This window comes from Delphinapterus leucas, chromosome 10 (genome assembly GCF_059928025.1).
Source record: "Delphinapterus leucas isolate spDelLeu-1000000601 "Yukka" chromosome 10, BTC_Dleu_Yukka2, whole genome shotgun sequence".
Lineage (NCBI taxonomy): Eukaryota > Metazoa > Chordata > Mammalia > Artiodactyla > Monodontidae > Delphinapterus > Delphinapterus leucas.
Genome location: NC_143138.1, coordinates 95,879,314 through 96,023,492, shown reverse-complemented (window position 1 = coordinate 96,023,492; position 144,179 = coordinate 95,879,314). Strand labels below are relative to the sequence as shown.

The 144,179-nt window shown below is 42.1% G+C and overlaps 1 protein-coding gene across 1 annotated transcript; it reads right to left on the bottom strand.

Moving 5' to 3' along the window:
- Positions 1-58,632: 58,632 nt before the first annotated feature.
- Positions 58,633-129,950, bottom strand: GRM7 (glutamate metabotropic receptor 7). Its single transcript, XM_089919892.1, has 4 exons — positions 129,024-129,950; positions 59,730-59,900; positions 59,402-59,582; positions 58,633-58,748 (listed from the first exon to the last, which is right to left on the bottom strand). Exons 1-4 carry the CDS (start codon positions 129,948-129,950, stop codon positions 58,633-58,635), a joined length of 1,395 nt encoding a protein of 464 aa, XP_089776018.1.
- Positions 129,951-144,179: the final 14,229 nt, after the last annotated feature.

Sequence of the window (144,179 nt, the reverse complement as noted above, 5' to 3'; positions counted from 1 at the left end):
CTCATGTATCGGGAGGTAGGAGCCTAGCTGTCCTAGAGCAGCCTTGCAGAGTGAATGATAGCCTTCTCTGTCAATTTCACCAAGCCCAAGACTGTTAATGACACATCGGAGACCACAGTGACCCATCTCAGAAACAGAGCTTGTTGTACTTAGAGAAGAGGTTCCTGACTTCACAGGCAAACTAGATGTCATTCCTTCTAACTCTGATGGTTCACAGTAGGTAAAAAAAAAAAAAAAAAAAAAGTAACCATGAAAGAAGAGGAAAAAGGAAAGCCAATTACGATAGAACAGAGAGATGATCAGGGACTAACAGTGCTACCGTATCTATGCACAGCCCTTTACAAAAGAAGGCTTTCACGTACATGACGCCATGCAATGTCCACGGTATCTCATCAAGGAAAGCTTCCTCCTGTTTTACACAAGAGGAAACTGAAGGTTAGATAGGACTTGACTTATTCAAGATCACAGAAGTCCATGAGGCGATAAGGCTTATGCTCTCCGGGGTATCAGAGCCAGGGTTAGGACCTTGGTCCAGTTTTTCTTATTCTTGGCCGGACGGAAAAAAACAGCATGCACACGGTCAGAAACAATACTTGGACCACAACTTACAGAATGTGAGATGGCTGACTGCTGCCATGTCGTCTAAGTGTTTGGGTCAGCTCAGCAAGAACAGGCTTTGGAGTCATTTTCTCAATCCTTTTTGAGCAAGCTGGGGTCTCCAGAGGTTACTCTGAAAGAGGGTAGAGATATAAGAGGAATTCAAAACTAATCTTAAACTTGAAAAGAAAAAAATAATGAGAATATTCATGTGGATTATAAAGAGAAATAATGATTACCTTTGATTCCTAGAGAAAGCTAATTTAAAATGCATCCGAGTTCCACTGTACAGCCAAAAAGAAAAGAAAAGAAAAGAAAAATCTGCGGAGCTGAGACATGTCTTTAGTAGCAGAAACCAGAGTCACCATCACTTGAGTCCTGAGAAGATGCTCATTCACAGTAGTTGGGAGGAAGAAGGATTGTAGAGATTAACTGACCTTGGTTTAGGACACATGCTGTTTTCTTTTCAAATGCAAATGAAACTGGGGGCCTAAAACACAACATCTGTCCTTAACGCCAGTGTCTGAGAAAATGCGCTTGATCAATGTAATGTTTTTTTCTGATTATTATGTTTCTGTTTTTACCAAATTAGAAGTGCTTAGGATTCATTTCCAAAGGTAACTGAAAACTGGTTTCTGCAGTCCATGAAAGGAAATAAATAGGCAAAAAACTTTGCTGGTTTCATCCATGGGGTTAGCTCCTCAAAAGAGTTGTTATTTACGCAAGTGCAGATGTAGCGCTGACCATCCGTTTTAAGAGTTATCCATAAAAGATAGTTTAGAAACCTGTGACATCAGGATCAAACATTGCCTTTTTTGTGACTTTAGAGATTTTATCTGGAAGACTACACTTCCGCTTGCTGAGGCTGTAGACTTGATACTTTCTTATTATTAATAAATAATTACTCAGTAGATATTTACTGTTACCTGTGACGTCCTAGGTGAGGCTAGGAGCCTCTGGTACGTGAAGTATTACACTCCATTCATGCCACGGACATTTTCTGAGACCCATTTGCAGGCCCTGCGCTCACGGCACAGAGATAAAGGCAACTTGGTCCCTCGTACACAGGCACGTGTCATCCCCCGAAACCATCTGCCTCCGGATACAATTCTCCAGCCTCACAGAACTGCTTTCCAGTCCCGGGACAGACCACATTCGTCTGAATACAAAAGCTTCCTTGCTCTTACTTGTTTCCTGCCTCCGGTCTTTTCTTTACCACTGCCTGGAGTCCTTCATCTTTTAAGAGCAGCTCAAACAAAACCCCCTGGGCGATGCTCTCCACATGGAACTCACTGCTACTACCTCTCCTAAGAGCCCCTGTCCCTCTGAATTAAAATTGCTTACCTGTGAGTCCTCCATTAGATCTGGGGTCCCCTGAGGGTACTGTCCACTTCTGTCCCCCTACTCCTAGGCAGTTCAGGGCTGACCCAGGGGAGCGGTGCTTGACAAACGTTTCTTTGATGGACCCAACTTAAAATACTCTTGTGTTTCATAGATCCTGGCCAGATGGTGCAGTGCCAGGCTTAAATGTAAAAGCTGACATAGTTTTCAGGACTCTGGAGAATGATGTGTTTGTTCCTTTGATGCTAAGAACCAGTAGACATCCCAGCCATGTGAACTTTCATCCCATTCTTTAAGTCGAACCAAAGTTGCAGAACAGAGAGGGCAAATATTAATTGGGTTTTGAGGGTGCTGAGGTCCAACCGTGATGAGAGACATGTTGGTGCTTCACAGAGCTCTCAGGCAGAAAGACATATGCCTGCAAGATTTATAGCTGCATTTATTTCTGAGGTGATTCTGTGTCAAGGTCAGGGAACATATATTCTTTGCTAAGTTGTACTTACAGAGTGTTTTAAAATGGAATTTAAACTGAGGGAGTCTCCAGTTAACTCAGGGTTATTGCCTTGAACGTCGAGGAAGAGGGGGAGTCGCAACACATTACCAAAACTTAGATTGCACAGTTCCGAAAAGATTAAACATGTGCGATAACCCTGTTATAGAAATTATAAGAAACAAGAGATTATTATTTTTTTTTTTACAACACCATGTAATATGTTAGTGAAATGTCCATAATATCGTAATGAATGTACTTGCTTAGAACAATATACGTGGACAAAATAAGACTACGGACTGCCCGTATTTGCAAGGCTGAATTCAACTCAGAGTTCTCCAATCTGAAAAATCATCCCGTGGTCTGAAAATTTACCTCCTAACCTAACCTGTTTCCTGATCTGGTGATGATGCCAGACTAGTTGAGGTTTCTGTGTGTGGTGAGTTTTTGTTCGTTTGTTTTTTGCTTAATTGCAGTTTAAAATAAATATCATTAGATTGATAACACTGCAGGATTTCAAAATTTAGAACTGTTCAGACGAAAGATGCAGGCAGTGCTGAGCCAGTTAATGTCTGACGTCCTGTGTCTGTCAAAGGAGAGGGCATTCTATGGAATGCGTTTTCGAACCAGGTCAAGTTCTGTTCTGTCTGAATCTGAACCTGCTTCCTCTAAACAGCCCAGATCAGATATTTGATTTGCTCACTATTGTCTGCCATTGTTGGGGCACGGTGGCCTTTTTTTTTTTACTAGCACAGCAGTACAAAAATTCACTCTGGAATTTATAGATTTTTCTTTACTGTTTCATGGCCCTGAAAACAACCACACAGAAATGGATTTGAATGAACAACGTGAAATGTCTTCTGTCACTGTTCGCCCAAGCTTTCCAGTGTCACTGTAACCTGAACGTGGTGATACACTCCCCTCTTTGGATACCTGTAACTTCGACAAACTTCCGGTCCCAGTTATTTTTAAGTAGCTATATAAGATGCTTATCGTTAATTTATGAAGCCACTTTTAAATTGACAGAAAAGGAGAGCACCGAATCAAACTCTTTGAAACAAGACAATCCTAGCAAAAAGTTTATTTCTAAGCAGCACATCCTAAAAGTACTTTTTAACCGGAAGGTTGACTTAAAACATTTTCATCTTGCACTCTTTAAACCAAAAGGCACCAACTGAGAATGGAGCTAGGGAGAATTTTTTAATGGATTGAGATTAAATCTATCATTTTTACCCAGGGAAACTTCCTTCTCATTTATTCTCAGGCAGCTTCATGTAAAAGGACTATTAAAGTGATGAGCTGCAGTGTTTTGACAAGCACTTGTCCTGCAAAAACTTGAAATCTCACTGGAATACAGTTATATATTCACTGGGACAAAAGAATGCCCTATTTAAAAACTAGGACAGATCGCATTGATATGGAAAAAGGAAATAGCTATGTGAACAGTACATCTGAAATTAAAGACTGAGTTGCTGGCATCCATGTAAAATCAACAGGAAATGTAATTACTCTTTGGAAGTACCCCTGTCCTGTCTTACAGTTCTTAAATGGATTAAAAAGAAAAAAAAAAAAGAGATATTATTTGTACTCAGAATACCATTATAAAAACAAAGATGGAAAGAAACATAGAAATGATCTGGTAAAAAGTTCCATGTTAGGAAAGAGGAAGACTAGCCCACATTACGAAGCGATATTTCTCCCCTCCCATGATAGGACCTCTCTGCTACCTTTCATGGAATCTCTCTAGAGAGAAGTCTCGCTATTGATTTTATAAGTATAGTAGGAGGTTTAGAGGAAAACAAAAGGGGGCCTTTTCTTCAAAGCCACCCCATGATTTTAATAACTCTACTCCATGTTTTCTACTGTTTGTTTTCCCACAGTTTGAAATGCACTGACTCCAGCTGGACAAGGACGTTTGCCAAAGCAAGTGTTATTTTTCACTATACTGTCATATCACTTAGGCTGAAACAGGGAGGTGCTACTATTACTACTACTGCTGCTATTATTATTTCATAGCATATATCCTTTAGTTGAGAGCTCAAAGTGATATATAAGCATCAATGGTGAGTCAGTAACAACTCTTATGGCAGCCCACTCCCATGCCCCCGTTCACACGTCACACGAGTCACCATTTCTTCTAAGGTGTTAGTTTGAATACCCTTGGTATTTATTGGTAATTCTTGGGTTTGACTAATGTTGAAATTTATCTTTAGACTCTTCAGGTCTTTCACTGAACCTTTCCCTGCTTTCTCAAATCAGTGAAGTTGGTCCACTGTTTCTCTAAGGCAGAATTATGAGTCCCAAATCATCTTCAACACAATATCGAGCCCAGCCAGCAAACCTTTAGTATTTCTTTGCCACAAAGAAGGAACCATGACCATTTTGGGTTTACGATGGTAGGGTCATTCATTGCTTTTTGAATGAATATATTTCTGGGGATGTATTTAATTTAAAAATAAACCAGAACAAACATATTTACTAAGCTTATGAAACACCCTCCTTCTCTCCCTTCAAGTTTTCCACATTGCCTTCTCAAATCATAGTCTGAACACATGCATTTAAAAATAATCTGTCACCATTGAGAGTTTTAAAGTAGGCTGACCAGCACCACTTTTGCCATTATCGGCTACTTGTTCAGGAAAGACAGATGTGCACGCGCCCAGTCCAGTCACATGTTCTCCAGGGAATAAACCAGGCCCGTGACCCACACTATGCTTAGCAAGTATCATCTTCAAAAACGCGTTTCTTCATATACATGGATTTCTAGGTAATCATGCACAGTTTTCATGGAAACATTTCTAATTCTCAGTGGAGACAAGAACACACAAATAAATAAAAAGTAGATTGTTTCTTACCTTTTGGAAAGCAGGCAAAAGCTACACTGTTGGTGGGATAGTGTACCAAGTAACAGACTTTTGTACACTCTTTCTTACTGGTGGTATACAGTCTACAGGAAAAGTAAATATATAGGTATGTATAAAATAAAAGTGCACACAACATTCCTTTTCATTCTTTTTTCTTTCCTTTTGGAGAAGAGGCTGCGATAGAGACCATAGACATTATGCCCACTCTTTCACTGGGTTCAGTAGCCTTTGGAAGACCAGTTGACCACAATTCAGGTACCTCTGAACATGGGAGTACGGGTGCCTCTTGGTTTAAGGCAGTTGGGTTTTACTTGTTTGAACTGGAGCAGGTGAGGGAACCAGCCCCAAAATAATGTATCTGTCTGCTCAGGGCATTTTTTTCTTCCTGTTGCCATCCTAGTTTTTCTCAGCCTAGTCCACTCATGCTGACCTGCACGATTAGTCCAGAAAGATGAAACAAGTAACATAATAATGTAGAGGATGTCAGGGATCCAAACAAATGAAGAAGCAAAACAAAACAAAATGAAAACCAAAAAACCATAACAAAGTGACACAGCATAGGAGCGTGTTCCAGCATTTTCTAGGCATTGTTACTTGTGTAGGGTTTGGTACCCTCGTCCATTTTCTAGCAGTTGGGGGGTTTAATTGAACAGCACAAGTTTTTATTTATATATTTTCTTTACAGTATATGCAAACTGGTGATTAAAAAACAGCACCAGAATACAAACATATACTTTAAAAATCTTATTTTTGATTGTTTATTTTAGGTATAAATGGTCATTCTTTTAAAACGTGCTTCGTTGCAATATGCTCATTGTCTTAAGCTCGTCTTTTTGCACAGTGTGTATCCAGCCTCTCTCTCAGGGTCAGTTTATCAGTCATATGGCCCCATATCCAAAAAGGCGGTGAATCCCACGCTGTCCACCTGCCTGCCATCTCTAATTGCTAGGCAGCTCCAGAGTAAATTATCTGTAACCGGTCAGGGTACTTGAGCAGTTTCTCTGCACTGCCTGGGGGCATTGGCTCCGAAAATGGATGGTAGTTTAGAACCTGGTAGCTTAGGGCTGCTCATCCTCCGTGCACTGCAATCCTTTACAGGTCAGGAAAGCATCTGACCAGAGGATAATTCACAGAGCATCTTCTGGTTGTGACTAGTCCAGGTGAGGAAGGGAACAGTCCTTACCCACCATCCCAATAAAGCTGTGCTGACTCGGTTAATACTATTCATCCAACGGGGAAAAGGTCTTGGTGGCCACGGATAAGCCAAGAACCACGTCCTCCTGTTGATCTGGCATCTTCAAGTTTGCCTTGAACATACATCTGCCAAGTCAACAATAGAAAGTTGGGGGAAACACGCCAAATTCAGGACACAGCTGCGAGAACCAGAGCTTGAGGTGCCTTTCTTCTTAGAGAAGGAATGTGGAGAAGGCATCATGGTGGCCAGATCTAAAGCTATCCACATTAGGTCAGGCACTTGTGATCCTCTAGCAGCAGAAATATTGTTTCTATACATAAAAATACAGTAAGTAGCTGAGCTACACGCTTAGGGCCCCTGCGGTTTTTCAGTCTGAGTGTAGAAACCAACAAGCATTGGCCCAACTCTGACTATCCAATATGGTGGCAGTTCACAGATACATTAAAATTTTTGAGCAGATTTACTTTTTTGTTGAATCCATGCAGAAAGAAGTTTTTCTTTCAGACAATGGAATTTGAAGTGAAGAGGCAAGCTAAGAGGAAAACTGAACTTCTTGGGGAAAAATCAAGCAGTGCAGGGGCAGTTTTAATTTCTGCCCGTATTAAGCCAACAAGCAAATTCGTCTTTACGTGGACATGTAGTTGCTGTGTGCCATTGGATGAGCAGAAGCGAGCATGCACCAGATAGCAAACTGCAGTGATGGAGCAGAGCTGTGAAAAATGAAAACACTGAAGACTGAAATAGGTTGAGACTGAGTGTGTAGAGAAACAATAAGGCACGTTTCTGTTCCATTATTAACTTCGTAGCTCAGTCTATAAATTCAGCGTTCTCCCAGATACACTCCCCCAGAGAACAGAAGACAGAATTTCCCCTTTGGAGACACATTCCTTTCTTAAGTACGTGGTCTGTACTTCTATTTGTTTCTTTTTAACCAGACAGTTTAATTTCAGCCAATAATTTGTCTCTGTTACCAAAGTGCAGAAATCTGACATACTTTGAGCTATATTTGGTATTAAATAGAATAGAAAAATAATGTTCTCTCTCATCAAAACAGTCATGTCTATTTTGATTAATTGAATTTTCACTACTGTCCTTTTTATACATTCACTTTTGCATTACTAAGGACTGGTTTTCCAGATATAATTGCTATCTATGATGTCACTATTTCCGTATTAGTGGCTCCTTAGGGGTCGTTTAAAATAGCTGTAGGTTTGCATTTTTGTCTCACCTCAGATATTTCATTCCATTCAGTTGACTTTGTCCCAGATCAGCATCACTGCTAAAACCTTGGGAGGTATTTCAAATATAGGCTCAGACTGAGCATCCCAGAGTGAAATCCTTGCTCTTAAGATCTCTGGCTGTGCTCTCCAATGGAATAGTCACAGCCATGGATGGCTATTTATATTTATTTAAAATGAACTAAAAGTTTCAAGTGTATTTCATCAGTTAAGTAGCCATGGTTCAAGTTCTGAATTGCCACAGGTGACTAGCGGTTTCTATACTGGACAGCACAACTGGGCAGAGAACATTTCCATCATTGCAGAAAATTCTACTGGACAGATTTTGTGCAGAGAAGGTCTTTTGATTCCTCTCAGGGACCTTTGGGAGCTGGGTCGTCAGAAACCCCCATGTTTGGAGGTACATGAATCTCCTCCTATAATTCAGCAAATATCTGGGCAAATTATTGACGATTAGTTTTAGGGAGTGTCTACACAAAACCAAAATAACTAAAATAATTTTTAAAAATCTTCTGGATTGGCTATAAGACAAAGGCTCTTTTTGGTTTCATTTTTTCCCCCTGAACTATTTATTCTTTGTTCTGTGTAGACACCAACACATCAACAGTGACAAAACCCAACAAAACTTTTTCAAGAGAAAGGCAGCAAATGAATTCCAAATGGAATAATTGTCGTGACTGACACAGGTCATAAGATACTTGGATTTTTGAGTTAGTAAGATGAGGCCTCTACCTGGGCAGCCTTCTTTGAGCTCAGGTTACTCCTGTCTTTGCAGACAACACAGCAAGCAGGAATGCATTTCACAGCACATTTAACCAAAGAGTCCACCGCCACACATCATTTTATTCTGTATATGCAAGCTGTATTACCAAATGAAGAAGCCAAAAGAGTAGTTTCTGCATTAGAACTACGACATGTCACCGATGTTCTGAGAAACAGAGCAGCAAAGAGCAACAAGCATGGGTTTGGGAGTCAGACCTGGGTTTCAGACCAAGCTCTGCTGCTATCTAGTGTGGGACTTTGGTAATATCCCTTGATCTCCCTACGCCTAGGATGCTTCAGTAAAAGGAGAATAATGATCACCAGCCTACAGAGTTACCGTGAGGAGTAAGAGATCTTCCACCCAAAGCATTCTGTTTACTGCCTATTTCAAAGGGTAGCTGATGGGCTTTTGTTATTATTAGTGTCAGTGTTAGTATTGGCATTTTAACAGCCACGATCATACCCCACATAGCCTCCACAAGGATAGAACCTCATCATTAAAGGTTAACAACAGTTACAATGTTGTTTAAAAAGCTAGTTATTTCTAAGTAGCATAGTGTTAGGTTAATTATCCAACGTCAAAACTCCTAGTTTGGTCATTAATTTTCAATACATGTAGACTTTTGACCATATTTTCTGCTTATTGATTTTGGACATGTGTGTGTGTGTGTGTGTGTGTGTGTGTATACAAATATAAATGTAAAACTGCTGTTGGAACATCTTCAGGGTGAGGGTTTTATGAAAAATCTGGCAAGGGGTCCTAGAATAAAATGCTACAAAAGTATAACTGTGCGGGTATATTTATCAATACAGGATACATATAAATAGATGCATAAAAATGTTCATGGAAATATTTTTATTGGCCAGTTCCATCTACCTTGTGGTGTTTGGTATGCCTTTAACGTCACCATCACGTCTATGTAACCAGTCACACTGAAATGTGGGCTTTTTCACCTTTACAGAAATGGAAGAACATTAACATGTAATTGATATACTGTTTTTTTAGATGTATGAGATTTGATGACGCACTTGTGACATAGATATTATCATCTCCATTTCATCCATGAGAATGCTGAACTTTAGAAAACCTCAGTAATTCTCAAAGCCACACCGCTGGTAAGTGGAGTGGCTTGGATTTGAACCCAGGTCTGTCTCAACCCGAAGCCTCTTCCTACACCACATTGAATATCACAGCAATTCTCTATCTATTCCCTTTCCTTGGAATTGACCATTTTTTTCTGAAGACACAAGAACAGAGCCTGACCATCCATTGTTTCTCCCTCCTCTCACCTGTCCCAGGATCTCTCCTATTGAAACGTCAACGTGAAGCCCATGATGTTGTTAATGGGCCTTTGTTTCCTTGTCCACAGACTCTCAAGCATTCACCGTAGTCATTCAGCCAACTATTTAGAAATGGACTGGGCCAAGGTCATGGGTCGTTGTACAATAGTTGTCAGGGTTAAACTCAGTTGTCTCCTGGTTTTTAAAGATCTCAGTTGTAGAGCATAAAGAATTACGTCAGAGTATTTAGAATAGGAACTGCTTTCTGCTTGGCAGTAAACCTTTGGCTACAACAAAATCAGCTCATAACTGAACAATAAGTCTTGAACGACTTAATGGCCAACCTGAAACCTCCTCTAGTTTAAAACAGGAAGTATCGTGAACACGCTAAACTGCCTCATTCTATATGGAACTAGTCAAAATGTCCTGGAAAACAAATCCTAGGAGTGATATGTTTAATCTGAAATGCACTCTTACCACCATAGTATTAGTAAAATTAGCAAGTGGGGATTTTAAGAATTTAACTCTGGTTAAATGGTCTTTCTTTCCTTTCCTTTTTTTCTTTTTTTCTTTTTTAGCAAACTAGTGTCTGTATGTCCGTCGTCTTTGTGGTCATTTCCAGGGATGAATAAAGGCTACCCAGGCATTGCAGACAGGCCATGTAGGTATCAAATCTGGCATTTCATCCTTAATCCCACCTCTAATATTTGTCTTTCATGGGGTGAAACTCCTCTGGAATTGTCTGGTAGGTGTTTTCCCCACGTGGGGATGCCATTAGCGTGGTAGTGTCTGGGCCTGTATACTTGCATGAATGTTTACCGGCTTTATTCAATATGCGATGTGTTTTTTGTTTCTGCAAGGCTTGGTTAGTAAAGAATCATAACTTTCTCCACATTCATGTTCCAGTGCAAGGAAGTTATGCGTCCAAAATTCTTAAATATTCCAATTTCTTTCCTACTGCTGCAGTTCAGTGGGATGTCGAAGGTTCCCTAGCAGGAAGCTGATCCCCTAAGAGGAAGGGAACAAGGAAGGTGGCTTAACAGCTGTGCTTATGTCAGTTGGAGGGTTTGGGACCAAAGATTAAGAAGCCAGGGAAGGGGGAGATTTCACACTTCTGAAGCAGAGCCTCTGAAAGCTGCTTTCCCACAGGGAGCAAAAAGAAAATGGTGGCAAGAATGAGCACACTCTTAAGAGCAGACGTGAGCATGTGCCAAGGCAACCCAGCCCGTAAGACAAGAACGGTCACAGTCTTTCTCCAAAGAAAGGCAAGCACACACCACGTTTGCCAGAGCTTCCTGACGCAGGCTGGGGAGATGGAAGGAAAGGAGAGATACTTACTGTTTGGGTCTACGTTCTCACAGAGTTCTGTCTTGGCCTCACCGTTGGGTCTGTCACTGGGCTTGTGTGACAGCCGCGATGACATGGTGGCTGCCGTGACTACGGCCTTGAAGCTTCGCTTGCGTTTCTGGACATTGAGTTCAGGGTGGAAAATGATGATGTACACTTTCGGCATGTATAACATCCCCAGCGCCACTGATGCACTTAGGTTCATGGAGATGGTAAGCGTGGTAGTTTGTATGTAGAGCTAGGAGACACAACACACAAGACACTATTACAAATAAAATGACCGCAGAGGGAGGCTGAGCACTTAACAACGATGTCGAGCATGGCTGTGTCTGGGAGAGAAAGCATAGCAATCCCCGGGGAGACAGAATGGCTCTGCACATTTCTTGGAGAGTTTATACATACATACATACATACATACATATATATATATATATTTTTTTTTTTTTCATTGATTGAAAATCATTGGGGGAATCCATGTGCAGGCCTGTCCTGGAGAAGTATCCTTCATTCAAGTTCAGGGTCAACCTTGAATCAGACTTGAAGTCCCTTTACTCGGAATGGCAGCTGGATAGGAAACCATGAAGATCATATTTGCAACCTTGAGTAAGGGGTAGTTGTTTCTTTACCCCTCATACATTCACAAAACAATTAACATTGCATGATCTCTTGCTACATAGATAACTCTGGGACCTTATTTGAAAAGTCATTATGTCAATATTTGTATCTTTCTGCATGTTTTTGAGAAAGGGTTCACCTTCACCATACCTACATAGTAGCGAGTTGAGTTTCCCTGGAAAGTAAGCCCTTCTCGCTTCATGCTGATTTACAAAACACCAATGGCAAGGGCCAAGATGTAGTGATGTTGGCTTGTCCGGTCTCCATACATTGACAGTTGCTAAAAGGCTACAAAGCCTCATTCTGACATGCGTTACGTGTAGTTCGATGGTGCCCCCAGAGCTGTCCTTGTATCCTTTTGCTTCCTTGAGAAATCAGTAGAGCAACCCATTCACTTACTGTTCAGTGTGTTAAATCATTGTCTTGCCTAAATTGGAAAAGATGAAGGTTGAAGGGGGTGGGGAATGGTAAGATCAGTAGCTACAGACAACTTGCCTTGGTCCAGTTGCATTTATGATGTGCCCTGTCATGATCCATAGCCCGTCATTCATTTAGACATGTTTGTGTTTTGCATGACTCCTAAAGCCTAGATTCAATGTGAGGTGATGGATGTGTTCATTAACTTGATTGTGGGGTCATCATTTCACAATTGTACACGTTGTCTACATTGTACACCTTAGAAAATAATGTTGTATAACCTAAATATATGCAATTTGTAGTCATCAATCATACCTGAATAAAGCTGAAAGTAAATGAATAAACAAACAGGTAGATAGATGAATGAATAAATAAATTTCAAGTACATTAAAAAAAAAGAAAGCCCACGTGACTAGCTCCCATGGCCTTTTACATCAGTGGAAAACCTAGCCTCTTGACAATGTATTTGATCATGGTTTTCCACAACTATGTCTTCCCTTGTATCTGAGGATAAAATCCCCATCCTTAATCGATTCTGCAAGGTCGCACGTGGTCTTCCCCCTGCCTCATTTTTCAGACTAATTGCCCACCACTCTCCCCCACCTCTCTCCCTAGGACACCATCCATGTGGCACTCCTTCAGGTCTTGAAGATGCTGGGTTCATGCAACCACAGACCTTTCTACATGCACGCATGTGATTTTCCTTTATTCTTGTCTCCTTCTGTATGGAATGTTCCTCCTCTGCTTCTTAGCACATCCATCCCAGTCTGCCCTCTACCCCCACAGCCTCAAGTCTCGGCCAGCTTCTTTACCTACAGGCACTCGAAACACTTGTTTTTTTCCTTTTGGTTTTTGGGGGTTTTTTGATTATGGCTCTCCATTTGTAGTCATCTGCCCACTACCCTGATTGTTTGACTGCCCAACTCCCCAACTAAGCCACGGGTTCCACAAAGGCAGGAATCTCGCGTATGTAGTGTGTCATTGTGTCTGCAGTGCTGGCAAAGAGTCGGCACTTAACGGTCATGCAGTGGAGGAGCTCGTGTGTTTATACAAGGGGCACGTTCTTCCTACTGATGAGTCTGTGGTCGAACAGCCTTTCTCTAAATACACAAGAATTGGCATCAGACCTATTAGCTGCCTGGCCATTTCTGACCTTATTTTTTCAATCTGAGGCTCTGGAGAAGAAATTAAAAGAGACTTTGCCATCTCTTCTGGAAGGAATACTGTTATCCAGCAAACGTTAATTTGAATGGGCATGTCTCTGAACGCTTTAAGGGAGCTGCCAGCCGCTAACTGTATAATACATAGTAAATGTAAAATATAAAGACAAGACAATATTGAATTAATGATCCTTTTTTTTTTAACATCTTTATTGGAGTATAATGGCTTTACAGTCGTGTGTTAGTTTCTGCTGTGTAACAAAGTGAATCAGCTATACATATACATATATCCCCATATCTCCTCCCTCTTGCGTCTCCCTCCCACCCTCCCCATCCCACCTCTCTAGGTGGTCACAAAGCACCGAGCTGATCTCCCTGTGCTATGCGGCTGCTTTGGTTGTGAATTAGACCGTGTTTTACAGTTCATCTTTCCTGTGAGAGTACCTTTAGACCTTCAGCTCCATTCTGCTCTGCTGCCTACCCTGTCCAAGAAAGTCTTACCATAGAACAGAGTGTTATGAACCTAGGCAATGTCACTTCCTTCCCTCATGGTCATTGCCGTCATCCTACTAACGAGGGCCTTGCAAACCATGAATTAGCCAGTCCAAGAAAAAAAGGGCTGTAAACTAACCCATGGGATCTTAAGCTTTGTTTCTCTTTCTCCACTCAAAAGCAAATTTTGCAGTTGAAGAAATCATCCATAGCTTGTTTGTGTTGAGTTTATGATTTATATATAACTGTAACTTACATATGCTTATGTACATGTGTAAGTGTTTGTGCCTGCATGTGTATACATACAAGCTTTTTCTCAACAAAGACTGCTTAGCAATTTAAGACTTCAAAAGCGATGCTGTTTATTTTATGGAGGGTTTAATTTCGTTATTTTCAGGCTAGAGTCCGTCAAGACTTTGATACTTGTTTTGAAATTTTTATAATTTCTGGTGACACTTCCGAAATCTAGGAAAACCAAAAGGAACGTCATTGACCAAATTCCTGTGCCCCCAAACCCTCTATACATTGCAGAGTGGTTAAGAATGAGGAATCTAAAGCTAGTCTGAGTTCAATTCCCGTTTACTTGTTTTGTGACCTTGGACGAATTACTTCACCTCTCTCTGCCTTAGCTTCCACATCTGTAAATGGGGATAACATTAGTCCCTACCTCATGATGTTATCTTGGTGACTGAATGAGTTACTATTTGTAAAGTGCTTAGGACAGGACCTAGCGTGTAGTAAGTACTATGAAAGTATTTTTAAATAAGTTATATGGGTAGATAGGAAGGCTACAGTCTGCAGAGAACCCAGAGGTATTGATTCACAGGGATACAACCCCACTCAGCCCCAGGAAGGGAGCTAAGTCACTCTTTTTCTTGGCCTTTGGTGGGACGCTCACCTTTTGACTCTGAGTTTTCATCCCAGCAGCCCCTTTAGTACAATGTTTTTAGCAAATTGCAACATATTTATTTTTAGTCTGAAGGCTATTCCTGTTTTACCCAGTGCTTATTGTAAAATGAACATTGTGTATTGTAAAATTACCCTGTTTGATTTGGGGTACTGTACACCATTTTACTTTATCCTCCTCATAATTTCTTCAGAGATGGGAAGGTGTTGGTGAGCATTATTGATCCCTTTTATCAGAGCACAGGGGTTCTGGCACTCATAGCTGAGATCAAGCCTCTCCCTAGGACTGACCTCATCCTGTCCGGCTGTCTGAGGCTCATCCACAGTGGAGAAAAGTCTCCCCGACCACGGTCAATCCTCGATGGCTTAGGCTTGTGGGAAGGATGCTGACTGCCTTGCGATGTCCACGTGTTTGGACACTTAAGCCTTAATTTTATCATCAAGTTAAATGAATTTCCAGAATCCAGTTTCTATTCCTTGGTTGAATGTGGCTTTTCTACCAAGCCCCATGTGTAATCCAACATACATAACTAAGGAACATCTAGGCAAGGGATTCAGAGTCAAGCCGGCAAAGTGTTTTTTAAATTATTATTATTTATTTTTTTAAATTTTTGGCTGTGTTGGATCTTTGTTGCTGTGCATGGGCTTTTCTCTGGTTGCGGCGAGCGGGGGCTACTCTGTCGTGGTGTGCAGGCTTCTCACTGTGGTGGCTTCTGTTGTTGAGCATGGGCCGTAGGCGCGGGCTTCAGTAGTTGTGGCACACGGGCTCAGTAGTTGTGGCTCGTGGGCTCTAGAGCTCAGACTCAGTAGTTGTGGTGCACGGGTTTAGTTGCTCCACGGCACGTGGGATCCTCTCGGACCAGGGGTCGAACCCGTGTCCCCTTCACTGGCAGGCAAATTCTTAACCACCGCGCCACCAGGGAAGTCCCCAGCGAAGTGTTCTACACGATACTCTAGAACAGCAGTTTTCTTAAAATCTGATGCACGGAATCCTTGGCTGTAACCATTCTGTCTCTCAGTTTCCTTACTTGTAAAAGGAAGATAATCATAGTTCAGTTTTCAAACGGTGGCTTTGAAGATCTAATTCATTAATATATGAAAAGTGCTGAGACTTCCCTGGTGGCACAGTGATTAAGAATCCTCTTGACAATGCAGGGGACACGGGTTCGAGCCCTGGTCTGGGGAAGATCCCACATGCCGCGGAGCAACTAAGCCCGTGCACCACAACTACTGAGCCTGTGCTCTAGAGCCCGCGAGCCACAGCCACTGAGCCCTCATGCCACAACTACTGAAGCCCAGGCGCCTAGAGCCCGTGCTCCGCAACAAGAGAAGCCACCGCAATGAGAAACCCGCGCACCGCAGTGAAGAGTAGCCCCCGCTCGCTGCAACTAGAGACAGCCCGCGTGCAGCAATGAAGACCCAACACAGCCAAAAATAAATAAATAAAATAAATAAATGAATTTATTTTTTTAAAAAAGTGCTTAGCAGAATGCCTGTGAAACAAGCACCCATGAAATGTGAGCTGCTAATATTTATATTCTGCCTAATGTTTATATTAGGAGGCTGGGGTATAGATCTCCAGATAAGTCTTCCTTAGTAACTTCTGCCATATATTTTAAACTTTTAATATAGGTCTTATTTATTAACTAGAAAGTAGTTTCTGAAAATCCAGGCCTATTCATGTCTTGTCTGATTGACATGTACCAGCACGTATATACTGTTAAAGACACAGCTTTCTGCTTAAGGCAGCGTCAGGCGAAGCCCAGCTGAATCTGCCCTGCGCACTTTCTCACCTTGGCCTAACAGTTCACTGTCAGATAAATGTGAGTGCGTATCATGAGATGCCGCTGTTGCTTTAGAAATCGGTATAGCGTTTAGCGTTAGTTGAGTTCTTCTGTAAGTCTCGATTGCTAAGATACTGAGAAAGTTGAAAACTCTGTAGTGCTCTTGAGCGAACTTTGAAACTTGCCATCTCTTCTGTGTAAGTTTCAGAATCAGTTTAACTGAAGACTGTTTTGATAGATTCCGGGGCAAGCTGTTAATGACCACATGCTGTAAATTCACTGTGACCTCTATTTGCCAGATAGGCTATGTGAGAGAGACCTTACTGTTCCACTATTGGTGCATTCGTCCACTTATCAGGTTGCCATTTTCAGTGAGATACAGTCATCCATCAGTATCCATGAGGGATTGGTTCCAGGACCCCCTGAGGATACCAAAACCTAAGGATGCTCAAGTCCCTTATATAAAATGATGTAGTATATGCATATAACCTATGCACATCTTCATATACTTTAAATCATCTCTAGATTAATTATGATACCTAATGCAATGTAAATTCTATGTAAATAGTTGTAAATGCCATGTAAATGTTGTGTAAATAGTTGGCAGCATGCTGAAAATTCAAGTTTGCCTTTTTGGAACTTTATGGAACAATTTTCTTCCAAATATTTTTCATCCTCAGTTGGTTGAACCCATGGTTGTGGAACCCGTGGGTATAGAGGGCTCACTGTACTACCACGTGGCCTCACAGACCATTGTGATGGTGATAGGGCCTTCTCCCTGCCATCAGGGAGCCACACTGTAGTGGCAGAAGGAACACAATCTAGAATCAAGTAATACGTAATGTAGTAACTGCACGTCGCATCCTTTTTCTCACAGTGTCTACTGGCCCCTGCTTTCTTCTCCCCTTGGCATGTCCTCTGCTCACCTGTTCTGCCTCTGATCGCCTGTTTGCATTTGATGTTCAATCCAAAGATTCCTTCTACATGAAGCATCCCCACGTCCCCAGTCAGGACGATTGCCCTGTTGGCCCCTTTGAGGAGGTACAGCTCCAAATAGCACTTAACCTGGTCTGAAGAATACAGTCAGTTGTGCTGTAACGCGTGCTTTGAAATGCAAATTCATCCTGATGAGATCGATATATTAGGGAACGATTTGAGGATAACACGAAGTTCACGCAGTTTACAAATGTGTGATTTCTTCTGCGAGAAACACCAGGTGAGCGCAGCAAACTGCACCCGGCCAAACCCAGCCTTGTGGGCTACACAAAACACACGCACGCCCCGCCCTCAAACATCTGTGCAAGTCCCCCTCCACAGTTTCACGATAGATCACGAGCAGCAACACTTCTGGCACTCGCTTCCAGGTGCAAACTTTAGGTCCTTTCTTTATAAAGGTAGAGTGACATACGTATTACAATATTTACGCATTTCTTAGCCGTTGAACGGGTGTAGAAACCATGCCACCATTTTTATTAGATTCCTTTCTTTTCTAATGTCACTGATGACGTTTTTGCGTGTTACATCCTTAACCCAATTTCCCCCATAAGTCTCGTTCTTTTTATTGCACCATTTTGCTTAGCATGGTGAGTTTTAAGAACATACATGTCACATTATCGCAGAACTGACTGGATAATAGATCCGATGTCTGCCACAAAGTGTGCACTTATTAAATTCTGCTTGCACAAGAAGTTCTACCCTTGAAGCACGTATTAGATGTGAGAAATAGCCTTGGCATTCACAGTTGTTTTAAGAAAAGCTGTTATTTGTAGCCTGTTAGTTACCATCATCATCATTATTATTTTGCTATTATTTGTGTGCCTCTGTTTCCTCATTTCTAGAGTGGAGATTATAACGATAGACATCTTGTAAGGGTGCTGGGATCAAATTGGACCATAGTAAAATACACAGGAGGGTGCCCAGCATGTAGAAACCACTCAACCCAGGGTGTTATTATCACTGATTGATCTACTGGCTGTAACATAAAATGCCTTATTCACTCTGCTGTTCTTTTTCCTATAATTTTAATACATTTTGAAATGATCGTCTTTCTTATGGAATCCACCGAATAACAACCTGCTTTAGGGAAGGCCATCTCGCTGAGGTTTTTTTCTGTTTTGTTTAAAAGTATACTCAAACCCCTGTTTTATCTGTCATTGACTGTTTTATGAGAAGTAACCTATTATGTGCATTCCCAAGTGACCACTGACAAGTGGGACAGGAAAGCTTGAGCGGAGTCTTTTGGTAAGATGGGAGAAGTTTCATAGTTCTCATGACATTCCAAAGTCTGTACAATAAAAATGAAAAATGTGTCTGATGTAGTCAGAGTAAAGAGGAAGGGTACAGCATTATCTGACAAATGTTTGAAACATTCATGTGTCTAAGTTGAAATGGAAGCTCTTGGCAGGTAAGACCAGTGTTTTCGATCCTTACCACCTGCACCCCTTGCTTCCTAATTAGAGTCACCATATTTTTGAGAAATAATAATGATACATGGCTGGAAATGAGGCAGGGTGTTTGCAATGGGACTTCTTCAATCGTCCAGAGGTTCAACATACTGAAGGCTTTTGCTTAGTTATGAAATAATGCATGATGGTGAAAGGATTCGGTGTAATGATGAGGAAAAATACTGGGGTTTTTTTTTGGGGGGGGAGGATACTTGGATCTTCTAGAAGGATGGTATTGGAAAAACAAGGTGTTTCTTGTTAGAAGTGGTTTCAAACTTGGCCTTGGATTGTTGGTTGGTAACGTTGTGCGAGCTACTTCACTTCTGGCACGCGACAGAGTCAGAATTCAAACCCTAGGAATTTGTTACCAGAGTGTCTGATATAAAACCCTTCTCATTCTACCCCTACCACAGAGACCTTCTCACCGTTTTGAAAATTAAAAGATAGCACAGTGCCCGGTGGCATGCTCAGAAAATGTGAGTCTTTATTAGAGTAGATGGCCCCATTTCTGTAGAGAGTTTTCATGCTATTCTATTTAAAACCTGTTTTCTTTGAATAGGTAATATATAGATAGATGATAGACAGTATACATAAAGAAATACACACACACCAAATATTATGGGACACAACTCTGTGGACAGGCGTCTGGCATGGAATTATAAATAATGAAGGCAACTAGATAATTATTGGACAAGACCTAGTTTGACTGTGTTTCATTTTTCTCATTTAGTATCTCCAGGCAGACATGATGTTAAGTCTACACACAATTACATTATGTATTTGGAGGGACATAAGACACGCACTCCAGGTGAATGCAAGTCAGTTTCTGGAGCGTGAGATAAGTGATCATGTCAAGCTTGAAATCACCTACATCTCAGTTCTTTGCTCTCCTGACCAGAAACCTGATGCTGTGTCTATTCCCACATAGCATCATCAGAGAGATGCTGTGACTCCAACTGACCACGTCCTTGGGGAAGTTCAGGGTTTTGCTCCCGACGCCATCCTAACAAGCTGCGTGCCATCCTAATAGCTAATTCTTCCAGGCAGTCACTTCTGAGTTTTCTGGATACATACTAGCCCTGTGATCCCTCAATTTTGATTTTAAGAGTTTTTCCTCTCCCAACTACAAGGTAGGGGTTTTACTCTTTTATGTAGCCAATGCTGGCACTATTTGTTCTCTTGTATTATCTGAAAGGTTATTTACCATTCCTCCTGGTTCAAGAGCCCCAATGTTAGGTCTCTGTCTTGCAGTGATTTAGCATACAAAGGCAAAGCATTTTCCCCACTGTTAGCCTGGAGAGGCACACTTCCGCCAGATCCCATTGGATCCCCTGGAATCCTTGGCCGTATTCTTCAAGACTGAACCTAACAGCATTTTGTAGGAGGCAATGTCAGATTCTGTTTTATAATGTGAAAATACTGGCTTGTACCTCACTGGGGAATACATTAGGTAATAAACGATGATGTTCTCTATTACTTTGCAAGTAAACCAGGGCATTGAAAGAACAGTCTGAACTTAACGTATTCCATTTCGAAAGTTGTCATTTGAAATATTCCACTTATACAAATGCAAAGCCGTCTAATCTTGCCAACATTTAAGGTCACCTTTATAGTTCTTGTGAACAGAAAAAGACAGAAATCAAATGAAAATACTGATGTCAAATTAACGGCTGAAAGAAAGAGACAGTCTTGGCATTTCTTGGGAATAGTCAATGTGTTTCAAGTAGGGCTTGTAAAGTGTTCATTGAAACTGGACCCAAGAGTGTCATTGACCCGAAGACAATGTCAGATTCTTATAAAAAGACAAAGTGTTCTTTTTTTTTTTTTTTTTTTTTTTGCGGTACGCGGGCTTCTCACTGTTGCGGCCTCTCCCGTTGCGGAGCACAGGCTCCGGACGCGCAGGCTCAGCGGCCATGGCTCACGGGCCCAGCCGCTCCGCGGCATGTGGGATCCTCCCGGACCGGGGCACGAACCCGTGTCCCCCTCATCGGCAGGCGGACTCTCAACCACTGCGCCACCAGGGAAGCCCTGACAGCGTGTTCTTAATCTCAGTTTTCAAAGCCATTGACGATGACTTCCTGATGAATTTTGACAGGTTTTGATCATGGCGGTTAGTTTTGTGAGTCTTCCTCAGTTCCTTTTGGACTGTATCTTTCCCACCTTGCCTCTGAGCTATGGTAGCTCCCTTCCTGCCCTTCAATTCTTCCTTTCCCCTTGCATTAGCTCACATGTGTCGCCTTTGCTTCCCTGCTTTTCCACTGCCACCGGTGCAGCACTGTAGGTGTGGATGGAGACAGGCCCCCTAACTGCTGTCCTGACGCTGTAGTGTGCTGTGGTACCCACTCAGCCAATGGTGTCCCTGGCCGATGGGCACAGCAGCCAACGTCGGGGACCTAGGAGCTGAATTGCCCACCCAGGGGTAACTTGTGCTCTGAGTTCCTCAGCAGCGATCTTAGTTATGTAATGGATTAAATCCAGAAGGAGAAAATAATTGCAATCAGACTGCCCAGAAAATTGTAGATAAACAGTTGCTCAGCCTATGCCCCTAATTGGAACGGTGAGGGCTCTGAGATGGGGCAGAGAAATAACACTCACCCTTGTAAGAGAAATAGAACAAGAGGAGTGAGCCTGGCCGAGGAGTAGTGGCTACACGGTTTTGATCTTACTTTCACAAGATCCATTTTCCTTTCCTTTTGTTTCCAAGGTCCTGGATCATGGATCTCAAAAGTACCGTTTCCTACCCACTTACACCCGAGGGCCTGCAGTCTGGCCTCTATCACTGCCTCCTCTGTATCTGCCCTCTAAACCTTCTCAGACTTCCTATCAGACCCGAGAGGTTGTTTTCCAGGTTGCATTCCACTTTAAAACTCAATGCTGGGCTTCCCTGGTGGCGCAGTGGTTGAGAGTCTGCCTGCCGATGCAGGGGACACGGGTTCGTGCCCCGGTTTGGGAAGATCCCACATGCCGCAGAGCGGCTGGGTCCGTGAGCCATGGCCGCTGAGCCTGAGCGTCCGGAGCCTGTGCTCCGCAACGGGAGAGACCACAACAGTGAGAGGCCCACGTACCACAAAAAAGACAAAACAGAACAAAACTCAATGCTGAGGACAATAGTATAGGGGGCTCCAGCTGTCTTGATGCTTTAACTCAACTTCCCATCACACTTTGAATGAAGAGCAAAATCCTTAACCTGGCCTCAGGAACTCTGCAGCGTCCCCCTTCCGCCTTCCCTCACCTTCTCTAAGTCCTTCAAATATGCAGTGCTCTGTCCAGCCTCAAGACTTCTGCACATGCTGTTCCCTCTGCCTTAGATGCTGTTCCTACTCATCGTTTCCTGGCTACCTCCTACCTGCCTTTCAGGTCTCAGTCTCACTTCCTCGAGGAGGGCTTCTCTGACCCTCACATATAAACTATGCCCTTCCTCTCTTGTTTGCTCATAGAACATGCTATTTCCCTTCATTACATCAATCACAAGTTGTGATTATTCACTTGCATGTTTATTTAATAATTATCCCCTCAATAGAATATTCTCATGAGAGCACAGACCATCTATTTCAACCTACCGTACATAACTCCTGGAACATAAAAGTATTCAGTTCATAACAGTTGAACAAATGAATGAGTACAATCTAGGAAATATATGTTGTGCAGCCAAGAGCCATCAAACGTACGACAAATGTACTGGCATTGGAGTCCAGAGTTCTGGGTCTGGAGGTAGGATATGCCACCTACTAGCTACTGTGGGATCTTAAGAAGCTCACTTAGCCTTTCCAAGCCTGGATATTGACACACCATGAGGTGACTAATGGCGTCTACCTCCCAGAGATGTGGCAGAGGAGATGGCTTGTTAGTGGTCCTACTTCTTAAACTCTGAACCCATGGTCAAAGTGCAGCCCTGCTACAATATATGTGTATGTAGCATCGGATAATGTAACCATGTCCAGAGGCTCTTGGGCTTTGAAGAACCATCATTTCTTCCCATTTTTCCAGATACTTTTTCCTCTAGCCATTTCATTGGCTTCCTTTTTTCCCCCGGTCCTTTAACTGGGGCACTCCTCTGGCCCAGTCAAGGCATTCAGAACTAACAAACAGAGGAGGTAAAACACAGAGATAAATTATCCCCTGTAATCAGAACAGAACCAGAATATTTTGTGGAAGTCAGGGAAGGAGAGAGCACTCAGAAGTGAGGAAATCAAGGCAGGGACCATGTTTAATTTATCTTGGCATCCTTGTGCCTGGCAAAGGGAACACGTTGAATGTATATTTGATGAATGAGATGGTCTTCACTCATTTGACGAACCCAAGCCTAATCTCCATGTCACAGCTCATCAGGTCCCCCCAGCCACACTGACCTCTTTCATTTCCCTGAATATGCCCTGCTCTCTTCTGCCACAGGGCCTTTGCATATGCTTTCCCCTCTCCCTGGAATGCTCCCCACCCCATCTACCTCATTCTTTTCATTCTTCAGCTCTCTACTCGAGCATCACTTTCCTCAGCCAAGACTAGGTCTTACCACCTGTTATAAGCTCACAAAGCAATCTTAATAATTCACATTTAAACATTTGCGTGTATGTGTGAGATTAGCATCTGTCTCCCACACCAGGAAGCATCTGCTTAGCTCACTGTAGTGTCCTCAATGCCTAGCACTGTGGGTGGCAAAATCAAGGAGCTTCATTGATATTGTTAAGGAAGGAAGTTTTGGGGACATAAAGATAAGAGGTTACATTTGCGGTCTTTGGCTTTGTCTCTGGGTTATCCCAGAGAACAGAGTCAGAAGGGTACCCGACAGGGAGGAGAAAAAGTGTGATGTTCCCATGGATTCCCTGTAAGGGGTACTTCCCACTTGGCCCAAGTCGGGAATGGACTCTGCTGTCCTGGGAGCTGCCACCTACGTCTCTTTAACCCCCTGTCATGTGTTCACTAGACAATAAAGCAGAATTATCAAGAGTGACTCCTTTGGAGCCTGAAGCAACATTGAAAATCAACAACCCTGCCCCTTTCGGAAGGATGGGAGCTTTTCTTTCAAAAAGCTTGGGCTAACACTCAGGTTAGCACCCAGTTGTCTCCTCACTAGAGAAAATGAAATGGTTGCCATGACAACTCGATGAAGAGTTCAGGCATTGAGTTTGTTTGTTTGTTTGTTCTTGACAAAAAGCTGCTGACACAGACTTAACTGGTAACGTATATGCGTTTGTTTTTTTCAATTCTGATCCCTCCTGGAGTTTTTCTGAATCATCAATTAATATCACTTAAAAAACTCCACCTTTAGAAAGTGCGATGGCTCAGACTAGGATAATAGTAATCAAGAGGGCTGAAGGGGACAAATGAGAGAGGTACTGGGAGGACAAAAATGAAAGGACATGTGGATGGACTGGATGGGAAGAAGAGTAAGAGTAAGAGAGAAACCAAGGGATCACTTTTTAACATTCTGCCTCCTTTTATGCAAACCCTAGGACAGTATCATCGTAAATCACATCAACACTGTACAAACCCCAGAGTAGGTTTGAGCTCCCCTAAAAGCAATACAACGTGTCTGCCCCTCCCCAGGCAAGGGTGGACTGGCGAAAAATATTTGCAAGGGATTTGAATCGATACCAGCACATTTGGATCCTAGGCCCTCTTCCAGGGTGTAAGGCTCCAGAAATCTATACCAGCTTCATCTCCTTCAACCCCAGTGAGCTCTTATCCTAATCTAGTCACAAGCACCCAGAGCTAGTCCTTCCCCGTCATTTACATGTACAGTTAAGATTTTCTTTCCAAGCCTCTACCCAGCATTTATTCCTACTTGGAATTCTCAACCCTCACTTAAGAAAAAAAAAAAAAAAAATCTACTTTCTCTAGAAAGTGCAGAAGAGATCCTCAAAATGGTTAAATAACGAGCATGCGAGTAGATTACTGTCTCTCAACAGAAAATACCTAGGCTCATGTATAGAGCCCTTAAATAACTTAAGAAAAAAAATTCTTAGACAGAGGTCTGTTGTTTCTTCAGACTCTTGAAATGAAACCATGTCAACCTTTGATAGAAACTAAGAAAAATGCATGAATGAGTCTTAAAAAACAATTTTAAAGGCAAATTTTCTATTCAGTCTTGGGTTATGGAATCACCATACATTATTTATGGGGGGAAGACAAAGCATGAAAGGTCTTCTTCGTAGTGTACTCAATGATGTCTACAGAGATCTCAGGCCCGCACATCACAGTGCCCTGCAGAAGAAGTTTCTGAAAAGGTTATTCTCATTTATGTGCGACGACATGTTTATCATCTTTAACACAGGGATCAGCAGCTTCACAGGGCTGCTGAAACAATCCAACAGGCATCGCAAATCATGTTGAAAACAGAGCTGTCCCTGTAAAATCTGGCTTTGTGCTAATACTCTTTTTTAAAAAAAATTATTTTATTGTAGTACGGTTGACTTACAATGTTGTGTTAATGTCTGCTGTACGGCAAAGTGATTCAGTTATACATATATATGTACACACACACACACACACACACATTCTTTGTCATATTCCTTTCCATTATGGTTGGTAACAGGATATTGAATATAGTTCCCTGTGCTACATAGTAGGACCTTGTTGTTTATCCATTCTGTATATAATAGTTTGCACCTGTTAATCCCGAATTCCCAGTCCTTCCCTCCCCCGTCCCCCTCCCCCTCGGCAACCACAAGTCTGTTCTCTAGGTCTGTGCGTTTGTTTCTTTTTCATAGATAAGTTCATTAGTGTCATATTTTAGATTCCATATATAAGTGATATCATATGGTATCTGTATCTTTCTGCCGTACTTTACTCGGTAAGATAATCTCTGGGTTCATCCATGTTACTACAGATGTCATTATTTCATTCTTTTTAATGTCTGAGTAGTATTCCATTGTATATATTGTACTAATGTTCTTTATCTCAGGACTATTACCTCCATCTACTTGGTTGCACAAATTGGAACTTTTAAGGGTCTTTCTTTAAAACCTGCTCTTCCCTCACATTTTACCCTTTTTTTTTTTTTTTTTTGGCAGTACGCGGGCCTCTCACTGCCGTGGCGTCTCCCGTTGCGGAGCACAGGCTCCGGACGCGCAGGCTCAGCGGCCATGGCTCACGGGCCCAGCCGCTCTGCGGCATGTGGGATCTTCCCAGACCGGGGCACCAACCCGTGTCCCCTGCACCGGCAGGCGGACTCTCAACCACTGCGCCACCAGGGAAGCCCACATTTTACCCTTTATATCTAGTCTGTTACTCGGTTAGCTAGTATTATCTGTAACATACTTCTGGAATCTGTTCTCTTCCCACTGCCCCAGCCCTCATCTTAAATAAGATTAACCAGTTAATACACTTAAGCACAGAGAACAGTGGGTACCACTTGTAAATTCTCAAGTTTTAGTTGTGACGGTGGTGGTGGTGATGAAGACGATGATGCACTTTCACACTGTTCCTAGGATGCTACTGTAGCATCCTGACTGGTTTTACTGCATCCATTTTTCCCTCCCTCTAAATAATACTGTCCAGAGTAAACAAAATGATCTCTATAAAAACTGCAAATCAGACCACATGGTCCCCTCTAAAACATCTTTCAAAGGTTTCCTGTTGCCCTACAGTATCCAGCCTAGCTGCATTTCCAACTTCTTAGCTAGTCTCTTGACTATGATTTATCCATGCTGGCTTCTTGGGTGCTCCAAGCTTATTTCCAGCAAAGGGACTTAGCACGCACCACGCATGGCATTCTCTCTGCCCGCAATGTTATTTTGCCTGAGTTCTCCACCCAGGTAACTCCTAACTCATCTTTGAGGTTCACCTTCATGCATTTTCTTGCACAGTCTTTCTGTGACCGCCTGCTGCCCCACCAACTTGAATTTTCTCCTTCCACGATGCTCTCACATAGCAGCCTGTGTGTTTTTTATGCATAGTGCATGCTACAGTCAGTAATCATTGACATAATCATGGATTCATTTACCTCAGCACTTGCTCTCCTCCTAGAATTTAAGGTCTGTGATGGCAGGAGCAGACCTATAACCAATGAGGACCTCAAAAAGTATCTTTTTAATTAATAAATAAGGATAACAGTCCAAAAATCATTTTAAAGTAAGGTACAAATATAAGCATGCTAATGAGCAGAGCTTTCTCTCTGAGCTATAATAAATACACTTTGAGTAGAAGTCGGTTCTTAGAGTGAACACGTCCAGAGAATGTTCAGTTAAAATCCTGAGTTTCCCGAGAGCTCATATGGCTTGTGCAGGGTCACGGTAATCAGGAACAAAGCTAAGATGTAACTTGAAGTCTTTTGACTTTAAAGCTCATTCTACTACACTGATTTTCACATTCAACTAAAAAGCCTATTTAATAAAAGAGTAAACCACAGAAGTGTTTAATTTTTCATTCGCCAAGGCTTTAATTGCCAATGCTTAGAAAAACAAACAGCTCTAAGTATTTCTAAAGGGAACTGACAGGAAAGTCCCCTTCTTGACCACAGATTACGTATTTGTGTAAGTGTGTTTCCTATTTCAGTCCATATTCCCTACTAAGAATAACGAGCAAACGTCCTCTGCGTGCGATTGAAATTGTGTCCAGTTTCCTTGCCAAATCCAGCAAGGCTTCAGCGTTGCTATCTTTTTCCCAATTGTGCACACGCTTACACTCAGGCAGGTGCCCCAACTGATAAAAGGTGTGCTTGAGCAGGCAGGAAAAAAGGTCAAAAATAAGCAATACACAAGTGGAATGTAGATATTGTCTGAAGCATGAACAGGCTGCAGGGTCTGATGGTTCTGTCCACATGTGTTTATGAGACGATGACTGACTGACTGGAGAAGGTCAAGGGTAGACCAAGGAAAGCAGGTGTAGGGGAGGAGGGGGAATTAAGCCACGTCAGGAACGTAAATCGAAATTCTTTGATTTGCAAGTAAACACTGAGTATCCCAGTGTCTTGTTCTTTGTGTGGTGGGACAGGACTCCATCTCCCTCTATCCACCTTCTAGCTGTTTAGCTTATGCAGAAGATGGGATAAGTGAGGGCCCTTGGCAATTCCTCTCCAGGAAGAGACTCTTTGTGCATAATAATACGTAAAGAGATACGCTGAAGGGAGATCCAGCCCTTTAGTGGGAAAGGTCGTGGACTACACAGACCAAGCACTGGCACCCTGGGGAAAGTGAGCCAGGGACATTAGGAAGAGGACCAAAGGGGGTTGTTCCCCAATGACCGTAAGAGAGAGACAGCCTTGGGGGTGGCCTCATATGCAAAGACCTCTGCCTGTCAAGGAGTTGGGGGATCAGTTGGCTAGCGGAGAGGAAACTCTACTCGGGCTGGGAAATGTAGCTGTAACTGTAAGGAACTGGACATTTATACATCTTTCTGGACCCTGGGAGGCTTGGCTGGCATATAAGGTGTTATAGGTTGAACTATCCCATCCGTTCCTTCCACTACAAAGCAGTCATAGGGACCTAACACCCATTAGTGATGTTTCCGGATAAGCTTCCCTTGTGGTCGGAAAAGTGATGCTCTTTGTGTTAAAACTTAGGACTAACCAACACATGAATGGTGTAGAGATGAGGTCACTGGACTCAGGTATCAGGAAACCTGAATTCTAACATCTGCTCTGTTGCTTCATAGCTGTGGGCTTTGGACAAGGCCATTTGTCAAGACATTTGTGACAGTGTATTGCTACCTTCACCTTTGAACCCCAGAAACATGTGTCTACCTTCTCAAACTAACAACAGTTAAAGAAAATAAGAGCTATATTTTCCATTTTATGCCATGAATTGAGGAAAGTTAAGCCACAATATGAATAAAATTTGATTTTTGAAATAATTGGTATACAACGTAGAAAAGTGATGAATAATTATATGCCAGTAATCTGATAAGCATTGTAAACAATTAGGCATGCACAACTTGTACAGGACGTATTAACAACGTGTAAAATACCAGGAGGAGGAGAGTGTCGCGGATGTCATGCGGTCCCACGCAGCGGGATCCCCTTTCAAAACTGAGGGATTTATTCCCCCAGAGGCCAGCGATGCAGCTCTCAGCTGGCGGCCCTCTTTGGGAACTGCCTTGTCTGAAGAGACTCCTACTGTCTAAGATTCTGCCCCTTCCTCCTGGGCAACCTTCAGATAATCGCTGGGAGGTGCTGGGGCATGAAGGCTCAGCCCCTTTTCCGGGAGGGCGCAGCTTTGAGGGTGGCTTCAGCTGAGACCCTGTTGAGTCTGCATCATGGCACAACCTCTTCCTTGGCCCAATCCTTTTTCTTTCCTTCTACCTGTTCGTGTTGATACCCCCGAATAAACACGTACTTGTGCCCCTAGGGAGGCCAGCCCGAGACTCGGCATATGACTTAGAACTCTAAGGCCCAGCTCAGTTTCAATCGCAATCAAGCACTTCCTTAATACAACTCGTTCTGTAGCTCCTTTTCCAGCATACACCCCAAAGATCCACTGAAGACCCTACAGCATTTCCAGCATGTGCTAATGAGTAAGGTAAGTCAGCATATTGCAGACAGAGCCTAGCTCTCTCCCCAGAGCAAATTTCTCCAGATTCTCTATTGACTACCTATTAACTGACCTTTTTCTCTCTCTCTCATCCTTATACAATGTAAGCACATACACTACATATATTTTCCCCAAAATTTGATTTTAAAAGCTTACAAATGTTCAGAAACTTGGACACAGGATGAAGTACACCTGGACAGTCCTCGCTGAGATCCCACCACGCTGTTGCTTTTCTTTCTCTGTCTCTTTTTGCTACACAATTGTAAAGTCGTATACCTTATGACATTTCACCTTTTTATGTCTATATGCGTCACCTAAAGAAATGGACGTTCTCCTATATCACCACAATACTGTTACCACACCTAAGAAATGTGACAATGATTCCATAATGCCGTCTAACATATGAAGTCAGGTTCCCCCATTTTTACAAAAACGTCTCATAGGATTTTTCTCCAATTCAAAATTCAGCCAAGGTTCACGCAGTGCATTTGGTTATATCTCTTTAGATTCTTACAGAGTGGTCTCCATGCCTTTGGTTTTTAAATACCTTTACTGATATAAATAATAAACGGCATATATTTAAAGAGTAAAATGTGATGTTTCGACCCATATACACCAGTGAAATCATCACTACAATCAAGACAGTGAACACACACCTCGTCTCCACAAGCTTCCTCGTGCCCATTTGTAACCTGTTCCCTTAACCCTACCCCACCCAATCCCATCTGCAAACAACCACTGGTCTGCTTTTAGCCACTGTGAATTAATTTGTATTTTCTAGAGCCTTAAAGAAATAGGATCATAAGATGTACCCTTTTCTGTGGAGCTTCTTTATTAATTCAGCATCATTATTTTGAGATTCAGCCATATTGTTGAATGTTCAATAGTCTATTCCTTTTTAATCCTGAGTAGTATCCATCGTATGGAAGTATCACATTTATTTAGCCATTCATCTGTCAGTGGACACTTGGGTTGTTTCCAGTTCGGGGCTATTACAAATAAGGCTGTTGTGAACATCATACCGAAGACTTTGTATGGACGTGCATTCATTTTATTTTGAGTAAATGCCTAGGAGAGAAATGGCTGGACCATATAGTAGGTACTGGATTAACTTTAGAAGAAACTGGCCAAGTATATTCCAAAGGGGCAGTGTTATTTTAGATTCTTATCAGCAGAGTATGAGACTTTCGGTTCCTCTAAATCCTCTCTGACGCTCGGTATGGTCAGTCTTTTTAAATTTTAGCCTTTCTAGTAGGTGTGTAGTAAAATCTCACTGTCGTTTTAATTTGCAGTTTCCTAATAACGAGTGATACTCAGCAGGTTTCATGGGTTGTTTGCCATCTATATATCTTCCGTGGTGACATATCTGTGCATACCTTTTACCCATTTTTTTTATTGGCTTGTTTTCCTATTGCTAATATTTGTAAGTTTTGGATTCTAGATCTAAGACCTTTATCAGATACATGCTTTGCAAAGATTTTTCTCCTACTCTATGGCTTGTCTTTTCATTCTCGATACTGTCTCTTGAAGAGAAGTTTTTAATGTTGGTGAAGTCCAAACTGTTACTTTATTCTTTTATAGATTGTGCTTTCATGTGATATTTAAGAAATCTCTGCCTAGCCTAAGGCCGCAGAGATTTTCTCCTATGTATTTTAGAAGTTTTATGGTTTTCGATTTTATGTTTGCATCTATAATGTACTTTGCATTCTCTTTTCTTTTTTTTTGGGTATGGCCAGCATTCTAGCACAGTTTGTTAAAAAGGCTGTCCTTTCTCCACTGCATTACCTATGTAAACATCGGTTGCCCATACATGTGTGGGTTTATTTATGGACTCTCTGTTCAGTTCCATTGATCTATTTGTCTTCCTTTATACCAATATCATCCTTTAGTTTTGTAACAATTCTTAAAATTTTATTTATTTTATTTTTGGCTGCGTTGGGTCTTCGTTGCTGCACGCAGGCTCTCTCTAGTTGCGGCGAGCGGGGGCTACTCTTTGTTGCGGTGTGCGGGTTTCTCATTGCGGTGGCTTCTCTTGTTGCGGGGCATGGGCTGTAGGTGCGCGGGCTTCAGTAGGTGTGGCACGAGGGCTCAGTAGTTGTGGCGCACGGGCTTAGTTGCTCTGCGGCATGTGGGATCCTCCCGGACCAGGGCTCGAACCCGTGTCCCCTGCATTGGCAGGTGGATTCTTAACCACTGCGCCACCAGGGAAGCCCATAGTTTTATAACGGTTTTTAAAATCAGATGGAGCACTAACACACCACCATAAAGCAGTTATACTCCAATAAAGATGTTAAAAAAAAAAAATCAGTTGGAGCTACCTCTCCAACTTTGTTCTTTTTCAGAGTCGTTTTAGCTGTTCTAAGTTCTTTGTGTTTCCATGGGAATTTTAGAGTCAGCCTGTCAATTTTTATAAGAAGCCTTTTGAGATTTTGATTGGAATTGGAGTGAATTTATACAGTAATTCAGGGAGAATTGACAACAATATTGAGTCTTCCATCCCATCAACAATGTATATCTCCCAATTATTTAGGTCTCCTTTAATTTCTTTCAGCAATATTTTATAGTTTTCAGTATACAGGTCTGTCATATTTTGTTGTTTTTCAAGACAGTGACTTTTTGGAAGATACCAGGCCCACCCCAATATTTTATCAAACGCCCCGCATTTTGCTTTGTCTGTTTTGGTACCATTAAATTCAGGTCAAGTAACCGTGAGGAGTACTTCAAGGTGCTGTTGTAGGCAAGTGTGAGCACCCTGTCAGGAGGCCACAATGTCAGGCTGTCCTGCTACTGGTGATGCTCTTTGATCACATATTTCAGGTGGTGATCACCTGATATCACCATTATAAAGGTACAGTTTACCTTTGTAAACTGGAAAATTTGGAAAATAATCTAGGAGTGGTACAGTGGGACACATGTTTGTTTGTTTGTTTTTTAAAGTTCAGCCATGAAGTTTTATACTCATCCCTCGGTATCTGCGGGAAGTTGGTTTAAGGACCCCCGTGGATACCAAAATCTATGGACGATCAAATTTCTTATATAAAATGACATCGTACCGTTGGGCCTCTGCCTCTCACGGGTAGGGAGCCTGCTGCACCGCAGAGGGCAGATTGTATCTAATAGTTCTGCGCTGACACGTGACTGTTGTTATCTATACTCTTTCTTGGTGAACAGAATTCCAGTTTTCTCTTTAGATTAGAAAGAAGATGCTAATACTTCCCTTACCTTTATTCCCTAAAATAATATACCACTAGGAATACTACGCCACCAGGAAATGTTTCCCTCATTCCAGCACCAAATGCCTAATGATTGATTAGGGGTGTGGGTTAGTTCAGAGGAAACCTGGGACGAGCCTACAAGACATCAGGATATTGGAAATGAAACCCTTACTCTGTCTCACAGCCCCTCTCAGGGTTGACAATATATATGCAATTCTGATCTCAGCCAGATGGCGTCACTGTGGAGCTGGGTGCTGATCAGTTTTATAAGTTTATGAGCTATGACCCAATCTGTTTTATTGGCCCTCAGTCCTCATTAAACAAAAGCAAGTGCATCACGTATATAATGCTGTGGACTGCCTGTGAGTAGATAGGGCTTCCAACAGGTGACCACTTTCTCTCCAGACAGGATGAAATTTACACTCTGTGAGGACAATTCCTGTCTCATACTCTACGCCAGGCTTGATGCTATGGGACATTACGTATGTGATTGTGTTAAAAACAGTCACAAACTGGCTATTACTGGAGACACAGAGGATTCCTTTAACTGGATATTTAATGGATCCCTCTTTCTTCCTCCTAAGGCATCACATTCCATAGCTGAAAAGTTTATTTCTGCAAAATAATATGTTCTCCAAACTGCCTGCTACGCAGTGGCCCCCAGCACGCAATGTTTCTTCCTTCCTCTGTGTCCGTGAAAACCTGAGTCGATAGGTATACTGAAAATTGTAGGCAAGCTGCAATATTTATTTTTGCTCATGGGGAAAATTGCCAAGATTCAGCAAGTGACAGCAATTGTTCACCTCATTTGGCTTGAATCAGGGCAGGTCTTGAAGGGAGATAGCTAGACGTAATGATCAACAGTTCAGACAAGGAAGGGGTATTCAGTTACCGGGTTGAAGAATAGGAATTACTTTGACTATTTAAGAATTTCGGTTTGCAGAAATTTAAAAATCTTTGCTAAAAACGCAAAGAAATGTTTGCCATCAAATACTCACCAACATTGTATTTACAGACAGCGTGAGTTTAAACCTTTAAAAAACTTGTATGCCTTATTATCTTTTCATATATTAAAAAAACAGCACAGGGAAAAAGCTGAAGTGGATGTAAACAGAAAATGGATGGGTAGTGCTGGAAGAATTGAAAGACCCAAACAGAATCTAGGTCATATATTTTAGAGTAACAGTTTGATGATTTCATTTTATTTGCTGTTTGTAGTTCTGTGGACTATAGGATAAACAATGATACGGACTTTCCTAAGATATCTTACTGCTGTTTACAGAATCCTTTTCACCCCAAAATATTCCTCTTAAACTGTCTAGGCAGCATTTATCACGGAAGGCATCATTAACTTTCTTTACATCAGCTCTTTCTCCAAAAATTGACTGTGAGTCAATTTCACCACATTTCATACATTCCTGCTGCTGGGAACTCTCCCTGTGGCTGGCTGTTACTGAATGTCACAGATTGAATAAGTCGACAAGATAAGATGCAGCAAGCCGAAATTACTGCCAACTTCTGTCTAGGCAAAAGGCTACCAAATAATGGCAATGAGCCAATCTTTCATTTCCAAAAACTGAATAGTTCTAGTGCCTCAGAATCAAATGTTTTCCCTCTCCTACTCTTTAGAATACTGTCTGTTCAGAAGGTGTATAGTGAGCATGGATTGGGGGCTCTTAATACCAAACTGTCTAAACTCATTAGGAATTGATTGAACTAGGTTTATAAAATTCACTATGAGACGCAGCAAGACTTAATACCCCAGAGAGTCATTTTTAAATGTCAGGGTGCTTTGTATGGATGGGTACACACATGCCCATTCTTCCTTCATGCAGTCATAAGGAATGACTTTTGATACACATGAACTTGGGAATGATAGAGAAACATATAAATGCTATTCATCCGGAACAACTCTGGCTTAGTCGTCATTCTGTGATTAAAGTCCTTGGAGATCTAGCAGGTGGGGAAACACATAGCTGGGAACAGAATGGTTTCCCCCAAGCCCCCCTTAGTTGTTGAGTTGGAGAGATGCCTGGAAAACGAGTGTGTATTTTACCTGCCAGCCTGGCCTGTGTATTGAGACCACTGCTCCTCCCGTCCGTGGTCAGGGGTGTCCCTCAAGGACCAGCTAGTGTCAAGATTCCCTGACTTTCCCAGCAGAGCAAGGTGTTACCTCTCCTAGAGTTACTAGAACTAAGTTGATGTGTCTGTTTCCCCTCCTCTCTCCATCACCACCCCCATGGACTTTGAGGCTTTCTGAAGCATAAGTTATCCGTTCTGAAACTCCATCCCCTTGCATTAGCGACTAGCAAGAGTAGTGGACGCTCGCTAAATATTCATTTGAGAAAAAAAGGGAGGAAATTCTTACTTGTTTTCTTTGCCTTGATATTTCACAACTCTGCCCTTCCTCAGTGGAAATTAACATCGAGTGAAACCCTTTTTTCCTCTTCCAAAAGCATGTTCTAGCTACTTTAAAACTTTTCTTCTTCTATCGACTTGGCAAACAGCAACGCATGACATCACAAATGAACCCTGCCCAGGTATTTATGCCTGGGTTTATATATGATGATAGATTTAGCATCTCCATTAGTTTCTACCCAGGGTGTTCTGGTGCTGCAAAGGCATGACCCAAAGAGTCACTATTTTTGGAATATCTTATTTTTTTCCCCAATTCTGCCCCTTTTCATTTCTACTTTCGTAACATGTTTCTCGTTGGTGGGAGTCTGATGACACGAGGATGGGAGAACTCCAGCGTAACACGACCCCTGCAAGGGAATTGTGGCTTCTACAATAACACTTTCTGTTGACATAGCAGGAAGCACGGAAAACAGGGTTTTTACTTTCCTGAACACACACGTGCCATTCACTTGGCAGTCATTACCTGGTTAACTGCATTAGTTCACATGAAAACACTGTAGATTTTCCTCTGTCGATTTCAAAATATCCTTGTACTTCACCCAAAGTAAATACTTATTATGTTTTCAGTAGCACAGGTGTTCAAGGGGCATTAGTCATTGTGAATTCACTTACCAGCTCAATTGCTATGGAATTATGCCCATTTTAGGTGGTCTGTTACTTCACTTGCCATCCTGATATTTTAAGGGACAGTCTGAAAGCCCCCGGTTATCTTGTTTGTGTCTCTAGGACCTCTTCTTGACCGTTATTTTTTATGCTTCACTTTTCAAGTGATATTCCTGAGCTTAAGGTAGTAATTTACACAATTTTAAGTGGAGGCGTTAAGCTTGACTCCGACATAAATGAATACTGATGTTCAGAGAGCTGGGGTTGAACCTGCCTGCCATGGGGGTGCGTAAAACACTACGCACTTTTTCTTCGTCTGCCAGCACACACATTGTACGTGTCATTTTGAATTTTCTAGGAAACACACATTTAATCACACACTCATATTTTAATTTACGGACAGGATCGAAAGAAAGTCTAAGGTAAAGACACATACCCATGCTACATTATTATCACTTTTAATCATCTGAAAAAATGGTGTTATTATAACTTAATTTTATATGTATCACATGCGTTGAAATCTCTGGCAGACAGATGAGAAACTGGATTTTTTTTTTAAAAAGGCTGATTGTGGAGAGGGGAACTAGTTGCATGAGCACGATGGAATAGGAAAGAAACTAATTTTATTCTTCTGACTCTCAAATTATGTACTCTGGCATGGGTCATCAATGAAAAACTTTACTTTGCCTTAAAACATGGTATTATCCTCATGTTACGGGTTGTAAGTTGACGTTTTTGATACAACACATATATGGTTACGTAGTATGTATGTGGTGGAACCCAGATCTGTCTTACACGTGGTTCCTTTATAAAGAAACCGTGCAAACGGATGCATTTATTTTTGGACTTTCCCACATGTCCAAAATGTCTCAGATGGGCAAGGATGAGCCTATTTCTATTCAGGGTGAGAAGTTGTTACTCCACGTAGAACCCATATGGCGCTTTGGGAAAGCAGAAGTTCTTTCCTAGAATCTTTTCTGTTGTGAAGTCCTTAGTGTCTGACAGCCAGGACATTTGGCAAACCTAAACTGAGGTATAACGAGGGGGAAGTCTTACCCCTAAATCCCACCCGGTGAGCGCCGCCCTTTTTCAGTGAGGCCACAAGGCATAAAGGTGCCTTTTTCAACCAGCCAAAAACCCATCCGGAAGTTGGCCAGTGCAGTGGGTTGAATTGTGTCCCACCCCCCAATAATTATATATCTGAAACCTGTGAACATGACCTTATTTGGTAAAAGGGTCTTTGCCCACATTAACATCAGGGATCTCGAGATGAGAATATTTTAGGTTAGGGCGGACGCCAGATCTAATGGCAAGTGTCCTTAGAAGAGAAAGCACAGGGAGGGTGCCGTGAATGTGAAAGCAGAGATGGGAATGATGTGCCTACAAGCCAAGGGAGTCAAAGAGGGCTGGCAGCCTTCAGAAGCTGGGGGAGAGGCCTGGAACAGACCCACCCTAGAGCTTCTAGAAGGAACCAGTCCTTGCCAACCCCTTGACTTAGGACTTCTGGCCTCCCAACTGTGGGAGAATACATCCCTGTTCTTTTAAGCCGTCAAGTTTCTGATCATTTGGCAGCTCTAGGAAACCAACCCAGCTAGTCTAGGGGCTCATGCAAACCACGAGGGTCTTTATGGACACCACGAACCTGGGACTGATTTCTCGTCCCTCCCCTGCTCTGTATTCCTTTCCCATTCTTTCTTCTTCCCTCTCCGTCTTTGTTTCTTTGTGCACTCAAGAAGCCGTAACAAAATACCACAGCTTGGGTGACTTAAACGACAGAAATGTATTTCTCAGCGTTCTGGAGGCTGGGAAGACCCAAATCAAGGTGCTGGCACGTAGGTTTCGTCCTCCAACCTCTTCTCTTGGCTCGCAGGTGGTTGCCATCTCACTGGGAACTCACAGGCCCTCTCTGTGCGCACGCAGGGAGAGAGAGGAAGCTCTCCGGTGTTGCGTATGTAATCCCATCCTGATGGCCCCATCCTCGAGAACTCATCTAACCCTCATCACCTCCTAAAGGCCCCATCTCCAAATACCATCACACTCTGGGGGTCAGGGCTTCAAACAACACGTGAATTTTGGGAGAGGGCACAGGTATTCAGTCCATAACTCGTTTTTCTTCCCTGCTTCCTTCCTTTTCCTCCTTTGGGTCCACTTCATCGAGATATAATTACATATCATTAAATTCGCCGATTGTAAGTGCATAATTGGATGAGTTTTCGTAAACGTAAGCAGTCACGTACTATCACTACAATCATGAATATTTTCATCATCCTGCAGAATTCCTCTGTGCGTGTTTGAAGTCAGTTCTCTCTGTCTACACCCTGCCAAATGCCGGTCTGCTTTTTTAACTCTGCAGTTTTGCCCGTGCTGTAATTTTCTGTAAGTGGGATCGCGTGGCACGTTGGTTTTGGTGTCTGGCTCCGTTTATTCAGCATAATGCTTTTGAGACGCATCCATTCGCTCGTGTGTATCAGTAGTTACTTTTATTGCAGGTGAGTGTCCCATCGTAGGGCTATACCACCATTTGGTTATTCATTCATCAGTTGGTGAACATTTGGGGTATTTAAATTTTGGGGTGATTATGTATAACTTCGTGTAGACATATGTTTTCATTTGTCCCTTTAGTTCCGTGAGTCTGGAATTTGACAGTCCCTATAATTTCTAGACTGGTGGCCCTTTGGCTGTATTTTGAAGGAAGCTTGCCTGGATGCTCTCAAAGTTCTTCTGCCTCTGATATTCTGTGAAGAACATGAGATAATCTTGATCTGGTACTCAGCCCTTTCCTCAATTTGTACATAAATAGTAGGTGCTTAATAAATATATAGGCTGATGAGAAATCAGTGTAAGTAATTAACTGATTTCCTTCTCTTGAGTTGGGGCAGCCATCCCCAAGAAACCATCCCATGTGTCCAGAAAAGTGAGAAGCTGCCATTTCTTTTCAGTCGGCTCTCTAATTTCCGTTAAGCGTGGCCTGATACCTTTCACCCTGTTCTATCGTCCTCTTGCTGTTGGGCCTTGGCCACATGACTTCAGTTCTCTGAGCCTCAGTGTTTTCACTATAAAGTGGGTGTGAAGATAACGCTGCTAGGGTTGTTGTGTGTGACATAAGTGAAATGATACATATGGCAGGCTGAATACATCAGTTGGCGTTTAGAAAATGGCTCATAAATAATAGTTGTTGGTGGTGTTGCTATCTGGGGGAACGGCAATCTCTCTTTCCCCTTAGCTACTACCCTTGCTTCCCCACTTTTCCTCCTGTCCTCCTGCAAGGATTACACACAGGCAAAAGAGATGACCCAGTGGGGTCTGCAAAAGGCCAAAGCTTTGAGAGTTCAGAGGGGAGGAAGCTAACAGCTTACCTGTTAATGCTACAGTTCTGGGTCTGTGAAGGTTACTCTTTGGAGGTTTTGGAGAGAAACTTTCAGTCAATATGGGGGCAGTTCATTAGAGAAGCTGAAGGAACAGTCGTGTCTTCCCAGTTTGGGGGATTTTGATGAAAATTTCCTACTCTTCTGCATTAGAGTTAACTATATATCTCATTTAGATCTTTGACAACAAATCAAGGTGAACCTCCTCCTGTATTTTGTGTGAAATTTTAGCATCCATCTAGTGGTTTTTCTGCATTACTTGGGAAGAACCTACCCCGGATGTTCTTGGGGTTGGAGGGTCCCACCTAGACCTAAGATGGGTTTGTCTTTAGCCAATTAATTTTGTTTAAATGGGTCAATTCACAGAAATAGAACTATGAACAGTCGAGGCAATGGAAAAGAGTGTCCCTGTTTAAGTCCGCTGACGTCCTTCTATGCTGTAAGAGGAAAGGAGAGAGACAAAAGTGGGGAAAGGAAGTACACTTCCAGCCTTCTCAAGTAGTAGAGATGACCACAAAGAGAACATAAATGTGGGCAGCCCGGTGGGATTATTTTCTAGTACTGAAATGGGAGTAAAGTGATAGAGGGCCTTTCATAGGAACAACAAATAAGTCATGGCTACAGTGTTCATTCTAATTCATTCAATGTTCATTCAATGCTCATTCTAAGAGCACTTAGAATGAGCCAGGGCTGTGCTCTGTGTAATGTAATTTATACCTGAGCTCATATCAGCACCACCAAATCAGCCTCAGAGGACTTCCGTTCCTCAGATGGACCTACAGACTCAGAAAGTGGGACCGAACTCTCCATTTTCAAAGCCTAGGTTTCAACCTCTTTATGTGGAAACAAGCCAAAGTGATGAAATCTTCTTTGAAAAACAGCGCCGTACCAGTAACTCATCCAGGAAAGGGAGCTTCTGGTTCCCTCCATTAGATACCATATTCATTTAAGAAACAGTGAAAGTTTCTGGGGCCGTTCATTCACAAGCTAAAGACAGAGTAAGGGAGAATGATGATTGGAGTTGGTGATGCTTTAATTAAAGAGATTGCACAAGGACCCGAGATGTCACGCAACAGCTGTGGGCGTGATAGATGGAGCCAGTTCCACCTTCCTTTGTCATTCTCACGTCGAGGAGGCCAGTTTGTTGAAAGGACAAACCCAAGTCTGCATCCTGTGGCATTCTCACAGTATTAATTACCTTGCAACTTATTTATGTGTTCCCTCCACTTCCACAAAGGTCTTTTTCAAAGATATTGTTAAGGGGCTCACCGTAAAGCTGTATGAGCTCAGAGAGAAAGACCAGAACACAACAAAAGAGAGGACGGGAGGGCATGGTTCAAAGGAGCCCGAGCCAGACGGAGGGCAAGTGGTTGCTGTGAATTGTCGGACAGACAGTGTCGGCAGCACCGATCCAAGGCGCCGTGAGCAGTAGTGGCTTAGAATGTACCTATTATTTAGCTACATTTTTGCTATATTATTTGTAACATTTTGCTACTATCTGCAATATTTTAAAAACAGGGAGATTTCAGAAGTCATTGTAAAACCATCTAAAGATTCTCATCAGCAGGCGCAAGTCCTTGAGTTGAGCCCAGGGGAGGGTGTGTGCTGTACAGACGCCGGGGCCATAAGATGGGGGAGACGATGCATGTGATCCCCAAGAATGTCAAGCAGTGAAGATAGAATTTTCAAAGAGGACTCTTCACTTTCTCCACTCAGTTGTCTTTGTTTCACTATTTTTGGGAGTATGAGACATGATGGCGGCTCAGCAGCCGTGATTTTACAGAAGTGACTTCATTCATGCATGTGTAGGTCAACCACACACAGTGTCACATGTCCGTATTTTCAAGGCTGGCATGGATACATCACGGGGTCATTGGATGCCATCACTGGATACACCGAGACTAATCTCACCGTCATCTTTCCCCTTGCTCTTCTCTGTTTTTTCTTTATCTTCTTTCCTTGTGCCTTCATTTGTACCTCAGCCTTGAACACTCTCACACACTTTCCTTCCCTTCTTTATTCACAGAAAAGAAAGGAAAGGAGCCAAAGTAAGGACAGCTACTAGCGATGAGAATTAGAGCGTGATGCTGGCTTTCCTGGCAGAGAATAGAACGAGGGAAGACAGGAGTGATGGCGCATCAGGATGATTTAAGGAGGGGGGCGGGGAGCTCATCAGAGCTATAGCAGAATGTGGAAGCATCGCTGGTCTTAGAGCCCTGGCCCCCGCTTTCGGGTGAGTCATTTGTCCCGTCGCTTTTTCTATTTATATATATTCAGAACAAGCCAGCTGCCATTCTCTGACTTGGTACCCTGACCTAGACCTCCCCTGGCTCAAGTAAATGCACTGCCCTTCGGGCTATTTTATTCTTTTCTTCCCCCCAGATGTTGGACAAAATGTCCTATTAAGATCTTGTCCAATTTCAAAGGGAAGCAGGAGGAGGCAGACAGGGTATTCAGAATGTTGACCAACCTGGGCTGGGGCTCACAGGTTAAAAGCATATGCCAGACAGGTGTGCTAGGTCAGAGGAAGGGATTCCTCCCCCGACCTCCAGTCCTACTTGTATTGGCTGGAGATGAACTTGCCACACGACCAGCTCCTCCCCTGAGTTGCTGTTTCTTCTGTAAAGTGAAGGGTTTAGACTCTGTTCTCTCATCCCCCTGCACATTCACAATTACAGCCACAGGGAGAGAGCAACTCTTTGGACCCAATGTCCTTGGTTGAAATTCCCTCCACGGAACCAAATAACCATTCTTCACGCATTGCCAGAGCCAGTACTGCGGATTCTTTCCTGAGGAGGTCTAAAGAGATGTATGTAAATAATTCTCCGCTTCTCACCCTCCCCGCCCCTGGCCTCCTCAGTTACAGAACAGGAGCTTTGTCAGTTCTCCCAGCTTCTAGAAATTCACTTCTCTGGTCCAGCAAAGCAGGCATTAAGAAGCCTATAGATAATCATCTGATTCCCACGTGTCTGTAATAGCAGAGAAGGCGGTGCTGCAAGCACTTAAATTTGCAGTTCACAGATAATGCGAATGAATATTGAAGGCTGTAGCTTGCATGATGCCTTAGCAAGTAAAAGCAATCTTTTTTCTTTCTTTCCTTCCTTCCTTCCTTCCTTCCTTCCTTCCTTCCTTCCTTGACACAGAGAACCTCCCCACCACCTTCCTTCTTGCTGTGGCTGTAATTCCTTGCCCAGCACAAGATCCATGGCTAGGTTTCTCTTTTTCAGATGCTGAAGCTAAACTCTAGGGAGGAGAAAGAAACCCTTTGGGTACCTCAGCTGTGGGATCCCGTCGTTTATCCAGAGTAGACTTTAGCTGTAGAAACACCCTGTGCTATTTGAGTTTCACGTGTTGGATGCAAAAGAAGCTACCTTCTTTCCTTCCCAGTTTTCTTTCAAGAAACAGGAACTACACAGCTTGAGTTGCGGCGGGATCAGGAGACCCTCGTCTTCAATTTTTATTTGCATCCTTGCTGTAATATTTGAAGGACCCTCTGACTTTGTTTTCACGATTAGAATAAGTATTAACATGGACTTCGAGTTTTCTCAGTCTATTCTTAGAAAATGGCCTCTGCTTATTAGACTCCGTGAAATGGAAATGAATGCCACACATCACAGACAGTGCTACGGCAATTAATAATTTTACACATCGGAAACCACGTTAGGTCCAGAGCCTCAACAGGTGACAGGGAGAATGCCTTCTGCAAGGTGAAAGATACGTTCTTTACTGGTGTGAAGAGTTGTCACCGATTTTGTGTGGTCATCAGTAGGCTCTTTGCTCAGTGCTTTGTGCACAGCATCGCACTTAAACCCTGCACACCTTAGAAGATGGGCAAGTGGGTCCTATTATTGCCCCCAGAGGTGAGACAAGAAAGGTAAGCCCGGGACTTCCCTGGTGCTGCAGTGGTTAAGAATCCACCTGCCAACGCAGGGCACACGGATTCAAGCCCTGATCTGGGAAGATCCCACATGCCGCAGAGCAACTAAGCCTGTGCACCACAACTGCTGAAGCCCACGTGCCTAGAGCCCGTGCTCTGCTACAAGAGAAGCCACCGCGATGAGAAGCCCGCGCACCGCAACAAAGAGTAGCCCCCGCTCGCCACAACTAGAGAAAGCCCGCACACGGCAATGAAGACCCAAAACAGCCAAAAATTTTTTTAAAAATTTAACAACAACAACAAAAAAGAAAGGTAGGCTCAGAGAAGTTAGATCCTAATTTAAGGTCATATAGTTGAGGAAAGGCAGAGCCAGAATCCGTAGCTGTCTTGGCTTCAGAGCCCACATGTTTAGAGCGAGCGAGGTCTTGAGAAACACTAATAGTTACTTAGCGTCACTGGCTTCAAAATGTCATGAAATCGTTTCTCAAATGGCCATATTTTCCTTATGCAGGATAAAAGGTTTCCTCCCCTTACTGAATAAGCTGGATATGCAGACGTAAGCATTCAGAGCAAAATAATGGAGGCAAGAACATAACAAATAAGTCACCCTGTAATTAAGTCCTCACATTTTCCATCTGAAGCCTAGATAATGATGTGCTGTAATGATTATAAAAACAACAATCTATTACCACCACTATGAAATTAACAATTATTACAGAATTCATATTGGCCTGGAGCACCTATCCTTGCTAAGGTGGCGACCCACCCCTGCCCGCAGTCCCCATTTGTTTTTTTTTTAACCAGTAGTAGAAATAAATTTGTGTGGAAAACTCCATAGACCATCTTGTATAATTAGGAATAACTTGGGGAAGGAGGAATGTCAGCAATCTTTCACGTTCACGCATAGTTGATTTACAAAGTTGGATTCGTTTCACGTGTAAAGAAAAGTGATTAGTTTCATATATATATATATGAGAAGGAGAAGGACAAACTGACTCTGTTAAAAATGTGATGGTGTAAAAATAGTCATTTCATGCAAGTAAGCAAGGGGGGCGGATGTGTGTTGGGGGCGGGTAATACTGCAGCGTCCATATACCCACTTTGTTCGTATTTCTCTGCTACTCCGAACCACTTAACAAAAACAAACACCCTCTACAAGAAGGCAGAGATTTTGTCTTTTTTGAAAACTTTACCAGAAAGGTTTGTTTTACCGCCTCAGTCAATTGAAATACATAATAACTCGAAGAGGATCTTAATTTCTTCCAAGGAGGTTACTTTCTTTGCAGAGGGAGCTTGGTGCTGTCAGGCAGACACGAGGAGGCCAAGCGGTTGGGGGGAAAAGATGTAACCACAGACCCAGGACCCTCTGACTTGACTTGTCAGGACCCTGGTATGAGAATGAGCGAAGCCCGCTGGAATCCACTTGTCTGTGAACACACACCCTGGCGTTTGCCACCTCCCAGGAGACGTTTTTTTTTTGTTTGTAGTGTCTCTAAGCCTGTCACCTTGGAAGAAACCATGCTTCGTATACAGCTTAGCTGAGCTGACTCTGAAGAGCTTTTGATATCTCACAGGATGAAGCTTCTGTGCCCCGGCTGTTAAGGGAAATCAGCCCTTTCTTGATCCTTATTGTGTCCTAGATCGCGGAGTCTTTCTTTATCAAGTTTTTTTCCCTTTTCCTATCCCTCCCCCACAAAAAGACGACTCTTGGTTTTCTAGTACAGCCATCAGAAATAAAACTACACGTAGTTAATAATTTACAGTCATAGTCACTCTAAAAAGAAGTTAAAGGATTCTCTCTTATCTTTCTTTCTCAGAACGTCCTTTGGGAGCTCTAAAAACACTTAGGCTCAAAGGATAGAGAAAGAAGACACACTGCTTTGGATTTTCTGCCGTACAAGGAAGTCGTGTCCTACTTTCTTTCTCAGTTGGCAACCTCATAAACCATTAAGAAAATGGCGGTCAGGCTTAGTGAGCTTCAAAAGCCAAATAACTCCCCTCTTGCTGAAATCCTCTTTGTAGAGCTAAATAAATAATAAGCCATACCTATAAGGTGAATAATGGAAATGATTAAAATCCAAAATAGGCAGGTACTTTTGATTTGTCTGCCCCTCCTTGCTACCTCCCAAACCCATGTCTTCCTCGGTCTACCCCATTCCCTTCAATAGCCACATCACGTGTTAAAGCCAGTGATGGTCTATCCATCTTCCCTTCTCCCTCCCGACTCCAGCCCCCATCCTGTAGCTTGTCATGTCTGCTGATCTCAAACCCACACCTGCCTACTTAATTCCATCTCTACTGCCACCAGCCTTTCTCACCTAGAAGACTCCTAAGTGCTTTCCATTTTCACTCTCGCTCTCTCTACAATGCAGATGGAGGGATTTTTTTTTTTTTTATGACTGTAAATGAAATGATGTAACTCCTGCATTTAAAACCCTTCACGGGCTTTCTATTGTGATTGTATTCAATTCCAGAGACCTCAACAGTCTACACTGCTTCTCCGCAGTCTGGCCCCTTTCTTCTCTTTGCCTGCTGTGTCTCAACAAATCCACCTCCTGTAGTATCTCCAACTAATCCTTCTCTCTTCTGGTTGAGGTAGATGGGCAAGGAGGCTCAGGTGGATGTGTTGTGTCAACGGGCAAGGTTAGCTAAAGTGAAAAAGAAAACTGCTTTCTGAGAAACGGGAAAGAAGGAAGAAAAGGGAAGTGTATGCACTCATCCTTTCTAAGGTCAAGGATGGGGCTCATGCCAAGCCAACCAAGTAGGAGGCCATAGTCAGGCAGGTACCAGAAGCAAGAGGAAAAAGAAGAGGTTCTCTAGGCTGATTCGTATATGGACCCATGTCCACACCCGCCTCATTACACCTGTTTCGGTTCCTCTTTCTTTCCATCTACGTAAGCATCCATCCATGTATGTGGCAGACTTTCATGGAGCACCAGCTACGGGCGGATGGAATGAAATGCCAAGGACACACTGAGACCAAAGGAAAGAGGCAGATGCATCGCCCTTGGGCTGTAAACCCAGCTCACCTCCAAAAGCATAAGCTAGTAATGCAGTGCTGGACTTGGGCCCTCTTCCTGCCTCAGCCCTTGAAAATGAATTCCAGAATATGGCCTTACCGTGACTCCCCAAGGAAATGCCACTCTGATTAATGAAAACAGTTCAGCTGTGCAGTTACACTGCTTTAGCCTAGGAAAGTGTCCTTTTTGACCGGAAAAGGGTTTGTAATCTAGAACCATTACTGTCGTCAGAGATTCTGAGCCTACCCTCCCCCTGACAGATGCACACATATACACAAACTCTTCTCCCCCAGCAAAAAAAAAAAAAAAAAAATCATTATGAAGCAGAGAGAACTCAGCATTTGGCTTTGTTGGGCTTGGGGGACAAGGCAAAAGCTGTTGACAGAAAATTACAAGCATGTCTTTGGCCCGAAGTGTACTGCATGACACTGAGAAGGCCCATCAAGAAGCTGGATATTGGATCTGACAGGACTAACTGCCCTGTGATGGCGTGAAAATGAACCGTGGCCCACCCAAGCAAACACACTTGAAGGTGGAAAAAGCAACCTGCGTGACAGCTGGGGCTCAGGGACCCTGCATTGATACAAAGACTTTTCTTTTTTCATGAGATTGGGAACCTGCTCATTAGATTTAAGTCCAAAACCAAGCAAGAAAAATAAAGATGTAATACTCTGATAGCTCTTTAACGAGGTTTATGAGGGATTAGCAAAAAGACCCTTGGAACTGGGTGTGTTGAATTCTGTCTCAGGGTCCTCCTAAACAGCAGGAGGCTTTGGACACTGAAAGGAAAATTGGGGTCAAAGTGGGGAAGATGACCCCCTGCGGAGGCTAAATGCTCTGGCACATAGCATCAACAGGTGCAGAAGGGCTCAAGTTCAGTTCTGTCTCCCAGCAGCACACAGAGCCACTGCTGCTGCTTCCAACGTTGCACCACGAGGGCCCAGGTAAGATTTCATGTCTTACAACTCTGTGCTTTGTAGAGATCGGCTTGTCCATTGGGTTTCAAGGGTCTGGAAGCTAGAGAGTGCAGACTAGTGAACTGTGTTTCATTGTTCTGCGGTGGCGGCCGGAGATGCAGTTTCTTTGGGGTCAGCTTTGATCCATCTTCCTCGGTTCAGGAGGCCCGGGGAAGTAACCAGTGGTTCTTGAGGCAAAGTCTGAGTTACTCCTCCTGCCTAGTGGGACGCAAGGTTCATCTGGGGGAGGGAGAGCTGGACTTGGGGGGCGGACTCAGCCCAGGGGGGATGGAACCTCCCTCCTTTTTGTTCCCCATTTCCAGGCTGAATCCACGTTCCAGCTGAACGGGGCTTCTGCAGAAAGGTGCCCCTAGTGAGAATGAGGCTGGTGGGGAGGGGGGCAGCCTGGAGTCTGGAGAGAAATCCAGGCAAGAGGTTGATCCATAAGGAACTCAGCAAAGACCAAGCAGAGGTTTCTCCCCTCTAGACCCAGCCCAGAAGGGAGAGTAGAAGCCTATGTCATTTCCTCTGGGAAAAGGAAACAATTTTCCTTATAAACCAACAAAATTACATAGACTATTTGTAGACTGGCAAAGCGTTGGGGGCAATTTTCCAGGTAACATGGGACTAAAAATCTACCTGGAAAAATCCAGATAATTGAGCCAAGGAACTTTCTATGGTAAATGATCAGGATAAATGCTTCACACTCTCATTGTCCCAGGCTGGCATTCCAGGGAGTACCCTTTCGAAGAGTGTGAAGTGAGGTGTCATTTTAGAATATTCAGCATGGTGAGGAATAAAGAGGGATAAAGAATTGTTCCTCACTTTCCACGTCTTTTGATATTCTGGAAACTTGTCTGGAAGGCAATTGAATTGTTTCGATAACTTGACAAAAAGAGTCAAGAAAAATCATGTTACTCTTTGACATAATATATATCAAATGGCGACCAGGAGACAAGGGAGAGATTAGGTCTGTGCTATTATAACTATTTCTGCCAATTGTAGTATTGGAGGATCTGTAGTCATGGAAACATGTTCACGCATATCTATAGCTTCATCTTCATTCTTTCTGGTCTTCTGTTGATATCTCAGCCATGAGACGTGCTAAACTGTACTTTATAGCCATGAAGCGGGTCATGTGTATGTGTGTGTGTGTGTGTGTATGTATATGTGTGTGTGTGTATGTATATATGTGTGTGTGTGTGTGTGTATGAAAAATTTCTCTTCAAGGCCAGATTTAGGAAAAATCAAAGCCAAGGAATGGCCCTGGCCCTTAGATGACCATGCAGTCACTCCTCACTCAGGAAGGACCTGATAAGGGGAAGGGACATACGGCATCTGTCGTCGATGGGTAAATGGTCTTGAAAAAGAAATCACCCTCTTTCTTTCCGCCTCAATATGTAAAACACTTAGACACGGGGGTACTGTGATGATCCTGATGACAATGTTATTAATGATTTCTTTTATGCTTTATAAAGTGCTTTTCACTTAAATTATCTCTGATCCTTGCCACACAGTCCTTCATGGTAAGTGTTATTAGCCTCATTTGACAGTTAACAAAGATAGAAAACAAGTAAGGCTTTAAGAGAGAGTACATTACCTGGTAGCCAGAGGACAGATCCTGACCTAGAGAGTGGCATGCGGTGTGTTAAAAAGTTATGAATGAATTACAAACATTTAAAAGTCTCATTTTCCTGTAAAACCCTGCATTTACAATTTCTCTTTAAAAAGTTCAATGCCTGGCCAGCACCTTTCTAGAGCTAGGTAGGGATGCCCTCCCATAAGCAGGACACGAATGCTTCAGCTTATCACAGTCCCACTGTGATACCCTGTCGCCCATTACCGCCCTACTTTATTAAGCTCCCTGCCCAGTCCCTATGGACACTAGAGTCTTCAACCAGTTCTCCAGAAGGATAACAAATGTGCTTAAGATCAAATGGCCAATTAATGGTAGAAGCGAAAATTAAAACCAGAGCTCTGGTACCAAGTCCGTCTCTGCTTCTGTCTCTATGGAGTAGTTCTCAAACAGAGTGACCTGATCCACATCTTAGAATCCCAGGTACGGGGTCCAAGAATCTGCCTTTTGAACAGTCACCCGGGATGTGATGTGATGTGATCGAAATGCTAGACTGTGATAAAATGCGAGGAGCAGTGCTCTAAGCAATTAGGAGACCTAGGGTCCCTTTGGTCCTTCGACTAAACTAGTCCGTCTCTCTGTCATTGAACCCTCAAGTCTTTGGGCACACACAAAGTGCTGTGTTCTCTGACCCTGGATTATATAACATGCCGGGGACCCTAACCCAGGTTGATAATCGACACATTTTTCTATGCCACTTGGGTATTGTGAGATATGCCAGTTGGGTATTGTGAGATATACCCTGTTTGTGTATTCATCGAATATTTATCGAGTGCCTACCTTGCAGTATGCACCATGCTTCACTGTGAGGAATCAATGTGACAGCTAAGAAGTGGTTAATTCAGTTAAGCTGGGCAACTACTGAATCCAAGACAGACTGAGCTGTGGGCCTCAGTTACCCACAAGGTACTTCACTATTTACTTACGTTGGTAAGCACAGGGTTTTTCTTTTTCTTTCTTTTCTTTTAAATTTAATGTTTATTTTATATTGGAGCAGAGGTGATTTACAGTGTTGGGTTAGTTTCAGCTGTACAGCTAAGTGATTGCATTATACATATACATAGATCCAGTGTTTTTCAGATTCCTTTTCTATATAGGTTATTGTAGAATATTGAGTAGAGTCCCCTGTGCTATACGGTAGGTCCCTGTTGCTTATCTATTTCAGATAGAGTAGTGTGTATATGTTAATCCCGAACTCCTAATTTATCCCTCCCCCGCCACCATGTTTCCCCTTTGGTAACCGTAAGTTTGTTTTCTAAGTTTGCGAGTCTGCTTCTGTTTTGTAAAGAAGTTCATTTCTATCATTTTCTTTTCGATTCCACATATAAGTGATGTCATAGGATGCTTGTCTTTCTCTGTCTGACTTAAGCTTACTGTAATAATCTCTAGGTCCATGCATGTTGCTGCAAATGGCATGATTCCATTGTGTACATGTGCCACGTCTTCTTTATCCATGCATCTGTTGATGGGCATGAGGTTGCTTCCATGACCTGGCTCTTGTAAACAGTGCTGCAATGAACATGGTGGTACATGACTCTTTTTGAATTATGATTTTCTCAGGGTATATGCCCAGTAGTGGGATTGCTGGGTCGTATGGTACTTCTATTTTTAGTTTTTTAAGGAACCTCCATACCGTTCTCCACAGTGGCCGTATCAATTCACATTCCCACCAACAGTGCAAGAGGGTTCCCTTTTCCCCACACCCTCTCCAGCATTTATTGTTTGTAGACTTTTTGATGATGGCCATTCTGACTGGCATGAGATGATACCTCACCGTAGTTCTGATTTGCATTTCTCTAGTAATTAGTGATGTTGAGCAGCTTTTCATGTGCTTCTTGGCCATCTGTATGTCTCCTTTGGAGGAATGTCTATTTAGATCTTCTGCCCATTTTTCGATTGGGTTGTTTGTTTTTTTGATATTGAGCTGCATGTGCTGTTTGTATATTTTGGAGATTAACCCCTCGTCAGTCGCTTCGTTTGCAAATATTTCGTCCCATTCTGTGGGTTGTCTTCTCGTTTTGTTTATGGTTTCCTTTGCTGTGCAAAAGCTTTTAGGTTTAATCAGGTCCCATTTGTCTATTTTTGTTTTTATTTTCATTGCTCTAGGAGGTGGATCATAGAAGATCTTGCTGCAATGTATGTCAGAGAGTGTTCTGCCTGTATTTTCCTCTAAGAGTTTTATAGTATCTATCTGGCCTTTAATTTAGGCCTTCAATCCATTTTGAGTTTATTTTACTGTATGGTGTTAGGGAGTGTTCTAATTTCATTCTTTTACATGTAGCTGTCCACTTTTCCCAGCAGCATTAGTTGAAGAGAATGTCTTTCCTCCATTGTATATTCTTGCCTCCTTTGTCATAGTTTAATTGACTATAGGTGCATGAGTTTATTTCTGGGCTTTCTATCCTGTTCCATTGAACTATATTTCTGGTTTTTTTGCCAGTACCATACTGTTTTGATGACTGTAGCTTTGTGGTATAGTCTGGAGTCAGGGAGCCTGATTCCTCCAGCTCTGTTTTTCTTTCTCAGTATTGCTTTGGCTGTTTGGGGTCTTTTGTGTTTCCATACGAATTTACAAATGTTTTGTTCTAGCTCTGTGAAAAATGCCAGTGGTAGTTTGATAGGGATTGCATTGAATCTGTAGATTGCTTTGGGTAGTATAGTCATTTTCACAATGTTGATTCTTCCAATCCAGGAGCATGGTATGTCTCTCCATCTGTTTGTGTCATCTTGATGATTTCTCTCATCAGTGTCTTAGAGTGTTTATACTACAGGTCTTTTGCCTCCTTAGGTAGGTTTGTTCCTAGGTATTTTATTCTTTTTGAGGCAGTGGCGAGTGGGATTGCTTCCTTAATTTCTCTTTCTGATCTTTCATTTTAAGTGTATTGGAATGCAAGCGATTTCATGTATTAATTTTGTATCCTGCAACTGTACCGAATTCATAGATGAGCTCTAGTAGTTTTCTGGTAGCATCTTCAGGATTTTCTATGTATAGAATCATGTCATCTGCAAGCAGTGACAGTTTTACTGCTTCTTTGCCAGTCTGGATTCTTTTTATTTCTTTTTCTTCTCTCATTGCCGTGGCTAGGACTTACAAAACCACGTTGAATAAAAGTGGGTGAGAGTGGACATCCTTGTCTCATTCCTAATCTTAGAGGAAATGCTCTCAGCTTTTCACAGTTGGGAAGCACAGTCTTTTTTCAAAGCCCACATGGAACTCCCACAGTTAATACTGTCCTATGATGCCATACCTTTCATGGTGGCCATCAGATATTTAGATTCACTCGACCAAAGGTCTTCCTCTCCAAAAGTAACTTGAGGATTTCATTTTCCAGACAATGCACTATGAAACTACTCAAGCATCTGATTTTAACCCTAAATATTTAACTTGTTTGCATGAAATTCACAAGAACTGTAACGCTTGCCTTAGTCTCTGAGAGTATAAAGATGCATGTACCTAAGTTAGGTTGTACACCTCCCCTAACCATTGATTTGCCCTAACCATTGATTTGAAATCCTTAAGGAAACAAAAGGTATATGTAGACTCTAGCACTGTCTAACGTTTTCAAAGGTAACTAAGTACTTGCTACTCAAACTGCGGTCCCAGGACCAACTGTATGAGTACTTTCAAGGAGTTTACTCATGATGTGGTTTCCTAGGCTCAAGTCTACACCCAGCAGGGTCCCCAGGTTACTCCTATGCACCTGAATGTCTGAAGAGCCCTCAGTTAGATTCCCTGTTAACAGTTCCAACTAACCTTACTGTGGTCATCATTTCCCCATATATATACTGAATCAAGTTGTCACACGTACAACTTAAATTTACAAAAATAGTATGTCAATTACATCTCAAAGCATGGTGGGGAGGAGTTCCCTAGATGTGACGGTTTTTGGTTTGTAGATTTATATCATAAGGATCTTTCGATGCGAACAAATTAGGCAGTAAGAAATAGAAAGTGTTGGGGATATTTACATGCCAGCCTGTCTGGAAAATGTTGATTTTTTCATGACATTTCTCCAAGCTCGATTTCAAATAGAGATGGTGGGAAAGTGAGAGAGTGTGGGCACATATAAAATGAAAAACAGAAACAAAAAAACCCCACAAATGCCGAAAATGTTGTCTTATACAGATTCTTTATGCAGTGAGGACATTAACACCTTGTCTTTTAAATGTGTTGTATTTAGCCTGTTTTTGTTGTTTTTAATGTTTATCAAAATCTTCATGTTTCTATGTAGTCAGGTCATTGGACATTATTTGCTTTATTACTTCTTTATTGTTTTTATTACGTTGAAAATAGTGAACAGTGATTTTCAACTTTGGTTACACTTTGGAATCACCTGGAAAGCTTTGAAAACTGCTGATGTTTGGATTCCCCACCTTGTTTCCCCCCCCCCCCCGCCCCCCCGCCCAGGTACCCTGCTTTAATCAGTCTGGTGTCCTACATAGGCCACAAGGTTTTCAAATGCTCCCCAGGTGATTCTGTTGTGCCATCGGGGTTGAGTATTATTGCCTTAGAAAGTCCTTCCCTATAGCAAGAGCAAATGATATTCACCTATATGTGCTTCTCATTAGATTTTATTCTAATTAAAATTTCTTTCAAGATTTTTAAAGATTTTTTTTCATAATTTTATTCTGTACCTGTTTTTCTCTGCAGTTTATGATAAAATTTGGGGCTCAACCTAGGACATATTCGAACTCTTTGAATACTGCTCTCAGCTCTCCTTTCTGTCTATAATTCCTCTTGTATCTTTCCCTTTTTAGTTCCAACAGATAACTGGAGATAATGAAACTCGAGATGACTTATTATTGCAGTCATAAAGGGTCAGAAAGTAACACTAGAGGAGTAATAAGTTCTGGTCTCAGAGTTTTAGGAGGAAGCAGGAAGGATTGGGTTTACTGCTTCATTTGCAAACAGTCACTATTGGAAAGCTAGCTTTTCACCGACTAAATTGGTGAATGGTTAACTGAGTAAATTATTCAGTTTAGATAGACTCAACCACCGTCTTGACAATAATCACCCAAATGGCCCAGTGGAAACTTCCTTCTCTCCGGAGGCTCTAAAATTCTACTCTTGAGCAGTTGCTCTATAATTATGATTCCTCTCCTGAGTCTAAGGTGGTTGGTGAATGGACAAAGGGGTTGTCAGAGGCAGATCCCTCTCACGGTAGTCATTGTCATGCTTTAGTTGAGAGCCAGAGGTCTTGACATTGCATTATATAGTCCTGACTCCGGCTTGGAGACAAAGTAATATGCCCCTTCTCCGTAAAAGCAGATGACATCACTGCAGAGAGCTTTTAAGCCTTTGCAAAAGTTCTCTTATTTTCTGTGCCCCGTTAAATTGCCACTCAGTCGTAAGACTTGAGTAGCCTGAAGTACCAGCTACTAGCTATTGCTATAAATGATACCTCTGCTCCCCTTTCCATTCACTGTCTACATAGACAAAAAGGGCAAAGGGAATATATTTTCCTTCTAAATATTTCCTTGATGGGTGTTCAGGCTCTGAATTCTTCAGCTTCATCACATTCTGTTATTTGAGACTAAGTAGGATTTTTGACATTTGAGTTTGAAATTTGTGGTCATAAATCCACAGAAGCCAGGGCATGGTGACCTATCTCAGGCGTATGGTCGTGTCAAAATGCAGAGTTTCGTCGCCCAAGGTATTGAGCCTTTGCTATCAGTTCTCACAGACAGATACTGCTTTGCCTCCCTCTTCACATCATGCCAATAAACCCGTCACCTCTATAAAATAGCTGTCCCAGTGGCCTAGGGCATGCCATGCTGCTTCCAGGTGATCTTTTCTACTGAAGTCATCTGGCGACCCAAGAAAGGAATTGATCATTCACTCAATCTCATCCAAGAAATACGAATTGTACATCCCATGTGCATCAGAACCCCGTGTGGGGTACTGTGGGAGACAAAAGATAAAACTGGTTGAAAATTCTGCCTTTAAGAGGTGATTTGTTAGTGGTGGGACAGAAGAGATAAGGCAGGCAAGGGTTCCTTAGAGGACGCGGCAACAAGGTGCCCTTGGAGTTCAGAACTATATACATAAACAATGACAAGACTGAATCTCAAAAAAAAATGTTTGAGGTAAAAGAGACTAGACACCAGAGAGTATGTAGGGTACAAGTGCATCGTATGGTGTTCAGAAGTATCCAGAACTAATCTATGAGTCCGAATAACAGTTGTTCAGCGATGGGTACTACCTGGAAGGGGACAAAGGGAACTTTCTGGGTTATGGAAATCTGTATCTCGATGTGGATGATGGCGATACAAGTGTCCACATGTGTCAGAATTCACCCTCAATACACTTAAAACTTATGTATTTCACTTTGTTTTGTGTGTGTGTATATATATATATATATATATATATATATATACACACACACACACACATATATAATCATTAATTTAAAAATAGTGTTGTAGCAGTTTAAAGGCAGGAGCAGTGGTAAACTTGCAAAGACGTAGAGGGCAGTGACATGGAGATGGGCCCTGAAGAGGAAGAGCATTTAATCAGAGCACTCCCCTGGGAAGGAAGGAGAAAACAGCCGTACGGAGTGTCCACTGAAGGATCAGCAGTTCCGTGAGTCTTGTGTTCCCCGGGCCGCTTGTGCAAGTAATATTTGCAATCGAATTTATTAAAGGACAGAATGGGGGTTTCAATTTAAATCATCAGGTTTATTAAATGCTTGGGGCAGCAGAGAGATGTGACTATATCTGTGCTTGGGCAAGATGAGTCAGGCCCCAGTGTGTCCCGCAGCTGGGAGGAGGGAGAGGGGATGACAGAAATGAGTGACGAGGCTGCTAGAGTTTCTCCACAAGCAAAGATTGGTGCTGGACCTATTTAATGGGAGCTAAAGGAATGGGGAGAAGGCACAGATTTAATATGCGTGGCATAGGGACTGTCTCTGAGTTGTGCCCATGTGCGAGGTAAGGGACACAGAGAGGTCAAAGGTGTTAAGATTGGCTGGGAGGAGGCATCAACAAATGAGTAAATGCAGGGAGAAATAGAGGTCTGAGAGGGGCTGTTGGACGTCCTAAGTCAGAGAAAAGCCAGGGCAAGTGAGTAGGCACAGTTTTTAAAAAGTTGATGTGGACTTCCCTGGTGGCCCAGTGGTTAGGAAGCCACCTGCCAATGCAAGGGACACGGGTTCGAGCCCTGGTCCGGGAAGATCCCACGTGCTGCAGAGCAGCTAAGCCTGCGCGCCACAACTACTGAAACCCGCACGCCTAGAGCCCGGGCTCCGCAACAAGAGAAGCCACTGCAACGAGAAGCCCGCACACCGCAACGAAGAGTAGCCCCCGCTCGCCGCAACTGGAGAAAGCCCGTGCGCAGCCGGGAAGACCCAATGCGGCCAAAAATAAATACGTTAAGTAAAAAAATTTTTTTTCCCATCATCGTCATAGAAAATCCCTTTGGGCAGTGCTGATCAATGAACACCCGTGATTAATCCCATCTACCCATACTGCAAATGTATTATGCTCTTCAAGAGATCTTCTATAAACTATTGCTTTTTGTGGATAGAAGATTCAAAACCTGGACCGTTTACCAGTAGCCTTGAAAGATCTGCAGGTATTTTTGAACATCGAAGTACAACATTGGATCCCAACCATTCCCACCCTTGGTGAAAATTTGGCAATGCGTTTTAATAGCATATTCTTTCAGTTTGCAGTGGGAAAAAGGATTGTTGATGTTTTCATGGCTGTTGTTGAGGAGACAGGTTCCCAGTTGAGCTAGGAAAGAATAAGATGACATGTGACAGTTTAGTAGATTTTAAGCAGTTGCTGGTGAAGGAGACGTTCTCATACACTGCCTGGTGTAGGATAAGATTAGTTATACAGTTCTCAGCTGAAACCTACTGTTTCTTGTAGATTACCGTGACATGATCGGCCAAGCCTTCCAAATGTCACTCTACACCTAGAGGGAAGGGGAAATGGACCTTTGAGTATGATACCCTGTGCTAAACAAACACAATGTTGGCGTTTTCAATATCTGATTGTATTCCAGATGAAATGAGGTCTACAAGGCTTTTTGAGTGCTAAATTCATAGCGGCATCTTTGTGCGCGAAAAGGGAGCATAACATATAAGACGAGTTGGGAAATTTTCTCTTAGGCTGCTGTCAGCGTCCGTTATACACACACCCCGCAGTCAAGGAGTAGGACATCGCTATTTATTGGAATGTAATGAAGTTGATGAGAATGAGCTGTAACAAAAGAAGCAAGGTCAGCCTGGAAGAGTCTTGAAGGTAAATCATGGGGCTGTACGTAGGAAGAAAGAAAGTCACGGTGATGCCTTGCAGGGAAAGAACAGCAATGATCATTTTGGAAATGTTTTGTTCGCCTTTTCTAATAGGCTCTTGTGCTTAGCAGACCAAATGAAACTAGTCTGGTCTTGCTTTCAGAAGCTTTCCGAGCAGTGGAGGCTCAGGAGGGGCTTCAGCGTTTCGGACAGCAGCAGTTCCGGTTTTATTCCTCCCTCCCCCTAGCCACTCCTGTTCTGCTCAGTGCCCTCTGCTCTGCGCACTCACCTCACTGGTCTTTTGCCCAGTTTGTGCTTCTCTCTCGTATTGTCCTATTTTGCAGCACTGAATTTTAAAGGTTAAGACATTGACTGACTCTGAAACAAAAGTTCCGAATTTCCAATCCTGGCTCCATTGCTTGTTAGCTGTGTAACTTTGGACGAGATACTAAATCTTTCTAGGTCCTGAGTTTCCTCTTCTATAAAAGAAGGATGATTACCTACTTCATCAGGTTGGTGTTAGGAGTATTAAGTGAAGAAGACAGTAATTGTGAATATTCCCTGGCACGCAGCAAGTGCTGTATTAGTTAGTATATGCCATCGTCGGCAACGTGTCCTGTCTTCAGGAAAGCTTTGCAGCACCCTGTAGCTACATCCACATTTTAATCCTGTGATCATTCTATAAATGCATGTTTCCTCCACTCTTGCATTGTCCTGGACCGTTCTAGATGTTGATGCCCTTCTTACGCCAGAATCTATTATTCCTCATAGTAGGCATCAGGCCAGATTTGGGGATGGATGACTGCTCGGTTCCACCTTGTCTGGGTGATCAATCAAGACACTGTTCCATTTTCATTCTGCCTCTGTCAAAGTATAATCCCATTTTCCGTTTATGATGATTCTTAGGTTCATTCTGTAAAACTCAAGATTGGAAAGCAATGCTATACATGGTATTAGGAAGCAAAATTGTTCCGCTCAGGGTCTTCTTGCCCTATAATTAATTTTTTTTTGACTTACTAAAATCTCTAAATGCAAACTTCCATGATTAAGTCGAGGCTGGGGAAGAGAGAGATGGTGGTCAATTAGAGCAGGTGAATTTCAGAAATATGTAGGAAATAAGATATTTACGTGTCAGAGGTTGTTAAAAACAAAACATAGCTTCCCTGGTGGCTCAGTGGTTGAGAGTCCGCCTGCCGATGTAGGGGACACGGGTTCGTGCCCCGGTCCGGGAAGATCCCACATGCCGCAGAGCAGCTGGGCCCGTGAGCCATGGCCGCTGAGCCTGCGCGTCCGGAGCCTGTGCTCCGCAACGGGAGAGGCCACAACAGTGAGAGGCCCACGTACCGCAAAAAAAAAAAAAAAAAAAAAAAAAATAGGCCCATTACTGAGTTGTTTATTGCTAAGCTCCACACCTGAGACTTAACTGCGTTACAGCTTTAGCTCTCCCAGAAGTGGACTCTTATACCCGTCCATCGGGAATCGCCGGACCACTCGTCAGGTCATCTGCCTTACAGCCCCTTGCAATAACCAACCTACTTTTTTGCCTAGTGCAACCTCCTTGTTCCTGCTCCCTTCTGCCTTGAGAAGTCTTCCTTTCGTTTTCCGCAGCTCCTTGGAGATGCTTTTAGCTTCTAGACTGGATGCTGCCTGAGTCATGAATTACTGAATAAACCCAATAAGATCTTTACAGTTTCCTTAGTTGGATTTTGTTTCTTTACAGCTTGATGGCAGTGGTTGCATCTGAAGGAGACTTCTGATGGCTCCGAGGACAGTGGGAAACACAGATGCTGGTAACCGTGAACGCTTTGAGTTCTCTTTCTGACCATTTCCAAGGGCCGTGGCTAAGTTCCCCTCGGGTCAGTCTGGAGTGACAGGTTCTAGCGAGTGCTGGTTTGGTTCCCAGTTACGCTTGGGAATAGCTGTTGGTGCAGTTAGGGCCTTCTCTTGGCCAATCCACGGTACCATCTCTTTGGTTACTGCTGGCGTCCACAGTTCCATTTCCTCGGTTGCTGTTGGTTTCTGTTAATGTGCACGTGAAGTAAAGGAGTAAACAGTCCTCTTGCTAAGGGGAATCTGGGAAGGCAAGGCTGCAAAACTAGTGGGCACGGGGTCGAGCACGTAAGAGCCATTAGAGTGCTTGCCCCCCAGCTCTGCCTCCCATGCTAGGATAAGGTGTTCACGGAATGCGTTAGATTGAAACTAGTTAGCTCACCCCCAACCTCGAACAATGTTCATGCTGCAAGGTGCACTTTAAAACATCATACGATCCCCAGACCAGCAGCATGGCCCTCTTAGGTATTAACTTGGCTCCAGCAGACCCCAGACTTAGCTAAAGAAATGGGATCCTCAAGTTTCCAAAAATTGAGTGCACCACCTTTGGGCCCAAATGCTTATTTTAAGCACTGAGGTCCTGGAAGCTGTGACTATCTACAAGAATGGCAAAATCTTACACTACAATGGCCCCTTTGAGGAATGTTCCAAACAAACACCATTCATTGAAGTGCCCTTGAAAGCAAGGGCTCCCAAATCAAACAGAATGGGATACCTATTTTAAGTGTCAACGCGGAGGCCTCCAAAAGGCTGAGGAGAAATTAAAGGTACAAGAGGCAGCTATAAAACAAAGAACTGTAAGACTGATGTGACTGTACCTACTGCCCTCTAGCCTCCTTTACCTGAGAACTCACAGTCTGTGGCCCTGTGCCTGGATAGCGTTTCCACTCTGCAGAGCCTGCAAGGCTGTAAACCAAGGTCCTGCGAGTGAGGGGCCTTGGAGGTGCCTCCACATCTACCGTGGAAGGACAGCCCCTTCCAGGGTTGATGGGACTCCGGGATTCTCAGGTAAGCTGCTACCAGCTACAGCGTTAAAGTTAAAAGAAGTGGAAAATCTTGTACAATTCTGCTAGATACCAGAGCTGCGCTCTCTAAACCCCACTCAGCCGGAGCCTGCAGCTGGGATCCTAGGAAAACTGCCAGAAGCCTGCGAAAGGGGAGAATCCTTACCAGTGTCAGCTCTCCCGAATCTCTCTGCGGCGGCCCGGTGAGAGAGGAAGGTAACATTTTACACTGTCCCTTTCTTTCGAAATCCAGACGCCTTGGTTTATGTCCTTTGTCTCCCCCAAGGACAGCTACTGCCCTTGTCTCATTTTGTGTCCTGAGAACTTGGCTGGGCAACTGTCAGGTTGGAGGCCCCAAAGGTAAGACCAGACAGAAATGTGGGCTGTGCTCCATTTGTGGCCAACAACCTACCTACTCACTGCCGGCTCTCAGAGGAACTGTGTCTGAGTCTGTCTTTCCTTTGGTTATCTTTGGGAGTGGCTCTGGATCCTGGGAGGGTAGTATCTTTTGCATGCTTTTGGGGGACACCTCTTGCCTCCATGGGGTTCTTCAGTACTGCTAGGAATACTTACCGTTTGTCCAAGCTGAAAACTGACAACATAGTTGAAAGGATTGTTGAAAAGTAGCGTCTTTGGTCAGAGGTTGCCCAACTTGGAAGCTGGTATCAGAGGCAGACAAAGACACTTTTTAGGCCCTCTCCCCTAAGCCACAATGAACTCAAGTACCTAGAGGGAAAGAAAATCATTCCAAAAATGAGCAGCTCTAAGTCTAGAGCACAGGGTTTTTTTGATTTCCATTGTAGCTGTAGGTCTTCTCCCTGATACAAAGCAATGTGGAGATAGTTGGATGGGTGTGTCAGCCTATGAGGAGGTCCTTCAGGTTGCAACCTGAGTCTATGAGGAATTAAAAACAACTGTCCTTGTCTTGTAAATTGAGTCTTTACGAAAACAGAAATGCAGCTCTAGAAGCAATTCAAAGGCCACCTATCCTTCTTACCGATCCCCAAACCTCCCCTATTCATGGCCAAAGGTTTGCAGATAATTGTAAAAGATTTAGACTTAGGAGACAAATCCTTCTTGCTGGAATTTACATTCTATCTCTGTGCCTCTTGAGATGTAAATGTCCTACCTGGTCTTCTCTAGGAACCAAGATAATTCTTATCAGAAAGAAAAAAAGAAGATACAGAAAGAAAAAATAAAAGCAAGGCTATTTATTTGAAAACTAGGCCTATTAAAAAAAATCTTTGATTACTGGTAAGGCTTAACCATCTGAGCAGTAAGCTTAACTTATTCCATCGGCCGAAACCAGAATTTGTATCCAACCGTTCTTTTATAAACTAGTGAGTTTTGCATTATCATACCTGCTTCACGGCTTAAATTGTAAAAAAAAAAAAAAAAAAATTCTATTAGGATCTCTGTCTGTGTGTCTGTGTCTGTTTGTCGTAGAGGAGGTATTTTTCTGCGGGCAGACGGAGTACCAACTTGAATTTGTAGAGAGCTCTATCGAATTGCCTTACAGACAGACACTCTATTAATTAAATATACTCTCAGAAATATAAAAACTAATGCAAACGCTTTTCAAGATCATGTGATCTAGGATAACCTTCGGTAAACAAGCACGCTTTAGAGTTACCAGTATTAAATATTTTTATTCTACCTAGGCTTACTAAAAGTCCAATAAGCTCACGTAATCTCTTACAGAACTTTTTAGCAAGAAAGATAACGTAAGCTTGGACAAACGGTAAGTATTCCTAGCAGTACTGATGGTGGTTAGCTGTTTAATGTCTCATGAAATTTTCACGAGTAATCTGAACGTAATTTTATGAACAAGTAAATTAAATAAACTTTTCAACAATAACTGTGCTTTATGGCATGCCAAAAATAGCTTCCAAATCGTTTTTGGTAACTTGAAACCCTGAAGTTATACTGCAGTAAGTTAAATAATGGATATTCATCGAATATCTAGATTAATTCCAAATAAGGTAAGACACTAAGACATTCTGCCACTCCACAGAACGCTAGTGTGGCAGTCCACAATTGCTTACTTCTTAGTTCATACCAAGGAATTAAGGATTCTAAGGGTTCAGAATTCTAATCACCATATGGAATTATAGTGACTTGGAAACAGTAAGTATGAAAGGAACCAACTGTTTGGTTGTTCCTGCCCGAAAATAAAATAGGACAAAATTTGAAAAAATATTAAAAAGGCTGTAGAAGGTTTGTAGAAAAGGCATCTTGGGAAAGGAATTTTATGTGTGGTCAAGCTAGTTTGGAATGGATCTAGTGAAGCTTAAAAAAATGAGTTTTGATACCAAAAGTACACTGGTGCAAAATTAATTAGACTGGTTTTCTCTCCACTAAAATGACACGGTGTTATTGTACTCTTGGTCTGCTTTTCCGAAGAGACAGTGAAAGTTTACCTTTTAAAGTAGTCTGCCTGGACTGCAGAGATTTTTGTGTTTGACCAAAGTAATTTACTGTGCTTCCGGTTGTCTTTTTATCAGGTCTTTGATTACTTAAGAAAACCCAGCCTTCTCAACGTTAAAAGAGGTAAGTTTTGCTTATAACGACATACCTGGTTTTCCCTTGACCATCTTTTGTTGTCACTTCGGCTACACAGATAATGAAGTATTATAACGATCTGTGATCCTATTCAATCCAATGTTCAAACTTTGATGTATTTCCGAAGTCAGATTTTAAGTGGGGTCTTTCTGACCTCAAACGAACTTGGATATTTCCCAGAGGGTCCCCAGAAAATGTCAAGGGATTTGCTGCTTCTACGGTAAGATGTTAAAATAAATTAGGCTTATTGGATCTGTTAAATTACGCAGGAAGCATTATCAAATAAGAAGTGATGCTAAGCCTTCTTAGGTTGTATTTGTATGGATGGATGCATGCTACTAATATAAATGTTCTAAAACTGTATGTATAAAATCCTAGAAATTTGATGTTGTCCTGGTATAATATCTTTTCCATTTATTTATTTATCTTAATTAACCATGGACATATTTTACTCTTGATCACTGACACCACTGCCACATTATAAGCTGTGTGGAAACTTGGGTGCATTTTCACAGGTAAAGAAGGCTCTACCTGACACCTGGTCCTGTGCAAAAACATGGAGACCTCAAAATCACATAGAATTTAGAGGTAAGACCTCAGATCAAGAATGTTTCCCTCCATTTCTCCTTCCCTCTCTGAACATCTTCTTTTTTCCTACTGCTCACGCCATGAAGGTCCTCATGATACTTTTGTCCACTTTTTGCCTTGCTCTGGCCTGGAAAGGTAACGCCCCTTGCAAGGAGTCGGGGGGATAATAATCCAAGCATCAAATGACTGCTGGATTTGCCACGATTCTGGTAATCCTCTAGTTCTGCCAATGCCTCAGGTTTCTCAGAAAACAAAATCAGCCCCTTCTCTTTTGTGTCAGACTCCCGAACTTGGGGGGCTTTGCATCCAGGCTTTGTACAAAGAAAGGGATAGGAGGCAAGCAGGATAAATCCACCTGTGTGTTCTACAGCCCCTTACATTTTACCAGCCTCCATGGCTGTCATCTTTCCAGTCCCGAGCCACGGACTCAAAGGGGAATTACCAGGAGGCATTCCTTCAGCAGATTCCTGCTAGGCGGGCTAAGTACCCTTACCCTACTTACCCTAAGTGCAAATGAGGCTCTGGCCAGGAACAGTTCCTTAGCTCTTGAAGCTATTACAGAATCTGCTGCTACAGCAAGAGCCCCCCACCAGAAATTCCCAGATTCTCTGCCCAAAGCTGTTCTTGATAATAGGAGAGCCCTTGATTAGTTAGCTAACCAGGGTGTTTGCGCCATGGGCAACACCACTTGCTATACTCGAATTTGACGACACTTCGGGGTAAGTTGAGACTCAGCTCCATAATAAGATGACTGAATAAAAGTCGGTTGGCATAAAAGAGTGACTCCTTCGGTGGGGACTTTCTTTGGCTTATTTTGATTGGTTTGGGTCTTAGGGAGCCTGTGTCTGAAGTGCGGTCCAGACATTGGGAACTGTGCTGTTTCTGATTATCCTCGTAGGTCTCTCCGGTGTGATATAGTCTCTCAAAAGCTTTAAATGCATGTTCACAGCTGATCACCGCACGGATGATCACCTTAAGACTAGAACTTCGGACAAGGACTGAAGAGAATGACCGACTTCAGGAATGTGAACCTGACCTTGGGACTTCAGGAATGTGAACCTGACCTTGGGACCTGTGAATGCCACAGAGACTCAGCAAAACACTGTGAGAACTCCAGAGCCGTAGCTGGGGGCAGTGCCGATACCTTAAATTTTTATCCCATCTCTAAGGCTCAGAGTCTGATCTCAAAAGGGGGAAATTGTTAACAAGCACGAAAACGGGCCCACCGTGGAGTTCCTTACGCTAAGCCCCACTTCAGCAAACCGAGAATTAACTGAATTATTATGGTTTTGACTCTCCCAGAAATGAATCTTGAACCAGTCCATTGGGAATTGCTGCATGAGTACTAGTTAGGTCATCCAGCTGATTGACCCCTGTCGTCCCCTAAAGGAAAGTAACCTCACAATAACTAACCTGCGGAAAGTAACCTCACAATAACCAACCTGCTTTTTTGGCCTCGTGTTAACTGTCTTTTTCCCACTCCCTTCTGCCTATAAAAGTTTTTTAGTTTTCCGAGGAGCCTCCATACCGTGCTCCATAGCGGCTGCACCACGTTCCATTCCCAGCAACAGTGTAGGAGGGTTCCCTTTTCTCCACACCCTCTCCAGCATTTGTTGTAGACATTTTGATGCTGGCCATTCTGACCGGGTGTGAGGTGATACCTCCTTGGAGTTTTGATTTGCAAAAACGGTAATTCAAAAAGATACACGCACTGCAATGTTCATAGCAGCATTATTCACAATAGCCAAGACGTGGAAACAACCTAACTGTTCATCAACAGAGGGATGGATAAAGATAGTGCATATATATATATACAACGGAATACTACTCAGCCATAAAATAGAATGAAATAAAGCCACTTGCAGCAACATGATGGACCTAGAGACGATCATACGAAGTAGAGACGATCATACGAAGTGAAGTGAGTCAGAAAGACAAATACCACATGATCTCAGATACATGTGGACTCCAAAGTACGGCACAAATCACCTATGAAACAGACGCACGGATACAGAGAACAGACTTGTGGTTACCAAGCGGAAGCGGGGATGGACTGGGAGTTTGGGATTAGCAGATGCAACCTGTTACATATAGAATGGATAAACAACAAGGTCCTAGTGTATAGCATGGGGAACTATATTCAATATCCTGGGATAAGCCATAATGGAAAAGACTGTAAAAAAAGAGTCCCTTTACAGCAGAAATTAACACAGCATCATAAATCAATAAACTATGCTTCAATTTTAAAAAAATGAAAATGACAAGTCTTGCATTTTGTACAGCTCCTCAGAGCTCCTTTCCATCTGTTAGATTGGATGCTGCCCAATTCATAAATCAGTGAGTAAAACCAATAAGATCTTTCATTTACCTCGTTGAATTTTGGGTTTTGTTAACAAAATTAATGTTACTGTTCCTAAGGACATAATTAATTATTGTTCTTCACTGCTATCTGAGGTGTTTGTTTCTGTCACTGGAATAAAGCTTTACCTAATTATCTCAATCTTCATTTCTGTATGTTTATTAATTTTCCTTTATTGATGAGGTTCTTCCATATTGTCCCTGGTCCTCTGTTCCTTTACTTTGTACCTCCTACAAGCACAAGTCAAACACGCAGAGACGCTTCACACAGTAGAATGAGAATACTGCACTTCATCCCTGCCAAATGTATTTTCGACACCGCAGGCGAAAACTGTTTGTTACTCTTAAAATATAAGTCCAGTCATATCCCTTCCTTGCTTGAAATTCTTCAAAGCCTTCCCACTGCACTTACAATAAAAACCCATACTCCCATCCCCAGGCCCTCCACGATGTGACCTGTGGTTCCCTGGAGCCCCTCCACTCGCACTGGCCTGGCTTTAGTTCCATAAATGGATGAGCGCTGGCCTCTGCAGGACCTCTCCACTGCTCTTTTTCTGAAACATGCCTATATTCACTGTTAGCTTCCTTAAGGTCTTATCTTACATATTACTTCCTTAAAGAGATTGTCCCTACCCCCACCTGGGCAGGGGTGGGGGGCAGGTGGTATTTGGCCAAGTCTGGAAACATTTTTGTTGTCACAACCGGGTAAAGGGGGATGCTGCTAAATGTCCTATAATGCACAGGAGAATTCTCCCCCTCCCCGACCCAACAAAGAATTATCCAACATAAAATGTCAATAGTGCCAAAGCTGAGAAACCTTGGTCTAGCTCCACCACTGTACTGAAAGCTTCATGAAGGTAGTCCCTTCCCTAGCTTATTTGTCTGTGGTCCCAGAACCTAGCAGATATCCTATCGGATGAATGAGTGAATAATAAATAATAATAATAAAGGAGAAAAGAGTAGGTGAAGCCCCTAACAGCCGAAACTACCCAAATGCAGAGACCTCACATTCCACTAGGAATCCCATTCTGCTGGGATGGTCCCATGGAGATAAGCATCCTTGGCTGGGATCCTCCAGTTCTCCCCTTTGCAGGCTACTTCTCCCTGAAGCACCATGTACTCCTCTGTTGGAATTCTTGTCATGTACAAAGCTAGAGATGTGTAGTAAAAAGAGACTGACCCAAAGGCGAGGATTGCAGGGCACAAAGAGAAAACACAGTGGGTACCAGCCGGCTGACTGCCCACTAGTGGTCTGGTGCAGCAGTGCAGCACCCACCTTCTACATGGCACTGTGACATTGGAGGGACCAATGGTATCCCCACTGTCTAGTCTCCACAGCTGAAAAGACTAATGGTCTCTGACCCAGTGGCCAGATTGGTTGGCCAGCAGTCAGATATGAAACAGACCGTGGATCCAGAGGGGACCAAAATGAGAGCTTCACGATCATTTCCCCTTTTATAACATCTCAGGGTTGCAGTGACGATTATATTTGGCATTTCTGGGGAAGTCACCTCATCATTAAAAGAAAAATTCCTCCTAGAACAAAAAGTTTTAAAATTTGTCTCGAAACACAAATGACCCCAAATAGCCAAAGCAATCTTGAGAAAGAAAACCAGAGCTGGAAGAATCAGGCTCCCTGACTTCGGACGATACTACAAAGCTACAGTCGTCCAGACAGTATGGTAATGGCACAAAAACAGAAATCTGTATCAACGGAACAGGATAGAAAGCCCAGAAATAAACCCATGCACATATGGGCAATTAATCTACGACAAAGGAGGCAAGAATATACAATGGAGCAAAGAGAGCCTCTTCGATTAATGGTGCTGGGAAAACTGGACAGCTACATGTAGAAGAATGAAATTTGAACACTCCCTAACACCATACATAAAAAATAAACTCAAAATGGATTAAAGGCCTAACTTTAAGGCTGGATACTATAAAACTCTTAGACGAAAACATAGGCAGAACACTCTGACATAAATCGCAGCAATGTCTCTTTGGATCCTCCTCCTTGAGTAATGAAAATAAAAGCAAAAACAAACAGATGGGACCTAATGAAACTTAAAAGCTTTTGCACAGCAAAGGAAACCATAAACAAGACGAAAAGACAACCCACAGAATGGGAGAAAATATGTGCAAATGAACCTACCGACAGGGGATTAATCTCCAGCATATATGAACAGCTCATGCAGCTCTATATCAAAAAAAGCAAACAACCCAATCCAAAAATGGGCAGAAGACCTAAATAGACATTTCTCCAAAGAAGACATACGGCTAGCCAAAAAGCACATGAAAACATGCTTAACATCACTAACCATTAGAGAAATGCAAATCAAAACTACAATGAGATATCACCTCACACGGGTCAGAATGGCCATCATCAAAAAGTCTACAAACGATAAATGCTGGAGAGGGTGTGGAGAAAAGGGAACCCTCCTACACTGTTGGTGGGAATGGACATTGGTACAACCACCATGGAGAACAGTATGGAGGTTTCTTACAAAACTAAAAATAGAACTACCATATGATCCAGCAATCCCACTCCTGGGCAGAAACACTAAGTCCCCTACATATGAACAAGTTCTGTTCCGAGAGCGAGTTCGTTAAGTCCAACAAAGTTAGCCTAGGTACCCAACTTTTACAGATAACGCCAGACCTGTGAACTGACTTATGTGATTGGACATGCGAACGCATGTTCGCATCTTTGAAAGTTCGCAACTTGAAGTTTCATATGTAGGGAACTTACTGTATCTGGACAAAACTGTAATTCAAAAAGATACATGCACCCCAATGTTCACTGCAGCACTGTTTACAATCGCCAAGACCTGGAAGCAACGTAAATGCCCATCGACAGATGAATGGATAAAGAAGACGTGGTGTATGTAGATACACACACACACACACACACACACACACACACACACACACTGGAGTATTACTCAGGCATTAAAAAAGAATGAAATAATGCTATTGGCAGCAACATGGATGGACCTAGAGATGATCATACTAAGTGAAGTACGTCAGAGAAAGACAAATATCATGATTTCACTTATATGTGGAATCTAAAAAACAGTGATACAAATAAACTTATTTAGAAAACAGAAACAGACTCTCAGTCTTAGAAAAAAAACTTATGGCTACCAAAGGGGTAACGTGGGAGGGAGGGAGAAATTAGGAGCTTGGGATTAACGTATACACACTAATACAGATAAAATAGATAATCAACAAGGACCTACTGTATAGCACAGGGAACTCTACTCAATATTCTGTAATAACCTATATGGGAAAATAATTAAAAATTCTGAAAAAGAATGGGTATATACATATATATGTATAACTGAATCCCTTAGCTGTACACTTGAAACTAACACAACATTGTAAGTCAACTATACTCCAATATAAAATAAAAATTAAATTAAAAAATAAAATAAAAAAATAAATTAGAGAAAAATTTCCTCCTTTACCTATTGGACTATGCATTTGGTGGCAACATAGGTGATGGGACAGAAATTAAAATCTAAGTAACATACATCACAGATCTCTGAATGCCGAGTAACACTGAATGTGCAGCCGCTCCCTGAGGGTCAACAAGCTTCACCCAAACTTGCAAGTCTGTGAAATTCAGAAATGTGACATGTGCTTAACTGTTCTTGATAAAGTGTTGTCCCTTCCTTTTCTATAAAGAGATTACTTCGCTTTCATGATAATGTCAAAAGTCCTCACAGGAAACACAGCTCAGCTTACCAAAGTGGAGAGGTAGGATGAGGCCACCTTCTAATAAATTGTAAGGGACAAGCCGAATTTGCCTTCCCAGTTTCAAGTGATTTTCTAAAAGTCTTCAGCAAAATGAGAGAGAATACATTTTTTTTCATAGTAGCAGTCCCTGTCCCCTCATTTTCTTCCCTCCGATCAGGAAGATGTGCATCTGGCTATACTGTCAGCATGGTGGGCAAGTTCAACACAGATACAGATCATCACTGAAATATGATTGGACAATCACCTGTTTTTGTAAACCGGTACAGCATTGGCCAGCTGCTGAAAATGCTGGGGCAGATCAGCCAATTCTGTTGTCACACTTCTTTGATGTGTCTGATCAAACATCTCAGGGAAGTTTCCTTAGCTTGATAGAACAGGTGAAATTCCTCCCCCCTGAAATCTGTGTTGCTAAGGGGCCTTTCTTTATGAGCCTCTCCCAACCCTCAAATTATTTAACCTTGAGCTTGGAAATCATCCTTGTCATATGAAATTTGGGGGCGAAAAATAGGCAGGGTATCAGGCTGATGTATGACCGTGCACCTCAGGCTAAATTTCAGGTGTCAGATTATACTAACAATATAACCTACTTTACATACCACTTCATTTCTAACTCTGAAGAGAGTCTAATGATTAATTCAAATTAAACTACTCCAAAGCCAAAATGATATGTGTTATAAAACATGAAAGTGAGCTGGCTGAAAAATTTTAATTTTCCCTACTTATTAGCTTTCTGGTCTGGGAATAAATTAAAGGTGCTAATTTCCTGGGTTTCAAATCTATTTTAAAATGCACTAGGCTGAAAGAGAGAGATAGAGGGCAGTGGCGTGGGGGGGGGGGGGCAGGGGGAATGGAATGTAGCATAATTTTCTCATCTTTGAGACAGAATTAAGAAACTTGGTTATCTTTTCAGAATTGTGCTGGCTCATGAGATATTATTTTCGAGTTTGAGTGACAAGCTCTGTTACCGGGTCCATATGATACTTAGCACAAGACAAATGCTTAAAGCTCTGTATCAGTTTGTTGTGGACTGAACTGTGTACTCCCAATATTCATATGTTGAAGCCCTAATCCCCACTGTGAGTAGATTTGGAGGTAGGGCCCGTAAAGGTGGGCCCTAATCAGATAGGAATGGCACCCTTATAAGGCAAGGAAGAGATGCCAGACAACTCTCTCTCCACATATATATATAGAGAGAGGAAAGGCCACATGAAGACACAGCAAGAAGAGATCTCACCAGAAGCTATCCCTGCTGGAATCTTGATCTCAGAATCCCAGCTTCCAGAACTGTGAAAAAACTAAGTGTCTGTTGCTTAAGCCACCCTTCTGGTATTTTGTCACGACGGCCTGAGATTATACACAACTCCACCTCCTTCTCTGTTTTGGTCATATAAGTACTGTATGGTGTATTACAGTAAAATCTCACAAGGTCATTTCTTGGGCAATTTCAGCTACCTGGGTGAACCCACCATTAAACAATGAAAATAGCTGTTCCAAAACCCACATATTTTAAGCTGTGATAGTCAAGTCACTTCCCTCCTTCACAGAGCCTTTATAAATAATATTATCTATTAGCCTACTAGAAGCATACTGTCTTTTCTAGATTATTGCAATTTTTAGGTATAGGGTAGCTGGAGATATGGAAAATATATCCTCACGTCTGCTCAAAACAGGACAGCAGTTGAGGGTGAACACACACCAAGAACAACCACTACTTAAAGACCAGTCATCTAATGGGTCAATGGTGATACACAGCTAAGTAACCACTGTGTAGTCTGAATGATGCCTCTGCATCTTTCTAGAGGTGAGCATCCTTGGGCTCAAATACCAACGAGGTGGCCAGGACTTGGGTCAAGTGCTAGGAGCTGACTAGGACTACTGTCACTTCCCATCCTTCCACTGCCCAAAACTTTCCTCAACCAACTCTCGCTAATATGTGGTGATGAAGTACAAGTGTCTCCTCCTCCAAGAAGCCCTCTTTGACTCTGCAAACTTGAGTTCAACATAGAATGACTGAATTACAAGTGCTCTTAGAGATTTATGGTCCAAATTACATTATTTTACAATGGAAAAATTTAAGGCGAGTGAGGTTGCCATCATAGGACCAGGACTCCTAGCTTCCAACACTTTCTTTACCTCGACACATTAAAATATTTACATCCAAAACAATTTTAATCTGTAACTGAAAGAAGGAGGAGGCCCAGTTGGTAATGAGTGCTAAGTGTCAAGCACTGAGGATAGGGAGATGAAGAAGAAATAGTTCCAGTTCTTTGTAAAGTCATGGCCTGGGCAAGTTGTGAAATGTACCAGTGGCTTAGAGTAAGGACTTGATCTGAAGTTGCTGCCACAGTCCCTGGGCTGGCACACAGTAGGCCCTCAGGAAAAGTGTGTTGGTTACATCAGCTAATATCTGTACTACAATGTAAGTATACACGACCTGTTTTAAGAGGAAGGAACCATGACCCTGTATATCTTGATTCTTCAAGGAAAAGTTGCCTCCATTTTTATAAAAATCCTGGGAGCTGTGCTTTGGGGTTCTAAAGGAAAACGGTAGATATAGTCTGCCTGTGAGGAGGACATGATTTTGGAGGCGTCAGAGGGCTGAGTGTTAGGGTCTGAATTGTGTCCCCACCCAATGTATATTGGCTTGGCCCAAAAGTTCGTTCGGGGTTTTCGGTAGGCTATGGAAAAACCCGAACGAACATTTTGGCCAACCCAATATGTTGAACTCCCAGCCCACAGTACATCCAACTGTGACTGTATTTGGAGAAAAGGTCATTAGAGAGCTAATTAAGTTAAAATGAGGTCATTAGGGTGAGCCCGCATCCAATATGACTGGTATCCTTATAAGAAGAGGAAATCTGGGGATAGACATACACATGAACAGAGGGAAGACCGTGTGAAGATAAAGGGAGAAGACGGCCTTCTGCAAGCCAAGGAGAGAGACATCAGAAGAAACCAACTCCACGCCTATCTCTCAGATTTCTAAGCTCCAGATCTGGGAGACAATACATTTCTGTTATTTAAGCCACCCAGTCTGTGGTACTTTGTTATGGCAGCCTAGCAAACTAACACAATAGGGAACACATAACTTGAGACAGAAGTGTTTCTAGCAAGCTACAGCAGCGAGCTTTCACCTCTGTCTAGTTGAGATCTTGTGGTTTTAACACCGTGTGAAGATCTGTCACGCTGACCTTTCTGTACCTCCGAAGGAAAATTTCTTACTGTCTTGATGAATATGAGATGCGACTCTTCCAATAGAGAGTAATTAGTTTCTAAGATATCTAATCTTAATAAGCTAACAGGACCCTCTGAAACAGAGGACACGATCCCTGTTCTATATCCACTGAAAGCTAGAGCATTAATTTGTACTCCAGGTAACATTTTTGAGACTGATTTGCCACCTAAGGTGTGTGCGCTTCATTTCAGACACACTCTGATCAATATGAGAAAAAAACACGACCAGCTTTCTTCTTGGTTTTGTACGTGTTAACTCTAAGTGCTAAAAATAACACGGACTGTGCTTTCTCACTTTTCCAGTCTCATTTTGCATTTTGTTTGATTTGAACCACAATACTCAAACTTGGGTGCATTTCCAATTTATAGACAAAAAAGCTGAGGCTCAAAAACTTCCTCAGGGCTTCCCTGGTGGCGCAGTGGTTGAGAGTCCGCCTGCCGATGCAGGGGACACGGGTTCGTGCCCCGGTCCAGGAAGATCGCACATGCCACGGAGCGGCTGGGCCCGTGAGCCATGGCCGCTGAGCCTGCGCGTCCGGAGCCTGTGCTCCGCAACGGGAGAGGCCACAAGAGTGAGAGGCCCGCGTATCGCAAAAAAAAAAAAAAAACTTCCTCAAAACTGAACAGCCTGATAACAGTTGAGGTGGGACAGCCGTCCCATGATGCTTCTCTCCCACTCAACCACTGACCCTTTTAAACCAGGCAACATAGATATTATTTCAGAGTTTCTAGAAAGTGAAAAATCAAAGGAAGTGATTGCCTAGGCTCTTGGAACTGGGCTACTGTAAGACAATCATAAGGTTAGATCCTGACATGACAGAGCATTTGGTGGTTCTTATGGGCTGAATTGCTCCCCCCCGCCCCCGATACCTCCCAATTCATACATTAAAGTCCTAAAGCCTCCAGTGCCTCAGAATGTGATCTTATTTAGAAATAGGGGCATTTACGGGGAGGGGGAAGGGTAAGCTGGGATGAAGTGAGAGAGTGGCATGGACATATACACACTACCAAATGTAAAATAGCTAGCTAGTGGGAAGCAGCCGCATAGCACAGGGAGATCAGCTTGGTGCTCTGTGACCACCTAGAGGGGTGGGATAGGGAGGGTGGGAAGGAGACGCAAGAAGGAGGGGAGATGGGGATATATATATATATGTATAACTGATTCACTTTGTTATACAGCAGAAACTAACACACCATTGTAAGGCAATTAATACTCCAATAAAGATGTTAAAAAAAAAGATATTCAGAAAAAAAAAAGAAATAGGGTCATTGTAAATGTAATTAGCTAGGATGCGGTCATACTGGAGCAGGGTAGGCCTCTAATTCAATAGGACTAGTGCCCTTATAAAAGGGGGACATTTGGACACAGGCGGGCATACAGAGGGGATGCCAGGTGAAGGTGAGGCAGAGGTTGGAATACTGCTTCTACAAAGAATGCCAGAGCTGGTCAGCAAACCACCAGAAGTGGGCGAGAAGCACAGAGCAGACTCTACCCCCACCCTCAGAAGGAACCAGCCCTGCCAACACTGTGGACTGCCAGCCTCCAGACCTGTGAGTCAGTAAATTTCTGTTGTTTAAGCCACCTAGTCTGTGTTCCTTTGTTTCAGTGCCCTAGCAAACTGATACAGTCCTGGTACCAAGGATGCTCAAGTGATGGTTTTAGAACCGACAGAGGATCTATCTTCTGGACATTTCATCCTGGAGGATCCCATCTATCCACTTACCTCATGGAACTGCTATTTCCTACCCAACAGGATGCCTAGCCTCCATCCAATACCAGTTCGGGAGCTACCTGTCCAAGTAAGGCCTGGGAGGAAGGGACCAGGGCTGACACTGCAGGAGCCTCGGAGGAGGGAGAGCTGCCCAGAGAAACCGGCCCCTGAAACGGGCCTCCTTCACCTCGTGTGATAAGGCCTCTGGATCTCCTGCTGTCCTAAAATAGACCCCCTTCTCCCTAGAAAACAGCTCTACCATGACCGACAACACGATCCCCATCTTCTTGAAACAGCCCTGCTTCTGGCTCTAACGGCAAAGCTGTACGTAACCTGCACACCTTCTGACTTCTTGTTCTCTTTTAACCCCGCTTCTTCGCTCACCTTTTCTCTCCTCCTTCCCTTTGCTGATACTGTCAGCGAAATGCCTGAGGCAAACAGCGCCCCCTCCAGCCTGGGCCTCTCTTTGGAAGTCCTACCATTTCAAATGCCTCCGGCCCATTTCCACTTGGATGTCCAAGCATCAGTTCAATGTGAACCTATGAGCACAGCCTGTACAAAAGACAGAGCAAAAGCAGACAGACAGCATCTTCCTATTCCTTTACCCCATGAGCTGTGCAACCCTTATTAGTAAACCACTTCAGAGCCTCAGGTTTCCCATCTGTAACAAGCAAATTATTATTTTTTTTTTTTGCGGTATGCGGGCCTCTCACTGTTGTGGCCTCTCGCGCTGTGGAACACAGGCTCCGGACGCGCAGGCCCAGCGGCCATGGTTCACGGGCCCAGCCGCTCCGCGGCATGTGCGATCTTCCCGGACCGGGGCACGAACCCGTGTCCCCTGCATCGGCAGGCGGACTCTCAACCACTGCACCACCAGGGAAGCCCTGCCTTGCTTTTTGCAAGAATCTCATCTTTTTTTTATTACTCTCCCGACTTTGAACTTGGGATTCTTTTCTCCTCATTCCTATTTTCTCCAACAAATCTTGTTATTTCTTTGAAAGGTCCCTTGCATGCATTTGACTCCGCAATCCAAAGGCACCACCTCACAGCTGACCCTCATCACAATATAACAGCTACCAGAGGCTTCTAAAGAGCTCTCCTGTCCTGGAAATACTCCCACTGCCCACTGTACACTTATGTGTATAAATAGACCTTCCTAAAGCTTTGCTTTCCTTTCCTGCTCCAATCTTCCCAAGGTTGCCAGCCAGGGGAAGTTCAAACTTTGAAAAGACAAAGTAGAAGGGCCAGAAGATTAGAACTAATCTTATCTGCAGGAAGATTTTTAAGATACATTAATGTTCACGGAGGCCCTGAACCTTTTCCATACACGATCTCATTAAATCTTTATGACGATTCAGAAACAGTAGATCATATCACAGTCGGGACAGATAATTGATGAATAGCTTAACTGTAGATCCTACAAGCTGCTATAGCACTTTTCATACAGTAAAATTTTGTAATGTGCGAAAAGTATTATGTAAACTGAACTCCACGTATAGGTTTTGCTAGTGTTATTAGACATTCTTACATTATCAGATACTACAGTACACACAACCAAGTGTAACTGCATAGTTATTCCAAAGCCAGATGTAAATGATCTGGAGTTCTGCAGTTTCTGAGCAAGTAGGTACAATTACGATTTCCTATGAGGGGTCCTACTTCACATCCTTAATCCCTGGTGTTCACATGGCCTCGCTCAGAGGCCGTCCTCATCCCACACGTGAAACAGCAACAAACCCACTCTGATCCCTCATCCTGCTTCACTCTCCTTTATTTTTCTTCACAGCAGTCGCTATCAGCTCACTTTCTACATTTTTGTTGAATGTACTCTGAGACTATTGACTTCGGTGCCCTGCTGTGTCTAATTCTCAAAACAATCTCATTAGATGGACATTGTTACCCCTCTTTATAAAGGGCTGAAATTTAAAGGGCTTTAGGGGTTTGTGCCTGTGCCGGGGGCTTCACGTTTCAGCATCAAATACCAAGAGCACAGTCCTACAGACACGGCTTCGCCAGCTCCCATAAGCCCGTAGGGGTTCTGCCTCTCTTACTGAGCCTGGGCTAAGTTTTCTTTCAGATTTCACCTCGATCCCTGCTTGAAAGTGGGTCACTTCCACCCTGTTCTACGCCCCAGAACATCACTTCCCTCTCCATAGCACTTAGCGTCACTGCAGTTTTCCACGTATTTGTGGGATGACATAAAGCACGGCAGCTTTTCCTACCTGACCACAATTCTTGATAACAAGGGCCATGTCCATTACCCCCATGGGTGGACCCTTCGCTCACGGTATGCATTCAACTAGATATTTGTGAAAAGTATGAGCGTGGAGCCCATGTGTTCAAAGCCAAGGTGCTCTCCTGCACTTTGAAAGAAAGGGCAACATGGCACAGGTCGGATGATACGGGCAGAGAAGTTTCATGCCTGGATTTTGCTCATCTTTTGATCCCGCATGCCTACCACAGAGTAGGTGCTTCATGAATATGATCATTGAACGACTGAAGAAACTGACACCTTAAATCCATCCCTGAGCCATTTATAATACTCTGCTCTACAGTTTTCAGGACAACAGTGACTCTGCCTTGTGATTTGGGGTAACTCCTCTCCAAGCTTCAGTGCTTTTGTCTGAAAGATGGAGGTTACCACACCTTCTTTCCAGAACTGCAAATATTAAGCGAGATAATGGATCCAGACATAAACTTACAGAGTCTGATGAGGTGAGAGATCTGCTGTTCAAGCATCTCCCCCAGATTCACCAGCCATATTTTAACACCCCATTCCCCTTTATCTTCATTCCATCTTTCATCTTCTTGCTTCTCTTGGTGAAAAGTCCTCCAGGCTTTCCACGATGTCAACACATAGCTAGGCTGCCACAGTTACGCCCGTGTCGGCTTTTTCCATTAGGAGCTCCCATTTTCAGGAGCTCCGTGTGTTAGTGGAGACTGCGGTTTCATCATTTTCTGTAATTGCTGTGAGCTACCACCTCCCTCCATGTGGATGACATTTCGCATACCTCCCTGGTCTGAACAGCACCCAAGAAACCACGTTTCACTGATCAGGGCTGTTGTCTTTCCTTTGAGAGCGCATTTAAAAAATAAATGATAAAAAGGGTCCTGTAACAGCATATGCGTAAGAAAGACACGTTTCGAATATTCAGGCACTTCCCCTCCCTCTCACCCTCAGCTGAAGGGACTAATGCAATACACATCTCACAGCTGCATCCCGGTGGACGCTAATTTCATCTATAATTCTTCTGGCAGAGTCCACATTCTGTGTTTAATTAACTAAACGACTTGAGCCATCCAATCCTTGTTGCTACTAACGTATCACAATTAGAGCAAATGGTAGCCATGGAAACCACAGGCTCCGTCATAATTCGTCAAACAAGGATGGTTTTATTTTGGAGCCCATCAAGTACACGACTCTGCACAGCATACGTGTACGGTTATTGCTGAATGGGGATTTGGTCATTTTGGAATGTCATGTGAAGCTCCTCATTTCAATCGAATGTCATTACAAGGAGTCTGTCATTTTACTCAGGTTGCTAAGTTCCATTCATTTCCAGATCCCTCATATTTGTGTTCATTTAGAGAGGTATTGAAGTCCATAAAAATAGATCTGAATTCAGATCTAGCCCCCGCCTATGGGGGTGGGGAAATGCATCCCCTTTCTATGGTATAACAAGGAAAAGATAAAAATCTGTTTTGGGCTAATGCTGGGACAACCTGGAAATTAATTATTCACCTGCTTCTCTAAGTTGGGTTTTTCTCCCTACTCCCTTGTGGCAGGAATATTCGTTTCAGTTATTTGGCCACCAGGGTCTGCTCCACCACTGGCAAGGTACACTATCGAAATTCTGGACAAGGCTGCTGTAACATAACAGGCAAGTAGATGGGCTCTGTTGCTCCCAAATAGGCATTGCTAAATGGTAGCTTTTACCATTTGGGTCATTTTAAAGCAATTTCTGTGCTGTATACCCGGATATCAAAATGAAGAGAAAAGTAACAGGCTACATGCCTCCACCAGCATATAAAAGCCATTTCAGGAACAAAGTCACATACGTGTAGGGACGGGTACCTCGTATATAATATTGGTGCTGGGCCCACGTGCCGGTACACTGCCTGCTACGATATAAACATAAACCGAGAGTACTGACCTGCTACTCATTTCCTGAAGATCCCTTTCTGAAAGTAAACTATGGTTTTAAGTTAGAACCGTCCATGGAGACAGTCACTTAATATTGTATCGAAAATCCTGAAACATGACCCTCTTTCCCTAAAAGATGTTGGGGTCAGCGGAATAACTAGAGTTGGCAGAAAAAACAGACGGCACCTAGTTAAATGTAAATTCTGGATAAAAAAAACAAAGGGATGCATTTTTAGTAGGAGTATGTCTCAAATAGTGCCTGTTTATACTAACAATGATTCATAGTTTATTTAAGATTGAAATTTCATTGAGCAAACTGTATTTTTATTTGCTCCGTCTGGCAACTCTGGAAGCAAAATTTGTGCAGAGATCATTTGTTTTTCAGTCTTGAAACACTACTAATGTTGTTACAGGTCTCCTTTTCTACGTCTTCATACTCAGCTCCCTACCAGTAAGGGGAGGGGGCCGTGAGACTTGGGAGAAAAAAAGTGGCAAGAGTGGTGGGATCTTTCTGGTCAGCATTCAGTTGGCTGCCATTTCAAAAAGAAAGGCAGGGCTTCCCCGGTGGCGCAGTGGTTAAGAATCCGCCTGCCCATGCAGGGGACATGGGTTCAAGCCCTGGTCCGGGAAGATCCCACACACCACGGAGCAAGTAAGCCTGTGCGCCACAACTACTGAGGCTGTGCTCTAGAGCCCACGAGCCACGACTACTGAAGCCCGTGTGCCGCAACTACTGAAGCCTGTGCGCCTAGAGCCTGTGCTCCGCAACAAGAGAAGCCACTGCAATGAGAAGCCCGTGCACCGCAACAAAGAGTAGCCCCTCGCTCGCTGCAACTAAAGCCTGCATGCAGCAACGAAGACCCAGTGCAGCCAAAAATAAAATTAATTAATTAATTAATTGTTTAATTTTAAAAAGAGAAAGGCAAAGGCAGAATTTTAAGAAAATGGCACTGGACTGCCGGAACGTTTCAGTAACACCTGTCTCACTCATCATGGACAACCGAGGCTAGATCTGATGAACTCTGAGGAAGGTGAACTTAGAATGTTAAGACATAAAATGTGAGACTGTTTATGAGTCCCGGCCATTTCTTCCAAGGGAGAACTCTCTCACACAGAGTTGCATGCTTTCCATCTGCCGTGAGTAAGCCCTCCACACACTGAATCCTGCCATAAGTAGGCCCACGATCCACTGAGAGCATGTTGCCTTAAACATAAATTGCTGGATAACTTCCATGTGTCACTGCTTTGGCTCAGAAGACATATGGCCAACACGGCAGTTGACAGTGATCCCTGCAAGATGGGTCCCTCGGGAGTGGCTTCTGAAGTCACCTCTCCAACTTTCACGTTGTTCCAAAAACGACGTTTTTGGAGCTCCCTTACTCCACTAAGCCACACTGGTTACTACGTCGGCCCTTGATATCTTGCTTTTGGTCTTCACTCAAACTCCTGAAACCAGGCAGCTCTTTCTACGCAAAGGCCAACATTTTCTGAAATCCATCCATTTCTCCCTTCCTTGTAAGTACCCGCGGGCGGACTCAGAGCCATTCTGTTGCACAGTCCGATTCAGACTTTTACAGACACCTGACATTTGAGTAACAGCCCAATTCCTCAGTTGCATCAGTTAGGGCCACTTTAGCCTTCACATTAGGTCGATAACCTAAATTGTTAGCTGGAGTGGCATCACACCACCAGAGAGGAGAAAAGTGCCTTCAAATTACAGTTAATTAACTTCATTAAGGGCGACAGCGTTCCGTGACATGTACTGGCAACGTGGGCAGCCTAAAATAAGCCTAGCGCATCTCATTTCCCGAACATCCTGGGCTTTCTTGTGCCTCTGCCCCATCGCCTTCTCCTCACTAGCGTTACGGTCCAAGGAAAAATCACCTACATACTACCCAGTCTAAGATATGACCAATTTCTGACAATGTATCCTCTGGACCGCCAGTGGTAAAAACTTTTATAAAGCAACATTCACCACAGCTTTGCCTTCCCCGAAGGGACCGAAAGTGGGAAATTTCTGCTCACAGACTGGTGTGCTCCTGGACCAGAGGACTGGACCTTCAAATGGCTTTTCTGCATCATTATCAGGAAGGGGCTGCGGACATGCCTGGCCCGCCGTGACTGACACCCTTCAAGGTATGTCCTCCTAAGAGACCCAGTGGATGGAGCAGTTGCTTGACAGCTCCTGGGAAAGAGACGAGGCTTTGTGTTGGCGAGTCATGCAGGGGATTCTAGGTTACAGTCAAGATAGACTTTGAAAACTAATGTTCATCCAGGCTCAATTCAATAGTCTATTCTTACTCTATTTAATTGGGTTCTTTAAAATCACTGTTGGCAATAGAAAAAGGACCTAGAGATCATCATGCTAAGTGAAGAAAGAAGGACAGAGAGAGACAAGTATCATATAATGTCGCCTATATGTGGAATCTAAAAAATGATACAAGTGAACTTGCTTACAAAACAGAAATAGACTCACAGACAGAGAAAATAATCTTATGGTTGCCAAAGGGGAAAGGTGGGCATAGGGATAAATAAGGAGTTTGGGATTAACATATACACACTACAATATATAAAGTCGATAATTAACAAGGCCCTACTGTATAGCACTGGGAACTCTACTCAGTATTCTGTAATAACCTGTAAGGGAAAAGAATCCAAAAAAGGATGGATATATGTATAGCTGAATCACTTTGCTGTACGCCTGAAACTAACACAATATTGTAAATCGATTATACTGCAATATTAAATAAAAATTACATTAAAGAAAAATAACCTACTTGGACCTACAGTAACCAACAATAATAAAATCAAAAACAAAAACCTTGCTCCCCGTCCCACCTTTTCTCTGACCACTTGGAAAGTGGTCACGTTTCCTAAATGTTCCTTTTGACATTTAAGCACACAGTCTTTGACTGCTACGGCTACTATTGGCTAGCTAGACCCAGCATTTTCCTTTGAACAAAAACTTAGGTGGGACTTAATGAATGCTATGCAAGTTCCAAAGGCAAGAGTGCTTTCTAAGCGTTAGCTTATTTAATGATCACGCAACCCTACCATGTAGATACCACCATTTCCGCATTTTACAAATGAAGAAACTGAGGCCGGAAAGGTGAATGATTCACTCTAAATTATCCCCACCTCTTTCATGCAGAGGTGGGGTTTGAGGCTTGGTTCTATATACAAAATTTTGAAAATGAAAGTAATGACTATATCAGCCAACAGTTACAACGCACCTGCTGTGTGCTGGTCGCTGAGATAAGCGTTATCCAGTCTTCCCTTCAGCAGTCCTGTGCTAAATAAAGGTGTTCCTACTCTCTCGCCACCACTTTGCATATAAGAACACTAAGGCACAAGAGGGGTTCAGTGATCTGCCCAGGGGTCAGTGCTGCACCCAGGGACGGCAGTGCCGGCCCAGCGCTCTTAAGGGCCATGCTTGGACCCCCCTCACCACCCCATCCCATCCCGCCAGCCCCACGCCCCACTGTCCTGGGGTATTTGTTACCGAAACGCAATGGTTTTCGTTTACTTCTTAAAATCCTTATTCTTTAATAAAGGTGAATATTTGTAATTGTTTGTCCAAAAACAACTCCCCTCATATCTCTCCAAACTCTTCTCTCTCTCCAGGAAGTTAATATCTTAAGTGTCCTGCTGCATTCACCCTGTTATTTTGTGCATACAGCTCTATCAAGCCTGTCCGCTCTGTCTTAGAGTTTTCTGTTTCAGGTTTTTCCTCTCCTTGATTTATTTTTTCCTTACTTGCAAGAGTTTTATATAAATATATATGTACACACATACAGACATATATACATAAATATATGGTTTATGTATATATACTTTATATATATATACACACACACATATATATAAATGGTTTCTGGATTGTTTTTATTCTTCAAATATTTTTCAAATTTATATTTATAGATTTTGCTTTTTAAATTTATTTTATCTACAGTGTCCTTTTTGAATAAGACATGACTTATGGGTTGAAATATTTTTTCCTTCCATAATGGATAATCCAGCTCGTCCCACATTATGCACTGAGCAGAACATCCTAACTTGATGATTTACAATGACACTTTTATTATAAACCAACTTTTCCCATAAACATGAGTCTCTTTCTGTACTCTCTATTATGTTCAGTTGAGCAATTTATCACCCTTACAACAATTCCACAACATTTTAATTACGTTTGCTTGGATGTATATACTGCCGTGTGATATGGTAAATCACTAACACTCCTTTTCCAAACTTGTCGTTATTATTGTTTCTTCCAGATTATCTTTAGAATCAGTTTACCTAATTCCATTTTTACAATTTTTAGCAGAATTACATTGCATCTATAGGTGAATTTCGAACTGAATGATCAGTTCTTTTTTCCCGCCAGAAGCCTTACTCTCAATTCATGAGGCATCTTTTAAGTTTTCCTTTCTGAAGTCAGTCATTATGGCAATAGAACTATGGTCTAAGGCAGGGTTTCTAAGCTAATCAGTGCTTTTAATTAGTAATTTCAGGCTTCCCATTGTGCTGATCAAAAAAATGTTGAGGTTCTCTTACATGTCTTATCTCCTCTTTAAGACGTTTATTATACATACAGAGGAGACACCAAATATACATACTTTGTGAGAAAAGAAAAACATACAGAAAAATGCATGATCCAGGAGTTAATGAGTGCTAGATTGCGGTGTGAGGAGAGTTCAGTGTGGCTGGAGTCTTGATGGGAAGCTGCAGGGGTGGGGAAATGATCTCAGTCCTGACAGACCTACTCAAAGTTTGGAGCAGCCTGTGCCATCAGCAAAGCACTGGCTTCCCTGCATGCAGCAGGAATTCTGGGTTAGCATCCTGGGCTTCAATGTTTCAAGAAGGATAGTCTGCATTACGTGTAACAAGCACACAATACATAGATGTATACACTTGAAAATATTCTAAGCCATGAAGAAAACTTTTTTTTTTTTTGCACGGGGGTCGTCTTTAGTGTTGAAAGAGCTGTATGCTTTTCATCTCAGAAGCTTAAAAATGTGTGCAAATTGTTGCCCATGGTAAAGTCTGTTAGCATAAGACATTACATTTTCTACATAGAAAGTAAACATTTTTATTTGACCTTTGAGTAAAATAATATCTAACTAGAGCATCATTAAAAATTGCATTTTGGGGCATTTCTGCTAATGGCTTACACCTTATTTCAGACCAACCCTTCCATTGAGGACAACACGAAAAACTGAACAAACTTGAATATATTTTTACCTATCTACCTGTGTAGATATCTTATCTAGTCAGTTTCAAGCACTGAAGAGCTAAGGAGACAGAAAAGAACCCCAGGGGGATTATTCTAAGTGAGAAGGGAAAAAAAAAATCAGAGTGAAGCAATCCTGGCATTTCGGGCAGCCTTTTCCCCCCGTCCTCTTCTATTTTGTTTTTCCTCAAGAACCACATGCTTATTCTGGAAAAACCTCCTATGTATCCAATCTTTAGTTTGAGACCTCTTAGGGCCATAAGCTAGAAATAGGGACTACCTAGGGAATCAGCTTAGCCTTGCTTAAAAGCAAAACTCAGTCTTCTCTGGATAAAATATTAGTATCTACTACTTCAGACTACCTGTATGACTTCCCTCACGCGGTGTCAGCAAGCATTAATTATTGGTATTCAACGTAACAGGATTGAAAAAGGATGGCAACAAATTCATAACTTAGTGCCTTAGAATAGAGCTCAAGAGAAAATGGATTTAGAAGATTTGTCAGAAACAAAAAACCCGAAAGAGAAATTTACGAAAACCAACGGACACATTAAGACATTCTAAGTTACTTAAACTTAGAATTTCAGTATTAATTAATATTGAGCATGGGGAAGACATAATATTTAATTAGATAATGGCTGAGAATGAATAAAACTGATAAAATATGATGGAGACAGTGATACGCCGATTTTAAAAAATGCCGCCAAACTCTATGGCAGGATGGATACATACACACACAGGCACACACAACATACAACTGATGAAAACCAAGGAGGATATCTTGAAAACAGATAGAAAAAAATTAAATATATTTCGCTTTCAAAGGAGAAAAACTATGGCTGACTTCTCAACAAAAACAATCTAAGTCAAACACCATAAAATGCTATCTTTAAAGTGGAACTGACAAATAGCATATGACACTGCTTATGTGGAATCTAAAAAAATGATACAAATGAACTTATTTACAAAGCAGAAGCAGATTCACAGACATAGAAAACTTATGGTTACCAAAGGGCGAAGGGGAGGGGGGAAGGATAAATCAAGAGTTTGGGATTAACATATACACACTGCTATGTTTGGAGTGGATAACCAACAAGGACCTACTACATAGCACAGGGAACTCTACTCAGTACTCTGTAATAACCTATATGGGAAAAAATATGAAAAAGAATAGATATATATGTGCGTATAACTGAATCACTCTGCTGTACACCTGAAACATTGTAACTCAACTGTATTTCAGTAAAAAATTAAAAAGTAAGGTGGAACTAAATTTCCAAACAAAAACTGAACTGCCCGATAGGTATGACACAGACAGAAGGAAAAGTGACTTCAGATCACAGTTCAGAGATTTAAGAAGAAACGATGCGTCAGAAAGAATACGTAAGCGGGAAGGTATAAATGAATCTTAAATCTATTATACAATAGTACTGACTTTTCTGGTATAAAATGCATGACAACAGTGACATATAAATAAAGAAGGGAGTTCATGAAATTACTATTCCAAGACATCAGCAGTATCAGAAAAACAAAATGGTAAAAGTAATCATTCCTATTAGACTTTGATTCAAGATGGCCTGTTGGGGGTAACTAAAAATAACAGGTTAAAGCAGGAGAGGGAAATGAAAACGTTCTATATTTGTTTTATGTTCCTTTCTTGCTTTGTTTTGGATTAGTCAAGAGTGACAAACTCAAAGATTAATCTTGCCAGATTAGATTATAAAATAAAACCCAGCTATATACTTTAAATGTAAGGGGAGAGAAAGTCCAAAGCAGAAGGATAGAAGAGGTATTCCTCTTGAACTTGACTGTTTACTGTAAAGCATCTGAGAAGTGGGCCAAGATTGGGAATTCTGGGGGTTTTAGCTTCAACTGGCTTCTTCAGTTTCTGCCATCACTCCACACCTACTAAGGAGTGAGTGACAGGAAGCGGGGACAAGGGGCATTTCCGGATGCTGGTAATGTTCTGATTACCAATTTGGGACCTGGTTAGCTGCATGTGTTCATTTCGTGAAAATTCTTTGAGATGTCCCTGTATGGTTCAGGTACTTTATTTAAATTAATCAACTCGATTTTTTTGAACTAAGGTTTACCACAGGTTAAACAATGATCTTATCAGAACTTCTAATATAGAAACTAAGTTTTCCCAGACTTTCCTTGTATCAAGACTTAGGTAGGGTGTGTAGATTAATCAAAATATCAAAACGTGGAGGTCCTGATGTCACAAGATGAGACCCAACGTCATCATCTTCTCAGTCAGTTTCAATGATGCTCTCACGCCATGATGTTTAGAAGGGGCCTTAGAGAGGAAACCCAGGCTGGGATCATCTACTTCCCCAGTCACGGGTCATGTATATTTGGGAAGTACGTTCTCCCTTGTTAAAGTAAAAACCCAGCATGCGGCAACTTCTAGAGAAAAGCAGCAACTCTGTACATTCAGCAGATGAGGACATTTTCTTCTCCGCTTCCCTGCCCTGGGAGAAATGACAGCCTTATGTTTATTTTCTGAGTGTCAGGGATGAATAATACCACATATCTGGAGGGTTCATCAAATGCCCAGTCACCATCTGGGCTGAAATCTAGCTGCCTTTACAAACGTTTTGTCAGCCATAACTGACTCCTGTTGAAATACACCTGACATACGTATGCTTTGGTCGGGATACTGAACGCAGAGGCTAAGTGCTATCTAGCAGGTGGGGGATAACCATGGAGGCAAATCTCTTATTGGTCAAATGAACCAAACCTTTACTATCTAAGCAAAATCTCACTAATCTAGTAGTCCCTGATTGCAAATCCACATTCATTCTGACTAAGCCAAACAGGCAGAATTTTTTTTTTTTTTAACATCTTTATCGGGGTATAATTGCTTTACAATGGTGTGTTAGTTTCTGCTTTATAACAAAGTGAATCAGTTATACATATACATATGTTCCCGTATCTCTTCCCTCTTGCGTCTCCCTCCCTCCCACCCTCCCTATCCCACCCCTCCAGGCGGTCACAAAGCACGGAGCTGATCTCCCTGTGCCATGCGGCTGCTTCCCACTAGCTATCTACCTTACGTTTGGTAGTGTATATATGTCCATGCCTCTCTCTCGCTTTGTCAGAGCTCACCATTCCCCCTCCCCATATCCTCAAGTCCGTTCTCCAGTAGGTCTGTGTCTTTATTCCTATCTTACCCCTAGGTTTTCATGACATTTTTTTTTAATTCCATATATATGTGTTAGCATATGGTATTTGTCTTTCTCTTTCTGACTTACTTCACTCTGTATGACAGACTCTAGGTCCATCCACCTCACTACAAATAACTCAATTTCGTTTCTTTCTATGGCTGAGTAATATTCCATTGTATATATGTGCCGCATCTTCTTTATCCATTCATCCGACGATGGGCACTTAGGTTGTTTCTATCTCCGGGCTATTGTAAATAGAGCCAAACAGGCAGAATTTTAACTCAGCTGATAAAATGTATTTCCGAGGCAAACTGAAAGGGTAAATATGTTGGGAGGTTGTTTGTAAGGTCTTCACATAAATATGTTAAAAAAGACTTTGAAACGGTAATTATATATTCATACTGCTGATAATTGTATGTTCACATTATCTGTTCATTAAAGCAGCTCATTAATTTACTCTGAAAGAGTAATTGGTTCAAGTTACTGTGCATATTTGAAGGAAATGAAATTCTGCTTCCTTGAAGATAAGCAGTGGATCTTTTACTGAATCTAATGTCCACAAACTCATTCAAATTCATGCAGTTTTACTGAAGATGTCTTTAAGAATTCTTCCCGGCTGCCCAAATAAACGGTATTCTCTCCTCTAAGTCTTTCCAGATATTAACAAATCTGAACAACTATTTCCCAGATCTTTTGTAGTCATCCATCCGGAATCCCCTCCACCCTTCATCTTAATTCTGCCCTTGGATGCCACAGGGACAAATCTGAGCCTCTGCTCCAAGACAACCCGCTGTCTATTTTAAGAAAGCTATTATGACTCTTCAGCTTCTCCAAGTTAAATATATCCTATTTCCTCCCTCAAGAAGTGAGATTAGAGCTGAGTTTTTCAGTGAGCCTCTTGAACTTGGCCACTCACTCTAAATCCAGACCTAACCTGATTCCAACCTTTCCAAGGAATTTCATCTCAGAGCTCCCTCCTCAAAAGCAAGGCCTTGTCTCGGCTTCTGCACACCTTAGCTCAGGGCCTGGCATATGGAATGCATATTTTCCAATGGTTTTAAATGCTTAGTAAACATGATCACAATTTAATTCTGAAAACAAACTCGTGGCAGTAGCTAGTGATACTATTGTTGACACGCCCATTTTACAGATGAAAATACTGAGAAGCAGAGAGGTTGAAGAAAACTGACTAAGGGCATGTAACCCAACAGTGGTGAGCTCGTGTCAGGGACTTTGAGGTCTAGCTCTGAAGTCCAGGGTTTTTACTGCCAAGCTACTAACCATTCTGTCATCCTGTACTGTCAATACCATGAATATAGAATTATACCCAAGACTTTCAGAACAAAGTCTTGATACAAGAAAGCATGTAGCAAAGCAACCCAGGTAAAGGAGTGAGTCTAACGGAGGTCAAGGGATTTCAAGGTAACAAAAGTTAGGATCAAAATTCTCGGCTATTAGCTTTCAGTCCAAAGCTCTTCCTATAGTATTCTGCATGAGAACTGTGAATATCTCAAAAACTATTATCCATAGTTTTCAAAAATTATCATGTATGATTTTGTACTCTCCCACTCTAAATTAACTTCCCTGCTGGAAACCTCTAGCCCTCTGCTGGCAAGTCTGGCCGCACAGAACTGTGCATTTTTCCACCTTTAATGGGCATATGCAGATCACCTGGGGATCTCATTCCAACAATGCAGATTCTGATTCAGCAGGTCTGGGGTCAGGCCTGAGATTCTGCATTTCTACCAGGGCTCTCAGATGATGCCAAGGCTTTCGGTCCATGGGTCAGCTTCCGTGAGCAACGACAAAGCTGTCTGGTGGTCTGGGCTCCAGTTTCCATTTCCAGCCGTTGGGGGGCTCGGCCTCAGGGATCAGAAAGACCCCATCCAGCCCTCGTAAGTCTATGACACTTGACTTGTTTCTCTCTGGCCTCTCTCTAACTTCTTTATTCTCATGGCCGACTCTTCACTATGTTCGGAGTGACTTCAGTAGGTGTGTGAGCGTTGAGAAAGGCCTTCCAAACAGACCTGCCCGACGACACCGCTTTGCAACTTAGTAAACTCCTCCCTAAGGCACGGATGCCTCATCTATAAAATGCACATAATCCCTCGACTACACTAGGTAGCTGAAAGGATCCCAAGGGTGGTGTTTACCCTTTGGCCCATTGTAAAAAATCAATAGACAGTAGTTTCTATCCCCCCTCACCAGCACCACTCCCAAATAAATTACAGGGTCAGCCACATCACCTGCCTTCCCAAAAGTTGTCTAGAGCTTACTAGTATTTTTTTTTAAGTGAATTGTACCCATTATTATCAACTGGGAGTAAGTAGAGTCCTCTCTCACTACTATCCTTAAAAATAAGATGCTTCTCTTTAATCTTTAAGTCCACAAGAGGGGGCCAGTATATGCCAAGCCACCTTAGAGAGAGTGGCCCAAGTCCAGAAGTCTAAGGCCAAAGATGACACGAGGCCAGAAGACCTACAGGAAGAACGGAGGGAGAAGAGAGGGGGTTGGTTGGCCAGGTAAACTTAGATAAGGCACCGTCTAAGAGCCCAGGACTGATAGATATGTCTGGTTCTCTTGGCAAGAGCACACAGACCGAGGAGACAGTTACCAGGTGAAGTAACTCTAAGCCCTTAACCATTCAGCCATCTGGTCCCACATTATTTGCCTGACCACAGAAAAAGGAACGTGCTCGTCATGCCGAACTGGATATGCTGCCTTCAGGGACAGTTCTGTTTGACGCTGCGAACGAATGACCCGCCAGTTCAGTTTTGGTACATCAGTCACCTGAGCTGGGATGAGTGGAGTGGACTTATTACAGAGGTGGTCATTGACTCAGGTGGTCCCAAAACTGACAGGAGCAAACCCAATTACATCCACTGAGGAGTCCTGTGGAGATGACTACACGGAACAATGTGACCTACAGTGACCTGGGAGGCACTGACCGTGGGAGAAGGAGAGCCACTCTCCACAGTGCAGTCATGGAGGACTTCTCCTTTGCGCTCAGCCCGGAGGTGTGAGAGATGCTGAAGAAAGCGGGATCTGTACTGATCGGGAGGTGGTACAGAAGTAGTCAAAGTATAATAGGGAATTGAGCATCATGTGTTCCAAGGCTGGAAAGAGAGGGCTTGGGGAGGAAGAGGGTGAGGGCTGTGACAACACACTGGATGAGCTCGGTTGGAAAGGCGGCAAAGACGACGCTACGTGGGTCCTTTCGGTCTTTGGAATTCTAGACTTTCTACCAAAGAAGAACAGTGGGTGCAATGGGAAGCCATTAGAAAATTATAACCGGGTAAAAACATAATCCCTTCTCTCACTCTTTTGTGGAGAAGAGAAGGTATGAGTCGGGATGGAAATGGAGATCCCAGTCCAGAGGGTGTCCTCAGCCGTGGGGAAGGTTGGCAGTCTGGATTCAGCTGGTAGCAGAGGATACAGGAAACACAGAGGGATTACAGATGCAGATTCCAGAAAGGACTTGATCAGAGGCTATTTCACTGTCCCCAAAGGACTCTCTGCATCCCCATTTTTCCCTCCCAAATTCCTTGTTTCCTCCTCACCACACAGAGCTCATTCATCTATATATCACAGCTCACTGTTCTCACACATCCTTTTCTGCCAAATTACAGGCCCCTCGATACATTAGGGCAAGTTTCTTAGTAGCGCTCACTACTGGTGAGGCACCGTTCCAAGGAATTTGAGAGGATTGATTCATTTAATCCCTACAACAACTACAAGAAGGTGAGTATTAGCATCTCTACTTGGTAGGTGAGGAATATAAGGCTCACCAAGCTTGACTAACATGCTCATTGTAGGATTAAACTGGATATAGTCCATGAGGAAATGTACAAGTCTTTTCTACATATTCTCTAAGATTGCTTTGCATTCAAAAGCTCTCCAATATTTGAGGGTTGACAGTACTCCTTTGGCTCAGCTATGTCTAGGGAACAGAAAGCTCTTATTGCATATTAAAAATCTTTTTATTGATATTTGGGTTTTTTGTGGTTTTTTTTAGTTTTCAGAGCAGGATGGTCCAATAACTGTTTCAGCTAACTCTATCCTGTCGGCTATAATCTTCCACTGCCGTGTACAGTGTGACGACAACAGGAGAAACCAAAAAACAAAAGCAAAAATCTTTCACCTCTAAGAACGTGCAGCCTCGGGGATTATCTGGAGGCTGTGGAAGACTAACATTTAGATTTCTACAGGGACAACAGAAGAGGTCAGATGTAATGACCTGAATCATGAAAATAAGAAACAAAATGCTTTTGTCCCAAGATGCTTCTTTTGGACCTATTTTATACCTAATCCATTTGCCACCTTGGCAATAGCTGGCTTGCGTTTTTTCCGGTATACTTCTTTTTTGTTAGGTCAATTAGCCACTGAAAACTAAAACATCCCCCCGCTCCGAACACACAGATCTCTTATTGCTCAGGAGTACTTTCATGGTCATAGCCATGTATTTTAATAGAAATGGGAACATAAACGAAAATGCCTTATGACATTGGAGAGATTAAAAACATACTGTCGGGTTATTTCATCTGCACGGTAATTGCTTCATTTGACTAGATTTAAAACCAATGTCAGCAGGTCTGTTGGAAATTCCTGGTAATGGACTGCCATGTCAACTGGTGTGTGCGGGGCAAGAGTTCCAAATTACTCAGAAAAGCATCTCTATTATGGCTAATTCTTTATTCAGTGGACAATTCATGAGTGACCTTTTGCACATTTCTAAAGAATGATTCCTAGACATAACTGCCATCACGAGGCATTAAAATCCTACACTATTTTAGACTTAAAATCCAAGCCCAGGGCACTTAGCCAAGAACTTATCCAAGTGCCTTACATTCAGTAAAGATGCCCATTCGTACTTGCTGGGTGACCACCCCTCTTTCCAAAAAGTTAAAACAGAAGCATCCGGCATAGAACAGAAATAGTTGAGTCTGTTTTATGTGAGTAAAACCAAATTGGCCTAGAACCAACGTTAAAGGGCTGGAAATCCATGTAGCATGAATATGTAGGTATAAATGGGACAGCTATATTCTGAACATAATTCCATTGGGCATCCCTTGTCTTAGTGTTCCTGATTTAAGGGAGTCGTTCTCCAAGGGGGTTCCCCAAGTTGGCTGTTTTGACTTGAAATTTACCACCACCAAACTGCAGATGGGTTCCAGACGTGACCCAACCATCAGCTTGTATTGCTAGCGCTATGGGTGCCAACTCTCTCGGTGACTGTTTCATATACTGTCCCCTCTCCTTAAGACCTCAACACCTCCACCCCAGTCTTCATACTCATTGATAGAAGCCACCAAACAGAAATTTCCACCAGCTTCCAAATCCACATTTATTCAATGACCTACATCTCTGCCCACGTACCCTGCTTCCCTCCTGGTGACGTGGCTGGACCATCCATCCTCGGTTCAATTCATCGCTCCACTGGCGCCCTAGGGCTCATCTACTCTCCCCTACTCAAGAAAATATTTCTGGCAATTTCCACCCTCCAGCCTGCATCATCATCACTTGTTCCCCGTCTACTAAATCATCCCCATGCAATACATATAGGCTACTTCCCTTACTGGCTAAAATATCATTTCCCAGCTTCTCTGGAGTTGTGGATATCCAGATCATTTCTAAGAAAGAATACTGTACTGCTGAATTAAGTATGTTTGCTTCCTACTTAGAGGCTGTATCTGTCCACGGTGTACATGAACATATCCATGTTTGTCACTTCGACAAGTTGTACGAGGGCGATATGGGGCGGTAGGGAGGTAAGTGTGTTGATGAGCTCCTGAGCCTGTTGAAATGCTGGTGTATGACAGGCTGTCCTCAAGTATCCACCCCTCCAGTTTTCTCGGTGAAAGAGCGGCTCTTTACTTTGGCTAAAACTTATAATTGATAGAAGTGTTCGAGATTATACTTAGGACCAATAGTTTCAGGGAAATAAAACTATGCATGTGCTTCTGTGGCTTTTCAAGGAAAGTGGACAATCAGGCTTTTATGTTGTTGTTTTTGTCTCCTTTAGACTCTACACTTTACACTCTTGGCATACCTTACACTCTTACATTCTTAAAACTGATCGAGGACTCAAAGGAGGTTTTATTTATAGATTGTAACTATCAATATTTACCACATTGGAAATTTAAAAGGAACCATTTTTACAAGGCTCATGTAACGATTCAGCTGACGATGCAAAGATGAAAACATTGTATATTAAAACATCTCACTAACAGCATAAACTTACTTCTGACCTCATGGACCTCTTGAGGTCTGTCCTAAAATCAAGTGTCAGTTTGTTCCAGAACATCAAAGAGCATGACTGACACTACTTACAGGATAAAATGTATTTGCCCTTGTTTATAATACCGGAATATAAAAAGCTATAAAATGGGTTTAAAAATTAATAAAGCTTTTTCAGCTTTGATGGAGTTTTTTTTCTTTACTTACTGATTAATGCCTTAGGTGGCAATATGAAGAATTATTTTTTCCTGTGTAATCTATCTAGATAACAAATATTTCATTTTACCAGATTTTCTATGCTTTATGATGACTTTTAAATAATGAATTTATTTTCTGTATTAATTTTTTGGCTGTGTTGGGTCTTCGTTGCTGAGCACGGGCTTTCTCTAGTTGCAGCGAGCGTGGGCTCTAGGCACATGGGCTTCAGTAGTTGTGGCACATGGGCTTCAGTAGTTGTGGCTCACGGGCAGTAGAGCGCAGGCTCAGCTGTTATGGCGCATGGACTTAGTAGCTCCGCAGCACGTGGGATCTTCCCAGACCAGGGCTTGACCTGGTGTCCCCTGCACTGGCAGGCGGATTCTTAACCACTGCGCCACCAGGGAAGTCCCCATGATGACCTTATTATGCCCTTGATTATTAAGAAAACAAAGCTTCCTCACTTATAAACAAGCTATATTTCTTTACAGTGGTATTAGCTTGTGTGCTTGTCTTGTGTTTTATTGTCACATCTTCTTCAAGAGTACAAATCACCTCTGACCAAAAGAAAAAAAAAAAGTTTTCCCCAAATGAGATTCTTAATGGAGGAGAAATATTAAAACCCTCAGGTTATCTTTTATACCTAAGACTATCTCTGAGATTTCATAAAGAACATCTAGAATCATGAAGATTTGTTTTTTCATCTTATGAAAAGAGAAGAACTAGAAATACTTAGGTTCCTTTGCTATGTTACTATTTATGCGTTGCATGGGTAAAAGTCAACTTAGAAGAGCTGGTGAGCCTTCCCTAGATTAAATTTGTATAAGGGACACGTTATGAATATAAATAATCAGAAATTATATATGCTTTATGGGCAGTTCCTAGAGATTCACTAGTGTCCTCACCATGCATATGTTTCTATTCCTCAGACTCTGACTTATGCTTTCTCTGATGCCAGCAGGCAGCAATAGCATAGTGCAGGTGTTGGTCAACAATGGCCCACTGCCTGATTTTAAATAAAGTTTTATTGGAACATAGACAAGCCCACTTGCTGACATACTGCCTATGGTTGCTTTTGCACTGTAATAGAAGTGAGTAGTCAGTAGTCCACAGAGATCTTATACCCCACCAGCATAAAAGATGTACTACTTGACCTTATACAGAAAAAGCTTGCCAATACCTTGATCTTATACAAAAAACCTTGCCACATACTGTTATATCATCTGTAATTTCAGTTATTATTCAAAAGACTTACTTGGCCACAAGCTCGCCTCTTTTATTTAAATCTAGCATTTTCTACAACAATGGATTTCAACTAGCAATAGACATCATCCTTACCTAAGGAGTTTTATAAAAAATGCAGATACCTAGGACCTTCTTCAGACTTACTTAATCCCATTAGTTGACATTCTTGCCATATTCTTATTATGTCACTGGTATCCTGTGTATATTATTTCTCAGGATTATTGTATGTTAGGTATCAACATTTTTTCCTCTGTAAAAATTATTTTCATATACTTTTTATAAGTGATAGGTAGTATCCATTCTCTACCCTAATCGTGATTCTTAGAAACATTCTGTCTAAAACTTTTTTAGGAGTGGCTTTGTCATCTTGCTTTGCATGCGACAGAAACAACCAAATTTCCTTGTCAGCTGCATTATTCTTGATTTGAACTTTCACCAGACCTTCCACATTTGGAAATGGCGAGTAATAAATTAACCACAGACACTGTAAGTCTCTTCATTTCCCTCTGACTTTTCCCTGAAGGCTTTTCAATCAGCTACAGACCTTCTCAGAGCCCCGAGGGGAAGAACTCGATCACACTTGGACAGTATCGTTAGCACAACTTCCCATTTATACCAAGATTTCCAGACCCTTTTTAATTAAAAAAAAAAGGCAGCTTCATGAGGCTCTTACCCGAAAGTCCAAAAGGAATAAGAATTAATTATCTAGGACTGAATGGACTAATGAGGGAAACTGTATTGTTATTTGTTTGCAATCTTGTTGATGTGGCCTAATGTCCTGTTTTGTGAATAGATAAGTCAACTCTTTCTTCCTCCTTAAGCTATCTGTAATAACTCAGAACAGGTTTAGTAGGTTCTGCTTTTATAAACTGAAATGAAACATCTGAAATGCTATCTCATTTGCACTTTTTCACTGACTCTCCCACCCCCAATTCAGAAACTCTTAGTGAATTTTCTTACTTTACATAACTGTATCATTATTGCATAGTAAGAGTCTGTCCCCCTTTTTTCCCAAATATATAGTAGGAAATACTGGTTATGCACCCAAAGCCTCGCATGGTATATTATACTTGAGGGTGATATTTGCTTAATCAGGTATGGCAAGCCACATTGAAGGCAATAAGATTGACTTTTGTGGAGCCCTCACAAGAAAAAGAGTTTGGTACCTGGTTTTAGGTCTCAGCATTACAGGTGTTAAGGAATGTCACTTTCTGGCAGGCCAAGAATATTGAAACAACTCAGGAAACTCAAGAGAGAAACTTACCCACATTTATAAATACTGGAGGGGAAATCTGGCAGGCTTTCCCTTCAGTATTGGGGTGGCCTCCTAGCCTCAGAATGGCAAATGATAGAGCCTTTAAAGGTCCAATCTGGCATTCCTTATGAACAGTTCTAGCAGAGCGCACTTAAGTTGTTGCAGACAGTAAATTCATACTAGCTGCACCTATGTCAATAACCAGGCCAAACCTCATGAGACCAGTCTTGTTTATAATCAAGAATAATCGGATAAACAGCAAGGTCCTACTGTGTAGCACTGAGAACTATATTCAGTGTCCTATGAGAAACCATAGTGGAAAAGAATATTAAAAAAAAGAATGTGTGTGTGTGTGTGTATACACACACACACACACACACACACACATATATATGTATAACTGTATCACTTTGCTGTACAGCACCAATTAATACAACATTAAAAATCAACTATACTTCAATTAAAAAATAATAATCTTTTTTTGACATTACTTTGGTCCAAAGGCAGGAAGCATAAGAAAATTGAGAACATGCAAAAAGATGAAAATGGAAAGCTATGCATTTTTTAGAGCAAGCCCCTCTAGGCTACCTGATCTGGCCTTTCACTGCCTTTGAGCTATTTTACACTCTGTAACTTACAGTTAACGAACTGTAATGCAACATAATTCTTGTTTACAGACAAAGAGATAAATTCCGTGCAGTATGTCCAGGAGTGCACTTGACATTTGACTCCCCAGGCCCCCATAGCAAAAGCCAGTTTTGTGTCTATTTGTACATCCATTTCAACTTTTCTTTATTCCATACAAATCTGTGCCTCTTTGATTCCTCTTTTCAGGTGGTTTTACTATCTGCGTGGAGCCCACATTAATAACGTGATGAGTTAAATAATTAAAATCTGAAACGTGTACATTAACATTTGTTTAAAATCTCTTGCAAAGTTGCATTTTTTTCAATAGTATCAAATGAACTTGCATCCCACCTCCCTGCTTGATTGAAACTCATGACAATGCACTACAGAAGGCAAATAGACAAAATCCTTTCATTCTAGACCTTATACTCTAAAGGAGGGAGAGGAATGATGAATAAAATAAGTGTATAAATTATATAGTGCACCTGAAGGTGACAGCGCCATGAAGAAAATGAAAGATGCCATCTCTATGAACTGCTATGCTGGAGATTGAACGCACTCGCACAGTTTTTTTCTCTGGGAGGTAACAAAACTTAGAAGGATGATTCTTCAAATCATCCTTCATCGAATAGGATGATTTTAGTCCTATTTCTGGCCTATGAGGGGTTTTGGTCTCTGTGACATGTATCATAACATAATATAAATTTGGGGGCTGAGGGCACTTAGGCAAAAACAACAACTTCCCGCTACGTGACACACCATTTTAACAAGTGATAACCTGCCTTTCCCCAGATTACAAAAGGCAGCCTCAGACTAGTAGATTTTAGTTCTGATTGGACAGATAGATTTTTTTTTTCCATTAAATAAGTAAAGGTTTTGCACTTGAACAAGTATGATATGTATCCGGGTCTTTGGGAAGGAAATCTGAGCACTTTTGTATCAACTGAAAATAGTCAAGTTTGATTAAAAGGCACATATCTGGGCATTAGAGCCATACTCAGTGGTAGTTGTAACTAGACAGGATTTCTTTCGGAGGTACAGCTGGCATCACATTTTTGAAGGAAGTCGGATGTCTGCGATTTTATGTCTCATTTCCCATACAAAGAGTTCACAAGATATCCCCTCTTTGGACAGTAGATGCTTTGCTTATCAGAGAGCCTAAGACTTCTAAAAGTTTAACTTACTCACTCATACCCTCCTGCCAACAAGCCTCTGGAAATAGTATAGGGGCTACAATAACGACTCATAGTTGGTAGCGATGGCAGAAGAACCTGATTTTCTACCAGAAACGTCAAAGCACAAAACTTGAAGCTTCAAAGACTTTCACATTGACTACCAGCCTACCTTAGAGAATTCTAGCTTATAAAAACGTAATTTCTTCTGAAATAACTTTCTTTATTATGAAACAGTAGCAGGCAAATTAACTACAACTGCATCTCCATAAAGATTTCTATTCCAAGAGTGGAAATTTTAGAAAATCAATGGAAGGCTAATTATGCATGAGTAGTTCCCTGATGCTGAACGCGGGGACGCAGGGGGCGGGACCGGAGATGCGTGAATTGCTGTCTCTGTTGAGACAGCATCTCCCCTTCTGGAGGCAGGCATATGATCTGTAAGTAGTCACAGGGGGGAGCACGCTGACTTTCACTTCTTTCTTTTTCATCTCTTCTGGAGATGATAATTGGAGGGATGGGTACTGAATGAATGTGAAGAATGAAATATGACAAAACAGAAAAGAGCTGCGTTAAACCTTGGTGTTCATTTTGTTTCCTTTCTTTCGCACTGTGAAAAGCCTGATTCAAAATGTGCCACCTGATTGAGAAGAGGGTGATGCTGCCACTTCCCCCATGTGTTCTTGTGTGAAATTCCACTGCAAGGGCATCAAAAGCAGGGCTGCTTATACACACCATCACTTTTCAGACTGGCTCTCCCCTTATCTTTTTTTCCAAAGATAAGCATTGAACACACATAAAGTGACAGTTTTCTTGGTCTGTTAGCGTGTGTCCTCTGATGAGACCTCCTGAAGAGATGCTGCCCATCAAATATGTTTCCTTTCCTCCTTCTAGCATGATTGATTATTTTTTTAATCTGCCCACCTCAGCTACCATGATGGTTACTGACCAGTCTTACCCAACCAACATGTGGCATGACCCTGGCAGCTACTACTGGTCCAGGGAATGGCATGAATTCTAAATTAGCTTAACAAGACTGATGGGAAGTAGTTATTTCCCGTGAACGGGGATGAGGGTCTCTCTCTCTCCGACTGGACAGCAACAAAGAAGCTGTTACTGCCAGCATCTTGTAAGCGTGAATGCAGACAGCAGAACACAAACATGGAAAGAGGCTGAGATACTGATGGCCTGTGGAGACACTGACCACACAGTACCCGAAGCCTGGCCACCTCTGGACTTCATGAACACACATCTCTTTGGTACTGAAGCCATCTTGAGTCAGATTTCTTTGTGGCCCAAAACATATTAACTATATAAAAGATTTAATGTACCTTTTCTCCAAGAATTCAACTTCAGCAGGTTATATCAAGTAACTAAATTTCTGAATGGTTTTCTTCTCCAAACTTCTATTTTTTTCACTCAGCATGCAGTTATTTAGCACCTGTAGTCTGCCAAATACTGTACTTTGATACACAGAGCAAGCGAGATACAGCCCCTACTCTACCTAACTTGCGGTTTCATATAGGTGTTCTTAAGCTTTGGGGCACCAAAGTCCTCTTTGGCAGTCTAGGGAAACCTGTGGACCCCTTCTCAGAACATTGCCTTCAGATGCATAGGATAAGATACATAGCATGACAAAAGGAGAAGATATGTTAAAATACAGTTAAGAAAGTGCTTTTAAAACTGCGATATTATCATGTATTTTCTTCTCTATTAATGCCTTCGATAATAAGATCAAGATGGCGGGTTTAATAGCCAGCAGAATTACAAAGTAATGATGAACATCAATGACATACTGAGGTACCTGTAACAAGTATAATGTGGTCTGAAGACATCTGTGAGTTTTTAACATGTGCAAAGACCCTGTGGCAGGGCAAAACATGGAAAGTATTGGGGATTAAAGACGCTGTAGCCGGATCACAGAGAAACAGCAAACGGGTATGAATGGGGTTACATCGGTGAAGATGAGGTGCTTCTCTCTGTCTCTGTCTCTGTCTCTGTCTCTGTCTCTGTCTCTCTCTCACACATACACACACACACAGACTAAAATAACTATAATAAGGAAATAGCACATGAATTGGCTGAAATAGCACATGAAATGGCAACGAAATAACTATAGAAAGGAAATTACAGATGCAGCTTTAGAAATGAATGGGTCTATTCATCAATTCAGTTAAACACCCATTTTCCCAGAGACACTATAATCTCTAGTCAATTATAATTAAAAAAAAACAACCTTGATTGAGATGATATGTGCAAATTATAAGACATTTTCTCAGTTAAGAATCATAGACTTAAGATGACGGTAAGATCCATTCTATGGACGGGGAAACTGATGTCCAGAGAAGAGAGCACACTTGCTGGAAGCCACACAGGTAGACAGCTGCAGAGCCGGATCCAAGCCCTGGTCCTTTCATTCACTGTCCTCCACTGCTTCAGAACACCCAGCTCAACAGGACAGGCATAGCTAGGTCATTTGTGTTGCTAACCGAGAGCTTTTATTGACAACTAAGAGCTCTAAGGAGAAATGCAAACAATTATCAAAATCTCAACTTGTCCTCCTTGCAGCCCCATCTCCCACCTCAACCCCTGAGATGGAGAATGAGAATTGTAGTTGGTGCGTCTCTCATCTATTCTACACTGTTTTCTGTGATAAAGAAAATCCATTTCCCACTAAATTAAAATTGCTTTTTCATCCTAACCAACACTACACCCCTGGTACACACCAGAATAAAAATAAATTGATTTTTAAGTAGCCACTGGAAGAAAAGAACAAAAAGGAAGCATAAAAATCATGGTGCCGTTGTGTGCCTTTTGAACAATTTAACTATGAAAATGGATTCCTTTCCTGGAGACAGCCATTGTAGCTCCACGGTGGCAGCATTTCTGGGCAGTTCATCAGCTTCAGTAAAAACCTCAGTTGTCCAGATATTTTGTAGGACCAATGCTAAATGACCTGTTTGTTTGAATTTTTGCTAAGGTAATAAAACAGTTGATGAAATACACCACTCTGTCATTCAAAAAACGGGAGTGACTTGCAAAGGGCCTGGACAACCTTTATCTCCTCACTAGAAACACATACCCCAACCATGTTATGTCAGGGTCTGAAAACCCAGCAACCAACTGTGTGCTCCTGAAACAACCGTCGGTAAGTGACAATCTCACCTCGGGCTGCATGGGTTCAAGTTGCCAGTTATCCGCCTGAACTTCAAGAGACCAAGATCCTTTGTCAGTTACTCTCTCGACTGTCCTTCTGACAATCTGTCCTCCACTTTCACAGTCACGTAAAGCCTGCTTCTCTATGTGATGCTCTGCTAGTCACTGAGCCTGCATCTTTCTTTCGATACTGAGCAAGCATAGCTGTCCCTGTGTCAACCTCTGGGTAGAGGAGCGGAGAAAGCTCCCACTACTAAAACACACAGCCGGTGTTAGTGCAAAAACGGAATGCTAATGTTTTCAGGCCCAGGATTTCTCATCACTCATCCAGGATATAGGAACTAAAGTCTAAACATATGTCCATAACATATCATCAAGTGATGCTCTGAACAACTCTGGGGATGTACAATAGCCAGTAAGAAGCAAAAGTCTTAACGTCTTTTACTTTCATGGTTTTAAAAAAAGAAAGAACAAAAGACTGTGTAAAATTCCCAGCGTTTAATTTTATATGGCAAATATTACTTTTATAATTTAAAAAATTCAAGAAGGACTTCTAAAAACGATGAAAAAGCCATTAGCAAAGATACTGAGGTGCTATGAGCGCATTATGAGAAACATAATTTACGTGAGCCCCAGTTAAACGAAATCAAGGCTGCCAGTGATGATGGGACCCAGGCAGGTCACTTCCAATCTGAGTCTCTGACCTCAGATCTGTAGAATAAACGAACTGGGCTAGATTACACCCACAGTTCAAATGTCTTGTGAGTGGAAATTCTCTTCCAAGTGGCCTATATGAAGATTTAAGGGAAAAAAAAAGTCAGAACCTGCATTCTTGCCCTTTGCTTTCATTAACTCTAGATATCTTCATAAAATCCAAACTGGTAGTCCTTCTGGAAAGACAAATTCGCGTTTCCAGTCATCACTGCTCCATTTTTAATCCACCAAAGTCAATTATTGATTATTTCACTATGGATACAAAACACTTATTTTTGCAGCAGGGAGCAACTCTTTGCCCTGTGCAGAAGTATGTTTATCTAGCCCACTTTGAAGTGTGCTTCATTAACTACAGAAGTGCCAATAGGATTTTCAGAAACTTGAGCAAAGGTCGTAACTTTTAAAATTAATTTTACAGGTGTTCCAAGGATTAAAAAGTTCTAGTTGGTTTAATGTCTTCTGAAGGACAACTTCAAGACCCTGTAAACAAAGCTCATGAGCAAGAGACCCCTTTGATGGTAACTGATTAAATGTTTTAAAGAAAGTATCCTTCCTCTATTGGAAGGGTTGGGGGCATTGTGTCTTTACTGAGGAGGCTGGATAAATGGGTGGGGAATATGACCTAAGTGTGCGTGTGCTACCAAAGGACAGGTGGGCGGTGACAGCATATCCTGAGGCAGAACCAGTGCTTGCCCAACATCCCTTGCATCTCCCAGACACTCTGTCACCCTCCCCTGCTACTGCAAGCTCTGAAGTCACGTGTTCCAGATAGCGTAACTAGACGATAGAGATTCCCTACCCAGCCCTCATCAGACTCTACTTGGTCGGCAGCCACTGGGATGTGCGGATTTGTCTTCATACCCTAGCCTGGATTGGCTAATACAAGTCTTTCCATCTTTACATTAGATATTGATGGCTGCAAAACAGAATCTTGAGATCCAGAGAAGGCACTGATTTGCAGGCAAATTTTATTGTTTAACAAGGCTCAAACACCTGGCATTGATGGTCAAGGGGAATTCGTCCTCTGGTCTACCTGACAATCAAGCTCTCTCTCACTCTCCATCTGTTCAGGGGAGTAGGAAGTAGAAAGAGAAGGGAGATGCTCCCTGTCTTGCATATAATAAGGGGTCTGTTGTCCATCCCGGAACTTCTCCTTTTCCTTCTCTGTGATTTGTCCTGGTCAGCTGGAGAGCATGTTGAGATGCCCGTCCTAGTTTTCCTCCACCCCTGGTACCAGCCAGCATTATAGGATCTATCTGTTGAAAGGTGCAGTTTTAACTTCTAGCGCCAGCCATGGCTCCAGCAAATAACATACTTTAAAATCTCATGCTCGTGGAAACGAACAAAAAAATTGAGCCACGCCAAGAAACAAAGCAATTAGAAGCCTTCCTATGAATACCGTCTAATGGATGGAGTCATCATACCCTTCACCTATGCTAAAAGCCCTAAGGAGCAATGTGCTAAAACCGGTACAGCCAATTGTAGTTAAGGGAGGTAACTTACTAGCCCACTGGACTGCAGGGGTCCGCAAACTATAGCCTGTGGGCCAAATCTGACCTGCACACAAAGCTAAAAATGTGGGGTTTTTTACATTTTTAAAAGGTCGTAAATAACAAATAAGTAAACAATAGCAATCATGTCACTCTTTAAATGGTGCCCTCACTCTTCTGTCTTTTTAAGTTTTCTCTCTCTGCCGTAATCATTGTTTTCACCATACAAACATTCAGAGACACCCTCCCTCAAGCCTATACCATTCTCCACCTACCACTCAGGCCTTTACAGACATACTTGGATTTCTTACAGAATCATTACAGTGTTTGGTGAAAAAAAAGGAACAAAGGCACGACGGGGAGAGGAAGGGGAAGGGGGAGTATCTGGCAGCTCACTGTGAGCGGAACAGATGATGTTTACCCCCTGAACCCTTCTCATCACTGATTCATCTTAAATATCACCTCCTCCGTGAGGCCTTGCATGACCAAATCTGAAGTTGCACTGCTCTCTCCAGCCACCCTCTATTGCCATTCACCAGTTTCTTCAGAACACGTGTGACCATCTAAAATTATATGTTCATTTTTCTCCCTCACTAGAATGTAAGTTTCATGAAAATACAAGCCTTGTCAATTGTGATCACTGTACCCACAGCCTAGACAGTGTCAGGCGCAAAGGTGCTATTCCTAAATACATACTGAAAGAATGAATGAATCAATCAATCAACAACTGACTAAACAGATCATTTCTTTGCAATAAAAGTCAACGGACCATATAAGATGAGAAATTGTGGTCCACATCAGACACACACACACACACACACACACACACACACACACACACAGAGAGAGAAAGGAAGGTCAGGAAATAGAAGGCAACTTTATCCCTCCTTCCACAGTGATGTTAAATTGATACTTTTAACCCCTTGAGAGGTGAGGCAACTCACCATCTGCTGGTTTTCCCAGATCGTATATCATCTTGCTTGCGGTGTGAGAGCCCTGAGCATTGAGGAGAGCCTGCAGACGCTCCAGCAGAGGCCCAGTGGTGCTCAGGGATGTATCTGGAATCTCCAGTCAGCCCTGGCTGCAGCTCACCTCCGCAACCTGCTTTGGTCTGATATGTTTGTGATGGGTTTTCAGGATGAATACTGCCCAAGGCCAGTCGAGGAGACGGGTCTGAAAGTTTCACCTTTCTGGAAATGAACCCTGATGTTAGTCCAGCCACTTCTATATTTACATAAAAGATGGTGATAAATAAATGAATTCATTAGAAAACCAAGACAAGGGTAATCGCTCTACCGTAGGCTCTCTGTGAACTGAAAAGATGATGTCTTGGTCATCTCTATTCTCAGGGCCTAGCACAGTGGCAGGACGCAGGGTACCGTTGTGCAGGTTACACATAAAACTCCACGGAGTGGAATTCTCATCACAGGCTGTGTGAATGGCAGCCCCAGGCATTGTGCAGGATACAACTGCAAGGCCCCACGTTGTGGTCCTGATGCACGGCAGACAGCACATCAAGGGGCTCTATAAAATGTGCTGAATGGATTAGGGGGAAGGAACACCTGGGAGGCTCATTTGTTTTCTGGGAACTATCTCAGGTGGCCACCAGGCAGGTGGGAGGGCCTGAAATACCCACATCTTTTCAGGGAGAGGAGGAAAAATTAGGGTCAGGATCTCTGGGACATTGCCCACAGGATTTCCTACTTCAGGGAAGTTGTAGAACCTTGCCTACCTAATTGAGCTGCTAAAATGGGTTCCCCAAAGGTAGGAATGCGTGATGCTTACATTGTGAGTAAATCACTTTGACTCACTTTTTTTTCTCGTCCCATGCATTGCGTCAAGGGTATAGTTTCAAAAGTTCTAGCAAATGTGCAGGTGATTATGAAACCTCTATCTCGCCTCTTTGACCCTCCGTTTTCCCCTCTACAGCTTCCTCCTTACAAGCAGTAAAAGCGGTCTTTCTAAAACATACGTCATATGACATCCTCTGAAGCCTCCTACTGCTACCCATCTTGCTCAGAATGGATTCTAAAGCCCTGGCTCTCTCGCTGACTCCATCTCCTACCTCCATCTTCTACACTCCAGCTTCTGTTTCTCAAGCCAATCACACTCTCCACTGAGGGACTTTGCCCATGCTGTTCCCTCTATCATTTCATTTCAGGCAGGTTTCAGGTTGAAGAGCACCTCCTCCAGGAAGCCCTCCCTGACCACCACTATCTAAAACAGTCCCCGACAAAGTCTATTCCACACCCTTCTTTATTTCCCCCATTTCTTCTTATCATCCGTTTATTTGTAGACTGTCTTACTATTCTAACAGAATGTAATTTCCATGAGGCCAGAGAATTGTCTTGTTTTCTGTTTTATCTCCCAAACCTAGAAAAGTACCTGGCACATGGTAGGCTTTCGAAAAATATTTGTGGGACGAATGAAGAATGAATGCTTGAAACTGGAAACTGTCCAAAACAGCCAACTGATTAAACAGAAAACCACAGGAAAACAAGGCTATGAATATGGAACCATTCTCTCACTCCCTGCTACTTGATTAAGCTGCACTTAAAAAAAGGTCAAAGAAGAAATCCTGTGGGGCAGTTGCCAGAAGCAATGAGTGCTTCAAAATAGTATTTGAAATGCCAAACTGTTATTGTCAAATCAAAGCTGTAGAGATGCTGTTATATTGTATTTAAATTACTGCATAGTTATGGGTGGGAGCCCTAGTGCCTGGTCCCAGGTCTACTCAGGTTTAACTGTTTCTAGACTGAGTTCCAGGGCAGGGTTGGTGCAAGAATTCAGTCTCCTTGTGTTTCCCATCACAAACTGGTTTCTCACGAGTAGTAGGAAAGTGGCATTTGCATAGGTGTGTAAAGGGGTAAGGAAAGATGAAGGTTTTCTTATTTAAAAAAATATGTATGTATATATATATATATAAGCCCTTATAAAATTTTAGAAAATGTATTCAAGCTAGACAATGATGATGCTAATACTACAGATAAAAATATCTAAACTTTATTGAGCATTTAATACTTTTAATATGTAAAGGCACTGTTTTGAATATTTCACATGAAATAAAATGGATGTCAGTTGATCCTTTAAAAATCTAAGTCAAGGGCTTCCCTGGTGGCGCAGTGGTTGAGAGTCCCCCTGCCGATGCAGGGGGCACGGGTTCGTGCCCCGGTCCGGGAAGATCCCACATGCCGCGGAGCAGCTGGGCCCGTGAGCCATGGCCGCTGAGCCTGAGCGTCCGGAGCCTGTGCTCCGCAACGGGAGAGACCACAACAGTGAGAGGCCCACGTACCGCAAAAAAAAAAAAAAAAAAAAAAAAAAAAATCTAAGTCAAATGATTTTGCTTTCATACAAAACCCTCTAAAGGCTTCCCATCTCATCCAACCTGATTCACATGAATTGATGCTGTGTTCCCTGTCCTTCTAGGCCCACCCCCTACTATGAACCTCCTTACAAATACTGCTCTCCCTGTTCTCTCAAACATTCCTGACATCCTTCTGCCTCAGGACCTTTGCACTGTTCTTCCCTGTACCTGGAATGCTCTTCTCCTAGATCTCATAGCTTGCTTCTTGACATCTTTGCTCACAGTTCATCTTCTCAGTGAGGCCTTCTTTGAGTACCTATTCAAAATTGCAAATACTGCCCTCCCGCCCCCCACATCCTGGCACTTTTTAAACTTTTTTCCATATTATCTGTCATAGTTTGACATTCTCTATAGGTTTCATATATTTATTTAAAATGTTTCTTCCCTCCATTGGAATGTAGACTGAGATATTAATCTCTGGCTTCCTGCTATTTCCTCAGCATATACAACCATGCCTGGTGTGTGTGTGTGTTTCCATATATATGGAATGTATATACGCATACATATACATACATACATAAAATGAATTAACTAATTCAATTCTTATGATAACCTTTTAAGATAAACATTATTGACATTCTCATTTTGTAAATAAGGAAGTCGACACACAGAAAGGTTAACTAATTAAACCAGGGTAATGATCATAAGAGACTACTATGAACAAGTATACACCCAAAAATTGGACAACCTAGAAGAAATGGAAAATTCCAAGAAGCATACAACCTAGCAACAATGAATCATGAAGAAATACAAAATCTGAAATGACAAATTACTAGTAAGGAGATCAAATCAATAATCAAAAACCTCACAACAAAGAAAATTCCAGTGCCATATGGCTTCACTGATGAATTCTACCAAACATTTAAAGAAGAATACATAACAAATCCTTCCCAAACTCCTCAAAAAACTGAAAAGGAGTGAACATTTCCAAACTAATTTTACAAAGCCAGCATTCCCCTGATGCAAAAACCAGGTAAGGACACTACAAGGAAAGAAAATTAGAGATCAATATCCCTGATGAACATAAATGCAAAAATCCTTAACAAGATATTAGCAACCAATATTCAACAGTACATGAAAAGGATCACACACCATGATTAATTGGGATTTATTCCAGGGTTCAACACACACAAATCAATCAATGTGATCTACCACATCAACAAAATGAAGAATAAATATCCCATTATTATCTCAATAAGGATAGAGAAAGCATTCAACAAAATTCAATATCCATTTATGATGAAAGGTCTCAACAAACTAGGTATAGAGAAAACATATCTCAACATAATAAAGGCCATAATGACAAGTCCACAACTAATATATGGAAAAAGCTAAAAGCTTTTCCTCTAGTATCAGAAACAAGACAACGATGTCCACTGTCACCACTTTTATCCAACATAGCATAGGAAGCCCTGGCCAAGAAATTAGGCAAAATAAATAAATAAAAGGCAGTCAAATTGGAAAGGAAGAAATAACTGTCTCTACATGCAGGTGGCATTATATTACAGAAAATCCTCAAGACTCCACCAAAACACTATCAGAATAAACTAATTTAGTAAAGTTGCAGGATACAAAATCAATATACAAAAATCAGTTGCATTTCTATATACTACCATCAAACAATCCACTTACAACTGCATGAAAAAAAAAAAAGAAATACCTAGGGATAAATAAGTAGGTAAAAAATCTGTACCCTGAAAACTATAAGATTTTAATAAAAGAAACTGAAGAATATACAAATAAATGGAAAGCTCTTTCGTACTTATGGCTGGAAGAATTAATATTATTAAAATGTCCATACTACCCAAAGCAATCTACAGATTCAATGCAATCCCTATCAAAGTTTCAATGACATTTTTTCACAGAAATAGAAACAACAATCCTAAAATTTTAAAACAAAAGACACTGAATAGCCAAAGCAATCTTGAGAAAGACGAACAAAACTGGAGGCGTCACACTTCCTGCTTTCAAACTACATTACAAAGCTACAGTAATCAGGACAGTAGGGTACTGGCAGAAAAACACACAGATCAATAGAACAGAATAGAGAGTCCAAAAATAAATCCACATGCACATGGTCAATTCATCTATGACAAAGGAGCCAAGTATATACAATGGGGAAACAATAGTCTCTTTAATTAAATGGTGTTGGGGAAACTGGACAGCCATATAGAAAAGAATGAAACTGGATTCCTATCTTACACTGTATACAAAAATCAGCTCAAACTGGGAAAACACTAGAGCTTAAGACCTGAAAGCATAAAGCTTCCAGAAGAAAACAGAAGGTAAGCTCCTTGACATCTGTACTGGCGGTGATTATTTTGCATTTGACTTCAACTATGAAGGCAACAAAAGAAAAAATAAACAAGTGGGACTACATCAAGCTAAAAAACTTCTGCACAGCAAAGGAAACCATCAACAAAATGAAAAACAACTTTTGTAATGGGAGAAAATCATATATAAGAAGTTAAAATCCAAAATATATAAAGAACTCATACAATTCAATAGCCAAAAAAACCCAAAAACAAAACAAACCCAAGGAATCTAATTAAAAAATGAGCAGAGGAACTGAATAGACATTTTGCCAAAGGTATACAAATGACCGACAGGTTAACGAAAAGGAGCTTGACATTACAAATCATCAGGGGAATGCAAATCAAAACTACAATGAAATATCACCTCGCATCTGTGAGAATGCCTAGTATCAAAAAGACAACAGATAACAAGTGTTGGTGAGAACGTAGGGAAAAGGGAACACTTGTGCACTGTTGGTGGGAATGTTAACTGGTACACCCACTACGGAAAACAGTATGGAGGGTCCTCAAAAAATTAAAAATAGAACTACCATATAATCCAGCAATTCCACTTCTGGGAATATATCTAAAGGAAACAAAATCAATATTTTGAACAGGTACCTGCACCCCATGTTCATGAGAGCATTATTTACGATAGCTATGTCATGGAAACAACCTAAGTGTCCACCAGTAGATGAATGGATAAAGAAGATTTTATATATATATATATATATATATATTTATATTTATATAAGCATACATATGTATGTATATATGAAAAAAAGAAAAAATATGTGGACAAAATAGCCGTTAAAAAGAAGGAAATCCTGCCATTGCTCACAACATGGATGGAGCTTGAGGGCATTACGCTAAGTGAAATAAGTCAGTCAGAGAAAGCCAAACAATCTCTTGTAGGATCTCTCTTATATGTGGAGTCTAAAAAAAAAAAGAACTTAAAGAGACAACAGGTGATTGCCAGAAGTGGTGGGGAGTGAATTGAGTGAAGATGATCAAAAGCTATAAACGGGCTTCCCTGGTGGCACAGTGGTTGAGAGTCCACCTGCCCATGCTAGGGGACACGGGTTCGTGCCCCGGTCCGGGAAGATCCCACATGCTGCGGAGCGGCTGCACCCGTGAGCCATGGCTGCTGAGCCTGCGCGCCCGGAGCCTGTGCTCCTCAACGGGAGAGGCCACAAGAGTGAGAGGCCTGCGTTCAGAAAAAAAAAAAAAAAAAAAAAAGCTATAAACTTCCATTTACAACATAAATAATTTCTGGTATGTAATATACAGCATTGTGACTATAGTTAACAATACTGTACTGTATATTTGAAAGTTGCTAAGAGACTACATCTTTAAAGTTCTTATCATAAGAAAAGAGAACACTTGTAACTATTTGAAGCAATGGATATTAACTAAACTGATCGTGGTAATCATTCTGCAATATATACATATGTCAAATCATTCACGTTCTGTACCTTAAACTAATATAATGATATATGTCAATTCTATCTCAATAAAACTGGAAAAAATTTAAAATTAAAAAAAATTTTTTAAATAATCCAGATTAATAAAAAAAAAGATTTGATCAGTTTAGACAGCCATTTGTAGTTCATAAGAATATCCATTTTTCCATGCCCTCACCATCATGTGAATTTTTGGAATTTTTCATCAGCTTTACTCTTCTGGAGACTGAAAATACTTTGTGAGATGGGACACTTATATATAATCAATGGTAATCAATTTCAATAAATCACTTCCCCAATCAATTCCTTCAGTTTAGAAAGCCCTTCTCTGTCCAACAATGCCTAGTCATCCTTGAAGATTTGCTTTGTCTGTGTCGTCTTCATGCATATATTCCTCCAGCAAATTCTCTCTCTCATTTCTCACTATAAACCTACTTTCCTATGGTTTTATATTTTAGTGATTTTTGCAGATATTAGTTTACATGGCTCTCTCCACTTCTAAACTGTTTATTTAGGGGAGGGGCTATATCTTACTCCAAAACAGATTCATTCACTCATTCATTCATTAATTCATTCAACCCACAGGGATTCATTGAGTGTTTACTAGGGCCAGTCACCATTTGGGGTCCTAGGGATCCAGAAAAGAACCAGACAAACCAAGTGTAGGGGTGAAAAACACATAACACAACAATAGCTGACATTAGGTACTGATGAATGCTAGGACGGAACAGAATGTAACTGGGATGGAGAGAGCTTGGATGGAGGAGAGCTAAAAGACCCCTCTGATATGAGTCTGTAAGCTGGGAGCTGAGTGATGAAAAAAGGCAGCATGAGAAGTTCTTGGTGACAGCATCCTTGACAGAGGGCACATCTGTGCAGAGGTCCTGGGAAGGAAATGGTCTCAGTATGTTAAGCGAAGAAATAATTTCAGCAAGACGAAAGGGAAATCACTGAGCATGAGATGCGCATGAAACAAGGATCCAAGACATAGGAAAGCACCAGAGCATCCGAGTCAAGGACATCAAACTTCTTTGGTCAAGATCCAGATGATGAATATTTTCGGCTTTGCAGGCCATACTATCTCTGCCACATCTACTCAAGTCTGTCCTCGTAGCATAAAAGCAGCCATAGGGAATATGTAAATTAATAAACATGGCTGTGTTCCAATCAAACCTTACTTATAAAAACAAGCAGCTGGGACTTCCCTGGTGGCGCGGCGGTTGAGAGTCCGCCTGCCGATGCAGGGGACACGGGTTCGTGCCCCGGTCTGGGAGGATCCCACGTGCCGTGGAGCGGCTGGGCCCGTGAGCCATGGCCGCTGAGCCTGCGCGTCCGGAGCCTGTGCTCCGCAATGGGAGAGGCCACAACAGTGACAGGCCCGCGTACGGCAAAAACAAACAAACAAAAAACAAGCAGCTGGTTGGATTTGGCTCACAGGCCATAGTCTATGACCTTGATCTAAGTCTTACAGGCTCTAAGGACGTGCTTAAATACTATTCTAATTTTGATCGTGGCAGGGAGGTAAAAATAATAAATTATGATTATCAATGGGAAGCCACTGGAGAACTTTTCTTTTAAAAACGAGGGATAAGATCCCCTGTTGGTGGGGTCTCTGGGCCTAGCATGTTAACAGGCACTTAAAAATGGATTGCTAAATAGCAGAGACCATTCTAAAAGAAAAGGAAACTATTTTAAAATCCTCTCTCCTAGAATGTCTAGCTCAGAGGTAGTAGGCACTGGAGGGGGAAAAAAAGATGGTGCCATTATGGGGAAAAAAACCTTTCATATTTGCTGTTTCCGTACATCTACTAACCTGTTTTTTTCAGAACTGTGCAATGGGAGGCATTGGATCAAAAAACTGACTGTTGGTTATAAGCCAAGCAATCAACTAGAACATAACAGCTGAATGGAATGCACAGACACGTTAGAGAGACAATTTTCAATTTTAGGTACCTGAGGACCCATTACAGACATTGATGCTTCTGTATCAGGCAGACCGACTGCCAGCATCACTCACTAAGAAATCATTTCCTTACATTTTCTCTTTGTAACAGCTGTAGCGGGAAACTGGATTTCTATGGCAAAATGAAACGACAGTCCCTTCCATTTCCCAGAGCTCTTTATTGGGATTGAAAATTTAACGGGCTTGCTTACAAATCATCCACGCAGCTCTTAACCCCGGAATCCGATGGTGAAGTCTCCTTCTCTTACGTAGTTCTTCCTAGAGCGTTCGGTTCAACTCCTGTGTCAGCAGTTTGCCTCTGTTTGTTGTGTATAAGCTTTTGTGCCATATTTTCAACAGTGGAAAATCTGAAGATTTTGAGCCCATTTCCCACTACGATATAACTGGGTAATGTCCCAATTTCAAAACTATTACAAAAATGCCAAAGACCTATACACTTATCTCTACACCTGTCCACCCAGCAAGGATTCTGGGAAAAGGGGATTAAAAATTAAATTAAATTTCACTACACAAATGAAAACATTTGGGTGGTTCCTTGCCTCTAGGTAAATTTCTTAAAATACAATTGCATAACCTACTTCTAGATCTCAAGATCTGGAACATTAAACAAGGAGATAATGACCTGATTACTGGGTTAAAACTAAGCACCTCATTCATCTGGCACGTGATCCAGCACCAGGCAGCAGCCCTCACCACATCTACAGGGTAATTTGGCCATGGCATCCGAACCTAGTCACTTTGACAGGGCACTGGGAAGGTTACTAGAGAAACACAGTGGAACTGGTTGAATTGGAAGACAGATTTAGCCAGCGTACATATCCGGTCTTGGATGCTGAAACCCGATCACCACAAACTGATATGGGGCTTTGGGTCTGTTAGCCAGAATTTCCCAGGTGTGAAAAACTGACTCATATATAAATCAAGCCTCTTTGGCAACAGTTTTAGCTTCTTGGAAGTGAGAAATCAGAAAAGATCATTGCTTCGAAGTTCAGAGGTGAAGATTGGAGAGCCTGTGACACAGGAAAGAAAACAGGACTTCTTGTTTCATCATTTAATTGTCTACCAATGAATTTTTACTGATGACCCAGTGTGCCTGAAGCTCCTCCTTCACGTATATGAAGACTGTATTTTTTTTTTGCAGTACGCGGGCCTCCACTGTTGTGGCCTCTCCCGTTGCGGAGCACAGGCTCCGGACGCGCAGGCTCAGCGGCCATGGCTCACGGGCCCAGCCGCTCCGCGGCATGTGGCATCTTCCGGGACCGGGGCACGAACCCGTGTCCCCTGCATCGGCAGGTGGACTCTCAACCACTGCGCCACCAGGGAAGTCCCTATAAAGACTTTTGAAACCTCAAGGAATTGCTAATTGAGTGGCACGGGCGTGTCCTTTAAATTCCTCGCCACACTGTGCTCTCAGCCTGGCCCTACAACTGCTCTGTTGACTACCTGTGGCTCCCCTCTCTTCTCAGATACCCTTATGTGCCTGAGATGCGAATGGGAAAATGTCACTTTTATTCAATCAAAGTTGAGAAATTCCACATGAGCCCTCCTCCAAGTCTGTAATTGGATTATCATTTATTTGAGACCATTCCCTTCCTGATGCACTGACTTCCCAATGGCTTTAGGTCCCAACCCAGTGGAGACGTGGAGAGTCAACTGTAGTGCTGAGCAGGGGTAGAGGGCTACCAAAGGCACAGGCTAACAAGCTGGGCTCTCAGAGGGTGGGAACTCCATGGCAGACAACATGCACCCTGATTCTCAAGACAAAGGGCCAATCAGCTGAGGACAGCTTTATTCATTAGGAACTGCTTCCGGTTCAAAAGCCCCCATCACCTTTGGAAAAAGAGGGAACGGTGGCAACACAGTGAGAATACCCAAAGCATGGGGAAATGTGTATAGACGGTATGTCTACTATATAGATACTCTTCAAAACAAGCTCTTACTAATACCCATAATATATATCAACTACTGAATACTATCGGCCGCAGTTTCACCTGCAGGCCCCTCTCTTTACCTGGGGAGGGAGAGTGTAGACTGGAGGCAGTGTTTCAAAGTCTCCACCCCACCAACCATCCTACGAGACAGGGGAGTGAGCAGAATTGCAATTCCCAAGTCCATCTAACGTTCTCTGGTGTTGGAGGTTTGCTGGCCCCTTCACCAAAAGGGAAGAGAAGGAAAGTACATGGCTACCAGCTCTGATCCAAGTTTTTCATCCAACAGGCTGTTTTCACTCTTCCCCACCCCTCAGGTTGCATACTATCATGGATCTAAAAGTCTGGTTATAGGAAAAACCCATTTAAATCTTTACTGGTAACCACCGTCTGTCTGCCCAGGACAGAACTTCACATATTAACTGTAAAATGTTCTGCACCCAGTTCCAACATATGGGACTTCTTTTCCCCCAGTAGTCTGACACCTGCAGGATATCCTACAAATCAACTCAGTTCTGATACTATGGAAGATAGCATCATATTCCAGGTCAGGGGCTCAGTCCCATGAGACTGCACCCCCGACTGCACTTCAGATGCCAACTGCTTGTCCAGGTTGTCACCTGTGCTTCTGACCTACTGGCTATAGACTGGAGGTCCCAGCAGCCCCCTGCTTGGGTTGGATTATTTTGCTGGAGTGGCTCACAGAACTCAGGAACATTGACTAATTAGATGACTGTTGTTTTCTTTTCTTTTCTTTTTATAAAAGAAAATAACTCAGGAATGGCCAGAGGGAAGATATGTATACATCACAGGTATGGGGAAAGGGAAATGCTCTTGGAGCACGCCGCTCTCCCCAATTCTCCAAGTGTTCACCAACCCAGAAGTTCTCCAAACCCCATCCTTTTGGGATTTTACGGAGGCTGCAGTAAGTAGGCACGAATGAATAAATCATTGCTCAATGCTGACTGACCCAGAGGTCAGGGGTGGAAATGGAAGTTGTAACTCTAATCACAAGCCTGGCTCCCGGCAACCTCTCCCAGAGGCCCAAAAGGCACTTCATTAACATAACAAAAGACACCTTTCCAGCTCTCCTAGCTTAGGAAATTCCAAGGCTTTTAGCAGCTCCATGCCAGAAATGGAACGAAGATCAGATACATATTTCTTATTATAAATCACAATGTTAAAACTATCATGCAAACCATTACTCATAGGCCATGAGTAATCTTTCTAAAACATAAATCCAGCAGCATCACACCCCTGCCCTAAAACTCACTGAAGCTCACACTCCAGTTCCTTAAAAAACAAGGTCAAACATACAGGATCCTCTAAGATTTCACCTCTACCCACCTCTCCAGAGTTAGCTCTTGCTTTCCCTCTAAGCCACACTACAGCCTCTACTTACAGTTTCCCCAAATGCATGACTATTTCACCTTCTGTTCACCCTCCTGCCTTGACTTAGACAGAAATTTTTGCTAAGGGGAGCCTAGGATGGAAGGTGACAGTTCTCCTTTAATGAGCATTTACCATTTGCCAGAGAATGTGTGAGGTGCTCTCTATACTCTCATTTATACAATTCTAGTTTTATTTCCGATGCAATTTCTTGTGTCAGCACTGTGCAAATAGGCCAATAGGTATAAGAACACTTACTTTTTTTTTTTTTTTTTTCTGCATTGGGTCTTTGTTGCTGCACGCGGGCTTTCTCTAGTTGCGGCGAGCGGGGGATACTCTTCGTTGCGGTGCGCGGGCTTCTCACTGCGGTGGCTTCTCTTGTTGCGGAGCACGGGCTCTAGGCATGTGGGCTTCAGTAGTTGTGGCTCGCGGGCTCTAGAGCGCAGGGTCAGTAGCTGTGGCGCACGGGCTTCGTTGCTCCGCGGCATGCGGGATCTTCCCGGACCAGGGCTCAAACCTGTGTCCCCTGCATCGGCAGGCGGATTCTTAACCGCTGCGCCACCAGGGAAGTCCCAGAACACTTAATTATTAAGTTTCAAGAAAAAGGAGGAAGACGAGAAGGGTTTCTGTGCAAAGCAATTTTTAAAGGCTTTACTGATGTATAACTGATACATAATAAACTGCACACATTGGAAGTGTGCAATTTGATGAGCTTTGACATATAGACACACACATGCTTGAAACCATCACCATAATCAAGAAAGTGAACACATACATCACCCTCCAAATTTCCTTGTGCTCCTTTGTCATTCTTCAGCACCACCCCCAGCCTACAACTGATCTGCTTTCTGTTACTATAGATTAATTTGGATATTAAAAAGGATTCGAGGGCTTCCCTGGTGGCGCAGTGGTTGAGAGTCCGCCGGCCGGTGCAGGGGACGCGGGTTCGTGCCCCGGTCCGGGAGGATCCCACATGCCGCGGAGCGGCTGGGCCCGTGAGCCATGGCCGCTGAGCCTGCGCGTCTGGAGGCTGTGCTCCGCAACGGGAGAGGCCACAACAGTGAGAGGCCCGCATACCGCCAAAAAAAAAAAAAAAAAAACAAAGAATTCGATATAAATGGAATCATACCTATACACTCTTTTTTGATCTGCATTCTTTCACTCAGAGTAATTATTTAGGATTTATCCATGCTGTTGGACGTATCAATACTCTGATGCTTTTTACTGTACAGTAGTATTCCATTTTATGAAGAGACTGTAATTTGCATATCCATTCACCTATTGATGGGCGCTTGGATTGTTTCCAGTTTTGGACTATTAAAAATAAATCGACAGGGCTTCCCTGGTGGCACAGTGGTTAAGAATCCGCCTGCCAAGCAGGGGACACGGGCTCGAGCCCTGGTCCGGGAAGATCCCACATGCCGTGGAGCAACTAAGCCCGTGCACCACAGCTACTGAGCCCACATGCCACAACTACTGAAGCCTGTGCGCCTAGAGGCTGTGCTCCGCAGCAAGAGAAGCCCACGCACCTCAACGAAGAGTAGCCACAACTAGAGAGAGCCTGCACACAGCCAAAAATAAAAATAAATTAAAAAATAATAAATCTTTCTACAAAAATAGTAAATAAGTCTACAAAAAAAATCGACGTGCAAGTCTGTGTATGGACATATTCTTTCGTATCTCACGGGTAAAGACAGAGGACGAATGGCTAGAGCAGTATGGTAGGTGCACGCTTTTCATTTTAAGAACCTGCCGAACTATTTTTCAAAGTGGCTATACTATCCTTGACATTTCCACCAGCAGAGTATGAGGGCGCCCATTGTCCCACATCCTCACCAGCACCTGGTATCATCAGTCTTTTAAATGCTGTGCTAAACAATTTAGAGAACTCATTTGCTCTTAAACAAACATAGAAGAAGGAATAATTATACCCACTGTGCAGATGAAAAACCCTAGGACCAAAAAGGTTAAATGACACACCCCAAATGTGCAAATTCCAAAATGTGATGATTAGATTCAGAGCACCATAAGATGAGTGGGTAGGGAGGAACGGTCTTCTAGGACCCGAGGGCAACTGGGACCTGAAAGAAATGCTCGTGAGACCAGTACGCATTATGAACTACAGTACAGGGATCTCCAGCCCCCAAGGCTGGATTCGGCAGCCCTCTGACTGCTCTTCAGTACGATGTTTCACTGTGACTTCCTGCGCTTTGAGAAGAGTTGTTGGTGAAAATGACGGGTGGTCTCTGATGGTCTTAGAAATGCCGAAGAACAGAGATTTGTCTCATGATCCTGATACCAGTTATAAAGGTGAGGTCTGGGTCCTGGTGACTAGGTCTTTTGGTGGCTGACGTCTCAAAATGAAAGCCATCTAATGGGAAAACTGGGGTCCAGGGAGCACACTATGGGGGGCAGATTCAACACTCTTGTTAAGTCTTCTTTTTAGCAGAAATATTTTTCTTGAGTATGTCTCTGTTCAGACCTTGGATGGTTGGGGCCTTGAATGGTTTTAATGTAGTAAGTTATTTCCTTATTAGTTCTAGCTCAATTCAGTTTTACACAGGCTCTTGGGTTTTACCTGTTGAACTACCTTTTCTGGTTAAAGGAAAGGACTGAGGCGGTGAAGGCTGCAATTATCCTAGGTGACAGCACTTGAAGTTAGCTGGTGCGTCATGAAGGGAGCAAAGAGGACTGTACTATTCCAAGCCATTGGCTAATACCAGATGTGCAAACAGCTGGCTTCAGAGGGCTGTTTGGAGAGAAGCTCAGCTGTCACCAAGGTCATAGCAGGAAACAGAAAAGAGATGATTTCACAAGATTTTGATAAAAATTTGAACAGACAAAATTAAATAGCAGAAGTAATGCCTCAACCACCAGTATGCACGGGTAGACGAACGGCCTCAGCATCGCCTATGCCCTGGGACGTTTCTCTCCACTGTGTTTAGATGCAAGGTGAAGGTCTTAGTAAGCATTCCAGAAGGGAAAAGAAGAATTTTTATCTTAAAAAATGTTTGTGTATGTGTGTGTACTTATACGTCTAGAGGTAGAGCCATCAGACTGTTGACGATGACTGTCTCTAGAGGATGGGATAATAGGAGTCCTTTCTTTCCTCACTTAGTTGCTGTTTGAAAAAAGATTAAATAGTGGGCAACGTTACTTGCAAAACCCACAAAATAGAAAAAAAAAAACCCGTATCTCTGATTTCAGCAATAAAGCAAAGTAACACAAAAAGGAAGATAAGACATAGCCTGTTCGAGTATTCTTTTAATGTTCAAAACAGCTTTCGGACCTGCTTTATCTTTTCTAGTCCTTCAGGCTTTCTTCGAGGCAATGCCATCCTTTGATCCATCTACGACAAGAGCTACTTAACTAGTTCTCTAGTTGCTTCACCTTGGGCTCATCCTCCATCCTCAAGTACTATCCCTGGGATTCACTTTCCAAGATACCCTATGCTCACATTCCTCCCACACTTGGAAACTTTTGTTGGATCTCCATAGCTTCAAAGAGAAAGTCCAAACACAGCTACTCCTCCACTGCATTGTTATCTCTGTTATCTCTAAGTCCAGGCCCCCAAAACCAGAGAGGGGGCGGGACTGCACCACAGGGAAGACCACGCATAATTCAACGTATGCATAAGGGGATGTTTCATCCTAAGAAAGAACAGCGGGTGTTTCGGCCTACACGCTCCAGTATTTCAAATTAACTCGGCCCACCCCTTAGGACACAGGCAATTCTTGCCAAAAGTTTGATTTGGGAATCAAACATGGGGTTCACGTTGTTTCAAAATTTGCCCATAGAATGAGGTTTTCTTAAAAACCTCTCAGGTTTGCAAGAGTCAAAATCACCTAAGCACAATGTCGTCTCCTCAGTCCACGTACTGTATGTTGAAAACAGCATCCCCCTACTTTTTCACAGGTGATAGAATTTCTTAATGGATTGTCTTACCACTTCCTCTGCCTGTTCACTTCCGGTCCCTTGCTGCATTTTCCATGAAGCTTAAGTGGAGGTCCCTTTCTCTGTGTGTCCATACTGCATTCTTTGTGTGACAAGTGCAGCTTATCTCACACCAGGTGATATTTCTTTGAAGGCCTGTGTGGACCACTAGCTTTCAGTTCCTGTCTGACAAGGATGGTGCCTTCTTTACACCTACATTACAGCCCTTCCCAGAGCCCTAGGGGCACAGTAGGTGTTGCACAATTGTTAGTTCAATTGCTAAAAGGTCGGGAGAAAATTTTAATCAAATGAAGTAGCGCAGAAGCATTAACCAATATATTACTTCCAAAGAGAACTAGGTCTTTTCCTTCCTGTACGTCTTTGGGCCATTAAAAAAAAAAAAAAAAAAAAAAGATGTGTGATCAGAGACAGAATAAAGCCTAATTCAAACACACCCCATTTCTCTGACTATTCTTTACCTTTAAGCAGATTAATCTCAACAGAAGCTGTTCAAGGACTTCAGTACGGGGACAACACACAGCTGCATGGGAAGAGACACCGAGGGTCATTCATTGCAACCCAACACTACCTCAGAAATGGCACGTGGATTTCACATTCCTTTCAGTTCTGATTTATTGGTAGTGCTTGCCAAGAAAGACTATGATTTCGAGCCCACACCGGGGTTCAGGGGAAGCTTGCCGTTAGTCATTAGTGATGTCTGCCTCAGGCATGGATTAGGGAAGGTTTCCCTCCCTACCAAATATTTCTGATCCTTAATATGAGTCCTAGGCTTGTTCTGCTTTGTGTTTAGATTCTGGGGAGCTACTGCTATAACTGGAAGATCAAAAGATCTCGGCATATAGTCCCAGCCCTTCAAGAAATACTCTGGGGGACACTCCTACCCGCCTGCCCTCTTGCTATGTCTGGTTCCAGGGCCAAGTGCCTTGGTTCTGGCTTTTCAGGTCTCTGGTCCAAACTCTGAAGTTGACACTTTATTCAGACCTTTTGACTCTAGACGTTGTCTTCGACCATGGATAGTATCCTTCTGGCCTCTTGGTTTCTTGTGGATCTTCCAGTTGTTTGGGATAAGTATTAGTTTACCCCCAAAGTCTTTTAAATTAGAAATCAGGAAATATTTAGCGAATGTCTTTTGTGGATTAGAAAGAAGATATTTAGGCAGTTTTAAAAAGCAACCTTGGTTTCCACTGGTGTTTTGCCAGCATGCTTGTTTAAAAAATCTAGAGTTTTATGCCCACCCTATCCTTACTGAGCCAGTTGGGGAGGGTGGACATGCGATATTTTTTTAAAACAAATTTCTCCGGGGATTACCACAGACACAATTTTGAACCACTGAGTTAAAAACGCTGAGCTGGTGCAGAGATCGCCAACAATGGCCCTAATTCTGTCATTTAGTGGAATACGCTTCAGGCAAAACCAAAGAATCCTGTTATTTAAGTACTGATATCCACCCTGGTTCTGTTCTGATATGTGCACAAGAGAGGTCTGTGGGTCACGTTACAGAAAACATAACTCTTTTCCTTCAAGACTCTTTTCCCAGCATTTTTCTGTGACCAGAAAATGCCTCAATTCTTTTCTTTCTCCTCTTCTCACCAACCCATTCCCCGCCCCATCCAAGCAAACACACGTGCACAGAGGGAAAGACTTCTGAGACCCTCTGATCCTTTCCCTTTTATACAAAGGTCTACTTTGCTTTTGTAGAAATGGTACAAAGCTTGTCTCCCTGTCCCTGTGTAAGAAATGATATATTGGCTTACCCAGAAAGTCCTCCAGACAACAACAGGCTCAAAACAATTGAATAAATACAGCATCTATAGGGATTCCCAGATTGGAGCAGCATAACCTGTATCCTCCCTACCTGGCTTCATGAAAAGCTCTTTGTAAAGATACACCCACGAGTCAAGCCTTTGTTTTCCATGAAAACAATCCAGTCCTCCAACAGACTGTGCCAGTATATAGCAATAGCATATTATAGCACTTCACCACACACGCAAGCTCTTGCTGTGCTGTCATTCTACCATTTGCAGTGTCTCCTTGAATCATTTCAGTCACATAAATATAATTCCTAAGATAAGGAATCGTTATTTTTTGCCTAGAGTTTCCCTCTTCCATCCCTGGCCACGTCCAAGATCATCATTTCAGAAGTCACAGGGTTAGCAATGATAAAACAAGATAAGAGTAATATCCTCTTGCATCCTCCAAAACGGAAGCAAAAATAAACTTCTTGAGGGTTGATGTTTTGCAAGACAATAAGGAACATTTCTCATACCTTATGCTGTGTTAATGAACTCAACTGATGAGAAATTTCACAAAGAAATACTCATATAATCAAAACAAATTCAATATCCTGAAACAGTAAAGAGATATTACTGAACTCACTGCTTAATTTTTCTTTTTTTGTGTGTCTTGTAACAATGGAATTCTTCCAGTTGAAACACTTCAACTCTTAAATCTAAACAAAAACGGAAGGGCTATGATTTTGTATGTATTAGGTTGGCAATAATGCCTTTTGCTGTGATATCTTTTTGCATTTTGCAATTTGCTGCCTTCCACAATTTAAATTCCATGGTTTCACCAGTCCCTCCCATCTGGAAATTTACACAAGCCTCTTAGATAGCCTCATCCACCAGAGGGCAGACAGCAGAAGCAAGAAGAACTATAATCCTGCAGCCTGTGGAACAAAAACCACCTTCACAGAAAGATAGACAAGATGAAAAGGCAGAGGGCTATGTACCAGATGAAGGAACAAGATAAAACCCCAGAAAAACAACTAAATGAAGTGGAGATAGGCAACCTTCCAGAAAAAGAATTCAGAATAATGATAGTGAAAATGATACAGGACCTCGGAAAAAGAATGGAGGCAAAGATTGAGAAGATGCAAGAAATGTTTAACAAAGACCTAGAAGAATTAAAGAACAAACAAACAGAGATGAACAATACAATAACTGAAATGAAAACTATAATCAATAGCAGAATAACTGAGGCAGAAGAAGGGATGAGTGACCTGGAAGACAGAATGGTGGAATTCACTGCTGCGGAACAGAATAAAGAAAAAAGAATGAAAAGAACTGAAGACAGCCTAAGAGACCTCTGGGACAACATTAAACACAACAACATTCGCATTATAGGGGTCCCAGAAGGAGAAGAGAGAGAGAAAGCACCAGAGAAAATATTTGAAGAGATTATAGTCGAAAACTTCCGTAACATGGGAAAGGAAATAGCCACCCAAGTCCAGTAAGCGCAGTGAGCCCCATACAGGCTAAACCCAAGGGGAAACACTCTGAGACCCACAGTAATGAAATTGGCAAAAATTAAAGACAAAGAAAAATTATTGAAAGCAGCAAGGGAAAAACGACAAATAACATACAAGGGAACTCCCATAAGGTTAAGAGCGGATTTCTCAGCAGAAACTTTGTAAGCCAGAAGGGAGTGGCATGATATACTTAAAGTGATGAAAGGGAAGAACCTACAACCAAGATTACTCTACCCAGCAAGGATCTCATTCAGATTCGATGGAGAAATCAAAAGTTTTACAGACAGCAAAAGCTAAGAGAATTCAGCACCACCAAATCAGCTCTACAACAAATGCTAAAGGAACTTCTCTAAGTGGGAAACACAAGAAAAGGACCTACAAAAACAAACCCAAAACAATTAAGAAAATGGTAATAGGAACATACATATCAATAATTACCTTAAACGTGCATGGATTAAATGCTCCAACCAAAAGACACAGGCTTGCAGAATGGATACAAAAACAAGACCCACATATATGCTGTCTACAAGAGACCCACTTCAGACCTAGGGACACATACAGACTGAAAGTGAGGGGACAGTAAAAGATATTCCATGCAAATGGAAATCAAAAGAAAGCTGGAGTAGCAATACTCATATCAGATAAAATAGACTTTAAAATAAAGAATGTTACAAGAGACAAGGAAGGACACTACATAATGATCAAGGGAGCTATCCAAGAAGAAGATATAACAATTATAAACATATATGCACCCAACAGAGGAGCACCTCAATACACAAGGCAACTGCTAACAGCTATAAAAAAGGAAATCGACAGTAACACAATAATAGTGGGGGACTTTAACACCTCACTTACAGCAATGGACAGATCATCCAAAATGAAAATAAATAAGGAAACAGAAGATTTAAATGACACAATAGACCAGATAGATTTAATTGATATTTATAGGACACTCCATCCAAAAACAGGAGATTACACTTTCTTCTCAAGTGCACACAGAACATTCTCCAGGATAGATCACATCTTGGGTCACAAATCAAGCCTCAGTAAATTGAAGAAAATTGAAATCATAGCAAGCATCTTTTCTGACCACAACGCTATGAGATTAGAAATGAATTACAGCGTAAAAAATGTAAAAAACACAAACACATGGAGGCTAAACAATACGTTACTAAATAACCAAGAGATCTGAAGAAATCAAAGAGGAAATCAAAAAATACGTAGAAACAAATGACAATGAAAACACGACAATCCAAAACCTATGGGATGCAGCAAAAGCAGTTCTAAGAGGGAAGTTTATAGCTATACAAGCCTACCTCAATAACCAAGAAAAATCTCAAATAAACCATCTAACGTTATACCTAAAGAACTAGAGAAAGAAGAACAAACAAAACCCAAAGTTAGCAGAAGGAAAGAAATCATAAAGATCAGAGCAGAAATAAATGAAATAGAAACAAAGAAAACAATAGCAAAGATCAATAAAACTAAAAGCTGGTTCTTTGAGAAGACAAACAAAATTGATAAACCATTAGCCAGACTCATCAAGAAAAAGAGGAAGAGGACTCAATAAAATTAGAAATGAAAAAGGAGAAGTTACAACAGACACTGCAGAAATATAAAGCATTCTAAGAGACTACTAAAAGCAACTCTATGCCAATAAAATGGACAACCTGGAAGAAATGGACAAATTCATACAAAGGTATAACCTTCCAAGACTGAACCAAGAAGAAAGAGAAAATATGAACAGACCAATCACAAGTAATGAAATTGAAACTGTGATTAAACACCTTCCAACAAACAAAAGTCCAGGACCAGATGGCTTCACAGGTGAATTCTATCAAACATTTAGAGACGAGCTAACACCCATCCTTCTCAAACTCTTCCAAAAATTTGCAGAGGAAGGAACACTCCCAAACTCATTCTATGAGGCCACCATCACCCTGATACCAAAACCAGACAAAGATACTACAAAAAAAGAAAATTACAGACCAATATCACTGATGAATATAGATGCAAAAATCCTCAACAAAATACTAGGAAACAGAATCCAACAACACATTAAAAGGATCATACGCCATGATCAAGTGGGATTTATCCCAGGGATGCAAGGATTCTTCAATATACGCAAATCAATCAATGTGATACACCATATTAACAAACTGAAGGATAAAAACCATATGATCATCTCAATAGATGCAGAAAAAGCTTTTGACAAAGTTCAACACCCATTTATGATAAAAACTCTCCAGAAAGTGGGCATAGAGGGAACCTACCTCAACATAATAAAGGCCATATACGACAAACCCAGAGCCAACATCATTCTCAATGGTGAAAAACTGAAAGCATTTCCTCTAAGGTCAGGAACAAGACAAGGGTGTCCACTCTCACCACTATTATTCAACATAGTTTTGGAAGTCATGTCAATCAGAGAAGAAAAAGAAATAAAAGGAATACAAATTGGAAAAGAAGAAGTAAAACTGTCACTGTTTGCAGATGACATGATACTATACATAGAGAATCCTAAAGAAGCCACCAGAAAACTACTAGAGCTAATCAATGAATTTGGTAAAGTTGCAGGATACAAAATTAATGCACAGAAATCTCTTGCATTCCTATACATTAATGATGAAAACTCTGAAAGAGAAATTAAGAAAACAGTCCCATTTACCATTGCAACAAAAAGAATAAAATACCTAGGAATAAACCTACCTAGGGAGACAAAAGACCTGAATGCAGAAAACTATAAGACACTGATGAAAAAAATTAAAGGTGATACCAACAGATGGAGAGATATACCATGTTCTTAGATTGGAAGAATCAACATTGTGAAAATGACTATACTACCCAAAGCAATCTACAGATTCAATGCAATCCCTATCAAATTACCAATGGTATTTTTTACAGAACTAGAACAAAAAATCTTAAAATTTGTATGGAGACACAAAAGACCCCAAATAGCCAAAGCAGTCTTGAGGGAAAAAAACGGAGCTGGAGGAATCAGACTCTCTGACTTCAGACTATACTACAAAGCTATAGTCAAGACTACAATCAAGACAGTATGGTACTAGCACAATAACAAACACATAGATCAATGGAACAAGATAGAAAGCCCCGAGATAAACCCACGCACCTATGGTCAAGTAATCTATGACAAAGGACGGAAGGGTATACAATGGAGAAAAGACAGTCTCTTCAATACGTGGTGCTGGGAAAACTCGACAGCTACATGTAAAAGAATGAAATTAGGACACTCCCTAACACCATACACAAAAATAAACTCAAAATGGATTCGAGACCTAAATGTAAGACCAGACACTATAAAACTCTTAGAGGAAAACATAGGAAGAACACTCTTTGACATAAATCACTGCAAGATCTTTTTTGATCCAGCTCCTAGAGTAATGGAAATAAAAACAAAAATAAACAAATGGGACCTAATGAAACTTCAAAGCTTTTGCACAGCAAAGCTGTGCAAATAAACAAGACGAACAGACAACCCTCAGAATGGGAGAAAATATTTGCGAACGAGTCAATGGACAAAGGATTAATCTCCAAAATATATAAACAGCTCATGCAGCTCAATATTAAAGAAACAAACAACCCAATCTAAAAATGGGCAGGAGACCTAAATAGACATTTCTCCAAAGAAGACATACAGATGGCCAAGAAGCACATGAAAAGCTCCTCAACATCACTAATCATTAGAGAAATGCAAATCAAAACTACAATGGGGCTTCCCTGGTGGCACAGTGGTTGAGAGTCTGCCTGCCGATGCATGGGACACGGGTTCGTGCCCCGGTCTGGGAAGATCCCACATGCCGCGGAGCGGCTGGGCCCGTGAGCCATGGCCGCTGAGCCTGTGCATCCGGAGCCTGTGCTCCGCAATGGGAGAGGCCACAACAGTGAGAGGCCCGCGTACCGCAAAAAAAACCACACAGAAAACCCCACAAAACTACAATGAGGTACCACCTCACACCAGTTAGAATGGGCATCATTAGAAAATCTACAAACAACAAATGATGGAGAGGGTGTGGAGAAACACTCTTGCAGTGTTGGTAGGAATGTAAATTGATACAGCCACTATGGAGAAGAGTATGGAGGTTCCTTAAAAACTAAAAAGAGAACTACCATACGACCCAGCAATCCCACTACTGGGCATATACCCAGAGAAAACCATAACTCAAAACGACACATGCACCCCAATGTTCACTGCAGCACTATTTACAATAGCCAGGTCATGGAAGCAACCTAAATGCCCATCAACAGACAAATGGATAAAGAAATTGTGGTACATATATACAATGGAATATTCCTCAGTCATAAAAAGGAACGAAATCGGATCATTTGTTGAGACGTGGATGGATCTAGAGAGTGTCATACAGAGTGAAGTAAGTCAGAAAGAAAAACAAATATCATATATTAACGCATATATGTGGAACCTAGAAAAATGGTACAGATGAACCAGTTTGCAGGGCAGAAGTTGAGACACAAATGTAGAGAACAAACATATGGACACCAAAGGGGGAAAGCCGCGGTGGGTGGGGATGGTGGTGTGCTGACTTGGGCGATTGGGATTGACCTCTATACACTGATGTGTATAAATTTGATGACTAATAAGAAAAAAAAAAAGGATAAGGAAAATAAAAAATTTTTAAAAATTAAAAAAAGAAATTCCATGGTTTCATGTACTCTAGGCATATGCCTGGCATGAAGGCACGTGCATTTTCATTCCAAATTCACTGTTCCCAGCTGGCAATTTGGTACCTTTAATTGTGTCAACGTAAAACATCATAATCCACTGAGAGTATATACAAAGAGAAATAATGTGCCTTCTAAATTCTGGTATACAAAGCACGCTGCTTGAAGACAGCTTAGTTTTTCCTGTAGTCCGGTTCTACCTATGCAATGTTTTCTAGTACAACCAGAATCAGTGAATCCAGTTCCTGAAAACTTGTATCCTTCTCAGGTTTTTAAATGAGTAAATTATACCCCTGATCTTAACTGACAAGATTCAGAGTCATGACTGGAAACGGCTAGAAATGACAAACGAAATGGTAGAGACCTATAATGCCAAATATGCATTACAACAAGGCTCATCTATAGGACAACTGCAATGATCCCTGCCTTTTATATTCCTCAAACATAAATTTACAAGAAAAAGCTCTAATATTTTTATCCTGTTGCATGGGAAATTGTGTTTAATAACAGAATAATGTTTCTCTCGATAGGCTTTGATGATGAACATCAGGCCCCACAAAAATGTCCATGATTGTCAACTTACTGCCATACACTGCATTTCACTACCCTACCTCATATTTTAATATTCCCTTGGCCCAGGGATAAAGCAATGAAATGAAGTTCAAGTTGGTTTCACAGATAGTAAACATGCATTATGAATTTGAAACATACTTCCGGACACACACTTTGCTCACTGAGCATATGTTCAAGAAGAACTTCCTCTAAGAACTTCCTTTTATGACTAAAACCGTAATCTGGAACCATTCACTGTCCTTGGTTTTAGAATTCTATGTGCTTTCATAAGATATTTGCCTTTTTCATTTTAAACACAGTCCAATCTTATAGCTGCTAAATCAAACCGTTTAGGTAAAAGACACCTTTTCAGTTGGAAAACCAGTCAAAGTCCATTAATCCTTTCTATGATTATAAACAACCGGATTCAACTAATTCCCAGAAGCAGAGATTTGTAAATCTGTAGACATTTCTACTTCAATCCTTGTTCTCCCCACTTAGGGCGCTAAGTCCTTGAATGTTGAAGAGACTTCTTCAAAGTGACGTGGTACCAGGCTAGACGCCTGATGTGCTGACCTCTAATCAAGCAGTAACTGTGCTCTCTCTGTAGAGCGTGCCAGTGAGGACTTAAGTCTCAGTTCTGGCTTCAGCTGTACCAGCATGCCAGAGCTACCTTCACTGAGTAAAGGTCACCACATCTTATTAAGATCAACCTATTAGCATTGCCCAGTTTGCATATATACAAAACAATATCCAGGTGAGCACAGATGTATATGAATCACGTTTAGAATCAACACGGTAGCATTGCCTGATTCGCGCACATGTCAGACCTACAGCTACACATATATTAGTTGCGTTAAGATTCAACATATTAGGACTGCCTAGCTTACAGACTCATAAAAATCATAAAACTCTATATATGGGGAGGGGGAGGTCATGTACACTGAACATATCTAGGATCAACATTTTAGGGCCCACCAATTTTGAAAACTTTGAACTTTTGCAGCCAGATGACACTTCCCCTGTGACATACTGGCCCTCCCACTGCTGGAGACTTGAGTCTCTGATATCGCTCTGCCTCATTTGAGGCAATTACTGTACATCTAGCTGTAGGGAGCCTATAGACTGGAATGACAACCAAAGGTCTCCTATATCCACCCATTTAGAGATACATGTAGATACAGACATATGCTGTATAGTTCACACACATGATCCAATCCACAGTGAGCGCCTACACAGCCACTAGGAAGAGAGAGAGCTGGTGATGACCATCCTTATCCTGGGAAATAACGGACTGTGGCCCTCCCCTCTTATCCCAAGGAAATACATATGAAAGAAGAGGGAGTGGGTAATGAATGAATAGGAAGGTTTAATTTAGACAGATTGGATTATGTTATACTGCATAATCTCTTGCTACATTGCATCACTCTCTTATCAGTTGACTTGAAAAGGCTACACCTCTGGTTGGTTTCCAGTGGAATGAATGTATTGGATTGGCCAAAAAGTTCTTTCGGGTTTTGGGTACGATGTCACGGAGACACCTGGACGAACTTTTCGGCCAACCCAATAGCACAGCCCAAGGCAGGTTTTGGACTTCTGTAGCACTGGTGCCTATTAACTCAGGATTTGTCTAGTCTTGGGAATACCATTCTGCATTTTTAAAACCTCTTGCTCTATACAATCGATTTGGCTTCAGTATTTTCAAAAAGGAACACATTTTTGAAATGCATTGGTGTGCGGTGTGCATTTTCACTTACCTTTTCCGCCGACTGAGCGGTGCCAAAAAAAATGGGAATGAAGGCAAGCCAGACTATACATGTTGTGTACATGGTGAATCCAATGGGCTTGGCTTCATTAAAATTCTCTGGGACACCCCGAGTCTTGATGGCATACACAGTACACGTGACCATGAGAAGAATGCTATATCCCAAGGAGCAGATAATCTGGAGATCCGTAATGTCACATTTGAGAACTCCCCGGGCCTGCTCAGGGTTCATTGTCTTGTGTTCATCATAGTCTATGATGATGTTGGGTGGGTCAACACCAAACCAAATGAAAACACCTAGAAGCTGAACTGATATTAAACTAGAAGTGATCGCCAGCTGTGATGTTGGGCTTATGAGCCTGGGAGCTGTCACTGATTTCTTGCCCTGTTCGAATATGCGATAAATCCGATTGGTTTTTGTCAAAAGGGCCGCATAACTGATGCACATACCCAAGCCCAAGAACACTCTCCGGAAAGAACACACTGCCACGTCAGGTTTGGCTATCATCAGGAAAGTGATGATGTAGCAAAGAAAGATGCCCGTCAACAGAACATAGCTCAGTTCCCGCCCAGATGCCCGGACGATGGGAGTGTCATTGTAGCGGATGAAAGTGGCCATGACAAATATAGTGGCGATGATCCCCAACATGGCGAGGAAGACAGGGATGACGGCCCAGGGGGAGTGCCACTCCAGTTTGATGATGGGGATGTCCTGGCAGCCGGTTCGGTTTTCATTGGGTCGCTGGTCGTAGGGGCAATGCTGGCATGTCATCTCATCAAACTGGTACTGGTAGCCATCGCAAGGCTCGCAGGTCCAGCAGCAAGGAGTTCCCTTCTGTGTCTTCTTTCTTTGCCCAGGCTTGCATGGCAGTGTACACACTGACGGGGGGATCTCCCGGAGTCCTTTACCCCACTGCATGTCCTCTATCTGCAACAAGAAATAAGAAGGTGCAACAGGTAGATTAGTTAAGAGGAAAGAAAAAGAATAATAACAACAAACAGTAGTGATAACAACATGTGAGACTTGACAAGGTAAAGTAACCCCCAGCTGCAGGAGCTACAGCCCAGATTCAACCCCACACCATTTCACTGTCGCATCCTCAGTCTTCACCACTGTAGAGTGTGCCAAACATGCCGGATTGTAAGAATTCCCTGTGGTAGCTACTGGAAATACAGATTCCCTGTTCCCACCCTAGACCCCCCAAATAAGAATACCCTGAAAAGGAGCCTTTGGATCTTCATTTTCAACAAGTACTCAGAGGATTCTTAGGATTAGATAAAGTCAGGGACGACTGACATGCTCTCTACTGCCGCCTCCTGGGTAATAAGTGCAAACGTCCCAAATTAAGTTAAAAATCTTAAGTAACGTGAAAAGCTATATTCATTTCCCTTATTAGATGCTTTTGGGTTTTTTTAATTGTTTTTAAATTATTTTGGATGATATTGCAGTGGTAACCACCTTTTCTGAAATTCTGTAGGCGTCACTGTCATTTTCACTGAGAAATTTTGAAGCAAATGAACCTATTCTATTTATCACAGAGGAGTGATAAGGTTCATTATTGAAAGTTTTAATTGTAGTTAACAAAGCATTTGATAAGAAAGTAATATGGTCTGGAAACCTTTCAAGATGAGCCATGTACCTATTTGGAGATGAAATTTAAACTAAAACACTATATCCTAGAGGAGGATGAACGTGTGCTTGCTTAATTAGAATATTGGCTTTCTGGAAGGGAATTCATAATTAACAGTCTTCTGAGAAATAATGGCATCAGAAACAAAGAAGAACTTCATTACGGGGCTGATATCTCATCTTTTCCAGCACAGCATCTATTCTTCCTTTTTTCCTGATATCATTTCCTCACTTTTTTTTTTTTTTTTCCTATGTGCTTTCTGTGAGATGGGATTTACACCGAAACTCCAGGGGTGGCAAGCAAGACCCAGGCTGGGCCAATTAGGATACTGCGTCGTTCTCAAGCTTGAGTACACATTAGAATCACTTGGAGGGGTTTTTACAACCCAGCATACTGAACCCCACTCTCAGATTTTCTGATTCACTGGGACTAGGATGGGGCTCGAGAGTATGTATTTCTAACAAAATCACAGATGGTGTTGCTGGAGATTCTCTAGCCATCACACTTTGTCAACCACTGATACATTCCAACCTCCTAGCCCCAGAGACTGGGTCAGGGATGGGGTCATTACAGAATGGCACAGCATTTAGCTTCACGGCTTTTACAGAGATTACGTAGGATAAAAATCTTTTGTTTCTGCTGGATTTGCAGGTTCCAGGATGTAAGGATGCTGGTGCTCATGGCTATAAAGAGGAAGTTGTTTCTCAGAGGAAGAAGCCAATATCAAGGAAAGCAGAGCAGAGAATTGAAGAGAAAGATTACTGATAAGCCTGTTTAAGCTCCTGGAAACAGCTCTGCCTGAAGCAGGTTTTCCCTATATCGTGTCATTATGTGACTCAGTAAACTCTGCTATGCTTGAAGCACTTTGAATTGCATTTCTCTTACTTGTAACCAAGGGTCCTGAAAAATATACCTACTAAATGAATAATTTTAGTATCTACGTGTTGCAAAAGATGTACTTAAAAAATTCCCCATATCTAGTTTATCAAATTTTTAAGATATGGGAACAAAAATATAGGTTAGAATGATACTGAAGAGTCTTAACTATTTTGATTGATTGATTGATTTGGCTGCGTTTGGTCTTCGTTGCTGTGTGCGGGCTTTCTCTATGTTCGGGGAGCGGGGGCTACTCTTTGTTGTGGTGTGAGGCTTCTCACTGTGGTGGCTTCTCTTGTTGCAGAACACGGGCTCTACGTGTGCAGGCTTCAGTAGTTGCAGCATGCGGGCTTCAGTAGTTGTGGCACACGGGCTCAGTATTTGTGGCTCAGAGGCTTAGTTGCTCCGCAGCATGTGGGATCTTCTCGGACCATGAATCAGAACCCGTGTCCCCTGAATTGGCAGGCAGATTCTTAACCACTGCACCCCGAGGGAAGTCCCTGAGCCTCTTCTCAATGCATACTTTTAAGACATAAGGGGGGGAACTAAGTTATTGCTCAGTGGAATTTGAATGCTCTGTTAAAACAGGATGCAGTGTATAGCAAGGTGTGCTACTTCCATCAAAACTTGAATGAGAACTACATTCAACATCTGAGTCAAATGTAGTTAACTCTGGGGAAAAGAACGGTTCAAGGATTAAACTTTATAAAATACTACAACCTTCTAGTGATTGAATTTAAACTTTAATCAGAGACCCAAGTATCTTTGGATGACTCTTATGAACTCATCTGCCTGAGCACAAAGCCCAAGTCAGCACTAATAAATCTAACCAGATATAAAACATAATCATTTCTTTCTCAACATCATCATTTTTGCACCAGTAGGTCACTGTCAGCCATCCCAAAGTCATAAAATTAAGGAAATAATTTGTAATAAGAGAGAAAAAGACATGCATTAACTTTATAAACGTCCAATTTCAAGAAGCTGGAACCTAAAACATTGCTATTATTAACACAAATGTTTCAAAATATCAAAGTAAAAGGCCCTACACATGGTTAGTAAGAAAGACTAACAAAAAAAACCTTACAAATAAACATCATTAGCTAAACTTGAGATTGCCTGATTCTTAAACTTAAGCTACGGAATAGATGTAGGGCTCATACAAATATAAAAACAAATTATCATTATATGTAATACTTTATAGCCAATTTCATATGTTGCCAGCTTGCAATCCCCCCTCACCACAAATAAAACGGTCAGCAACGCTGAACGGCTTTTTTTCTCAACTTAACCAAATGTATACAACAGCTATAACCACAAACATTACATTGACTACTTAACTTGTTTTCAATTTTCATTTAAAGTAGATCTCAACTCAATTTAATTGTATATATTAAAGCAACAAAGTTGCTTCTTGCTCCAAACGAACAGAAGTCTAATTTACTTGCTTTGCCAACAAAAATCATTATTTATTGAAAATATAATTTATGTTCCATAAAGGTACCAACTAACCTTTAAGAGCTCCAGTAAGTGAGAATTTTGTTAAAGTGACACACATGATTTGTGTATATCTTTACCTATCCACACAAATTTAGTGCCTTGTTTCATAAGAAGAAACAGTGAGCTGCAAATGACCAGGGGCACCTATTTTTTTTAAAGAGGGTAACAATTTAGGGTTTTGAAAAATTAACTGTAATGTCAATTGACTTTGTCAAAAGGCTAGAAGGAATGCAAATTTCAAGTTTGTTCTAAACTCTGCAACAAAACTGTTTTATTTAGTTAGCTGGAAAGCCAAAGTTAAACTGCAGAAAGATGTAAAAAATTAATAAATAGAAATCTCAATTAAAGAGTGTCAGGAGAAGGGGGAGATCTCATGCCCCGTGCCCATAGCTGAACCCAACGGGAAGAAGATTCCTCTTCCTTGGCAAGGACTCGACCAATGAAAAGCCATGAACCTTTTACCATTGCCCTCCAACTTCCTTTTCCCCTCTACAAAAGTGTTCTCCTTTCCTTGCTGTGAGGGGTCTTGCATGTGGCTTGCCACGGTTTCAGACCCCGAGTTGCAATGCTCTTGCTGATCTCAAATAAACCCATCTTTGCTGGAACAATATATGTCAGTCTATTTATTTCAGGTCAACAAAGATTAGGAAAAAGGCTAGGATGTTTACCATTGTCTTCTTTAGAAGATACAGTTCTAAATTCCCTGATAAGAATGCATTTTCTTCCTGGACATCCCAAGTTTATGGTTATTGGATACTGGATCAGCTCAGTTAGCTGGCTCATGGCAAAGGACTGTTGAGATCTCAGCTCTTGGCAAGAGAATACACCTGTAAAGCTAGTATCATCAATTAACACCATGCATGGCGCATAGATTTTATGGATAAGTGAATCAATGGTTTAAAAAAGAGAAAATTAGGTAATCCTGGCCAATGAAAGCAAAAATAAGCCTTTTGTGGAGTCCTAGGAAAGCGTTCTTCACTCTTTAAAGCAGAGTCACAAAGAAGAGAGATGCTGTCTTCAGCCTTTGATGTGTGCAAATGTGATAGATGGAGCTGCAGCAGCCATTGTGCCACCACGAAGAGACAAGCTGAAGGAACAAAGCTGATATGCTGAGGATAGTAAAACAAAAACAAAAACAGAATTTGTATCTTTGATGCTCTCAAAGTAACTTTCTAGGCTCAACATGGAGCCACTCCTGTATGGGGTGCCACGTCAGTAAGCCAAAACTAAGATAACTTTCACATTCCTGTGAACAAGCTTCACTCGAACAGAAATGCAGTACATCTAGTCAGCCAGTCTCCAAAGGCTATGTCAACTCAGGGGCTTCTCACCCCAAAAAGGGTTGACTATGTGGGCCCAGCCCATCAGATAATTTTTATATGTTCCTTATTCTTTATCCTATGAGAGCTTTCCGCTTTCCACCCCATTTTGCAGTTCTCTGAAAGAAGACTGTCCACAAAATGTTAAATAAAGTGTGTCTGTACTGCCTAAATTGTCTTCTTTAATCATTTATTTTAACAGTGGCATCTTTTTTTTTTTTTTTTTTGCGGTACACGGGCCTCTCACTGTTGTGGCCTCTCCCGCTGCGGAGCACAGGCTCCGGACACGCAGGCTCAGCGGCCATGGCTCACGGGCCCAGCCGCTCCGCGGCATGTGGGATCTTCCCGGGCCGGAGCACGAACCCGTGTCCCCTGCAACGTTAGGCGGACTCTCAACCAGTGCGCCACCAGGGAAGCCCCAACAGCGGCATCATTTTGTCAACCAAATGAACCAACACTGGTACCACCCTACCCTGAACTGCGAACATGAAACAATAAACTTCCCTTGGTTAACCAATACCTCATGGGTAGCCCACTACTTGCAGTCAAACATTCTAACACACTCTTTCTTATTTCTGCAGCTGGAACGTGAAGGCCTGAGACTATTGGACAGTTCGGCAATAATTCAAGTTCTTGCGTGGGTAGTAGAGAGTTCCAGGAGGAAAGGAAACTTGTGAATCACACGTGATCGGATACACTTGTCTTTGTCTCCTGAAAGCACTCAGAAAAGAGGGTGGTAAACACCTGGACTCAAAAAAATCAGCTGTGACTCCACTGCTTCAGGCTCAGAGAGAATGAAAAAGGACCTGTCAGCTAAAGTTCTTTAGCACATGTGTTTGGCAAGGAAAAACTGGGGTCTGGCTCTAGCAGAGAAAGCTATTCCACCGGGGACGCGCAAACCTTATAATCACTGGAATTTTAAAATAAAACCCAGTGAGTTGCTGTCTTACTGCCAAACGCAGGAATCAAACAGAGAAGATTTTTATAAACACTGTTCAGTGCATCCATTTTTATCTAGAAGACATTTTCTCTCTGAAGGAAAACTGTGTCACTGCAGGGATATTTTCCCCAGTGAAGTTTCATTTGCATTTTCCAGCGCACACTCTGTAGAGTGAGCTGGCTGGTGCTTTTGTTGCATAATTCTTTGCAACAGCATCATTTTAACTTACTAAAACCTTAATAGAATGAGCTAATTTAACAAGAGCTTTCTTATTAAACACCATTTGTTCATTAAAATATATTTGTCCTGGCTAATTTATGAAAAAATCTTTTCAGGAAAAATGCACAAGAATGCTGAATTTCTAGTACTAGAAAAGAACCAGGTTTAGGTTCCGGTGGGGAGTGGGTAAGGTAGAATGGCTTTACAAGGAATTTTGTAGTATCTCAATGTCTTTTTTTTTTTTTTTTTTTTTAAGCCTCAGCCCCGATTGTTAAATTTTAGGCAGCAGGACTGGACTATAAGACAGAATTTCGGGACTGCTATAAACGCACTTAATTCAAATTCTACTTATTCAAAATTTGGAATTATTTGTACAATTCATCGTGTTTAATATACTCTAGGAAGAAAATGCCATACACCTTCTTCATTAAACTGTATATAAAAGATTGTACATAAAAGAGTACATAATTGACTAGTTTTTAACTATGGTAGTCCCTGGGCACCCATGGAGGGATTTAGAGCTTCATCTCACTGTAAAGCACCTCGAGGTCCAAGGTGTGGACAGCTCTGTACTGCTACTAAGACCTTTTTTAAAAAAAATTTTTACTGAACTATAGTTACAACGTTGTGTTAATTTCTTCTGCACAGCAAAGCAACTCAGCTATATGTGTATATATATACATCCTTGTTCATATTCTTGTCCATTGTGGTTTATCACAGGATATTGAATATACTTCCCTGTGCTTACAGTAGGACCTTGTTGTTTATCCATTCTGTATATAAGAGCTGGCCTCTGCTAACCCCAAACTCCCATTCCTTCCCTCCCCTCCCCCCACCCCTTGGCAATCAGAAGTCCGTTCTCCATGTGAATCTGTTTCTGTTTTACGGATATGTTCATTTGTGTCATATCTTAGATTCCACACGTAAGTGATTTCATATGGTATTTGTCTTTCTCTTTCTGGCTTAATTCACTTAGTATGATAATCTCTAAGTCCATCCATGTTGCTGCAAATGGCATTATTTCATTATTTTTGATGCCTGAGTAATATTTCATTGGAGATATATATATATATGTATATGTGTATATGTATATTTATATATATGTATGTATTGAATACATACACACACACACCATCTTCTTTAGCCATTCCTTTGTTCATGGACATTTAGGGTGTTTCCATATCTTGGCTATTGGGAATAGTGCTGCTATGAACACAGGGGTGTATGTATCTTTTCCAATTATAGTTTTGTCTGGGTATATGCCCAGGAGTGGGCTTGCTGGATCATATGGCAGCTCTATTTTTAGTTTTTTAAGGAACCTCCATACTGTTTTCCATGGCGGCTGCACCAATTTACATTCCCAACAACAGTGTAGGAGGGTTCCCTTTTCTCCACACCCTCTCCAGCATTTGTTATTTGTATACTTTTTAACGATGGCCATATGACGGGTGTGAGGTGGAACCTCATTGTAGTTCTGATTTGCATTTCTCTAATACTTAGCGATGTTGCGCATCTTTTCATGTGCCTATTGGCCATCGGTATGTCTGCTCTGAATTAAGACCTGTTTTTGAATTATGCCAGTGGTTCCCAAACTTGACTGCACATTTCAATCACTTGGGGATCTTCTAAAAATTCCAAATAGGCAGCAGGGTGTTTGAAAGCTCCTCTGGTCATATGTAGACAAGTATGGGAAAGAATGAACTAAACTCTCTGAAGGGCTGGAATTTAGGAGAAAATACTTGCTTTGTTTAGAGAACCTATTGACTGCAGGCTTCTATTCTTGACCTTAGGATGCACTAACTCCCATGAAAAGTCCGAGAAGGTCACCTAAAATGCTCAGTTATACTCTTATGGTTTAATGGGAAAGTATGGCGCTGTAGTGGAATTATAAATTTTCACAGTTCAGGAAGGTCTCCGGACTTATATTTCATAATGTCATTGGCTAAACATCTTAAAATGCCTAGAAAGGCTCAGCCCATAAAGCAAACAACTGATGTGAGAGTAAAAGAGTGCTTCGCCTCAAAACAAAGTCTAAAGGAACACAAAATAAATTACATGTCCATGCAAATACATATTGAATTATACATCAAGAATAGACTTCATTAGTAGTTCTGCCAAAATGATCTGCATTTACTATTTCTTTTTTTGTTTTGTTTAGTCATTTATTTATTTATTTTTGGCTGTGTTGGGTCTTCGTTGCTGTGCGCGGGCTTTCTCTAGTTGCGGCGAGCGGGGGCTACTCTTTGTTGAGGTGCACAGGCTTCTCATTGCGGTGGCTTCTCTTGTTGCGGAGCACAGGCTCTAGGCCCACAGGCTTCAGTAGCTGTGGCACGTGGGCTCAGTAGTTGTGGCTTGTGGGCTCTAGAGCACAGGCTCAGTAGTTGTGGCGCACAGGCTTAGTTGCTCCGTGGCATGTGGGATCTTCCCGGACCAGGGCTTGAACCCGTGTCCCCTGCATTGGCAGGCGGGTTCTTAACCACTGCGCCACCAGGGAAGCCCTGCATTTACTATTTCAATGCTTGCGTTTTCCTTAAGTACAAGGGGAAAGGCGGGTGGTATTTATTACATTTGCATAATTAAAAGCTCCCAGACCGATTGAACAGTTTGCCCCCAAAGTAATTCTACATTTCTTTCTTTATCACACCTTTTTCTATACCTCTAACTAAAAAAGGGTTATCTTTACTTGGCTTCAGATCTTCCTTTTATTTTTTTTTAATTTTATTTTTTCCAGAAGAATCAGGACAGCCTTCTGGGGAACCTTCGATTTTTCACAATGTTGATGCTTTTTCAAAATTACCATATACTCAGTTGGCCAAACAATACATATCTGCTAACACTAGTTAGCTAACTCTTCCAGAAACAAAACTGCCAGGAGAGCCATCTCCTTATCATGTGCATGTTACCTACAAATCATCTCTTATTTAGTCCCCGCCTGGGGACACAATTCCCTAAATGACGCTTACCAATCAAACATTAGGTATTTAATCTTGCTTGAATTATTAAAAACATTTGAAAGTAGTTTTTTAAAGCACGGATTTAAGAATAATTTACAATGTAAACATATTCACATGGATGCCTCAAAAATACCTCAGATAAACTTGTTCAAAACTGAATTCATGATCTTCACCATGAATTGGCAAACTATGGCCCCCAGCGCGCCAAATCCTGCCCACCACCTGATTTCATAAATAAAGTTTTCCTGGAACATCACCACACTGTTCATTGACATATTGCCTCTAGCCGATTTTAGGCTACATTGGTAGAACTGAGTAGTTGTGAATGCATGGCCCGCAAAACCTAACCTATTTACTATCTGGCCCTTTACAGAAAACACTGGCTGACTCAGAGGCAATGACAAAAGAAGGACAAAGCCCTAGCACATGGCAGCTTTATCAATCCATAAACCAGAAGCTGTGTCATCTCTGACATCTTCCTTTCCTTTGGTCTCCACCCCTTCCCCCCATATCTAAGTGACCAACAACTTGTGTTGGGTTTCCCTCTTGCAATCACTTACATTAATTGTTTCATCCAACAAACTATATATTAAGTAAGGTTACTGGGTGCTGGATCCCGTTTTAATTGTCGGGAGCAAAAGAGACAGAAACGAACGCCTTAGAGAAATGAATCCTCTTTTCTCACCTGTTATCACACCTCCTCTGCAAAAGCTTTCTATGCGGTTTCTTCACCTCTCTTTCCTGCTGGCCTTTTCCTAATCCCATCCTTTGCACTAGAGCCAGGAGGATGCTTTAGCATGGAGATGTGATCACGTCACCTTTTTCCCTTAATTCTTCAGTGGCTTCTTATTGCTCTTTAGCCTCCTAGCTGAGCATCGTCTCAAAGGGACACACACCAGGTGGCTTCTCTCTCCTGGCTCTATGAGTCCCATGAAGCACCCTGCCCCACAGTGGCTTCTGTGCTGTACCTAGCTGTTCAATACCTCTTCCGCTTACCGGACACTTGCTCAGGATGCCCCACCCTCACTGGGTCGGTTCCTCCTTTTATAACCTCTCAAGGATCCCTCCTCAAAGAATTTAACACCATTTGTACTTGTGCAGATATGTGACTCATTAAAATCTGTCTCCCAGCTCCTCTGTAAACCCAGTGATTTCAGAGCTTCCATCCACTCTACTCAATGCTGGAAACCCAGAATCTGAGAGGGGCATCAAGAACACTGGCAGGTGAAAGAGGTGAGAGAAAAGACTGACCGCTACTGTAGAAACGATTTTCCCCCGGCCAAAATTGGAGTTTAACTGTAAGTGGAGTTGATCAAAGGATCCATAAGGACTTACGTGAGTCTCATCTATTTGTTGGTCATTTAATACACATCTAAAGAATGGAAGTTTATACGTGGAATGTCCTTGGCATTTTGAGAGAAGAAAGGGAATTAAATCTGGAGCACTAAGTTGCTAGGTAGTGGAAGCACGAACATAGCTAACACACCATGGGGAGTCAGAACAATCACCTTCAGCCAAGGACAGAAGTGGATTTCAATAGGTCCCTGACTGTTCTCTGAACATTCTCCTCCGGTAAACTTAGCTACAGCTCAAAATAGAAAGAACACGAGCTAGGAAGTCAGCCTTTCCTGGGTTCAAAGACTGGCTTCGTCACCTCCAGACAGTATGACCCAAGGCGAGTCAACCATGTGAAGCGTGTTTCCCTAGCTTATTTGTTATGAATGAGATGCATTTGTGACAAATGAGACAGCATGTGTAAGGTGTGTGTCTGAGACATCGTAACTGCCTAATTATTAATTTTTACTGGAATATTTTATGCCTTCAGTGATCAACTTAAGTCTAATTAATCCAGGCAAAAACTTAAAGATGGCTATTGTCAGGCCTCCCCTCTCTCTTGAGCTCTGATTCTTCCAGCCACATATTATCAGCAACTAATGCTGTAGTGGCATTTCACACTCTACATATCTAAAACTAGAAGTACCGCCTTCCTTCCCGTTTTCTAGATCTCTCCACCCACCCTCCAACCTGTCCTGCTACACCAGAGGAGTTAATAACATGAGCCTTGGACTCAGACAGCCCTGGGTTCAAATCCTAGCAGAGTGACACTGGCCAAGTCATTTTTTTTTTGTTTTTAAATTCTTATTGGAGTTGCTTTACAATTTTGCGTTAGTTTCTACTCTACAGCAAAGTGAATCATCCATACGTATACAATATCCCCTCTTTTTTGGATTTCCTTCCCATTTAGGTCACCACAGAGCACTGAGTAGGGTTCCTGCTGCTATACAGTAGATTCTCATTAGTTATCTATTGTGTACATAGTATCAATAGCGTATATACGTCAATCCCCATCTCCCAATTCATCCCACCCTCCCCTTTTCCCCTTGGTATGCAGACGTTTGTTCTCTACGTTTGTGTCTCTATTTCTGCTTTGTAAATAAGATCGACTATACCAATTTTTTCAGATTCCAATATATGCATTAATATATGATATTTGTTTTTCTCTTTCTGACTTACTTCTCTCTGTAGGACAGTCTCTAGGTCCATCCACATCTCTACAAATGACCCAATTTTGTTCTTTTTTATGCATGAGTGATATTCCATTGTATATATGCACCACATCTTCTTTATCCATTCTTCTGTTGATGGACATTTAGGTTGTTTCCATGTCCTGGCTATTGTAAATAGTGCTGCAATGAACTTTGGGGTGCATGTGTCTTCTTGAAATATGGTTTTCTCTGGGTATATGCCAGTAGTGGGATTGCTGGGTCACATGGTAGCCAAGTCATTTAAGCTCTCTGAACCTTATTATTATTTAATCAACTGTGAAATGCACATAGCAATGATTACCTCCTAGAATTGAAACTGAGCAGGACCCTGTGGGGCTTCTGGACACAAAAGCCTTTCTGTGTCCCCTTCCCTGAGTTCCAAAGGGCAGGTTCAAACCGTTGCTAATCAGGGAAGGTCGGGGTGGGGTGGGGTGGGGTGGGGGGGCAACGCAGAGACCAGGGAGGAAGGCCAAGAAACAATGGTGCAGCCTTGGGGCAGGGTCCTGGTCCCCCTTCAAGGGACACACATAACAATATCTTTGAGCTCTTCTGCAGAACTAAAATCCCCACCAAATGGAAGGTGTTAACTACTTGATGAAGCACTCTTCATATCAGAGAAGGTCACAGCTTGCCCGTCATCACCTGATGCCAGGTGGCCCTGCGCGCACCCTGATCCTTATCAACAACCCCGCCCCTTGACTATAATGCCCCTCACAAACCCACCCCCCGTTAGGACACACAGTTCTGAGGGCATTAGCCCACTGTGGCCCCCTTTGCCTGGCAAAACAATGAAGCTATTCTTTTCTACTTCACCCAAAACTCTGTCTCCAAGAATTAATTCGGTGTCGGGGTACAGAGGCCAGATTTGGCTTCAGAATTACTGAGAAAATGAACGTATGTGAAGCATGTAGTGTGGCCCATAGTAAAAGCTTAATGAGTTTTATCTACTGCAATTATTATTAGTGACTGTACTGTCATCTTTGACGCCTCCTCCACCTTGCTCCCCTCAAAAAATAGCAAAGTTTGTTCCAATCTTCTCCATAAACCTCTTTCCTCTTTGTCCCCAAACATTGCTCTATTAAAGTTATCATTATCCTGTCCTCTCAGTTACTCTCTTTGCTGTCAGTCTTCCCTGTCGGTTCTTATTCCTCTCCTCTGCTTTATTTCTCTACATTGTTAAGTTACTATCCGAAATTAAACATCCGGGTGGTTACTTCTGTGTTCATCTCCCTCCATGTGAAGACATCACGTTTATCTTGTTTCCTTATGTCCACCCTATGCCTAGAAGATCGGCTCACAGATGCTATTTGTCATGAAGTTGCCAGGGCGGCTTCTTGGAAGGCGAGTGTGGTTCTACTGCACCTTCATCAACCTCCAGCCCCACCCATACCCATCTTTGTTCTAGCAAAGGGCACTGCTTGCGCTTCCCTTCAATACCCTATGGTTCCCTCTTTGCATTATTTAGTTTACACTCATCCTTTTAGCTGTCATGCTTTTCCCCTAATTCTGCAACCATTCAAATAACCCAAATCTTCTCTGAAGCCTCCACGCTGGAAATGCCCTCTCCCTCTGTTGACATCTCTCAGCATTTTATCTGTGCTAGTCTCCTGCCTCTTCTGCTTCCACTGGGAAAACTGGGGCTATTATGTATTTGTTTAAATGCCCAACAGAGCCTAAAAGATGGAATGAAACTCGGACAAATTCTATTCCAAGAAAAGACATAAAGGGATACACCCTTAGGAGAAAATGCCTTCTTTTAGTGCCCGTGAATGCTCCTTATTCTTCCTTCTTGTTTGAGCCTCCCAACTCTGACTTGCTTAAATATGACAAACTATACAAGCAAGAACAATAGAAGTCCTCATATCTCTGCTACTAAATCTTCTTTTCTAATCCGCGCAGCCATTCATCTTAGGTTTGTACACTCCAGACAACTTGCAAATTGCTTTTCACCCACTCACCTGGGGTGAGTCATGCTCTCTGCCAGGTAAATGGGGAAGAATGCTGATCAGTTAGTTTACCCTCTGAGACAAGAAGAGCTTTTCATTTTCTGTTTTCTTCTCCCTCCTTTCTATTTTTCTATTCTCAGCCTCCGAATCTCTTGCTTCCCTTTGCTGAACTAGAGGATAGAAATTGTTTTCATACAGATTATTTAGCATCACTATCCCACATTTCATTCTGATGAATACGAGCCCTGCAACATAATCTTTTGAACACAGAAAACCACACGGTTCAGTATCACGATGTCAGGGGAGCCACAGTACCTATTAGTTTATTAAAGACCCTGAGAAGTAATGCTATTAAGGAGAGATCATGCTTTGATTTAAGACAGTGCTTTCTAATTCTTTGGAGTTCAGAACAAATAATTCTTTCCCCTGTTGTAACATTTATTATCTCAACATACTGCAGAATCTGTATCCCTCCAGTAACACTGTAGAAAACACTGACATTGGTTAACTAATATTTTGATTGGAATTCTAGCATTGCCTTTCAGATCTTTTCCCTTCTTGGACTAGTGTAACCTGTGGGGTCATGGAAAGTCAGAGAGCACTAGTTCGGTTGTCAGCTCTCAGAACACTACTAGCTGGATCGTCTTGGGCTTCTGTGCGGCTTAATTTTCTCGCCAGTAAAATGGAGTTGCTGGAGAATCAAATCTGATTGCATATATGAGAGTGTGTTAAAGACAGTGATATCCAATTAAAATAGGTATTTTAATTTCTTTCTTCTAACTTTCATTACAAGAAGAATAAGCTCTTATTTCATGCGGTTTTCAGGTTTCTCTTGTACACTGCCTCCATGCCTTTGTTCACGCAGCCTCTACTGACTGGCACATCCTCTCCCCTACTCAGGTTATCAACACTGAGCCAGACATGTCCTCCTTGTGAACACCTGGTGAGCCAAACTAAAAAGCTAACGTCTGTTTTACAGAGAAATGGGTTACTGCTCTCTACAGACTGAGCATAAATCCGTTAAGTCTTGTTTCAGAGCACATACTGTCCAGTGATGAGTTGGACAATCATCTCTTTAACAAACACCTCCAGGTTAATCCAAGGAAACAACTCAAATGGTTGGTTTAGCTGGCAGCTCAGAAGATGTGGTGGACGTGATATATTTGGTTAAGCGGTCCTTTGGTACCCTTCAAACAACATTTAATTAGGTAGCCACC

Coding starts and splice junctions, on each gene's coding strand:
- GRM7 (XM_089919892.1), bottom strand. CDS start 129,950: ATGCAGTGGGGTAAAGGACTCCGGGAGATCCCCCCGTCAGTGTGTACA. Junction 59,901..129,023: donor CCGCTCAGTCGGCGGAAAAG/GTAAGTGAAAAT, acceptor CCAACCTGACAG/TTGCCCAGCCAAGTTCTCAG. Junction 59,583..59,729: donor ATTCGGGAGAGCTGACACTG/GTAAGGATTCTC, acceptor TTAACGCTGTAG/CTGGTAGCAGCTTACCTGAG.